The following is a 123781-nucleotide window of genomic DNA, read 5'->3' as shown; positions in this document are numbered from 1 at the left end:
ATTCCGCCACCAAAAATCACTCCTTCCCTTCTGAGTCCTGCCATGCACCCAACTGGTATTTTTTGGTCACACGTGAGGCATTGCCGTACTCGGGAGAAATTGGGGCACAGATTTTGGGGTGCTTTGTCTCCTTCATTCCTTGTGAAAATAAAAAATTTTGAGCCAGAACTGCATTTTTGTGTAAAAAATTACATTTTTTTACACAAAAATGCAGATCTGGCTCAAAATTTTTCATTTTCACAAGGAATGAAGGAGACAAAGCACCCCAAAATCTGTGCCCCAATTTCTCCCGAGTGCGGCAATGCCTCATGTGTGACCAAAAAATACCAGTTGGGTGCATGGCAGGACTCAGAAGGGAAGGAGTGATTTTTGGATTTTGCAGCACAGATTCTGGTTGAATGACCCCCGAAACACCCATACAGTGGAACCCCCCCACAAGTGACCCCATTTTGCAAACTACACCCTTCAGGGAATTCATCAAGGGGTATAGTGTACATTTCAAACCCCCCGGGGTTTCACCAATTTTGATACAACTGAGCTGTGAAAATGAAAAATTAATTTTTTTTATTTTCACTGCCCAGTTGTACCACAATTGGTGAAACCCCTGGGGGTTTGAAATGTACACTATACCCCTAGATGAATTCCCTGAAGGGTGTAGTTTGCAAAATGGGGTCACTTGTGGGGGGGTTCCTAACTTTTAGCATCTTATGGTGCCTAGAAACCTACATGGTGCCTAAAAAATAATCTCATAAAAAGGAGGCTCCAAAATCAAGTAGGTGCTCCTTCTATTATGAAGCCTGTGGTTTGGTCACCGTGCACACTAGGGCCACATATAGGATATTTATGAAAACAAAAGAATTGGGGGAATCAATTTTTAGTCACATTTCTCTAGTAAAATCTACTGTATTCGTTAGAAAAATGTATTAAAATTGAAACTCTGCAAAAAAAAATGAAATTTTGAAATTTCACCTACACTTTGTTTTAATTCCTGTGAAACACCTAAAGGGTTAACAAACTTCCAAAATGCTGTTTTGAATACTGTGAGGGGTGCAGTTTTTGAAATGGCATCATTTATGGGGGTGTCTCACATACAAGTCCCTCAAAGTCACATCAGAACTGAACTGGTCCCTAAAAAAATCAGTGTTTGAAATTTTCTTGAAAATTTGAGAATTTGCTATTCATATTTTACGCCTCCTAGTGTCCAAAAAAATGAAAAGGAAGTTGAAATAATGATGGCAACATAAAGTAGACATATGGTCTATGTTAGTTATTAACTATTTTGAGTGGTATGATTATTTGTCTCACAAGCAGAAAATTTAACATTTTGCAAATCGCTAAATTTTCCATTTTTTCACGACATTTTGGTATTTTTCACAAAAAAACACAGACTGTATCGACCCAAATTTACCACTAATTTGAAGTACAATGTGTCACGAAAAAACAATCTCAAAATCACTGGTATAAGTAAAAGCAAAAAAAAGTTATCCCCACTTAAGTGAGACATGTCAGATTTGAAAAAAATGGCTCTGTCAGGAACGCAAAAACTAGCTCTGTCAGGAAGGGGTTAAAAATGTCTATTTTATTTCTCTCAAATGAATCTATTTCTAGAGGGAAAAAAAATGATTTACTAGTACAAACTGATGATGCTCTTTTCTATGACAAACAATCAGATATAATGTATTAAGGCCCATACACACTGGGCGACTTTCAGCTGAAAGCCGCTCAAAACAGGAAGTGTGTATGGCCCGGCGATGAGTGGTGAGCGCTGCTGTCTTACCAGAAGATGAGCGGCTTTGAGGGCAGTGGGAAAGCGGCTCAGTGTGTATGCACTGAGCGGCTTTTACCCCCAGCGATGATAGAGATCATCGCTGTCCATACACGCTGGGCATAATCGTGCAGTGTGTAAGGACCTTTAGTCTGTCTTTGCAATCTATATTATTCCACAGTGCACCAGACTTAGATATATTTAATTCACTCTTTGTTCGACTTGGGCTCCCCTGTATAAAAATGAATGAAATGCATATTGGGTGGGTTATCTCTCATTAAACAATAGAAGTAACATTTATCAAGTACAGTTGATTGGTTGCCATTGGAAACTTCTCCACTGGCACGCTCCTTCACTTTTTTCACTGCTTCATGAATACACCCCCACGTCTTGGAGGTTTGTGTAATAGGATCCAAGTTTGCAGGAGCCATCGGATTCCAGACGATCCTGGACCATGTTTTAAAGCGATTTTTTAAAGCCATTTTGTTTATGTACCAATTTGCAGCCTATTGATCCAATATTAAGCAGTGACATCATCATACCTCCCAACATGGCCCATTCCAGGAGAGATAAAATGCTGGACTTCCATGCCAGTGGCAGTTGCAGAGGTAAGACTGCGGCACAGTCCAAAATTCAAATATGGGAGCATCCCAACTGCCAGTGAGTCCTGGACTGTAATGTTTGGCAGTGTTTGGGGTGCCTGTTGAGCAGGACTCACTGTGATCCTGCACACAAGCTCCTATGTGGCCTCCCACACATTAGCATTCTGTGGTAGGACCAGCCGGTGGAATGGCTGTATTTTGGGAAGAACACCAGTTTAGCAGGACCCACTGTGCCACAAGGAGCCTGCACACAGTTCCTATACGGCCGCCCAGATATTAGCATGCTGCGGTAGGACCGGACTTTTGCTATGGGGCCTAAAAATATTTAATTCTGCAACTGCAAGTAAAAAACACAATGACGTATACCTCTTATTTGCCTGTGTGAATGTGACATATATAAAACACAGCTCTCCAACAGGACTGTACATGAATGGAGTTTGTGTGCCCACCTGGGGAACCTCCAAGCCACAGCATATGCTCCTAAATGCACAAATCTGTTTTGGCAAACCCCTCTCCCCTCTCTATTGGAGAACACAGAGGGTGAGATTTAATAGGATGAGAGATTCAGAAAGTGAGAGATTTGGTAAGAAATCTCCAGTTTTTTTAAAGCGGTAATCATTTACACTGCAAAACCAGTTTGATTTTGCAGTGTAAATGATTGCCGCTTTAAAAAAACTGGAGATTTCTTACCAAATCTCTCACTTTCTGAATATCTCATCCTATTACATTTCACCCAGAGTGTCATATTTTCTCTCACTACGTGATTGATGTGGGGGGGGTTTCACAAATGATGGGTCGAGGTTAAAGTGCACATTTTGATGTTATGCAAGTTTATTGAAGTGGGCTCCTAGCCAGCTTTAACTGGATGCAGTGGATGCTTATAACATAGGTCTTTTACCTTGTGCTCGTGTTACGAAACTGCGTGTCTGCAGAGCTCTATATAAACCTCCCAGACTCGGCATTCCAGTGTTTCTTACATCTGGAGGCAGCGGAACACTGTGAGACAATCTACCTCTGATCCGGTAACTATATCACTCATCCTCCACACATTCGCAACACATTTCACTTACAATATAGAAATGCACAAACATAATACAAAATGATTACATTCAGGCATTATTGTAAAAAAAGAAAAATCTCTTTTATCCGTAATGATATTTACCAAAATCACAGCTCTCAATATTAATAGCACGCATTTAATATTTTTATCAAACGCTTTTACAGCTATGCCAGAACTGAACAATTCACTCCTTTCATTTTTCTCCTTTTATTATTTCATTTTATAGAACTGGTCAACTGCAATTGTCAGGATGGACATGAAGATATTTGGGCTAGTGATTGCCCTGTGCTATTTTGGGAGGTCCCAGTCATACAGTTTAGAAAGAGACTGCCGGGTGGACAACTTCCGAGTAATGCCGGACTTTGATAAATATCAGGTATGTAACGCATTCCTAAATACATCTTTTGCAAATGATCTTATTTAAAACAAAGGGGGACAGATTTTTGGCTGAAGTGATAAAGTGGTGATAATGCACCAGCCAATCAGCTGCTAACTGCCAAGTTACAGGCGGTGTATGAATAATGACAGTTGGAAGGTGTGTTCCCACCACTTTATCACTTCACCGGGCTTAATAAATCTGACGCTCTGTTCTGATTTTAGATTTAGACTAGTTACCAGCCCGTCAAAATGACAGAACAAAATAAAAGTAATGTCAGCACCAGCGACTGGGCGCGCCTAAACAAAGCAACACTGACATTGCTCCACAGGGAGTCCTTTAGTTGCCACCAGCGCTTAAAGCACTTCAATCCCCCCCTAGAAGGTGAGGAGCAGTGTTAGCCATTTATTATATAGGATCATTATTATGTTAACTTATAAGGGGCAGATGTACTAAGCTTCAAAAGTGATAAAACGGAGAGTGATAAACAGCCAGCCAATCACCTCCTAACTGCCATGTCACAGACTGTGTTTGAAAAATGTCAGGAAGGAGCTGAATGGTTGGTTGTTTATCACTCTCCATTTTATCACTTTTGGAGCTTAGTGCATCTGGCCCAAGGAAAGCTATTTTGCAGGACCCAATTTCTTTATATATAACCAGAGTGATGGCACAGTGACACCCCCCCCCCCCCCAAACACACACACACATGAAAATGGTGGAGTAATTGGCTGATTTTAAAAAGCGCTATCTCTATTGAAAAGTAATAATGGTTTCAGATATTGTCCGTAATAATAATAATAATAATAATAATAATAATAATAATAATGCCATTTATAATAGGAATATTATTGTGCATGCAGTTTTGTATTTTATTAAAGTTGCAATGCAGTTTCTTCTGTTATGCTTAGAAAACTGCTGGTAGGAATAATATACTTTAGACATTATATGATGACCAGTACAACACAGATTTGTTTTTGTTAATAAAATTATTTATTTTTGATTTTCAAAAACCATAGCAATATTTCATTTCACCCTCTTATTCATCTTATGCCTCATTCAACAGCTAAACCAAAAGCATATAACAATGTTATGCCAACTTATATTAACTCTACAATCTCAGCATTTGCATACTGTGGACTACCGTTGTGAAGGCTTTAAAATGTATTGTGTTGTAAATGAACTGTATGCAGATTGGTGTGACAGAGCTACAGATATATGGCAGAGTGTAGTATGAATACATTTCTAAACAACCTTAACTATTCAAAATATCTGACCATGGCAGCCAATGTTTTAAACCTCTGAGCGTCTGATGCTCCTGCCATTCTTTTACCCTTAAGGAGACAAAGAAACCCAACCCCTTAAACGTTCCCCTCCCTTCCCCTTCCACCTGGTCCCCTTTTTCCTGAAATAACCAAACAGAGTCATTTATTTATGGCAAATTAAAGGTCACATTTATTAATCAGATTACTAATATAATCTTACATGCTTAGGTGGCAAAGATAGCATTGCGGTCCACCAGCCCTCCAACGTAACTGAATCAAGACGACTGGAGGGGGGCCCATGGACCCCTTCTTGCAACTGAAAACTGTAACCGACCTGGAGCCCCAAACCCCCCGCCCGACGTCAGGCCTTGGTGATCTGCACCCCCTTTATTGAGGTGCCTCCGCTTCCTGGCGCCACACTTTGGCTGGCCCGCAGTACTTGCGCCCTGTTATTCAATCTCTGCTGTAAATAGGTGCTGCTCCTTCTTCGTCCATCTGGACAATCCTTTCTGTGTGCACCTGTTGCTATTTCGGATCCTCCCCCTATACCTGTCCTGTCCTTAAGTATGGGTATATGCCCCTGGGGATGAGCCTGCTCCCTATTTTCCTCTCTTTCCTTCCCCCTTTTTCCTCCCCCTATCTCTTCCCTACTATCTCATTGGCCCCTTCCTAACACCAGCAAGACAATGGGACACACCTCCTGGCCTTGGGAGCCCAGACTAATAGTTTATGATCTCTCCCGGCTAGTTGCCGCTCGCTCCTGTTTACCACCATGGTGTCTGAAAAAGAGATAACTAATCTGTATTATTTATTGTATCAAATGGATACTGAGGGTCGTAGAGTACATCTTAGTCACTGGACTCCGCCCCCAAAGACAGCATTTTGGGGATCTGTGTGTGCTGCCTCATCTGTAATTATAATTTAGCTTACGGACGATATCAGGGGCCTTACAAGTAAGATGGGGACTCCTGTTCAGTGGCAGGAACCGGTACTGCACTGTAAAATGACATGCAGCACTTGTAGGATTCAGCACTGCACTGGGCTGTTTCAGGAGGCAGCAAGCATAAGCCACACCCCCTCCCATGAAGCCACGCTCCTTTTCCTGCTGCTACTGCTGCACTAGGTGTTGCAAGGCTCAGGGATGATATAAGTGACTGTTGTGTACTAAAATTGTCAGGTAATTCAGATTAAGCAACATTTTGGTAAATAGTTTTTGTAATCAGAGGAATCCTGGATTTGGGGCCTAATTCAGAGATCATTGTGAGTGCTGTTGTGCAAATTCGCAGTCAGTTCAACTGTACTCACATTTGTACATACTATGGAGTGGGTTGCGTATGGATTTGCAGAGAATAGCGATCCATTCGCAATTCCCTTACAGACTTGTACGAGGCGAGTTATGTTTCTGTCTGTACAGCGGCTGTCTACACCCAGTCTCCTGCAACTTTGCAGATAAGCAATCCCGTCTGAATCAGGCCCTTAGTGTCTCTACTACATCCATGGAATTGGTACATCATTTGCGCTTTGTTTTTCAGTATGCTGGAACCTGGTATGCAGTAGCAAAGAAGGACCCAGAAGGACTCTTTCTTATAGATAACATAGTGGCTAATTTCTATGTTGATGAAAATGGAAAAATGACAGCAACAGCTAAAGGCAGAGTCATCATCATGAAGTAAGAAACTCCTACTTCACCACAGCCTCTATATAACATAAAGCACATAGGATATGTTCCTGCCCAATTCCCTCTCACACATATATAGAAAGCCTAATGCTGCCACAGATACAGAATATACCCTCATGGCAGCTCCACTTCACTCACACACATGCATATACGCCAACCAATGGTGGAGTTTACCTATAGGTGGCAGCATTGAAGCGCCCCTAGTAATATCCGCGACCTCAGTCAGTTATTCCAGTGATAGCTTTTAAACTATAAGAAACGTTCCATGAGAAAAGGAAATTTAAAGATATTCAGTAACTGCCCATTTTTTTCTGACACTTGCAAAAACCTCTAGAGAGAGTCATAGTATATGTTCCTTTGTACACATGAGGTTTTGTTAAGTCAATAATTCATACTATGTTATGACAGATATTTATTCAGTGTAGCTCACGATAGAGCCGTCCTTCGCAAATTTGATGCCCTAGGCAAGATTTTGGTTGGTGCCCCCTAGTTCTAGAGTTCCACCGATGGATCCAATGCTCCTTATTCACATTACTACACACCATATGGCTCCTTATTTACATTGTTCCACACAGAAGTGTCCTTTATACACATTATGCAACACAGTAATGTCCCTTATACACATTATGCAACACAGTAATGCACTGTACACATTATGTCAAACATTAATAATGACCTTATACACATAATGCCACACATTATTACAACCCAAACCCCTGCATATATTGAAGCCTGGGCTGGCTGCAGGGAGTCATACAGTGCAAGCTCATTCTGCTGGACTTTGAAAAGGCCCATGGGAAGAGAAGCTGCTACAAGCAGTGCAGCCGTCCTCCAGGGAAGCTGGCTATTTTTGTTACTACCCCCTGCTACCCCCACTGTCTCTGTTCCCTGCACTGGCACTCCCATTGCTACTGACTTAGTAGTAGAAACTCCAAGCCCCTAAGCATTTTAAATGCCCTAGGCTTTTGCCAAGTTTGCCTATGTCTAGGGCCGGCTATGGCTCAAGATATTAGGCCATGTGCATTGTTCACTTGAAGAAGAAAAAAAGGGGTACATTTACTAAGATGGGAGTTCTATTAAAGATGTTGCCCATAGCAACCAATCAGATTCTATTTTTTATATATTTATAAGAAGATAATAGATACAATCTAATTGGTTGTTATGGGAAATATGTACCAAGCCCCACAATGCTATAGATTCTGGGAGTTGGATGACAATCCAGGGGTTGTATGCACCAAGCCACGGAATGGCTATACCAAGTCCCGTAATATCAATGTCGACTTAGTATATGTCGACATTTTGGTGTCAACTTATTGACTGTCATCCCAGACACTGTAGACCTATCATCTTAATTCCAATAACATTATTATAATTTCTTTGTAAATAAAAGTAAATAAAAAAAAATAACTTTGTTAATGAAAAAAATCCGTGGTTATGTAGCTGCAGATTTCACCTGACTGCATGTATTTGCTTTGCTTTAAGGATGGAATTGTGTGCTGACATGGTGGGCACATTCCAGGACACAGAGGACCCTGCTAAAATGAAGATGAAGTATCATGGCCTCATGGCAATGCTTGAGAAAGGACGTAAGTAAACTATTTCATCGTGCAACTTTTCCCCGCAGCAAGGTCTGGTCACAATGAATGCACGGGTACAATATCCTAAGTATCACCATTGGGGAAATACAATTGCAGGAGCGAAATTCAAAAGCCCCTGGCTGTGGGACTGAAAATAGGATGCCGTGATGTCTATAGAAACACTTCCAGAGCAAGGGTTATATAATAGAGACCAACTTTGCCAGCGGTGCGGGGTGCTGGACAATTTCGGCTGGTGTTTAAAGCGGCAATCTTTTACAACTCCTAGTTCTGCCTTATAAATGGTAGCCACCAGAGTTGAACTAGTCCGCAAGGGAAAACTACTGGTGGGCCTCAATTTCTGGGGGGGGGGGGCAGTGAGGCAGACTGTGCACTTGAATTACCCATTGTACATGTGTGTTTTCCACAGTGCATTGGGGTTATTAATCTGGTACATAATTATGCATGCACTACCAGTATTTACTATAAATATTTATCAAGAAGCCCAGCCACAAACCATGCACTTTCTTATGGTTACCTCTGTGCTGGCTGGCAACGCCCCATCTAGATACTGGCCACACCCCTACAAATGACCCTACCGCTGTATTACCCCAGTGGACCCTTCCTGCCCCAGTCTGATACGATCAGCCAGCATCCCTGTATCAGAGAGTGTGTGTGTATGTGTGTGAGTGACCCCCAGCTTGTGTGTACCCCCCCCCCCCCACCCTTCCCATGTGTAGGGTATTCCCCACTGAGAGAACTACATCTTCCAGCAGTCCTTGAAACTCTCCCCATCAAACAATATCCATCTGCTCTAGTTCAGGCTTTCCAGCAGGTCACCTGACATCTACCGTACCTTTCTGCTGGGATATTTATCAACAGGGCTGGTTCTACCATTAGGCAGCTGCCTAAGGGCTCCATAATCTGGGGGCACCTCATCACAAAATGAATGATGATTCTGAGGGCCAGATGCACTAAGCTTCAAAAGCGATAAAATGGAGAGTGATAAACAACCAGCCAATCAGCTCCTACCTGCCATGTCACAGACTGTGTTTGAAAAATGACAGGTAGGAGCTGATTGGCTGGCTGTTTATCACTCTCATTTTTATCACTTTTGAAGCTTAGTGCATCTGGCCCTGAGAGAGGCATTCTTGTTCTAAGAGTTCTAAGATGCCACCTGGACACGGTCTCCTAAGGATCTGGAAAGTATTGGTGTGTGTGTGGTGGCGCCCTGTTTATCAAGTCTACTAAAGAGGACAAGTGAGGGGGCTGCTGTATGACCCCCCCCCCCCCCTCTGACTCTAGCTATTACTGTACAGAATATATTAGATACATAATAGATTTGGGTACTCTTTACCTAGAAGGGCGCCCATCGCGGGCATCGCATGTACATTGCATGCCATTATAATTGCATGCGATGCGACCGATGCGATGCCCGCGATTTTACATAGGGAACAATGTTAAATGGTCCACAGACCCCAAATAGCCACCCTGAAGTGTGAAATGGCCCCCCCAATTGTTAACGCCACCCCACGATCAACGCCAGCCCGAAGCGTGGCGAGCGCAGCGAGCCCGCGAGGGGTGGCTGTACGCGTCCTCCGACCTTTTCATACCCCCACTATCCACGTCGGCGTGCCCCGCGAGGGGACGCGGATACCTGTGAAGCCCGCGAGGGGTGGCGGTACGCGTCCTCCGACCTTTTCATACCCCCACTATCCACGTCGGCGGGCCCCGCGAGGGGACGCGGATACCTGTGAAGCTGCGCTCACCACACTTTCTATTCTCAACTCCACGCCGACTGCGCTCGCCACGCTTCGGGTTCACGTTGATCGTGGGGTGGCGTTAACAATTGGGGGTGCCATTTCACACTTCAGGGTGGCTATTCGGGGTCTGTGGGCCATTTAACATTGTGTCCTATGTAAAATCGCGGTAATCGCGTCGGTCGCATCGCATGCGATTTTTTTGGTCGCATGCGATGCGACCAACGCGATTTTTTACCTTGCGATGCCTAAGATCAAAATCGTGGGCGCCGTTCTAGGTAAAGAGTACCTAGATTTGTTACTACGGGCAACACCTCAACTTGATCTCTTTTAAGAACTAAGCCTGATGATCTACTGTACATAACCCATGCTCCTTTTCAACCATGCACATCCATTGGCGCAGAGGGAGCAAGGAAGGGGGTACTAATTACCGGGGCCCATGTCTGATGGAGTGGCTTAGTGGGGCCCCCATTACCTGGCAGCAGCATATGCAGAAGCTCTTCTTCTCCAAGCTCATGCCACTGTGGGCTGGGCTGCAGGGTGGCCAGAGAGGTGCTTAAAGTGCTATTTTTTCTGAAATTCACTGTGTATGGCCACACCTCCCATGATCAGACCACACCCCCTAAAAAGTACCTGGGCCTGGCCAGGCTCTCTACTGCCCTGTGCACGTCCCGTCACAAAAAAAATAAGCCCTGGCCTACAGAGACTAGGACACTTGTAATCCCCTATGATTCGCTTTCCCCTGCTCCCAGCGCCCTGTTGGCCAATCATTTTTTTACTATAAATCTTTATAGATAAAGTAAATATTTAAATATGAAATAAACCAACGGAGGTATTACAATAAGGAATAACATAGACCAACCAATGACATCACAGAGAATGCGTCCACTTTCTGTAAGTGACAGATACATTCATGTAAAACAAACAAGCAAGCAAATAGTGATACATTGCATTTGCTTTAGGTGCACTATGGGGTCTATGTACTAAAGGGATAAAGGACAGAGATAAAGTGCCAGATGACCAGCCTCAAACTGTCATTTTCTAAACTGTGGGGTAAATTTATGAACGCTTGTTATTGGGGAGAAGCCGTATTGATGTCATTATGGGCCACTTATACTGCTTCACTCCCCTATATGCTCTCCTGTACAAGATAGCACGCTGGTAGGCCGGAGCAATGTATGAGCAGTCAGTGGTACTGTGCTTATTTTTGCCATATCAGTATTGGTAAATGACATGTGAACTCTTGTTTTTTCAGTTGATAATCACTGGGTGGTGGATACCGATTATACCAACTATGCCATCCACTACTCATGCCGGGAGCAGAACGAGGATGGCACATGTAGAGACGATTACTCCTTCATTTTCTCCCGTCACCCTGGAGGACTTACACCAGAGATACAAAGAATCGTGAGGAGAAGACAGGAAGAGTTGTGCTTGGCCAGAAAATACAGACAGGTTGCCCACACTGGTAAGGATTAACTTGACACATCCACCAGTCCTTTAAAGTACCCTAATGGGCATCCCGGTGATAGGTGTGGGTGCGTTGTGCTAAAAATTCCATCTCTGTGGCTCTATTCCTGCTGGTCAATGCCACGATTGTGTCATAGAACAACGGGTCATACCCCAATGTCCACCCTTCACTGGGTAAGTCGGTGAGCTCTAAGAGGCTGGCCTACTGTGGCGGGAGTCCCAAAATGGTCTCCCATAAATGAGTGTGTTTCCTGGGCAGTAGGCAGGTAAGCTTAGTTCCAAATACATATGTTGTACAAAAATCCAAGCCCACACTGTGCAGCGCAGCTTCCCTAATATGCTATACCTGGGCCTACACATAGCAAAGGCGGACATTTTGTGGATCATACTAATGTTCACAAGAATGCAGCCGACCAGTTTACTAGGAACCAGTGACAACAATAAGGCACTTCATAAGTATTATTAAAGAGGGTGCCTCCGCAGTCTACAGGCTGTTTCAATAAATATTGATACATCCAACAAAATAGTTGTCTCTGTGCCTTACTTTCAGTATTGTATACAGTGGAGTAACAATGGCCCATGGTCTCTGCAGATTCCAATGGGTCTGGCCATCCATGTTAAGAAAAATGCTGAAAATGTCCCTCCAAAAGGTCTGCCGCCTTGGAGGAGACAGATGCTAGAGGTCCTACTGGACATCTAGATAGATGCTAGAGGTCCTACTGGGTAGCCCTAACTTCCGGATAGCAATGTAACTAGTTACACCACTGATTATATAATAGTACATGCACCAAATACTTGTGGCTTTGCCCCTGATGCATACCCTCCAACAAATGAAGGGCAGAACCCAGTTCAAATGTGGAAAGAGGGCGTGGTCATAGATAAATCCACGCCCCCTTCCTATACTTTCAACGGACAGTTGGTGACCCTGAAACCCTGGCCGGTACAGGCCATAAAAAACTGTACTGTACCGGCCAAAAAGGTACAGTTGGAGAGTATGCTGATGCCCTATGTGAAGGTTGTGTCATAGAACAGCAGGGACAATATGGAACCATTTTCTGCAAATCACATCATCCATCCCCTTTGACGAGAGAACATTAAAATCAGACTCATGGGGAATGTTTTATGTAATGTACACCACACTTCCTGTGGTCTCCATGACTAACCTGCTCATCTGGTCTTATTACAGGATTCTGCGGCTAAACCCCACACAATATTGTTTATTTCACCAAGAAGATTGATGATTTCGGGTTTACAAGAAGATCAATCACAACCCCCTCAGCATTTTATTTTTTGCTAATTAAATAAATTCAATAAATGGTAATGGAATGAATATAGCACTATTAATGTACATATTTTATACTATGTTTAATTATATATATTTGTAGCACTTCAGAAGTAAGCTGTAAACCTATTTTCCTTACATTTGTGATTAGCTTTTTGAGGGGTAAAGCAATAAACATTCATTTCTAGTGTGAAGATACCAGAATTTGTGGTTTCATTTACTTTGTGTTGATTTAATATGTTTACACAGTACGTACATTAGCAGCATGCTTTTACCTTTACACATTAGCTCAGCAAGCAAGAGAAGTCTGTGGTGTAGTCTGGTGATGTGGAAAATCCCTGCTTTGTGGAATTAACATGACCCATTACAGAAACAGGGAGCAAAGGCCCCTATCCTGATTGACACGCTCCCTTGCGTTTTTTTCATGACAGCGCATGTGTACAGGGCCGGCGCCACCATTAGGCAGCTCTAGGCATTTGCCTGGGGCGCCAGCCACTGGAGGGCGGCACTTTGTAGCCTGAAAGTGTACCATAGTCAGGGGCAAATGCAGGATTTTCAGAAGGGGGTTTCCAGAGAGGGGCGGAGCAAAGCACAGAGATGGGCACTTAGGTGACCCAGTAGATGCCAGGTCAGTTAAAGTATTATAGATAGACAAAATGTATATTATTATTATTATTATTAACAGTTTCTTATATAGCGCACACAGATTACGCAGCGCTGTACAGAGATCATTTTTGAACATTCACATCAGTCCCTGCCCCAGTGGAGCTTACAATCTATATTCCCTACCACATGTACACGCACACGCAGACATTCTAGGGTTAATTTTGTTGGGAGCCAATTAACCTACCTGTATATTTTTGGAATGTGGGAGGAAACCGGAGTACCCGGAGGAAACCCACGCAGGCACGGGGAGAATATACAAACTCTGCACAGTTAGGGCCATGGTGGGGATTGAACCCATGACCTCAGCGCTGTGAGGCAGTAATGCTAACCATTACACCATCCGTGCTGCCCAATATATATATATATATATATACACACATTCATAACAGCAGTGTAGACCCCTGGGCATAGCAATGTATTGGGGCCCCTACCGATCCTCCAGCGGTAGGGGTGGGGGGGTGCTAAGAGCGGAAGCTTTGATGTCCCACGGGTGGTAGGGGGTATTATATCAACCGTTCAGAATGTAGGGCCTGGATCAGTAATTTTCACTAATTACCCTTTTACTGAACAGATGGTGTGAGATGAGGTGGGAGAAGGGGGCATTGGGCTGAATGAAGGGGCCCTGATACATAACTTCCAGGGTGGTAGAGGATGTTTAATACGCAGAGGAGGGGTGTATAGTGGAGTGGGCTTATTATTCATAATTTTCTGGTGGGAGGACAGCTTGCTTGACTGCAGATATCTCCAGTTCCCGGAACTAGATTTCTTAGCTTTTGGAATGGAATTAATAACTAGAGAATCCCACCTACCAAATGCTACTGGGGACTAGGGGATCAGAGTTCAGGAGGTAGAGCAATCTGCCAATGAGAATATAAAACTACATACCAGGTGTGTGGAGCTGGAGCAGTAACCAGCTGCTGGAAGGCTGATATCTCAGGTTATGGGAACAGTAGAGACAAGCTACTAGTGTCCATCAAAGGGGGAGAGTCCCAGATTTTGGAATATACCATCAGAAAAACTCTTAGTCAGACAGAACCTGAAATATCTGACTGGGAAGAGCAATTAAAAGGCTTGGATGGGGACCACTGCTTTGAAGTCAGATATCTCCGGTTCCCCAGGGCGGATTTTTAAAATTCTTGTACCCATGGAAAGAGGGGACCCTCAGCTTTCAGCATGCGCTACTGATAGTTGCCTACCCTACTGCATGCTGCAGGAGACTCCCTGAAATAACAGCAATCTCCCTCTCTCCCTCATTAGTCTACCAATCTCCCTCATGTCACCTAGCCCACATTACACGGTTACATTTTTGAGGAAAAAAGGAATGAGAGATAGATATATTTACAGTGAATCATCAGCACCATTTTCCAGCACTTTAGCAAGTATAGTAGCTCTTACTAACTGCTTTGGGGCTCATTTACATTTGGATATAAGTCATTTTAAAAGAGTCCCCTCAGATGTAGCAGTACACACCCACGCTTCTAGGTGCCACGTTCACAATCTCTTTTCACAATCTCTCTATATATGGATCTAGACACGCCCTTTGGGTGGAGCATGACATGCCCACTCAATGGAGCGCTGTGCAAAATTTTACTACCAACTACAATCTCCCTGAATCTAGTTTTAAAAAGTAGGCAAGTATGAAGTGTACAGCCTGCATCCCTTGACGAGCCAGGTGAGCGTTGCCGCACCCCCATCACCTCCCAACATTACCCTCCCAGGAGGGACACAATGCTCTGCTCCTAGACTTTCCTCTTAATGCATGATTACCTTCATCTGTGTTAAAAAGGTTAATGGATAAGAAAGGTGTTTGACTACAGGAGAGGGCAATCATACATTAAGAGGGAAGTGCAGGAGCAGAGCATTGTGTCCCTCCTGGAGAGGGTCATGTTGGGAGCTATGATTCCCCCCCCCCCCCTCCACACCATGTCAGAGGCGACCACCCCCTAACCACCCCCACCCCCCGTGGATCATAGCAAACGGCGCCCGTGGCCCCCCCCCCGCCCCGTGCCATGGAGCAGGTCAGCGGCGGCCGCACCCCCCCCTCCCCCATGAAAGGGTCAGAGCGGGAGCTGAGCGGAGGGGGCGAGTGGGAGGGTGGTCGTCTGGGGCGGTGCCTGGGCTTGCACCAGCCCTGCATGTGCATAGTTAGTTATTGCGCATGTGCATCCGCTGTGTGCGAGCAGCCATGGCGAATAAATTATTCGCTGGGCGCTCGCACACAACAGTGCAGGCGGAGGGGGGTGTGGGGCGGTGTGCTGGGGCATTCCCATTCAGCTGACACTAGTGGATGTCAGCTGCCCATCCGCTTCCCGCACACCACAGAGGTGTCTCAGATCTGTGAGCGCTGGAGAAATCATTTGATTATCTCCCCCGCTAAACATCCATTTGCAGCTGTGTGGAGGAACGGGACGTGCGAGAGGGGGCATGAGGGCGGCGTGCGGCGCCTGATGGACTTGCAAGGCTGAGAAATTCACAGCCTTGCGGGTCAACCAGAATAATCTCCAAAATGTCCACATAAGACCTTAGACAAACATATTGTATGCATTGGCTTAACATCGCTGTGTGCTGAGCGATCTTGCTGAATGCTCAGCATAACTCCCCATGTGTAGGCCCCTTAACTCTCTCTGCACATGTTGCATCTGCCCCACCTGCATTTGCAGATGGTTTTGTTCATTTGCAAACAAAATGTGCCCTGCGATCCAGTTGGATTTAGGCCCCAAATATCACAGTGAAAAGTGGGGATATTGCCCATGGCAACCAATGAAATTGTATCTGATTCATACTGACCATCCCTACTCATCCCTCACTTTTAGAACCTTTAGTATATTTACCCCTTAGTCTTTCTAAACGACAAGAATTTCTAAAGAAACTAAACGTAAGAGTCAATTTAACTAACATATTTGAAAACCTCTGCACTTGCCCCCCAATTCAGCTACCCCCCCCCCTCCAGAGAAAACGTTGTCCCCACAAGAAAAAACACATTGTGGGTTATACTGGTTGACTCGTTCGGATGCAAATTTGCACCTTTGCGAGTCAACCAGAACCCGCCCAACGAACGATGGTACGCCCGCCACCCCTTCGCACGCTGGGTTAATTCGTCCAATGTGCGAATGGATGTTTTACATAGACATCCATTGGAAGGCCTGGGGGAACCTCCCACATCTTTTGATGGTCGCCGACCATCGAAAGGTGTGGTGCGTGCACGCATATCAAATGTGACACTCAGGTCACTCAGACATGTGTGCAGATTCTGGAGGAAATGGGCCGGCAGCTGACATCCAGCGATGTCAGTTGCCCGTCCCTGGCTCCCACATCACTGGGCGATCCCCATGGGAATGCCCATGAAATGCTTGGCGTTTACATGGACGAGTACCCCGGGCTGGCCAGTGAAGTTTATAAAGTATAATTTATCATAAACAAAGTTCATGTTTCCCTTGGAGCAATGTAGAGGTTGAGAAGTGTGGTCGGTGCTGCCTTATGGGCCCCATACATCAGCAATCACAATTTATGGATTTTCAGATATAGGGATATTTTGGCCAGATAAATGGATTTTACAATCTATCTGACTTTGCCCACACATTACAGATTTATTTCAGTGATCGGCAGATTTTTCCATCTAAAGATTGCATCTTCATATCTGGAAATTGCCCAATCGATTGCTGTTCATAATGTAAATAGATGAAGAAGACGAATTGGGAATGCCCACTCATATAAAAAAGATCTGCAGATAATACCAGATTATTAAGCATGTTTAAAAACCTGATTAAGCAATCGATTGGCGATTTTGATTGGGATTGCCAAAAGGGGGAGCCCACACATCTAAAATTAATTCTGGCAATCATCTCCATATCTGAAAATTGTCACAATTAATTGCTGATGTATGGGGCCCTTTACACAAGCCTTAACAGGCATTCCAGGTGTTCGAAAAAGGAAAGGGGGGCCCTGCCTGTTTTTGTCAGTCAATTTCTGATGGCAGCCCTGAGCATTAGGTATCATTCTCCTTCTAAAATCCCCCCAGACACCCATTGGCTAATTTCACAGGAGTTGAGGGAGGGGCTAAGAAGGAGAGAAGCTTTATACACTGAGGGAGAGAGGGAGAGCACATACAGTATATATTACTAACATAATGACATGTTTGTGTATTTGTGCTAAGCAGCCCCTCTCCCCATGCACTGTGTGGTTGTCGATGCAGCCCATGGGCAGCAGCTGACGCATACATATAAGGAGAGGTTGACTAAAGTTCATAAAAAATAAAATGAAAGTGGTTTCACCTATAGCAACCAACCAGATTCTAGGGGGTAAATTTACTAAAGCTTTTAAAAGTAAAAAGTTCTGTCTTTCATTTTCTAGATGCTATAGAGAAATGAAAGCTGGAATCTGATGCTATGGGCATATAACCTACTTTTCACTTTTATACGTAAATTGCCCCAGCTATCATTTATTTAGTACATTCTATAAAACAGTTGCTAGAATCTTATTAGTTACTAGAATCGTATTCGTTGCTATAGGCACAGTGTCGTAACAATAGCGCTGCAGACCCCGTAACTGTGGGTAGGTGCTAAGTGTGGGCGCCGGGGGCTATTGTTGCACTGCCGCCGCATCTGCTGTGGCCAGGAATCGGGACCCGCAGATTTACTACACTGCGTCCGAGCTCCTTGTGAAAAATGTCCCTCACAAAATGGCCGCCCCCTTACAGCAGACAGTTTTTGAGGATGCTAGAGGAGGAGGTGGCGGCCTCCTCTAGCATCCTTTAAAATGGTCTGCTGTTAGGTGGCGGCCATTTTGTGAGGGACATTTTTCATAAAGGAAAGGAGGAGCACCGGGGGCAGGCTAGTAAATCTGCCGGTCCCAATTCCTGGCCACAGTAGATGTCGGAAGGCCAGTGTCCGGCCGGTCACCGGTCACGTAGGGGTATGGCAGGGTGGGGGGGTTCCGAAACCTTAGTAGATAGAATAAATAATACTTATAAATGAGGGTATGAACAGTGTAGAATGAGCAATTAGCATGCCAATAACTATCAAGCCTCTGTTTATCAGAAGTCACAGCCTACACACAGTGCCAGATTAAGGTCTAAATGGGCCTGGAGCTGAAAATGATCAAGGGCCTAATATGTGCAATAATAGGGGTTGTGGCCAGCATCTAATAATGTGGGGGTCGTGACCAGTGTTCTGGTTGGGTGGTCTACTCATGGGTTTGTCTCTACAGAACACCGATTTCCTAAGATACTTGCGGGGTGAGATGGCACTCCAGTCATAAAAAAATACTGAAAGCTAAAACTTGGTAGGCAACATTTCAGCACCTTTTAGGTCACCTAAGTTTACCACACCATATACCCCTTACACAAATCATGCAACACAATAGTAACCCTTTTATACTGTACTTGCCTCTTACACATTATGCCACATGGATTGTGGCAAAATTCACACTATGGCACACAGATTGAGTCAAAATTCACATTTTGCCACATGGATTGAGCAAAAATACACACTATACCAAACGGATTGAGCAAAAATTCACAATATGATTCATAAAAATTTACACCATAGTGCCCATTACATGTTAAGCCACACACCATAATGTCCATTACGTATTATGCCAAACACCATAATGACTATTAAAAATTATGCTACATAAGTGCTGCTTACCTACATGCTCATTGCCAAGGGGGAATACATGCTCATGGTAACTGGGGGACAGCCGCCACCAGGCAGAAGTGACAGCCGGCAGAGAGCAGGGTGCTTCCCGGCTGTATTCAGAGCACTGCAGATCCCGGCTATTGAAATAATACCCCTTTCACACCAGAAAATGCAGGGATTTACCCGGGAATATGGTCCCAGGGTCATGCAGTGACATTCCCGGGCTGGCCCATTTTACACCAGCCTAATCCCTGCATTTGCTGGTGTGAGGGGGAGAGAACCAAGTGATCCATTTACATGAGACTATTACTTTTACTTTTGAGTGGGCTTCGAGTGATTTTGGTCCTGTGAAACTGGGCCGTTTGGTTCCAGAGAAATCTGCCCTCAAACAACATGAACAGCCAGAAATTACATTTCAGAAATGAAAAAATCGGTTTACCCACAATATCTCTGGAACCAATTAACCCATATGGACCAGCCTGGTATAAGATTGAAGGCCCAGCGATTTGAGTTTGACTGAGATCAACCTTGAGTTTCTGTGATGCTGGAGGGGGAACTGGCAGCCGTTGGAACCGGGAGGGGGTCGTAATTAGCGGGTCCCATGTTATCCTATGGGGAAACGTTCCAGATTTGCCTGGTTGTATCTCCGGTTCCCAGAGGGCTAGCGGCGCGGGGCTAGGCTCATTGGAAAGCCCTGGCCCTTTGCTACAAAGTGGGCCTATTTGTAGAGTGGGCCTGGAGCTACAGCTCCATCAGGCCCATTGCTAATCCGGCCCTGCCTACACAGACCACTTGCACAAAACGTGGGGCACTTCTCTGTTTAGTTACATTTCCCCCAATTTACCTATTAAAGCACTTACTGCTCATAAGGAATGAATATGTATTTACGAGAATAATAAATACTACTTACACTATTGTAATACTTCTATAATATTGCAATACAAATTATCCCTGTTTCTAATTTGTTTATATTCAAGTAAAAACCTTTTCTGTATTAATAGTCTCTAGTGAACAAACCTGGTGGGTACACAGGGTGCGCTTATGTATATATTACTAAATCCTGAATGGGTTGCTATCTGACTGCCACAGTAATAATGATACTGAATTTCTTCTATTCAATTTAAGTTTAATTCCTGTCACTTTTTACTAAAGTTACTGCAGCTGAAACCAGTAAGTCAAAGGGGGGATTTCAATGTTGTTTGTGACTGTCGGAACATCTCCAACAGCTGGAAATACCGACCAATTCGTCCATCGGTATTCATTCTTCAGACTGTCCGAAAGGATCTGACAGTCGTAACGGCCGATTGTCACAAATGGCTGTGGATTCGACAATCTAGCAGCCATTTTTTGACAATGCAGATTCGACTTTCTAAAAAGTCGAATCTGCATGGGCTTCAATGTGGTCAAAATTTGCCACATAGAATAGATGTGTGCCAATATTTCTGACTGTACCCCCCAGTATCTCACTTGAAAATCTCTAACAGCCATTGTTGCAATTTAAATACTGACTACAATGTTCCAAGTTCCAGGTCAAGTAATGTGTTACTAAAATGAATTCCTTATGCAGATGAGTCGGCTGTGTTGTCCTGTGTTGGCCTGACAAGTGCAAAGACATAGGGCGGGATGTACTAACGGGAAAATGCGGTAAAAACCCTGTTTTACCGCATTTTCCGATGTACTATTACCCTGCCGCCACGTCACCGCATTGTAGGGTATCGCCACCTTTGGGTGATGATACCCTATAGAAGCCTATGGGCTTCTTTTCGCCGCCCGCCGCAAAACCCGCTGACCCCCCTCTCCCCCTCCCTCTGGATTACCTGGTCCAGGTCCTCCTGGACCCAGAAGGTAACACATCTCTCCCCCTAGTGGCGCAGCCGACGTCCTTCCGGCTGCAAGGGGAAGAAGGAGGCGCCGGGGACAGCCTGCTTAGCTGTCCCCGGCGTGAGGGATGCAGGAGGGGGAAGGGAGGTGACGAAGACCCCCGGCACACCACATTCCAGGTATCGCGGGGGGACTCCGTCACTGCATCGCGATGCCAGCAGCATATGTTAGTACATATGGGGCAGCATCGCGGCGGACAGGCGGCTAAGGGCAGCGATGTATATTAATACATCCCGTCCATATTCTCTCCTATCCAGAGGCGGATCTACGGGTGGTGCAGCTGGTGCACCGGGGCCCGCAGCAATGAAAGGGCCCATGCCCGAGTCCTATCTAATACATCTCCAGTTAGTGATATGTATATATTGCCCCTGGCAAAGAGCATGTAACCCCCTGGCAATGGGCATGCAACTCCCTGGCAGAGAGCATGTAACCCAATGGTAACATGCAAAAAAACCACTGGCAATGAATAAGGAACCCCTAGGAAAATGAGCATGAAACCTCTGGCTATGAGCATGTAACCCCTGGCAACAAGATTTTTTTTTTTTTGGCAAGGGGGTGCAAAATATCTAGTGTCGCCACTGGCGTAGCCTTTTTATTGGTTATTTCTTCATGCCCTGGTGTTTAGCATTCTGATCCTGGTGCCTTGGTGAAAGCTCGATGCCAGCTCAGTTCTGCTCTCACTTTCCCTATTCTGGCTGGTCTACAGTCTTCTGCCATGTTGCCTGTCCCTTGGCAAAACCAAAAACTTGCTCTGCAAGAGGGGGGGGGGGGGGTACATTTACAATGTGAGATTTAGAATTGGAAACGGAGTAAAACTAAATCTGCCCAGTATTTACCTGCCATATGCATCATACGGTAATATTGTACTTGCACGTAAACACCACAAAATTGCATAGGATAATATATATACCCATTAAGTGATTGTCTGCTGCTGTGCGGAAAGCTCAAAGTGAAAGTAAAAACTGTCACAGCTCAAAGTAAAAGTAGAAGCCATCATTTTGACATGCTTTTCACTAGTGTTATATAAATACCATTAATCTTGCCATCATTATTACAAGGCATTCTTGAATATTAGAGAGTTATTTTAATGGTACACTTAAGCCCAAACATATAGTAAGAAAAACTTGAAAAATCCCATTATTGATTTGTTTGTATTCCAGCGCCTTGAGGTTGGTCGGGTATTGAGTCTCATTACTCTACAGACCACAGTGCACTAAGGACTAAGCGAGTAAACACCTCTGAACTAGGGTGGCGAGTGGCAAGGTCCCAATGGTGTGGCTAGTTTATATTTAGCACTGCCCTAAAATGTCATCTTTGATGGAGTTCTCCCGTTGAAGGTTCAGAAATCCATTAAAGTAAGAGAAAGTTCTACTGTTTATTCTCCATGGAACCATTGTGCTTATTATTCCGGTTCATTGTGGTCTCTGTGTCCAGGCTTTCCTCAGGGTCACAACAGAAAATTACCCGCCAACATTTCTTCTTAAATAGATTAATGTTGAATAGAATTGGGTTGACTATCGAGTTTGAAAATGTAAACAATAGTATCCAGAAGAAGACTTTCGGAGATAGTATGAAGCTATTATCCAAGTTCTGGACCAGGAGCAGAAGGACGATCATGAATACCGGAGTCCACATGACGAAGAAGGAGATCATTAGAATAAAGAGGGTTCTAAAGAGTTTGTAGTCTCGTTGGGAGACCCGGATTTGGTGATTTTCTGAATAAGCTGTACAGCTAAGCATCCGCTGCCTCATGTCTTTTGTGATCTGCAAATTAACAAAATGTTTGTTTAGATAGTGCATCATACAGTAAAGGAAATGTATAATAACAATAAAAATAATAAAAAAGTACATATATTATGGTCAAACAGTTGAGAAATAATTGCAATTGTCACCAGGCAAAGGATCGGGGACTTCCGGGTTGAGCTACAAGATATGACTGACCATCATATATCAGTTTAGGTGACTACTTCTGGGTGGCAGCTGTACATATTTCTAAACATTCATTCCAGGGGCAAGGTGTTCATAACAGGCACTCGGAGGGGCATTAAGAGGTGGCGCCATCGGCACATGTACAGTAATACAGATGAGGGGCAAAAGATGAAGGAATATTACTTCTTAGCGGTTCCCTGGGGACTAAGTAATACTACATCCGGAAGATTAAAGATTTCTTATTGCAGCTAATTGCAGTGATAAGGAATCGTTAATGAATAGAGGTCTAGTAGTTTTATTTTTTTCAACATCTTTTGCTCTCCTTTCATCAAGGAAGACACAAGAGCGAGCAGTAGTTCACTGTATACATACTCTGCCCATTCTGTTGATGCTATCGTACATTTGGGTTGGGATCATTTAGTCGACCATAACTAGGTCGATAAGCATTGTGTCGACAACACTAGGTCGACATGCAGCAAGGTCGACATGGGTTAAGGTCGACATGGGTTAATGTCGAAGTGTATCTAGGTCGACATGGTATTGAGTCGACACTAGTGTTAGGTAAACCACTTTCTGACCACTAGTGTTAGGTCGAGTCAAAATGTCGATATGGGTTTTTTCACAGTTTTTTTTTACCCGAATGTCGACACAGTCGACAAGGACACTGTTTGAAGGGCAACGCATCCCTCAATTGACCCTTGTCGACCTTGACCCATGTTGACCTTAACCCATGTTAACCTTGCTGCATGTCAACCTAGTGGTGTCGACCCAATGCTTGTCGACCTAGTTACTGTAGGCCTTATGACTGTATCCTGTACATTTCAAGGCTCTTCAGCCCAAGGGGGCTACAAAGGGGGCTTGTGAGCAAGGACAGCACCTCCATGATGCACTCCTGACCACCTGGAGCCGAGGCCAGTGCTTACACTGTTATTCCACTGATTTGTTCGGTGATTGAAGTGTGGCCTACTCTTTCCTGCTCTCCCATTGGTTCAGCACTGAATAAATAGACCCCACCTTTATTTCAGTGCCGGTAATATTGTCTGCTGACCATGTGATATCTGCTCTGCATTCAGCCACTTTCGCTTATTGCAATGGCTGCACCAGGTAGTTCTGACCTGCATTTGATTGTCCTTTATCCTGACCTTGGCCTGTTTACCACTTACTCTATCGGCCTGCTGCCTGCCTCATGCTCAGTCTTGTGGCCCATGTATCCCCCTTGCCACTAGCATTGACGTTGTCTGTCACTCCAGCTCTTTCCTGCTGCCATTTATATACCTTCTTCTGTGTCCTACCTGGGGCTGGACTGACCATCGGACCCTTCTGGCAAATGTCAGAAGGGATGATGGCCTGTTGGGCTTCTCGGCTCCCTGTTCACCTGCTTGTCAGACACTAGTATAAAAGTAGATGGGGTCTTGCCTCAAGGCCAGTCCCCACTGACTCATGACATGACCCCTAAGCTGTGGCCTCACCCCCTATTGTTGGCCACATGTGTGTATGCGGTGCACACACACAAGAATGTGCCAGGGCTACTTGCGGCCCCAGTCATCCCTAGACCTACCCATACTGTATCTATCTAATCACATTCAAGTGTCAAAATCCCACATTGCAACATGAACATAATAACAATCCTGACTGCAATTCATTTTCATATGTGCAAAGAAGGTACTGTAAAAAATATAATACATCTTTATATTAAATAGCTTTTGTCATTTAGTGCAATTAAATCATGTCATATGTTGATGAGATGGAAAGCATTTGAAATTGCACAGGCTAGGAATGCACATTAAAATGTGGGCACCACTTCTGGCCGGACATTCCTGCACATGCAGTGGAGCTGTGCTGTGGGCACCACTTCTGGCCGGACATTCCTGCAAATGCAGTGGAGCTGTGCTGTGGGTACCACTTCTGGCCTGACATTCCTGCACATGCAGTGGAGCTGTGCTGTGGGAACCTCTTCTGTACGGATATTCCACATGTGCACTGTAGCTGTGCTCTGGACACCACTAGTTCTAGCTGGACATTCCGCATGTGTAGTGAACCTGTGCTGTGGACACCACTTCTAGCCAGACATTCCGCATGTGTAGTGAACCTGTGCTGTGGACACCACTTCTAGCCGGACATTCCGCATGTGTAGTGAACTTGTGCTGTGGACACCACTTCTAGCCGGACATTACGCATGTGTAGTGAACCTGTGCTGTGGACACCACTTCTAGCCGGACATTCCGCATGTGTAGTGAACCTGTGCTGTGGACACCACTTCTAGCCGGACATTCCGCATGTGTAGTGAACCTGTGCTGTGTACACCACTTCTGCCCGGACATTCCGCATGTGTAGTGAACCTGTGCTGTGGACACCGCTTCTAGCCGGACATTCCGCATGTGTAGTGAACCTGTGCTGTGGACACCACTTCTAGCCGGACATTTCGCATGTGTAATGAACCTGTGCTGTGGACACCACTTCTGGCCAGACATTCCGCATGTGTAGTGAACCTGTGCTGTGGACACCACTTCTAGCCGGACTTTCCGCATGTGTAGTGAACCTGTGCTGTGTACACCACTTCTGCCCGGACACTCCACATGTGTAGTGAACCTGTGCTCTGGACACCACTTCTAGCCGGACATTCCGCATGTGTAGTGAACCTGTGCTGTGGACATCAATTCTGGCCGGACATTCCGCATGTGTAGTGAACCTGTGCTGTGTACACCACTTCTGCCCGGACACTCCGCATGTGTAGTGAACCGATGCTGTGGACACTGCTTCTAGCCGGACATTCCGCATGTGTAGTGAACCTGTGCTGTGTACACCACAGCTGAAAAGGACCAACAACAATTTAACAATGGATGAACTATCGGAAATAAGCATATGATGGTGGCAACTACCGCAATGCCATTTCCATTAAATCAAGGACATTGATAATTGCCAGCCATGGATTTCCAATGGCCATCACTAAAGCAGAGGAGCACTGAGATAAATGGCCATAAAGAGCAGCATCTGAGTCATCTGCTAGTGTAGAGTGAAACGTAGTAAAATAAACATAGTAGGTGTTTGTGCAGCTTTAAATATATAAACATACACATTGGGAGTTTGGATGTTGCAATTACCTTAAATATTTTGGTGTAGCTGACTACAATGCTTAATCCAGGTATCAAGAAATCCAAAATGATAAATGAAATGTCCCAAAAGATTTCTTCTGTAAGATCGGGCCACTGGAGAGTGCAGACCTGGACCTCCTGGTGGGTAGAGATGAGAACATGAAGAAGCAAAAATAAAATAAGCATTTATAACATAGTCTCAGTACACAGAAATAAGGTGGAATCACAACAGAAACTGCATCTAGATCATTTGCTGTGTACACCCTGTTTTGCAAAATGTTTTATTTGATTACAATGGTACAGTACTTTGGTGGCAGACCCTCGGATGCAGCCATATGGCAGTATTCAATGTAATATATCGCCGTGTGCAGCGAATCCTGTTTAGGATTCGCTGCACACTCGCTGTGTTCCGGAGGGCTGGCTGCCACTCGCTCTCCCTGTATTCAATGTCGGAGGGGCGAGTTTCCCCTCGCGGCGAATCTTAACCCCTGCAGCAGACGAGCGTCCGCGGCAGGGAGCCGTGGTACGGTGGAAGGCAGGGAGATTGAAGTCTCCCTGCCTGCCCCAGAACTTTTGTGGAGGGGAGAAGGGCTCCCCGGCATAGGCGAATCTAGGGGGTGGTCTGTGGGTGCATTTTGTAGCTGAGGGATGGGGCTTTCCAACGAGCCCAGCTCTGTGTCTTTAGCCCCCTGGGAACCAGAGATACTGCCAGGCAAAACTGGAACATTTCCCTCTAGGATAACATGGGACCCGCTAATTCCGACCCCCACCCAGTTCAACGGCTGCCAGTTCCCCCTTCAGCATCACTGAAGCTTGAGGTTGATCTCAGTCGAACCCAAATCGCTGGGCCTTCAATCTGATACCAGGCTGAATCCATATGGGTTAATTGGTTCCAGGAATATTGAGGTTAAACCGTTTTTTCATTTCTTAAATGTAATTTCATGACTGTTTATGTTCTTTGAGGGCAGATTTCTCTGGAACCAAACAGCCCAGTTTCACGGGACCAAAATCATTAGAAGCCAACTCAAAAGTTCTTCAATATGATACTGGTCTAATGTAAATGGGTTAGTTGGATCCGAAGATATAGCTGGTTGGTTAAAGGGGGTAGGGAAAGGGGAGTGGTTGTCTCCCCCCCTCACACCAGAAAATGCAGGGACTAGGCTGGTGTATAAGGGGTCAGCCTGGGAATGTCCCGGGTAAATCCCTGCATTTTCTGTTGTGAAAGGGGTATTATTTCAAACAGCCGTGACCTGCAGCCCCCTGCTCTTTGCCCAGCTGTCAATGACTGTCACCCCTGCAGCTTCCACTCCAATTCTTCTCCCCGCTTTCCCCTCAGCCCGCCCCCCCCTTTAATCATGTGGTGCCAGCGCCTGGCCTGCTCCCCCGATGTCACGCACAACAACAGCGCGCACAATTTTTCAAATGTACACTCGGCTAGAGGGGACACCAGGAGGGGAGTGGGAGCGTGCTCTGCGCTGCGCTCTGCTCCTCTCCCCATAGAAGCATCTGCACCGCTCTCCATCTCTCCCTGCAGCAGCAGCAAAGGCTCATATAAAAATTTACAGTAAGTGGCACTTTTGGGGGCATTGCTTAAGGGACGCTACAAGTGGCGGTATGTGGGGGCATTACGCATAATGTGTGGCTTAATATGTAAGGGGCATTACAGTGTGCAGCATCATGTGTAAGGGGCATTATGTGTGCAGCATCATGTGTAAGGGACATTATGTGTGCAGCATCATGTGTAATGGGTACTATGGTGCGCGGCATCATGTGTAATGGGTACTATGGTGTGCGGCATCATGTGTAATGGGTATTATGGTGTGCGGCATCATGTGTAATGGGTACTATGGTGCCATCAAGCAAGAACCCCCTAGCAATGAGCACGTTGGTAAGCAGCACTTATGTGGCAAATATGTAATGGGCATTACAGTTTGTTATATAGTATGTAATGGGCATCATGATGTGTGGCACAATGTGTAATAGGCATTATGGTGTGTGGCCTTATGTGTAATTAGCATTACGGCGTGTGGCTTTATGTGTAATGGGTATTACAGAGCTTGCTAAAATGTGTAATGGGCATTACTGTGTATGGTCTAAAGTGTAATACCACACCCCTTTTTGTGATGCCACGCCTCCTTCCCATGATGTCACGCCCCCTTTTTGACGCGCGGCTACGCCACGCAAAGGTCCCCTGCTGTATGTAATGATCGGGTGCAGTGAATATATGAATATCTAATGAGCGGCTCGGCTCCCGGCCCCCTGCTGGCTGCTCTGTGTAAAAAAAATATATATATATATATATATAAAAAAAGGAGGGGGAAACCCTTACTGCGCTCGAGAGAGTGGCAGCAGCACCTCTGGGGGGTCCTCTGTTAGGCAAGACCCAGAATAGAAATGGAAAAGAAGGGGGTTTTCCAGAGGGCGCTATCCAATTTCTGACAGAGAAATACCGGTTTTAACCGTTTATTATAAAAGATGTACAAAATCCCTTTATAGGGTATCACAAATACATAAAAATCAAATACATAAAATACAGGTAAAATACTGCTTGATACAGAATTTACAGTTTCACATAAAGTAATGTTCAGATCGGTGACAAATAGCTATTTGTCACCGATCTGAACATTACTTTATGTGAAACTGTAAATTCTGTATCAAGCAGTATTTTACCTGTATTTTATGTATTTGATTTTTATGTATTTGTGATACCCTATAAAGGGATTTTGTACATCTTTTATAATAAACGGTTAAAACCGGTATTTCTCTGTCAGAAATTGGATAGCGCCCTCTGGAAAACCCCCTTCTTTTCCATATATATATATATTTTTTTTTTTATTAAAATATATATTCATGTGCTATAAGCACATGAATAAAAGGATTCAGTACTGAATCCCGGCGGTCAGGATCCCGGCGTTCAGAATCCCGACGCCGGAATCCCGACAAGGGGGGGGACGTGGATCGCCCTCCCTTGCGGGCTCGCTGCGCTCGCCACGCAGCGGGCCCGGTGCCTCGCTGCGCTCGGCACACTAATTTATTCTCCCTCCAGGGGTGTCATGGACACCCACGGAGGGAGAATGTGTCGGGATTTCGGCGGTCGGCATTCTGAATTCCGGGATCCCGACCGCCGGGATTTTAACTGCATCCCGAATAAAAATAGCATGCCCCTTCTCAGAACAAAAAAAACTGATTTTTGTACACCAAAATTAAAACAAAAAACCTTTTATTTAAAAAGTTCACATTCCACTTCTCCATGAAAAGATGGAGAATTGCTACACGGAGAGACACGGCGAAAATCACTCAGAAAGACCGCGAGAAGTGCACGTTGAATAGGGTTGTTCGCTTTTTGAGACCAAAATTCTCCATCCAACGCGAGAAAAGCACAAACTCGCTATAAAACACGTTTTTTCTCATTGAATACTGCCCATAATGTCAACAGCTACAATGTTGATATTCATAATATTGACAGTTATGTCAGCATTGTAGCATAATGTCAACATGTTACCAATGTCTTCATGGGGAATGTCTAAATTCTGCTGGAAATAAACAGTAGAAGGAACTAGGGCAAGTCGGATTTTGGTGATCCCCATTGACCCATTAATAAAATGGTAAGCAAATAAGTTGTGTCTTAAGGGGTGTACATACGATGTGATTCATTTTCTATTCAATCCTGATTTGATCGGGATTGAATTGAATGGCGCTGTATACACATTCAATTTAGATTTTATAGTACAGATCTGTATTAAGGTGCGTACAAGGTGCGTACAAACGTACAGATTTATCTGTCCAATCTATCTGGTGGGAACAAAAACCTGGAAATGTATGGGAGCAAATACCATTCAAAAAATTGTTCCCAATCGCTTGAAAACAGACAGGGATCAGTCAGACAAATTGTTTAAATCATTCTGATATAACAAATTTATCAAAGCATATATTTTTTTCTGTTTTCCTGCATTTGAGTGGACATTTTTGATTGTCATTCCAGGTTTTTGTTCCCACCAGATAGATTGGACAGATAAACCTGTACATGTGTAAGCACCTTTAAATAGTCTTGCCTGAACAGGTTATTTTTCTATTCGATTTTGATGCCGAAGGGGCCGCAGATCAGGTTTGAATCGGGATCGCAAGCGGCTGTAAACCATCCTATTTTTTATTTGATTTTGCCTATATATAGGCAAAATTAAATACAAGGCTAGACAAAATCGAACCGTGTGTACGAGGCTTTACAAAGTTATATAGATAGTGCGTTCAGCTGGACTACACAGACCGGATCCCACATCGAATTGGCTACGCTTTGTGACAAAAGTCTGGCGGGTCAGACTCACAAGAGTCAGCCGTCTGCAGCAGAATGGGCTATCACCGGCGGGTCCCATCTTACAATCCGGCAGCAACGGCGGGTGCATCAGCGGATTGCTGCAGAGCAGGTTGTGCGGTGCCAGACAGGAGCCCCCCTTTCCCCTACTGCAGGTGAGCAGGGATTCTGGGACAGAGCCATAGAGCTCCATTGGAACAGCAGCGGTCACTCTTGTATCCTACTTTGAAACATACAAGTGCTGCTGTACATGGCGGTGCTCCTTTGGTGCTTGGAGGCAGGTGTCTTTTTTGCCTCTAAGAGTTACACCCCTGACTAGGGCATTGGTTCCCAAACTGGGTGTCGCGGGGCATTTGCAAGGGTGCCAAGAGTTGGCAATCCAGCACCAAATCAAATTATTTATGTATTATATGATAGGGAAAACCAGTGCTGCCAGCCGCCAACCCCAAACATATTTGGACCAACAGAGCGCAACTCAGTCCACCACTTCATAACTGATCCAAAGAATCAATCGCTTCCATTGATCAAGGTCGTAACTACCATAGGTGCAAGGGGTGCAGCTGCTATGGGGCCCAGAGCTAAAAAGGGCCCATCTTTACTGTGTAAGTTATATATGCTATATACATTTTGCACCATTAGTAGGTACATAGGGGCCCTTACAAACTTTTGCTATGGGGCCTACGAATATCTAGTAACGAGGCGTAACTAGATATTGATGCAAGCCAGAGCCCTTTCTGCAACGGTTATAACATCCAGTATATTTGTTATAATGTGTTCTTACCCTTCTAACCCTTCGTTGCATGATTTATTTTTAAGTTATTTTTTTTAAATATTTTCATGCTTCTTGTGTATTGTACTGACAAGGAAAAATGATGAAAAAAAATCACATCCAATTTGATACACCATTTAATGGTAAACCTATATACCTTCCTCCTAATTGAGAATAGGCTGGGTATATAGCAAATTTGCAACAGTATACAATGAAGGGTTAATAACTTAACAATGGTCCTGTGACAGTTGGATTTATTACAATAATATTTATCTCTTTTTATATCTCCCCAGTACTGCTCATTGCTGGCTGGGAACTAGGGAAGAGTATGTCACAGCTGATAATGACTTTACCTGCAGCCAGCGTGGCTGATCACCTGATGGCCAGGACTATGTGTGTTTATTATTTTAAGGTGATTTAAACCAGGCATTTCCAACATTGGCCCTCCAGATTTTTGAAACTACACATCCCAGCATGCTTTGCAATAGTTTTAGCATTCTCTAATAGCAAAACTGTGGCAAAGCATGCTGGGATGTGTAGTTTCACAACATCTGGAGGGCCAACGTTGGACATGCCTGATTTAAACCATTATGTCCGCAGTTCTCTTATAACGAAACCCATCTGAGGACATATGAAAATGCGTTGCAGCCTCATTAGCATGAGAACATCCAGCGTTCTCATGGGAACGCCCATGAAATGTTGGGCTTTCCCATATGCTAATGGCGCTGCCTGGTGCCCCATGTCCCTCCCTGCCCCCCACCCGCTGTGTTCAGTGCATGCATCCGGTGAACAGAATGTTCGCCATGGGTGTACTCACCCCACGTTTGCACATGCGCAGAACTGCACATCCGTGCTAACAAAACATCGGTCCCCATGTGAATGCATACTAGCTGCGAACGGACCCAAATAAGGTTTATTTTCCTTTCCCCATTTGTATGTTACTATTTTCAAAACAATTTCTGTATAAAAGTGGTAAAGATAAAGATTTTGGGCATGACAACACGCACGCAATGCCGATGTTCCCGGAATTGAGCAGCAGTTTTTTGCTACTGGGTGTGCGTTAAATCATGAAAGTTTAGGGTGCATGGGTGAGATTTAATAGGATGAGAGATTCAGAAAGTGAGAGATTTGGGAAGAAATCTCCAGTTTTTTTAAAGCGGCAATCATTTACACTGCAAAACCAGTTTGATTTTGAAGTGTAAATGATTGCCGCTTTAAAAAACCTGGAGATTTCTTCCCAAATCTCTCACTTTCTGAATCTCTCATCCTATAAAATCTCACCCCATGTGTCCCACAATGTGCACGTACAGAGGGGTATCTGCGGTTGAGATGCACAGTATCAGAAATGTACAGTATTGGAAATGTGCTGGGCCTCAAAGCACTTGGCACAGATAAACAGATGCTTATACAATATAGTAACATATAGTCACAGGCATGACTACAGCAAGAGGCGGTAAAGTGGTCGCAGCAGCATGCCCTCAGAATCAGGCCCTCTGACGGGATTTACCATACCTGACCTATCTATCACTAAACTTCATTCCGCTCATTCTTACCTACTTCAACATTTTACTCCCTGGAGCGGAGAAGTAGCGGGTGGGTTAATTGTGTCATTAAGCCCCATACCTTTGCAGGACAAATGGAGCGATTGGGCCAAATTTGCATAAAGGTGGGGCTACAATGACACCATTAGCATAGAATGGCATCACTAGGCCACACCCCTTCTGTCAGACTGCTGGTAAACTCCCTGGTCTGCCCACTTCACTAGGAAGTGGGCAGAATGCGGGACGGTTGCCTGTTGTTCCGAGGGTGTGGGGGACTTTCCAAAAAAACGTGAGTCCCCCACAGCATCCAGGAGAGTAGGTATGTATTATTCTGCTACAACCTAAGCTCTGTCGGCCTTCAGTGGTCTACCGAATGTATGTAGACCTTCAAATTGTTACGTGTTACCCATACCCAGATCTACTATGTGATTTGCTTTCTGTTCTATTTGCACAATGTAGCGCCATACTTGCCGACTTTTTAAAACTCCTCTCCAGGCTTGGTGAAAGGGGGGCGGGAAGAGGCTACCCCATGACCGGCAGCAGCATCAATTTGCAGGTCCGTGGGTGGTGGGCGGGGCTAAAATGACGTGAAATGACGCAAATTGCGTAATTTTAGCCCCTCCCCGCGGAGCTTTAAACTGTGGGGAAGGGGGGAGCTGGGGCTGTAGGGAAAATGCAGGAGACTTGTCCACCTTACCGGGGGGGGGAGGGGAGGCAGGAGGGGGACCTGATTTTCAGGACCCTCCCGCCCATTCCCGGAGGGTAGGCGAGTCTGTGTAGAGCTTGTAGCTTTGAGCTTGGGCTTGTAGACAATAGGGCAACATTTGTGCAGGGGCAGACTGACTACAGGCAGGGGGATGAGGTATGCGAAGTAAAGGTGTTCTAGAATAGTGGCACAGAAATAATACTCTATTTAAGAGAGTGAGATTAAAAAGGGACCACATCCGACTCTGGCCTTTGCCCTTGATGTTACCTTGCTCTGATTAGTCAGAGGGATTATCTTTAGCTTCCAATGCAACCACATCCTCACTGGTCCAATTATTATGGCTACTGGTACAGCATTGGTGTAACGTGAACAGTCACTACTGCAGATAACCATGATGGGAATAGGACATCTGCTAATGCTGCAGTTAACAATTGAAATCTCTGCAAGGCAACTGAATCTAGCTACTTCCCTGGGGGATGTGCACACCCAGGGCCGCCGACAGGGGGGTGCCGTGGGTACAGCTATCCCGTGCCCCGGCCTCTGGATAGTCCCGGGCAGCTCATTATGCTCACAGCGCCACTCCTGCCTCTCGCCAGCCAGCCAGGCAGGCATGCACTCACAGCACACAGGGCAGCCTGCAGAGCACCGAGCCCAGAACACAGAGGAGGGTGCTGATCAGCATCATCTGGGCGCTCCCTTCTGTGTCCCAGGCTCAGCGCTGCAGGACTATGCACGACTGAGGAGACGCCAAGGGGATGAAGGAGGGTGATGCCGCACCGCTGGCACCGGGTAAGTAATAGAGGAGGGGGAAGGTGGGGGGGGGGGGGGGTGCTTGCGGTGGCCCTGTGCACACCTGCGCTAGAGCTCAAAGCCCACTCCCTAATAAATAAATAGTTAAAAATGAGTTGCGCATTTGCAAAAATGAGTAATATTTACAATTGAAATAATTATATTCTATTATACAGTTATTGAAATTAGAGATGAGCATAGTCTCATGGTTTAGATTTGGTTCCTATTTCATCATCAAATTTTGATTTTGCAAAACCATCCTCAAGTGTTTTGGAACTAAACTCTCTCTGCACATGCCACATCAGCCCCATCTGCAGTGCAGCATGGTTTTGGCTATCTGAGAGTGAATTTGCCTTTGTGAGTGAACCAGAATAACCCCCTAAATCTCCTCAGAGGAACCTAATCGGGACTCTATTCTGTTCAGACCCAGAAAATTTTGGTGGGTCCAGATTTTCTAAAAAAATATAAACTGCACATTTCTATTTCAAGTCGCATTTTTCATTACATTTTTTTCTCATCACCTTAAGATGGTAATAACACGATTGTGACAGGTTTGCAATAAATTACCAAAGCCATTTTTTTTTTCAGGGTGTTTTTTTTTTAATTATATTTCAGGAAATTCTTACCTTGTCAGGGTTTTAACAATGAGAACGTAGTAGACATATACACTGATCAGACATAACATTAAAACCAATGTCAGGTAAAGTGAGTATCAATATTTAGTTACATTGGCACCTGTAAGGGTTAGGATATAGGGGGTTATTTTGGTTCACTCCTTCTGGCAAATTACTTCTTAGATGGACAAAACCATGTGCACTGCAGGTGGGGTGGATGTTACCAGGGCCGTTTCGAGACAATTTAGCTCCCAGGTCAAAGAAATAAAAATGCCCCCCCAATACATAACAAGGTATAGAAGAAATTGCGCCCGCCGAAATAGGACACGAGGGCATGAGTATAGACTAGAAGAAAAAAGATTTCATTCAGCTAGTAGAAAGAATTTCTTTACGGTCAGAACAGTCAAACTCAAGAACTCTCTTCCCAGAGAGGTGGTAACGGCTGGCTCATTAAATGCGTTCAAGGCAAAGTTGGACAAGCATTTACTGGATAAAAACATCCATGGGTACAAATAAGAAATATAATCTGTCTGTAAAATATCAGAACCTACCAAATCAGCAATGGATATCTATACCAGGTTGAACTAGATGGACGCAAGTCTTTTTTCAGCCTTACCTACTATGTAACTATGAAATAGGGGGCGTGGTTTATTTTTAAAAGGGGTGTGGCTTAATATAGGGGGCTTGGTCTAGCAGGAAAACAATTACCTTACATCTCACTTTTGCAACCTGCATGACCAGACATTGATTACCGCAGGAATTGCCATTGTCCTCCCACACTTAAGTTGGCGGACTGAAGGCCACATAGTGACATAAAAATATAAAGGCCCACACAGTGACCTAGTACGCCTCGCAGATCAAGGCCAAACAATAACAGGCTACTTAAATCATTATACACTATTTATCCGTGATGCCAATTACACATTATGTCACAAACCATGATGCCCATTAGACCCCACACTGTGATGGCAATTACACAATACTCCCCACACCATAATGCCTATTACACATTATGCCCCACGCGCCGCTGCCGCACAACTGATGCCGTTTACTAATATGCCCCCACAGTGCTAGATATGCCCCCACAGTGCCATATATATATGCCCCCACAGTGCCACACATATGTCCCCACAGTGCCACACATATATGCCCCCACAGTGCCACACATATGCCCCCACAGTGCCAAATATATGCCCCCACAGTGCCACAGATATGCCCCCACAGTGCCACAGATATGCCCCCACAGTGCCACAGATATGCCCCCACAGTGCCACAGATATGCCCCCACAGTGCCACACATATGCCCCCACAGTGCCACACATATGCCCCCACAGTGCCACACATATGCCCCCACAGTGCCACACATATATGCTCCCTCAGTGCCAAATATGCCCCCACAGTGCCACACATAGTCCCCCACAGTGCCACACATAGGCCCCCACAGTGCCATATATGCCCCCAAAGTACCACACATATGCCCATACAGTGCCAGATATGCCCCCACAGTGCCACACATATGCCCCTACAGTGCCAGATATGCCCCCACAGTGCCACACATATGCCCCCACAGTGCCAGATATGCCCCCACAGTGCCACAAGCAGCACAACTCACTGTCTCTGTTTCTCCCCCTCCAGTCCCCCTTCGCTGCCATCGCTGCTGCTGCTTTCCTGGGGAGGGGAGGGGAGAGGAGCGCATTGCACGTCTCTCCTTCCCCTTCAGTGTGTACCTGAGCCATCAGTAGGGTGACCAACTCATCCCTTTAATCCGGGACACATATTAATTACATAGGTTCTGTGGCTGGCATTCACCTGGTTTTAAACTGCCACACCTCCAGACTCCATTTCACCTGGTTTTAAACTGCCACAGAACCTGTGTAATTAATATGTGTCCCGGATTAAAGGGATGAGTTGGTCACCCTAGCCGTCAGCCATTCATACCTCGCAGCTGGCTCCTGATTGGCTGCTGGCCCACGAGCTCTGGTTGGCTGACAGCCCAGTGACACAGTGAGCGAGGAGAAGGAGAGACACGCGATGCGCTCCCCTCCCCTCGGAAATCACTCAATTGTGCCTGTGGCGGACGGGGAGAGGACAGAGGGGGAGGAAGGGAGGCAGCGGTGTTGGGGGGAGCTGCTGGGCACCCCGGCTGTTTAACAGAGGCGGACAAGCCATGCGGCGCCCCGTTACTTGTGCAGAGAGAATTAGATTTGGGTGGGTTTTACTTCAAAGTGAGATCTATATTGCAGTGTAAAAATAAAGCAGTCAGTATTTTCCCTGCACAGAAACAAAATCACTCACCCAAATCTAATTCTCTCTGCACATTTTACATCTGCCCCCCTGCAGTGCACATGGTTTTGTCCATCTAAGAAGGAATTTGCCAGAAGGAGTGAACCAAAATAACCCCCATAGGCAGCAAGTGAACAGTCAGGGGAAATTTGCTAAGATGGAAGTTCTATTTTACATGGGCTGTTGCTATGGGCAACCAATAAGAATCTACATGATTTAGCATCTTCTTAAAGATAATAGATAGTATCTGATTGGTTTCCCATAGAAACATCCCATCTGAAATAATTGGATCGCTATCCACTCACAACTACATACGCAATTCCTGAAACATTGAACAGTTTTCGATTCTGTGCAATTGTGAGTCACTCTGAGGCTGCCACTAATCTGCGACTGACAGGCTGGAAGTGTTCATCACTGATGTCACAGACCCTCCTCACAAATGTCTGGGCACACTTGCGTTTTTCCAACCACTCCATAAAATGCCAGGTTACGGGCCATGAAACAGCGGCTTCCTGTCAGGCAAACTGTGAGGGGATTGCGTTTTCAAATTCTCTCATTTTAGTCAGGGGCCTTATTCTGAATCAATCGCTTCCCTGCACTTTCACATAGGTAAGCAATTTTTTGCATCGCTGGGTGCGAGCGGGCACCGCAAACTGCTAGTTCACCATCCCATTGCAAATTGATGTTTATGCTAAACATCCATTCTCAGATGTTCGGGGGAACTCTCTGAGTGTGGAGGGGCGGGAGCCTACTTTTGAAAACTAGTTTCAGGGAGATTATAGTTGTTAATATAATTTAGCAAAGTGTCCCATTGAGGGGGCGTGTCATGCTCCTCCCAACGGCGTGTCTAGTTCCATATAAGGAGTTATTGGGAAATGAGATTGTGAACATGGCACCTAGAAGTGTGGGTGTGTACATGCGATGCAATGCGATCAGACCCCATTTTTAATTGTACAGCCACCCTGATGGGTGATTACTATGTTAAATGCACCCCCATTGTTAACGCCACCCCCACTATCAACGCCAACCCAAAGCGTGGTGAGCGCAGTGAGCCCGCGAGGGGTGGCGGTACGTGTCCTCCGACCTTTTCATACCCCCACTATCCACGTCGGCATGGAGTTGATTCTATATAGTGTGAGGAGCGCAGCAAGCCACCGAGCCCGAAGCGGCGAGCGTAGCGAGCCCCGCGAGGGGACGCGGATTACTTCACATGTATTTCGCATTCGCTCTCCACGCTTCAGGCTTGTTGGCTCGCTGCGCTCACCACACTATCTAAAATCATCTCCACGCTGACTTGGATAGAGGGGGTATGAAAAGGTCGGAGGGCACGTACCACCGCCACTCGCGGGCTCGCTGCGCTCTCCACGCTTTGGGTTGGCGTTGATAGTGGGGTTGGCGTTAACAATGGGGGTGCATTTAACATAGTAATCACCCATCAGGGTGGCTGTACAATAAAAAATCGGGTCTGGGGGTGCATTTAACATAGTAATCACCCATCAAGGTGGCTGTACAATTCAAAATCGGGTCTGATCGCATCGCATGCCATTGTAATGGCATGCGATGCGACGCGATTTTAAAATTGTACAGTGCAGCTCTTAAAACCCTAAAATCGGGTCACATCGCATCCCATCGCATACCTTAAGTACTGGTATGCGATGGCATACGAAGGGCACCGTGCTAGGAAACAAGCAGTGGTGTAGCTAGGTGCCACAGTGCCACGGAGCAAGGGTATGTTCTGTCTGTTTCTTCACCCCCCCCCCCCCCCCCCCCCGATTTGAGTCAAAGATGCTGTCAGTGAGAGAGATAGAGGGAAGGTCAGGGGGGAGAAATAGGGTTTTGTGGAAAAATAGGGAATGAGAGGCATATGGAACAGAGAGATACAGGGTGATAGGCATATTAAACAGAGAGATAGAGGGTGACAGAGAGAGAGATTGGGAGGTTGGAGAAGGAGCAGAGCAAGCAGGATTGAGTTAGGGAGAGAGGGGACATCAGGGAGAGAGTATTAGGGGCGCATTTATCATTCTATAGCGATCCCGGCGTGATGACAACGCCGGGCATCGCATTGCGGTATCATCTGATACCACAGGAATTTATCATTCTGGGGGCGCAGGGACAGGGCTCCGATAGGAGCCCTTTCCTGCAAAGCCCTAACCCGGAAGCCGGGAGTCAGCGCATGCGCGGTTATGCGCTGACCCCCGCCGACCTCTCTGACTCCCTGCTCGGGCAGTGCGAAGTGTAGCCATAGGCTACAATGGGCTGTCGCCACATTAGAATGGGCGATGCCCGATGTTGATACATCGGGCAGCTTCGCATCCTCCATAGAAACCTATGGGGGATGCGGGCAGCGGCACTGCAGGGGGGGATCGCAGCAGGGATCGGAGATTCCTGCTGCGGTCCCCTTTAATACATTTCAGGGATACATAATATTTGCGGTTAACCCCCGAAAACGGGTGTTTTCGGGGGTTTAGCCGCAAATCTTACTTGATAAATGGGCCCCTTAGAGAGAAAGAGACAGGGAGATACTACTATGGATGAGGCTGGCACACAGAGGTGGGAGCGGGGATGGCTGACACATACAGGAGATATGTGGAGCTGACACACACAGGCTACATGGCTACGGTGGCAGAGCTCCGGCGCCAGGTGACATATCTGCGCTCGGAGCATGTGCTTCACCGGCTCCGCCCTAGCTACGCCTCTGGAAACAAGTAACGATATATTTATTGGATACATTAGCATATACAGGAGTCCATACAATTAAGGTAGATTAGAATATCAAGTCAATGACATCATGGAACATGAATCCAAAAATAATGGAACACTAAGAAATACTTTTAATTTTACGCACTTCCTGTGGATTTTGCATAATTTCACACCGCCACTGAAGCTGGGTACACATATATACAATCGTCGGGCCGTTCTTCCATTCTGGGACGAACGGCCGTTCGATTGTATAGGTGTGCACGCTGTCCCGACTCCCTCTGTATGATCGATAAACGGCCAAAAACGGTCTTGTCCGTCCACACTCGGTCGGTCGAAGGTTCTTTGCTGTTTAATATTCATCTGACAGGACGGGCCCATATCGGAACAAAAGTGCAGTGTGTACGCACGTTCGATCGATATGCTGGCAGTTCTTGCAATTATACTGCCAAAGCTGGAACGCCCATGTGGGCGTTCCGTAGCTGCATGATCTCTCCTACAACACAAGAAGCGTTCACCTCTCCCCGTATATATGTAAATAAATAATCATAATATACATGCACCCCATCTTTATAGCAGGTCGCCGTATCTGTCGCTAGTCACCCTGCCATCTGCTATAAAGACGGGGTACATGACTACAGTCAACCGGCAGGGTGACTATGGACATATACGGCAAACTGCTATAAAGACGGTGTACGCGACTACAGTCAGTTTGCGGTATCTGTCCATAGTCACCCTGCCGGCTGACTGTAGACGCTTTCCCCCTGCCTTTATAGCAGTTTTCCATATATGTCCATAGTCACCCTGCCGGCTGACTTTAGATGCGAACCCCAACTTTTGTTTAGGTTCTGTACTCACGCCTCTTTGTTTTGGTATGCCCTTTACTCAGCCCATTATGATCATTTTGTTTATATATATATATATATCATGTCAATAGCCCAAATCGAGAGAGTGTGTACGGTGGTACAATATTTTTCTTGCGACTGTTTGGACGGGAGTATATTGGACGTTGCAAGTAAAATTGTACTGGTGTGTACGCACGTATCGGCTGTTGTTTGTGGACGGTCCGTCGCATCTATGGTCGGTCGAACGGTCGCAAGAAAACAGGAATTGTATAGATGTGTACCCAGCTTTAGTCTTTGTATGCACCAGCAACCACATTCTGAATCCAATACTAATTGCACAGCAGAAAATGACTAGCCGACAACATATCCAACACAATCGGCCACAAGTGCATGAATGAAGAAGTGTTTGTGTAGCCCTAATCTTATCTTGGCCTTATCTCCTGTCTTGACAATCTGCTTAAGTTACAACGTCAGGGTTCTACAATGCGCAAACAAAATGTGCGCAAACTCCTATAAACAAGGTCTGTACAAACAGTGAGTTGTGATATCGTCACATCAGAGTTTATTAGGAAAACAGGTGGATACCAGATGGATATCGGATAACCAAGGCCAGTATAAAAAGCATTTGGTCACAGAGGTCTTACATCATGTTCCAATACCCTTATAATGTACAGCAGGAAGGTCATGTGGGTGGTTACTGCGATGCAAGTAAAGGGTAACTATGCCCCTACTTCCTCCATCACCTGACCTGCACCGGTAGGACAGAGCTCTACTGAAGAATGAGGCCAGGCACCAGCAGACTAAAACATGGAACTATCTGTGTCCCCTCTTCAGATAACAATGGAAAACACCCATTTATTACATGGGAACTGGGTTCTAAAAGGAGAAGTTCTTCAAAATATAGTCCATTTAAATGTTTACAAAAACAACATATATAGAGACTGCCCATGTTTTATAAAATGTTGGAAATGTGGATTGATGAACCCAAACTGGTCTCTCAGTATCAGATTAGACTAATAAATGTGCAAAACATTAGGAAATTAATATATAAACTGAGTGGACAAGTCATGATGACACCAGGCAATTCTGCAGATAATGGAGGTACGCGGAGTGTAACTTCTCCAATTTGCTCAGGAACACAAAAAATTGCCTAAAAATGACTTAAAATGGGTCATGCGGTCTGACCAATCAGGTTTTCAATTTACCTATAAAGATGATCCTTCTGGATCCATTACCATCAAAGCTTCAGGAACTGGAAGAAGCAGAACATTGCATTTGGGATAATATTCCCCAGGAAGCATACAGCCAGTTGCAGAATCCATGACTAAAAGAATTCTAGCCGTGTTAACAGTGGCCCAACAGAGCACTAACCCAAACTAATTTGGCCACTCAGATAATGAGTTCAGTTAGAAGCCTTTTTTCAAAGATCGATGAGTTCTTTAGGTCTACTATGAAACTTATGGAAGGGGTCCATGTGCCCTTCCTTTCATATAGACCTAAAGAACCACACAGAACCCAGGTAGGATTGTCTCTCAGATGCTCCGTGTTTACAGTCAATAGGTCGACATGGGTTTTTTCACTTTTTTTTGAGCCAACATGTGTCGACAGGTGGTATTTCATGCCCCACCATCCACTAGTGAGGCAAGGCACCGTGTGCAAAGCCATGTGAGGGGATGCAGTGCTACGTTTCAGTGTCCATGTCGACTGTGTCGAAATTCGGGACAAAAAAAAAGTGAAAAACCCCATGTCAACCTTTTGACTGTCAACCTTCCCAATGTAAACCTAATGACCTGTCGACCTTAACCCATGTCGACCTAGTTACTGTCTATCCAATGATCCCATTCCCTTATGAGAGAATCCATTCTTATGTCCATTTCAGTGGGAATTAATGATTCTTGAATATGTAGAGATAACGGTTAATTTCCCACTTCCCATGCCAAGTGACCTTTCAGGTGATTTATGCCAAAGATGTTATCACCCCATGGGGAAGAGAACTAGTTACATCCCCCTTGGACACGGGACATATACGAATATGGAGTATTTACCGGCCATTGTGACAAACGTGTAAGGAATTCCAGAATAACCACTTTCCTCATGAGTCACCAAGATCTTGCGGCTCAGTAAATTAATTTATATGTAGAGTGTTCTCGGGAGTTCATCTCGTTAGAAAGCAAACAGGCATTCTGAAAAGGAGAGCGTCAACGACATGTGTGACTTGGCACAGTCCCCTATCATTTACTGCTTGTCCCTATCAGTGAGTGAGTCTTATTTCCTGATAGCTGACATTATCAACCTCACATCAAGCGCTCGTACATTTAACTCTTTCAGGAAGGACATTGTGGATAATGCATCAATACCACTGGGTCTATTTATTTCATGGAGAAAATCCCAATTCCTTGGTGAAAACAATTGTTCTGCGAATTGGCATCCCGTGCGATTATCGAGCGACCATGCAGGTGCGGGGTCCCCCTAAGAACAAAGCCAGCAATGGCTAGCCATCACTGGACGTTCGCAAGTTGATGGACAGGTGCTGGGTGTTTGGGGGCAGAACGCTGGCGTTTTCTGGGAGTGCCCCAGAAAACACAGCCTATGCCTGGCCGTTGGGAGGGAGGGCCACTGATATCAGCGGGCAGAGGCAGGATTTTGTGTGTGTGGGATGGCGTTTGCCTGATCGCTGGGCTCAGAACACTCGCAGCCCACCGTGCAGGCCTGAATCGGTCCCATAGCAAGAAGCCCCATCATACCTTCCCTGGTCTCCCTGATGAAATATTTCCCATTCTCACGTGAAAGTGTGTTGTCTGCTATAACATAAGGACATAGGGCTCAATTCAGACCTGATCGCTGCTCTGCAAATTTGCATTCAGATGATTATCGAGCGACTGCTCATGTATACGGATCATAGCCTGCAAGAGCGAGCCCAAACAGCGACAATATCCAGTGTCTATTCTGATTGGCAGCTGTTCTCAAGTTGATTGACAGGACACGCCATTGTTAGACTTGCACAGGGCGGTTTGTCATTCTTACTGGGTGGTGACTATCTGATTGCAGTGATCTGCTAATTCGCACAGTAGCGAACAGGTCTGAATAACCCCCATCCACAGAAACATTTTATCTGATCAAATAAAGGCTTTATCTTTAGAACTGGGAACCCAATAACCGGCACATCCAGGCTACGTACAGGATGTACAGTACAGATGGATCAACGACAGCTGGTAGGCTGCAATTACCACTAGTAGCTGGCACTATGGCGGGTAGCCGATTATCACTCCGCTGCTCCAGCAAATGTTTTCTTGATAAATGGGGGTAATAATGGATGTTCTATTGTGGATGTTATGGATGCACAATGATAGACGTAGCTATCACATCGTACAAACAAAAGGAAGAAAATAATTCCTACAAGGGGCACTCTAGGCTGACTAACTGTGGCTCATTCAGCATTCATATTTATTTTGATACAGTGTCCCAAGAAAATGAATTAAAACTTAACTTTTATTTATTATATTATTATTCAACTATATCACATCACCATCATCATCATACAGACCCCATTTAAAAATGGCAACTCCACCATTGCTGTTTCTTACCTCTGTATGTACAGTATGTGGTGGGGCAGCATTCCCAGGCTGGCAGCTTGGCACATGGCTTTAGCGCCATAACCAATTAATACAGTTCTGGGTAAAATTGGCATTAAATAGCAGCAACTGGCTGTTTCCCATCCATGTCAGCAGCTGACTCTGTGCAAATCATGTGATGATTGACCCATTTAGGGATTTAAGGGCGAGATGTACTAAGCCTTGAAAAGTGATAAAATGGAGAGTGATAAACCACCAGCCAATCAGCTCTTACCTGTCATTTTTCAAACACAGCCTGTGATATGGGAGGTAGGAGCTGATTGGCTGGTGGTTTATCACTCTCTATTTTATCACCTTTCAAGCTTAGTAGATTTTGCCCTAAGTGTCTTCTAACCACTGGTGCCCCAGGCAATGGCCTAGGGTTAGACTAATGGTAGCACCGGCTGACTGCCAAGGAGTCGCACAGTATTTAAAGACAAAGTAATAAATTGAAAGTCAGATATGAAGGAACAAAAGTTAAAATGCTAATTAAAATGCTCACCTTTAATCTGTAAACATTTAACACCATATGCAAACATCGATCCAAATCTCTTGAGTAATACCGTTTTCACACCGCACCTAGAACCGGGGGTTATTGCTGGGTTGTTGTCGAGGTGTGGAAGCACCAAACTGAATAACTGGAGTCGCCCAACTTGGCAATATTGGTTATAATAAGAAGGTTAAACTCATGTCCCTCTGGGGGTGATTCTGATCACCACGCTCCCCTGCGTGCTCACACAGGGGAGCAACTGCATATGCGCATGTGCAGCCACTTGGTGTGAGCAGGTGCGGTGAACTGCTTGTTCGCCATCCCGTTCGCACTTAGCAGTGTGAACGGGTGGCTGCACCAGGCTTGCCTATCCTCCCGGAATCGGGTCCCCCTCCTGGCCCCCCGGGAAGGTCGGCAATCCTCCCACTTTTGCCTGGAAGCCCCCGCACCCCTCTTCCTTGCCACACTAATTACCGTTTTTCACGGGTCCGCGGCAAGGGGCGGGACTAAAATGACGCAAATTGCATAATTTTGCATCATTTTAGCCCGCCCCCTACTCGCGGACCCGCGAATCGTGGCGTTTGCCTTGATTGGGGGCGCGGCTTTCAGTCATCAGCCCCGTCCCCGCCCCCTGATCTGAAGATCCGGCTGTCCTCTCCGGGCTTCTCCCAGAGAGGCTATCCGAAAACTATGGGCACCCATGTAAATTTGCTCATGACGTGGGTGCGGGCAGCTGATGTCAGCAGTTTTGAGTGTCAACCAGAAAGGCAACCCAGGTTCAGTGTAAATGGGTCAGACCCAGGATCGAAATCCAGAGTCTGACCTGGCTTAACAACGTGAAAGCGATATAAGGCAGGAATAACCCCAAATGTTTAAGGACCCAACGTCCTTCTTCACCTGATAGGTACTTCCTCATAAATAACTAAAGGCTGCAAACACAGAGACAATAACATCAGGGCTGATTCAGCGGTGGACGCAACCATTTCTTTGCCCTTGCTTAGAGATCTGCGTATGCTCAGTTCTGGGGATGTGAGGTTGTTTGCTGTGCCCCAAATGCGGCATCATGATTGACATGCTGCTGGCATGTGGGGGTGGCGTCACGAAGCACCCCAGAAATGGTGGGGCGTCAAACTCATTTTCTGTGCAAGCCGAAGCCAGTGGCAGCATTCTTGGATGCGGTTTCCTTTCCCGGCAGTGTGGTTGCAGCGCACAGCCTGAGTAACCCATTTTAATCATTTTCGGCTATCACACATTTATACCATGACAGATTTGGGTTAAACTGACAGGAAACATGAGGTTCTGTATATAACTGGCCTGTCCCATGCTATCAAGCTGCTGCTATCATACATGTGTTATATAATATACATGTGATATAGCGTTTACGTTAGATATGGGCGACACCCATAATCAACAAGAAACAGTAATAAATGAAAACAACGCACGCAAGAAGATGTAATGCGGTCCTGGGGCACACAAGCATCTGCAGTGCAAGTGACATAAGACATCAGCCCCCACCTGCCAACTGTACAGCCAACTTCATATCAGGGCCGAAACTAGGTGTTTCGGCACCCGGGGCGGCAGTCACTTGGTCGCCCCCCCCCAAAAAACACCAAATGACTGCATTGGGGACAGGCGTAGGTTAACTCCGGCTCCTAGCGCTGCCGGGCGGTGGGCGGGAAGCAGATTTTCAGCCAATCAGCGTCCGGCAAGTCTTTTCAAAATCATCAGCGCTTCCCGCCGCCAGGCAAATAGCGCTAGGAGACGGAGTGAGTGAAAGCTGCCGCTACACCAGTCCATGGACCCCCGCTGCCAACATACCTGTGTGCAGCCAGCGGGGGTAGGCAGCGTCCAGGGACTGGTGTAGCGGTAGCCTTCACTCACTCCGTCTCCTAGCGCTATCTGCCTAGGGATGGCCATCGACTATCGATGTTCCTAAAACATCGATGGTTGGTACCTAGTGCTCGATGTTTTGGGCATCGATAGTGGATGGTCGAATAGTTATATGCCATCGATGGATGGCTTCCGATGGTAAAAGTTGTGGGCACGTGCGTAGCGTCATTGCGTCCAGCGGCATCGCTGCGGGCGGCCCGCCCCGCCGGAAGGTGCGCGCATGCGCAAAAGAAACTTAAACTGGATTGATGGCTAAAGTTTCTTCTGTGCATGCGCGCGGATCCCGGCCGAGCAGGCTGCCCGCAGCGACCCTTCCCGTTGCTCTGCGCATGCGCGGCTAAGCGATGGCAGGAACCATCGATGGTGTGAGATAGAATGGTTTATAGCCATCGATGGTTCCTGCTCTAGAAGCCATCGATGGCAGCCATCGATGGGGGATGTGCCGATGGCCATCCCTATATCTGCCTGGCGGCGGGAAGCGCTGATGACTTTGAAAAGACTTGCCGGACGCTGATTGGCTGAATTCAGCCAATCAGCGTCCAGCAAGTCTTTTCAAAACCTGCTTCCCGCCCACTGCCCGGCAGCGCTAGGAGCCGGAGTTAACTCACCAGTCCCCGGACAGCCGCTGCCCGTCCCCGGGACCCCGCTGCCCGTCCCCGGGATCCCGCTGCTAGGACCTCACACTAGCGCCCCTCCTCCAGCGCCCGGTGCACGTGACCCCCCAGCCCCCCCCCCCCCCCCTAGTTACGGCCCTGTTCATATACCAGCAAGGTCACAACCATCAGCGCCAGATGCACTAAGTTTCAAATACTTGTTAAAGTCGAGTTGCATACACGCCATTTTAGGATAGTATGGCCGCCATTTTGGTTCGCAGAGTTGCGCAAATAAAGTTTCCATACCCGAGTCTGTGTGACAAAAGTGGACCAGAAGCGCAGCCATACTATTACACATAAATTCATAAGAACATACTGACACTAAATAAAATATAGTTAAAGGTTTAGAACGCCACACATAGCTTAGTTAGCATTGCATACATCCGTCTGTATCATGTTTAGTACCGTTACGTTCCGTTTCTTATGCGCAGTATTCCGGTCATTGCGAATATTTCGCAAGACATACGGTCCGATAGTTATGGACAAAATCCACATTTCCAAGACAGTTTCTGTTAAAAAGTATATAACAAAGGAATCTATTAAAACTGGTTCTCACTGCTATTTACAACCCCTGACGACGATACCAACAGAACAAAGGACTCCAAAGTTCACCTTCCCCCTGCACCTTTGCAAACCAGTTGTATTACTTTGCCCCAATCACAGAGGACTTGACATACGAACCCTGACCAATAGGAATGGCCTTTGACCTCCCCCTTCTGACCCTATAAGATAGGTGACCCAGGGCGGCCTCGGCCACTTCGGCACATCTTCCTTTCCCTGACCATTGACCGGACTATGTTCAAACCTGAACATAGTGAGCTCCGACCGGACTGCGCTTCGCTATTTTCCCTGAAGGTAAACATTCGTATTCCCCTTTTATGTAATGTGGCTGATTATGATTGTATCCTGTATCTGTTTTTCTTCCCCTAGCAGAGCCTGATTATTATACTCATTGTTAGACTATTGTATTACTTGTTATACCTGTATTTTCTATTCCTGTAACCCCCTTTTGTCCATTAGGGCAGTGGTTCCCAAACTGTGCGCCTAGGCTCCCTGGGGTGCCTCGGGACACTTGCAGGGGTGCCTCAGGTTGGTCGTTCAGGACCAATTCATATTATTTATAATCAATTCTTTCTGGACAAAACCACTGCTGGTGGCTGCCAATCATAAAATGTGTACAATCAGAAGCAAATCCTGCCCTTTACCACATAACCGAACCTAAGAAGCACATATAAACACAATCTACTTAATTTGATATATATTTTTGGGGGTCTAGGGGTGCCTTGGAAAAAATCTGATACTCTAGGGTGCCGTGAATAGAAAAAGATTGGGAACCCCTGCATTAGGGACTTAAATACATCCTTTTACGGAGTTTCTATCTCCTTACTTCTATACTGTGGTTGTGTCTGTTATTCGCATTTAGCGATAAGGTATATTATGGACACTGTCCTAAAAGGTATATTCGCAGATTAGAGTCAAAGTACTGCGAAAGGATCTCTTATTAAGGTATTGGTTCTTTTGTGTATAATACACAATAAAGGTACGCTACGCTGCGCTACGTTTTGTTCGCACGTAGCTAGGTATAAAGGGTACGCAGGTTACGGACATAATACGTAACCTACGCTTTTCACTTATTGTTTCTTTGGTCATATTTAATAGACATTAACAATTGAGGGCTCATCTGGCCGTTTCACATTCTAGAGCTCAGTACCAGGCGCGCGACTTGACCTATACCAGCAAAAGGGTGGAAGTATTTATTATCCATTGCTGGATAGGCCAGGTCCGCGGCGGTGCGGGGTTCGAGAAGTGCTAGCGTTGAACTCGAAGTACAATAAGTGAAATCCAGGGAAACATTAAACCACGTGTTTTAAAGCATATTTAAGTGTTTAGTAAACTGTACTTCTGCCTGCCACAAGTAGTTTAACGGGGTATAGTGTCTTGAGTTGCTTGTTCATTACAGTATATGTGCCACATGCGATAAAGTTCGCACACGTGGAGACAAAGGCCTGTGTTTTATTATAGTACATAGAGGATCCCCTCTGTGCAAAACTATAACTTTTAGTGTTAGTTACTGCAGGGCCAGGGACTCCGCCACGTGGCGATAAGTTCTGGGCCTTTTACAGTAACGTAAAGTGTCTATTGTGTATTACGCAAGGTGCGCGCGCACGTGCCCACATCGGGAAATTTTCGCATCTTTGTACGAGATTTACGGATTAAGTGCGGGATTTATTTCGCATCTTGATACGTAACTCTCGGACGAAGTTAAGGGATTTATTCCACATTTAGGCGCAATTACTGCGTATAGCGAAACCCGAGCGCAACCTTGCAAATACACTATAGAACACGTGGGTGGCCGATTCATCGGCGGCCTGTGAACAACGCACGTACACACGTGGCTGTTCATTGGCACTGCACATGCAGCACACATAGGAACTCAAAAGGTGAACAGTATTAAACCACTAGCTTTATTTAAAACAGTATAGTAATATACTGTGGATAAGGCGGTGATTAATAAGAGAAAATAAGTTTTTTTTCTTTTTGTTCATTTTCCAAAAACAAGCAACTCAAGCATTATTTTAATAGATTCCTATAGCCATTTAAAAGGGATTTATACCTGCATAAGTATCTAGTGAGAAACTACCAACCTGGGAAGACTTTTCTGTACAGAAATATTTCAAAGTTAAGCATAAGACCAAGGTGTAACTAGCGCCCAGTGTGAAACAAAACTGAGGCGAACGGGTGTGTGACAGCACGACTCAAGCGCAGTGTAGTCCAGTGTAGGACAGTTTAGTGTAAGATAAGGTGCACGTGGCGACGTGCCCATAGGAACTGCCCCTTCCGTGGAACTACCTATTTTGATCCACTGGGAGGGTACAAGAGGCAAAATCGGAACCCAGTGATCCGATCAGCTACTTTAGAAATACCGATTTTGAGAATACAGGAAAAACAAGTTTTCTTGTATTCTGCAAAAATCCAGCCGCACCCCGCAAGACGTGTAGTTATGCGTTTCTGACCATAGTGGTGATTGAGTACATTACCTCGCATAGTGGGCTTCACGCTTGATTGCGGCATAGTGCCATTTTGTGGAGAAGGAGTGATTGGGAGTGACTCACTGATAAAGGGCCCTCCGGTTTCTGCTAGCTGTGAACTTTTATTCCTGTAATTATGGGTAATAACGGGTCACACAGGGATACCGAGTTAGTTAGGGAGGAATCTAGTCGACCCAAAGGGTCGACAGCTTCCATAATGTGTTGGAGCACAGTGAACGAGCAGTTGTTTACAAAAAGAAATGGAAAAGGATTGACACAAGGCAGCAAGTTAGAATTTCCCAGTGTTGGTGGTTTCGATCCAGAAGTCTTATCAGCAGTTAGAGATCAGAAATGTTTGTTCTTGCCACTCAAGGAAAGAGTTGAACAGAATGAATGTCTAAAATTGTGGCAGAAGGAAAGTATAATCAAAAAGGAACATAGTTATCTGTCAGATGCAAGTATAATCAGCCACAGGAATACGAATGTTTCCACTCACCAATATGTAAAAAAGGGAACAATTCAAGTCCGAAGTGAAACCAAAAATAACCTGAAAATGAATAACTTGTGTACTGTTTTTACCCCCTATAACAGTGATTTTCAACCTTTTTACCTTGCGGCACACTAAATAAGATTTTTAAATTGCCAAGGCACACCATGAGATCCCCACAGGGCAAAACACATTGGCCCCCACAGGAAAAAAAACAAACCTATTGGCTCCCATACAACAAACAATCACGCTGGTCCCCACAGGTAACACAAATAAAATACACTGGCCCTTTACATGAAAAGAAGAGACCAGTAAATAACAGTTGAACTGGTAGTGGCTGTAAACTGGTGTGGGCATCTCTAGATCTGGGGGCACACTTGAGAACAGCTCGAGGCACACTAGTGTGCCACGGCACAGTGGTTGAAAAACACTGCCCTATAAGCAAGATACAGATCCACAGGGGGGATTCCTGACATCAGCCATCCCTTGCGAAGCTAGCGGAAAGGAGAGAGAGGTTGAGACAGCCCAAGCTGCTGCTGCCATTCTGGTCGAGGAGATGGCTGATGCCAGGAACACGATTGGAGACACAGGTAAGTACACACAACACAGCACAGAGATAGTTGTTCCTGGGATGTTGCCCAATGGTGCAGGGGGGATACAGATTCACCCTCTGCACACAGTGGAACCTCCTTGTGGACGGGGAGACAGGGATGAGGTAATGCCTGTAAAGGATAGTGACATGCACAATACGTGGACACGATTGGAACGTCATTCAATCATCAAAAATTTCCCTGATCCCAGCAAAGATCTGGCAAAGTGTCAGAAATTTGTAAGGGAGCGAGGAAATTCAGATGAGCCCACCAATAAGGATTGGCGATACATGTTGAGAGCTTGCCTCCCTTCACACATAGATGTCCAGAAATTCATTCGAGACAGTGGTGTGGAGGGCGATAAGATTTTAACTGAACAGGGCAACCAGGAAAATATACGCCTATTAAACATACAATTGGGTGTATGTTTCCCCGCGACGGTTGAAAATACTCTGATGTTCACCATCAAACAAAAAGATGGTGAGTCTGCCAGCGATTATTTCAACCGTGCTTTACAGGCGTTGCCAAAACACTCTGGTATCCCCGACCCCAGGGACAACATACATCTTAAGGGAGGGATTGTCTCTGTGCTGATACAAGGTCTTAGGGAAAATTTGAGAACCAACATAGAAGCTATTCACCCCAACTGCAGACAGATGACAATACATACTTTAAGGAAATCTGCTATTGATCTGGACAAACGATTTAAAACAGAAAGACAGACAAACGGCATGATAACAGCCGATAGTCACACTTTTAGTAAGGATCCAACCTATAACATACCACACCCAAGGCAAGACACGGTAAGACAAAACCAAACGGTATGTTTCAAATGTGGAAACAAACGACACATAGCCAGACATTGCAGGGTAAGTAACCATAGGAAATATAACACATATGTAAGTAACTGGGAGACACAATGGGAGAAGACAGGTAGGTCTCAACACATAGCCATAGCCCCACCTAGTAGCCAACGCCGCCCTAAGCATGACACATATATGCAAACAGGGAGTAGGACACACATACACCCCACAACCAGGTAACATAAGACAATATCTGAGGGAGGAGCCTCAGATATGGGTAAGTGGAATGGTTTAAAGGTAAAAGTTTTTTTGTATCAAACCCGTTAACAACATTCCCTCCTGGTCTAGGTTGTGCCACGCAATTAGCAGTTACAATTGGGGTAACAGGAAAGGTGCAGCATTACCCATTGGTGAATCAAATAGAGATCATAATCGGGCCCTTGCATATCAAATGCTCTGTCTTATTGACTGCAGCGGCTACGATTGACCTTCAAATTACAGAACTACCTTGAAATATAAGTTATGTCTGCTGCTGGACTCCAGAGAATTCATAACTTAGAAACAACAGGACCAGTATGCACGAACTAGATGCAAAATTGTTAGATATATCCCCATGACTAATGCTGCACTGTACTGTTATAGATTTTTTTTTTAACCCATCTAAGGTAGCTAAAAACTACAGCACAAATACCGGGTTCCCTTTGAACTAAAGATGGGAAGGACACAGGATTAATGGCAACAATAGCTTCAATAGAAACCCTGTTAAAAACAGAAAGCATAGCGCCCCAAAGTACAGCTTCACCATTTGAAACCTGAGGTTGAGCTGGAAAAATACCCAGTGAAATAACAAGGTTCCCAAAAGAGAACTTTTAGCTAAATACCCCTAGACACAGCCCATAGTTACATTCACACTGGGAAAGAGAAAGAAAGGGAGGGCTTACAAATCAGAACAGGAGTTGAAAAGGGTAAGAACCAAATAGTTGAGAGCCAATTCCCCCATAGTGCTAAATCCTGGTGTCATCCAAATAAAAGAAAAATTTCCTGTTGAAAATAAATGTACACATTACTGTCATTAATATTTTCTACCCTTTTTGAGTTTTTCTCTCTCTCTTTTTCCAATTTTTTCCTCCTTCCCCTACTCTTCTGTTCCAGAAACCTCAGAGAGCCACCAAGCCCCTCCCCCGGGTCTTGCAAGATCGCACACTGTCCTTACGGCCCACCAATGGGTAAATACCAATACAATGGGTTAATGATCTATTGTTATGTCCTTTCCTCATCCACAACACCAGCAGATGGCGATAGACAACTTCTGGTGTATCCTCCTGAGGCAGGACATAAGGTATCTCAGGACGGATTGCGGTTGCGCCTGAACAAGGGGGGGGGGGGGGAATCTGGGACACATTAGTAACCATAAACCCACAAATCATAGAAAAATAGTTCGAAAAAACTGTCGCACTCCCAGCAGAGAAATACCTATTGTGAATATGCGGTACCCCATAAAGCGAGTAGTCAATATATATATTTTTCAGTAAATCTTGAACAAAGTCCCAGTAACTTTAAGCATTGCTCTTTATGTTACCCAGGGCAACCACAGCCACCATCTTGTGAAAAGCAGTCCAAGTAGTGCACAAAGCATTCCCCTTCAACAGAATGAAAAGGGTTGTAAAATGCATTTACATATAAATAGGTGCAATCACAAAACCCATGTCTTCACAGAAAAATGTGGATAAGAAAAGAAGAAGAAACAGGCCTGATTACAGCCTTTTTCCATGGGTATGACTGACACAAGAGACCATGTGATTTAGAATATTAGACCTGCTGAGGGGGCGACAGATATAGTGACGTAAGAAACCTGGTGATGCCAGCCTGACCAATGTCGTACTGCAGTGTACAATTAAACCCTATTACTCGGGCACTTCCTACTTGTCTACACAGTGTAGGTGCCATAGCACTACTGGTAAACAAAACTGAGAATGTGGGGTTGGGGTGTGGTTAACTGTTTATGCTCCTCATATAGTCTGGACACTTTTAAAGTTCTGCCTAAACATGTGAAAAATATTCATCAGCCAAGGTCACTAAATGGGAACTTGCATTGATGAATTCTATGAATGTTACCAGTAAAATGGGTAATATTGTAAACCCAGCAACACTCTTACCAGGTGTGCCCTCCAAGGCACAAAGGGTGGATTGGTGCTGAGGTTGCTGGAATGGTGGAATTTAGTGGGAGCCAAGACGAATATGATTGCATGACATGTTTGAATCAGACCTTTGCAGCATGCCCCCAAAGGGTGGTAACAACCCATTGGAAGAGGTAATTCATTTTTTTTTCTCTCCCTCGTTCTTTCCACAACACCGAGAGGGGAAAATTGTACACTGGCTATACCGTAATAGATGGAAAAGGCATAGTAGAGGCTGAACCCATTGGACGTCTCACTCAGCAACAGCAGTCTCATTAGTAGTACTGCGGGCTGAGAGAAAAACAGCCAATATTCATGCCGACTCCAAGTACGTTTGATGGGGTAATGCAGAAGATCTTAGGCCCTATGGCGCCTCAGAGATGTTTTGTTTCAGTAGCTGGCACTCCAGTGGCGCAAGCGTTGTAAGTTTAAAAGATTCCTGACAGTCACACAGCTGCCGGACAGAGTGGCTGTTATCAAGTGTAAAGCCCACACCTTCGATAAGGATTCAGTGTCACTTGATAATGAACATGCTGGCAAGGCAGCTGGGTGAGCCATGCGCTCTGCGGATAATGTTTGTGTTCCCCCTGTAAATGTCAGTGTATTCACATAGAAATACAAGATTTGTGTCCCCTGCAGGAGAAGCAGTCTGGAAGCCGAAGGGATGTGGACAGGAATAGAAAGATGGACAAGGAAAACCAGTGACTCTGAGAACATGCCAAACTGTCAGGGCAGAGATAGTCCATGGCCTGACTTGTCTTGACAGGGAAGGTATGTGGAAAATTAGTCCGAAATTACTGGTGTGCCCACAGACAGGTAAGACGACAGGATCATGCCTTACTTGTCTGGGGGAAAGAAACTGCAACGGCTGTTCCCACAGAGCCATCTCCACATCCCTCCTCCAGCAGGATCCTCTGCAGTTAATACAAAATTGGCTTTGTACAGTCCACTCTAGAAGCATTCTAGTTATTTATTTACTTATTTTTTTTTATATATATATGTGTTGATGTTTGTGCGTATAGATATGGCAGCCCAGAAACACCCCTGAGTATGCAAGTTTATATGAAAGATTTTAAGTCATGTGTGAACCTTTTAGGGACTGATGGTACACCCCACAATCTCTTTTTGTAGTAGTAGAATCACTCTCAGAACTCCACCTCATTTGTCCCCATCGAAACATTGCTTGGCGGGCAGCCACACGTTATGGTAATCCCACAAGGTGATCCCAGACCACACCACGGAAAAAAGTAATGCAAGTGATGTATCCACACCTGGAAAACTGCAGCAAAAGGACTTTGTTGACACATGTTGTGAACTGTCATAACCATGAACCAGGAGATGTTGTTGTTTCCCCTGCTTTGCCATATACAGGTTGCTTGATAGACCTTTGGAAAGAACCACCCCAAGTCTTGTTGACCAGCACTACCCAATAACAAAGTCGCAGAGAGAGAGATTCGGGTACGTTCGTCCTACTGCCAAAAGACCAGAAACCCAGAAGGTCCTTACACTTGAGGGCGAAAGAAAGAAATCGCTAGAGGCACCATTTCGGGAGAACTGGAGAGCAGCTAAGGTCAAGCAACCTGTACAAGCTACAAAAGGGACTGTGACACACCCCACTGGTAACAGGTTGGAAGGATCACTAACAAATTTTTCCTTTCTCAGTTTTCTCTATTGTTGTGGGTCCTATTCTTGTCCTCCCCCCCCCACTATCCGTTCTTATCTTCAAAGTCAAGGATACCGCCGCCGCACTGCTGCCAGGCATTGGACAAGACGATACAGAGTTCTGAGAGTGTGTTACCCGTCCCAGTTTAGGTCAAGGTAGAATCTATAAGCTTGACACATTACCCAAGACCGGATGTTTTATAGTGATAATACCATCATACTTAAAAGCATACCAAAAAGAGAGACAACAAAGAGTTCAAGGGTCCGTTGTCACAAACAATACCTACCAAAGAAAGCCATATCTGAAAAACAACTGTATATAGTGTAACCTCCCCCACACATAGCTTAGTTAGCATTGCATACATCCGTCTGTATCATGTTTAGTACCGTTACGTTCCGTTTCTTATGCGCAGTATTCCGGTCATTGCGAATATTTCGCAAGACATACGGTCCGATAGTTATGGACAAAATCCACATTTCCAAGACAGTTTCTGTTAAAAAGTATATAACAAAGGAATCTATTAAAACTGGTTCTGCTATTTACAACCCCTGACGACGATACCAACAGAACAAAGGACTCCAAAGTTCACCTTCCCCCTGCACCTTTGCAAACCAGTTGTATTACTTTGCCCCAATCACAGAGGACTTGACATACGAACCCTGACCAATAGGAATGGCCTTTGACCTCCCCCTTCTGACCCTATAAGATAGGTGACCCAGGGCGGCCTCGGTCACTTCGGCACATCTTCCTTTCCCTGACCATTGACCGGACTATGTTCAAACCTGAACATAGTGAGCTCCGACCGGACTGCGCTTCGCTATTTCCCCTGAAGGTAAACATTCGTATTCCCCTTTTATGTAATGTGGCTGATTATGATTGTATCCTGTATCTGTTTTTCTTCCCCTAGCAGAGCCTGATTATTATACTCATTGTTAGACTATTGTATTACTTGTTATACCTGTATTTTCTATTCCTGTAACCCCCTTTTGTCCATTAGGGACTTAAATACATCCTTTTACGGAGTTTCTATCTCCTTACTTCTATACTGTGGTTGTGTCTGTTATTCGCATTTAGCGATAAGGTATATTATGGACACTGTCCTAAAAGGTATATTCGCAGATTAGAGTAAAGTACTGCGAAAGGATCTCTTATTAAGGTATTGGTTCTTTTGTGTATAATACACAATAAAGGTACGCTACGCTGCGCTACGTTTTGTTCGCACGTAGCTAGGTATAAAGGGTACGCAGGTTACGGACATAATACGTAACCTACGCTTTTCACTTATTGTTTCTTTGGTCATATTTAATAGACATTAACATACTGATAGAGTGGAGAGTGATTAGCAATCAGCCAATCAGCTCCTATCTGCCATGTTACAGACTGGGTTTGAGGAATGACAGCAAGGAGCTGATTGGATGGTAGTTTATCACTCTCCACTTTATCACTTTTTGAAGCTTAGTACATCTGGCCCAGGGTGAGGATAGGAGGACAGGATATTTTCTCAAAAAATATATAATTTTCCTGGGTTAAGTTAAAGAAAAGATTAGATAGAAAACACTGATTTTTTTTTAACTTTAGCAGTTTTGCTACTATTATAGACACCATGGGGTGGAATTGAATAGGGTGATAGAACCAGAAAGTGAGAGATTTGGTAAGAAATCTCCAGTTTTTTTAAAGCGGCAATCATTCACCCTGCAAAATCAAACTGGTTTTGCAGTGTAAATGATTGCCGCTTTAAAAAAACAGGAGATTTCTTACCAAATCTCTCACTTTCTGAATCTCTCATCCTATTACATTTAACCTCATCTCTTTATTGGCGTTTACCTCACTTGCACCTACAGTATACTACTCCCATTAATGCCCTCACACAACGGTCCCTTTATCCCCTGAGCCACACTCGCTCAGCACCTGTACTTAGCTTTCAGCTTTGTGGTATTTCAATTTGAATATAAACCCTCTCATGAACAACCCCCTTTTCATACTTACCTGAACCTCCCAGAATGGGGGAGGGCTTAATGGGGGCGGGGCTTAACGATGACCAGCCCTGCCCCCCAGAAACAGCTGCAGAGAGTCTCCTCTCTGGGCTTCTAACACAGAAGCAACCATCAATTTAGGCAAGCATGCCCCTTCCCCTCCCTTTATGGTCATGCACTGTATACTGTTATTTGTTTACCTTCTATGTCTTTCAGCAGGTTGTGTCAAAGGGTATTCTGTGGTATGGTTTTATTCTGAAATGTATCCAATAGTAGTCTTTGATCTTCTATTCATGTTGTGCAATGGGAGGGATTTAGTTGAATCCCTCCCCACATCCATTGCAGTACATGCATCAAACTTTGGGCATGATTCAGACCTGATGGCTAGTCAGCGTACACTCTCAGGATAGTGAGCAGGTAAATGCCACCTGGCCTTGCGAATCCTTGCACAAGCATGCGAGGTGATGCGCTCGCACACACATCCATTTGTATGAGGCCGCACAGGAGAAAAAAAGGATTCGATGGTCGCTCACCATCGAAATGATTTTTTTCCCCTTTGCAGATAACAGTCAGTCTAAACTGACTTCTATCCTGGCCGGATAGGCGCCGACGTCATGTGACGTCAGCCTCCCGCCCCAAGCAAGCATCTGCAGTGTACGCCCAGTGTGCATGCCCATAAAATAAGATTGCACATGCGCATATTTACACATTACACATACTATGTCGTAATACATCTATTAATAAATTATATATAAAATATTTAAGAGTGCCCCAAAAAGAGAGTCATCTTTTCCCTTTGTTTTATTTGTAACATACACAAACCCGCAGTATCGGCCGCAGTGGCGTAGCTATAGCACCGCAGCCCCCGCGGTCGCGGGGGGGGGCGCTGTGCATATGGGGGCGCCGGGGGGGCTGCAGTGCTATAGTAATCCCCCCCGCCCCCCATAGGCTGCCGCTTACCTTTCCGCGCGTCCCGGCTCCCCTCCTGGCTTCAATCAATGCTATGGAGACGGACCACGATAAAATGGCCGCTCCATAAAGCAGACTGTTCTCTGATACTGTCTGCGGTATGGGGGCGGCCATTTTATCGTGGTCCGTCTGCATAGAATCAATTAAAGCCAGGAGGGGAGCCGGGATGCGCGGACAGGTAAGCATGCGGCAATGGGGGGAGGGGGCACGGGGGGCACGGGCAGCCGGGAGAGGGGGGGCACCCCCCCATTGACGGCGGGGGGGCGCCCCAAACAAAGCTACGCCACTGATCGGCCGGGGGACCGAATTCGGCCTGCAACAAGCGGGTCTGAATCACCCTCTTTGTGTAGAAGGACTCCCAGGTCATGATCCGGGAACATTTACAAATCAATGTCCTGGTGCTTTATTATTGTATAAATACTTTATTTACCTGAAATGCTTCATTAACTTTGGTTCATTCATTTTAATGAACCCTGAAACTGTCAGCAAGGAGCACAATCCAACAGATCTGCTGCCCCCTAAGGCCCACATACACTGTTATTCTGATTTCGGCATGCAGGTCCGACCTCTGACTCGGACCCCCTTCCGATGGCGGGTGACTGACTAATAGAGACCACTCTATGGACCAAATTACTTATTTGTGGGCAAAAAGATAACAGAAAATGAAAGCAATTTTTGCAGGGACACTGGTCTGTTTCAAACTTGCTGCATATGGAGAGAGGGAGCTGAGAAGACAGAGATTGGAGGTAGGAGCAGATAGTGACTGGGGTGGGCTAAAAACAGTCACAGCTCAAAGTGAAAGTACATTGCATTAGCATTCGATTTTAACTAGTAAGTATATAATGGTGAAATAAATTGATATATTAATATTTCTCCATAACTTTACCCTAAAGACATTATTTTGGTCCAATTGTGAAGTGGTAATGTTGTCTATATAGTTTAGTTAAAATTATATTTTAGAGATGTTGGAGAGTGTGGCAAGGACAGATCTGTAAGTCACTAAATCTAGGAAATGATGAAGGATGTATTAGGGAACAAGACAATGGGAGGAACAATTTGGGTTCTGCTTCATGAGTGTTCCGGATGCACGATCGGTCATCAAGGGGCAGTGGGCGGAACTATATAAAGATGTATTATTACATAAATCCCACTGATAATATTGGACACACCAGATTGCATGATTTTTCTTCCCTGTGATCGCACACCCAAACGACTTCTAACTGTCATAAAAGCCCAGGGGCGGAATGGAAATAAAAGTGGCCATTGAAAAATTTCTAGAAGTGGCCTCACGTGAGCAGCATCAAATCACATGTAGATGAAACCAACACCAAAATATTCCGGATTAATACATCACTGCACCTGTGTGGAAGCCATTGGTTACAATATGCTGGGCAGTCTAGTGGTCCCCAGACCTTTAAACTGCTGTTATACATCACAAACCCATACCTCCAACTGTACCGATCTAGCCGGTACAGTACCGTTTGTTAACGGTCTGTACCGGCTAAATCAGAGTGTACCGATCGTACCATTTTTTAAAGGTTTAGGCGGCTACTCCTTCTCTAAAAGATCGGCACGGCGTGAAAGGAAAGAATAATTAATTCTATTGACTGTGGCCCCTCTCCAGCAGGTTAGGTCTCTCTCCGGCGCCCACTCCGTTCCCAGTGGTGCATTGCGGCGGGTCCCGGCAGTGTGTGTCGCATCATGACGTCACGCAGCCCGCGGACCCTCCCGCACTGGAGAGAGATGCCGAAGGCAGATGCACTTTGCGGTACCCTGAGAACGAAGCACACATGTTGGGAGGTGAGGGAGCGCGTTAATTTATATATGTAAGGGGAGTGTTTATATATATATATATATATATATATATATATAATGCCCAGTACGCCCCCTTTGCCATTGGCCACACACCCTTTCTGAATGTGTACCGATTTCCAACCTTCATATGTTGGAGGGTATGCAAACCTCCATATAATACAAATCCCTTCCACTGAGACTGAACGCAGACCCCAAAACTCATTACCATAATCCCAGAAACATCCCCATCCCTCCCCTAGATGAGCCCAGAAATACCCCAAAAATTGTTACACACCCAGATAGCACCCACTCATATCCCTTTAACAGATGTCACAATGGATATAGATGAGTGCCCGTCTTAAATAAGTATTTGCAGCATTGGATACTGTACTCTGTGATCCGGCAAATGTTGTTTATGTGGGAGACAGGAGAGGGATGGGGCCACTACTCAGAGCAGGGCCATATCTTAAGAAAAAAAAAGTCAGTGCATGACAGGCGGCCTTGCAGGAATGCCGGCCTACCGGATATCTTCTCTGTTGGAAATCCATCCACCAAAATCCCATCACAGAGCTACACCTGTATCACTCCACAACTGTACACACTAGCATCATTCACTAGTCTCAGAAAGACACACATCCTCACCTCACTGACAGCAGCACATCCCCATCTCACTGACAGCAGCACATCCCCGCCTCATTGACAGCAGCACATCCCTGCCTCACTGACAGACATGCACCTCCCCGCCTCACTGACAGACATGCACATCCCGTCTCACTGATATACATGCACATCCCTGCCTCACTGACAGACATGCACATCCCTGCCTCGCTGACAGCAGCACATCCCCACCTCGCTGACAGCAGCACATCCCCACCTCGCTGATAGACATGCACATCCCCGCCTCACTGACAGACATGCACATCCCTGCCTCGCTGACAGCAGCACATCCCTGCCTCACTGACAGCAGCACATCCCCGCCTCACTGACAGCAGCACATCCCCACCTCACTGACAGACATGCACCTCCCCACCTCACTGACAGACATGCACCTCCCCGCCTCACTGACAGACATGCACCTCCCCACCTCACTGACAGACATGCACCTCCCCGCCTCACTGACAGACATGCACATCCCGCCTCACTGACAGCAGCACATCCCTGCCTCACTGACAGACATGCACATCCCGCCTCACTGACAGCAGCACATCCCTGCCTCACTGACAGACATGCACCTCCCCGCCTCACTGACAGACATGCACATCCCGCCTCACTGATAGACATGCACATCCCTGCCTCACTGACAGACATGCACATCCCTGCCTCGCTGACAGCAGCACATCCCCACCTCGCTGACAGCAGCACATCCCGCCTCACTGATAGACATGCACATCCCTGCCTCGCTGACAGACATGCACATCCCCGCCTCGCTGACAGCAGCACATCCCCGCCTTGCTGACAGCAGCACATCCCTGCCTCGCTGACAGCAGCACATCCCCGCCTCGCTGACAGACATGCACATCCCGCCTCACTGACAACATCACATCACTGCCTCACTGACAGAAGCACGTCCCTGCCTCACTGACAGCAGGACATCCCCTCCTCACTGACAGCAGTGCATTCCCGCCTCACTGACAGCAGCACATCCCCGTCTCACTGACAGCAGCGCATCCCCACCTCACTGACAGCAGCGCATCCCAACCTCACTGACAGCAGCGCATCCCCGCCTCCCTGATAGAAGCGCATCCCCGCCTCACTGACAGCAGCGCACCCCCACCTCACTGACAGCAGCGCACCCCCGCCTCACTGACAGCAGCGCACCCCCGCCTCACTGACAGCAGCGCACCCCCGCCTCACTGACAGAAGCGCATCCCCGCCTCACTGACAGCAGCGCATCCCCGCCTCACTGACAGCAGTACATCCCCGCCTCATTGACAGCAGCTAATCCCCACCTCACTGACAGCAGAACATACCCGCCTCACTGACAGCAGAACATCCCCGCTTTACTGACAGCAGCGCATTCCCGCCTCACTGACAGAAGCGCATCCCCGCCTCACTGACAGAAGCGCATCCCCGCCTCACTGACAGAAGCGCATCCCCGCCTCACTGACAGGAGCGCATCCCCGCCTCACTGACAGCAGCACATCCCCGCCTCACTGACAGCAGCACACCCCCGCCTCACTGACTACAGCACACCCCCGCATCACTGACAGCAGCGCATCCCCGCCTCACTGACAGCACGACATCCCCGCCTCACTGACAGCAGTGCATACCTGCCTCACTGAAAGAAGCACATCCCCGCCTCACTGACAGAAGCACACCCCCCCTTACTGACAGAAGCACATCCCCGCCTCACTGACAGCAGAGCAGCACATCCCCGCCTTACTGACAGCAGCACATCCCCGCCTCACTGACAGCAGCACATCCCCACCTCACTGACAGCAGCACATCCCCGCCTCACTGACAGCAGCACATTCTCGCCTCACTGACAGCAGGACATCCCCGCCTCACTGACAACAGCTTATCCCCGCCTCATTGACAGCAGCTCATCCCAGCCTCACTGACAGCAGTACATCCCAGCCTCACTGACAGCAGAACATCCCAGCCTCACTGACAGCAGCACACCCCCGTATCACTGACAGCAGCACATTCCCGCCTCACTGACAGTAGCACATTCCCGCCTCACTGACAGCAGCGCACCCCCGCCTCACTGACAGCAGCGCACCCCCGCCTCACTGACAGCAGTGCATCCCCGCCTCATTGACAGCAGCTAATCCCCACCTCACTGACAGCAGAACATACCCGCCTCACTGACAGCAGAACATCCCCGCCTCACTGACAGCAGGCATTCCCGCCTCACTGACAGAAGCGCATCCCCGCCTCACTGACAGAAGCGCATCCCCGCCTCACTGACAGAAGCGCATCCCCGCCTCACTGACAGCAGCACATCCCCGCCTCACTGACAGCAGCACACCCCCGCCTCACTGACCACAGCACACCCCTGCATCACTGACAGCAGCGCATCCCCGCCTCACTGACAGCACGACATCCCCGCCTCACTGACAGCAGTGCATACCTGCCTCACTGAAAGAAGCACATCCCCGCCTCACTGACAGAAGCACACCCCCCTTACTGACAGAAGCACATCCCCGCCTCACTGACAGCAGCACATCCCCGCCTCACTGACAGCAGAGCAGCACATCCCCGCCTCACTGACAGCAGCACATCCCCACCTCACTGACAGCAGCACATCACCGCCTCACTGACAGCAGCACATCCCCGCCTCACTGACAGCAGCACATTCTCGCCTCACTGACAGCAGGACATCCCCGCCTCACTGACAACAGCTTATCCCCGCCTCATTGACAGCAGCTCATCCCAGCCTCACTGACAGCAGTACATCCCAGCCTCACTGACAGCAGAACATCCCAGCCTCACTGACAGCAGCACACCCCCGTATCACTGACAGCAGCACATTCCCGCCTCACTGACAGTAGCACATTCCCGCCTCACTGACAGAAGCACATTCCCGCCTCACTGACAGAAGCACATTCCCGCCTCACTGACAGCAGCACATCCACATCTCACTGACAGACATGCACATCCCCACCTCACTGACAGAAGCACATCCCCGCCTCACTGACAGAAGCTCATCCCCACCTCACTGACAGCAGTGCATCTCTGCCTCACTGACAGCAGTGCATCACTGCCTCACTGACAGCAGCACATCCCTGCCTCACTGACAGCAGCGCATCCCGCCTCAATGACAGCAGCACATCCCTGCCTCACTGACAGCAGCACATCCCCACCTCACTGACAGCAGCACATCCCCACCTCACTGATAGCAGCAATCCGCCTCTGATCCAGGCCCCCCTTCTCGACTTCAACCCAATTTCACAATATGCCACACAGCGGTGCACCTGCTGCACCAATGGTTGTTCCGCCTCTGACTCTAGCACCTGGACTTTACATCTTTTGGAACTTTTACAAAGATAACTCATCACTAAACTGCATTTTTATATACAGTTGGGAGAATCATCCACCCATCTAAGGGAATTGTTATATTTAAGGGGATAGTATATGTATAAGATACAACATAAACACCAACGCTGAGACATGCACCATCACTATTACTATGTATACTTTTAAGACACATTAAAATTTTTAATTACAGATTTAAGTAATAGTTACGCTGCATACACACTATTCGATAAAGGCAGCTCACAATATCGTTAGCGACTTATCTCAAGCTCCCCGGAGTTACAGAATGTACGATATAGCACATAAACAACATAGGCAAAATTTGACTGCAGGTACAGACGAGAAAGGAGGTACAGTAGTTAATGACCCATGGCAGTGCACATCGTTATCGTCCATACACTGTGCATATCGTCTGCTTTTATTGCATAGTGTGTACGGGGGCTTTAGAATTTTACAACCAAAAACAGAAGAGGTAAAGAAATTACCAGTGAATGACCGCACAAAGCCAGCACAGAATCAGTGAGTGAATAGTATGGGTTACATCAGGGGTAGCCAACTCCAGTCCTCGAGAGCTACCAACTTTTAATGTTTTCCAGGTCTCCTCACAGAATCACAAGTGAAGTAATTAGCTCCACCTGTGGATCTTTTATAATGTGTCAGTCAGTAATGAGTGCACCTGTGTACCTGCGAGATGAACTGGAAAACGTGAACTGTTGGTAGCTCTTGAGGACTGGCGTTGGCTACACCTGGGTTACATGAATAAAACAAAATCAATCTATGTGCTCTAATACACTATGTACCCCCATACACTATGCAATTTTGTCCCGATTTCACACGATTCCAACGGATTGGGCCGAGAAATCAGGTGAAATCAGGACAAATCACATGTGTAGTACGTTCCCTCAGGTAAGATGCACAGTCCCGTGTACATCGGACCAGAGTCAGAGGTGCTGCCTATCAACCTCCCACTCAAACCCCCTCCTGGCGGCAGGGAACGGGATCACATGTGAAAGGACCGCATACGATCATGCCGCTTGGGAAGGTCCCAAGAGGCTCAAGGGGGATCAGATGTCCATACACTGCTGCGATACATCGCTGTAGTATATGGACACCCTAAGATTTTATGCATTAAACCTGAAAATGTTCATTCACCGGCTGATATTGATACATAAAGTGTAGATCATGTAACCTAGATGGGACTTACCTCTCCATTCACCCTCTCTGTTACCACTGTGAAGAACAGACATAAAGGTAAGGAGGTCATGGCTGAGAAGCCCCAGATAATTAGTAGCCCCACCACAACCACCTTCACATCACAGGTGGTGGTCTGCGTCACCTTCATGATACAGAACATCCTCTCCAGGCTGACTGCAGACAGGGAGATCAGTATGACACAACCACTCAGGCACATAACATAGAAGAGCAAGTGGCAGAAAACGTCACCCAGGACCCAGACTTCTGACCAGCGGATGACCATGATGAAAGGGATCATGCTAACGAAGAGTAGATCCGAACAGAACAGGTTCAATACGAAGCAGTTGGAGGTCACCATCCTCTTCTTTCTGACTAACAAGAGTATGGCACAAATGTTAGCAAGCCACGAAAACGCAAACACCAGCGACAGGCACACCGTCTCCACCACGGTCACAGCGACGGTCTTGTTAAATTCAGAGTAAAATCCAAAATGCGTTTCGTTATCAGACTGGTCAGACCGATACACGAGAGACACGTGCCCCATTATTTTATGGCAAGCACCGTCAGCATTCCAAAATCAAAAACACATCATGGTGCGGTCAACCCTGTCCTGCCACAGTCAAAAGATGGGACATTTACAAAGTTGACTCTCATGTTAAGCAGGTGCTGAAGGGGGGGCGGTCTGGCGGCAGGAGATCTGTGACAGCTGCCCAGGTCAGATGAAGTGAGGCTCTGCATGCTGCAGTGTGACAAGATGATTGCTCTGTGATTTCCAACAAGGAAGTTGCTCAGCATTCTTGTAAATATCCACCCATCTAAAGCAAAGATGAAGGTGTTGTGTTTTTACGATACACTCTCTTATTATACTACCAAATAATAGGGACGTTCCATTGTCTTAGGCAATATTTGCAGAGTGTAAAATTGCCATTAATCTGCTTGTTCGCTACCCACAATTTAAGATTAAAGTGTCATTGTATTTCCCCTACGGATGTTCAGCTTGCACCTGGCTACTGCAGGAACTAGGCTTTTATTAAAAAGCCAATGCTCTACTGTTATTGGTCAATCCTAAAGCTCCGTACACACGGATTGATTTGGTCACTGAGCGATTTTTACTTAACCCCTTCAGTGGTGTTTTTTTTTTTAGAAAAAACCACCACCGTCTCTCCTGGAGCCGGGCAGCGCTGCTAAGCACAAGGTAACGTCACACACAGCCGGGGGGGGGGGGGGGGGGGGTGGAGAAGAGGGGACGACCAGCTGGAGCCAGGCAGCAGCTGAAGCTGAGCTCAGCCCTCATCTCAGCGGCGCTGCCCGGCACTAGGTAGTGTAGACCCTGGTATTCCTGAGAATTTTTTTCTGAACCAACTGAGTTCCTGAGGATTTTTGTCTGAACCCACTGGTCTTTAAAAAAAAAAAAACCCCAGTAAAGCCCTATACACACTAGAGGATATTGTGAAAGATATCGTTCAGAAAAGGGCTTGTAATTGATATTTTGCGCAGTATGAATATCGATGCGCGCTCCTGCAAATTGTTAAGGATGATTGATGTCTGTTGAACATGCAGGTCAACTTAGCTATATAGCCAAACGACCCGCATGTTCAGCGGTCCCCGTGACGTCACTGAACAATATCGTTTACCGATATCATTCAGTGTGTACGCACAATATCGGGACCCGCGTCCGATATTGTTGATTATATATGCTGCCTACAGTGTAATTTTCTTTATCTAAAGGGGCATACACCCGCAGAGATCTGTGCTAAGCAATTTTGCTTAAGCAAAAAAAGACTGAGTAGTGGTTCAGAATGAGAGATTGCGATCAGTATCTCTCATTCTGTACACACAGAGAGATTTGCAGTCATTTTCTAAGCAATCTGACTAGATTTTGACTGCATTGTGTCCTTATTTTCGGTTGTTTTCGGGGATTTAGCCGCAAATATTACTTGATAAAGGCTAGTGAAGAAAATAAGATGAAGCACTTGGGATCAGGAAGTTACTGTGAAGCTTGGTACACATTGTACACGTACTGTATTGGGACAGTGGGCCTAATTCAGAACTCATAGCAGAACAAATTTGTTCTCAAAATGGGAAAAACCATGCTGCACTCCGGGGTAGATGTAACATGTGCAGAGTTAGATTTGGGTGGGGTGTGCTCAAACTGATATCTAAATTGCAGTGTAAATATAATGCAGCCAATAGTTGCCCTGCACAGAAACAAAATAACTCCCCCAAATCTACACGTTACATCTGCCACACCTGCAGCGCCGTATCTTTTTGCCCATTTTGAGAACAGATTTGTCCTGCGAACAGGTCTGAATTAGGCCCATTGGGCCAGATTCAGACCCAATCCCGTTTACGATTGTGCGGGTCTGCGCATGCGCAAATCCGTTACGGCGGGTATCACACTTGCTGAGGTGTTTGCACAGGCAGGGGGGCGAAGAGAGTGGGAAGGGTTCTGGTGCAGTGGAACGCCCTGCATTTTATGGAAATGCAGGCAGGTCAAGGCCTTCTCCAGGCGGGAGGCAGATGGTGCCGCCCCCCCCCCCCCCCCCCCCCCCCCTCTTCTCAGCAATCTCCGTTGAAAATCAGACTTATTTGCACATTTTTCGCTAGTACGGCCGCATGCAAGGGGGTGAGTAAGCGTACTCATGCCCTCGTATGCAATTGCAAGGATTTGCGCCGCAGGGCCCGGTGTTTGGGCAGCGTTTACCTGTTCACTAGGCTGCGAGCATAAGCAGCCTAGCAAACAGGTCTGAATCATTATCCATAGTGTGTAGGCATGAGTGTTTTAGCCAAATGTGTATAAAGTGGTCCAGAAACAGCCAGAAGCGATTACTTCCAATCCTTCTCTAGAAGACATCAGTCTAAAGGTGCCCCATAAACGTACCGATTATACGGTACGTTTTGTGCTAAAATAGCATCGCATTGAATGCATTGTGCATGCGAGCGATGCGATCAAAACACAGCACATACTTTTTGTACTGTGCGCTGGGATGCCCGCGGGAGTGCGCATCCCATCGCATCGCACGGCTGCATTTATCGCTGCGTGTATGGGCACCTTAAGGGTCCAATATCGCATAGTGGGCCAGATGTTCTGAGCTTGAAAAGTGATCAAAAAGAGTGTGATACAGATGGAGCCCCTGCCATCCTTGGCCGGGGCTCGCCAGACCCTCCCCGCTGGCGAGCGTCGGTGGCAGGGGCTACACTGAACTGGGACGTGCGTGCAACTCACACACACCCAGGAACCTCAGGCATAGAGTGTGTGTGTGTCCTGAAGAATTGCTGAACAATACCCAGCAGGTCCTCTGCATCCTTTATCAGAAGATTTATGCATCATGAGATGACTGTGGCAACGTAGAAGTCTTGTCTGTACTAGAAGCAAGGCGGCGGGCCAGTAGTTAGGGCAGTTGGACTGCATTATACAGGTAGTCATAGCTCAGAGCAGCGCAAAATATGCAGCTTTTGGGGGGAAGTTAGCAATGAATGGATGGCAGTTGTGCCACAAGGGGATACGGTCCCCAAGTCGACCACTGAAGGTTGACAGGGTCATTAGGTCGACAGTCAAAAAGGTCGACATGGGGTTTTTCGCTTTGATTTTCTTTTGAGTCAACAGGCAGTATTTCATGCCCTACCATCCACAAGGCGTGGTGGTGCCAGAAGCATGGTGAGCACAGCAAGCGAGGGGAGACGGTGCACTGTTTTAGTGTCCATGTCGACATTTGGGGGAAAAAAAAAAAAAAAACCCATCTTGACCTTTTCACTGTCGACCTTCCGGATGTCAACCTAGTACTGTGTCAACCTTCAAGCACGCTCACCTAATTTCTGTCTATCCAATGCTCCATATGGTTATGATGGTGTTAATAAAGTTACAGACTATAGGTAGTTTGCCTGGGTGACACTGGGGCAGATGTATTAAACCTTAACAAGAGATAAATGCAAAGGTGATAAACGTCCAGCCAATCAGCTCCTTACTGCCATGTTACAGGCTGTGTTTGAAAAAAGTCAGCTAGGATGTGATTGGCTGGACGTTTATCTCTCTTTATCACCCTTGCATTTATCTCTTGTTAAGGCTTAATACATCTGCCCCAATATTGCTAGAAGAGATCTGGTAAATGTAAATATAAGCAGAAGAGCCGGGTTATTATTTAGCAGAGCACAAATAATGCGGCTCCCAGCACCCAGGCCTGGCGTTGCGGCAGGGAAGCCGAGAGCCCAGTTAGGTAAGCACCAATATGCCATTAACAGTCCTGATAATGTGGAAACGCCAGTGGAGCTAATGGTGAAGAGTGCGGCCCACTATAGGAGGACTGGTCAGGCCACTAATAAAACAGTAGTATGCTATGAGGTCAGTTTAGGAGGCCCAACATCTGCAGTTCGGGAAGCATGGGACTCCTCGACGTGATCAAAGGGTAGCTTAGAAGGCAGTTAGGACAAGGGAAGTCCCAATGGTTTTATAGAGTTAAAAAACAAAACCCCATTAACAGCTGCGGACGAGGATTATGCTACCGCCCTAAAAAACATCCAAACTACATCATGGTCTCGCTTAACTTTGATACAATGGCAATCCGCGCCAAAGTAAAATGTATGTGATCTGCTTTATGTCCTGCACTACTTTCACCTTTGAGTGGCGCCATCCTCTTCCCTTTTACACTGTTAATGCCTAGTACACACGGGGCAACTTCAGTCCCACGCTGAGCAGTGTAGGTTAGCACAGATCGCTCACCACACATCGCTGACACACACACACGCTATGCACCAGGGATGTGTGCGGTGCAATCTGTGCTCTAGTGAGAACACTGGCGATCTGATTAGATCTGGAGTAGTCATGGTCAACATCTAGTCAGGCTATGGTGGCATGCGGGACTAGACACACAGAGCAATCAGTGCTTAGTTTCTAAGCAAACTAGTCAGATCGATTAGAAATGGGGCTAAAAACGGTTTTCACCATATTTAACATATCCACGATGCAAGCTTTGTTCTTCTAAATAAAAAAAAAACTTTATTAAATTCCCTTTTTTACATACCAACAATACACAAATTCTAAATATATTACTGGCTCCAAGTCAAAAAATTTGCATAAGAACATAAAAAATATTATAATAAATCATAGAAGCCATAAGCAGAGTAGTCTAAACATATGCTGAAAATAAAAGTGCAATGTTATCATTTGAGCAGACCGTTCGTTCATTGTTCTATCAGATAAAAGCTTTCACGTAAAAGCAGGAGTCATAATGTTCTGGAAGGGCTGTAAGACTGAAATCAGTGCATGGCAGAGGACATCAGTTCTTAGAACCGGAGCGGGATATGGGCTGTAATCAGTGCATGGCAGATTATATTAGTTCTTAGAACCGGAGGTGGATATGGGCTGTAAGACTGAAATCAGTGCATGGCAGACGCCATTAGTTCTTAGAACCGGAGGTGGATATGGGCTGTAAGACTGAAATCAGTGCATGGCAGACGCCATTAGTTCTTAGAACCGGAGCGGGATATGGGCTGTAAGACTAAAATCAGTGCATGGCAGAGGACATCAGTTCTTAGAACCGGAGGTGGATATGGGCTGTAAGACTGAAATCAGTACATGGCAGACGCCATTAGTTCTTAGAACCGGAGCGGGATATGGGCTGTAAGACTGAAATCAGTGCATGGCAGACTACTGTATATTAGTTCTTAGAACCTGAGGTGGATATGGGCTGTAAGACTGAAATCAGTGCATGGCAGACGACATCAGTTCTTAGAACCGGAGCTGGATATGCTTCAGGCAAGTGAGAAAGTGCATAATGTGAGTGAGAACCGGATCAGGTCAAGGACTGTCAGTTTGATTAACCCCAGCAACAAAGATCACTGTGACTGGTCAGTAGTTTCCTCCATACATGTTATATCAACCCGTCCGTGAATCCTAATGCATAGGAATATCAGTGCCCGCAGCATACAGTAAGTCAGCGACACAAGGCTGAAAACGGACGTCTTAAACTGCATGCGCCAATTACATTGTTGTAAGACCTCTGTTCATACCGGCATAATGCATCATAATATTAGACTTTTGTACAGGTAATTAATATAAAATAAAAAGTATGGAGTGTAACAGAGTAAGCCTCTCCCCGGTCTTCCGCACAGCGATTCTGTTTGGGCAGCAGCAGTTCTCCTTCAGCTGGTGCAGAAGTCTATGTGTGCGAGGAGCTCCCGGTGCTGGCTGGTGGGGTACACCTCTCTGCATCGGGGACACTCCAGGAAACTTTCATCCAAGAGACTGTTGGGCCTCGGAGACTGACGCTCTTCCCGCACCTTCAGCTTGTCACTGAAGTCAGACACAAAGTTGCTGGATGTCTCCACGTAGTAAATGTCACGTTTCTGGTGAACAAAGAAAATAAAGTTATAAAAAAAAAAAAAAGTAAGTGTTCAAGTTGCTCATTGCCAGGCACAGTGGAACTCCTAGGCTGGGCGCTGATTATGTGTGGGTGGTTTTACACTGTAGGTTATACATACTGAGGGCCATGTGCAGTGTGTATGGGAAGCTGCTGTTATGAGGTTACTGGACTCTTGTTCTTCCTAACAAAACACATTTGTCACTGTAGTGTAAAGTCCTTTGTAATTGATCTTTTTCTTTGCTTTGTTCCCAATACTGTGCATAGAACTACTAAGAATCCTATCACACTAATAGATTTAGCTTAATCTGCAGCTTATTATTATGCACAAAGAATGTGTGAGAGTTTAGGACATTGGTCAGGGAACTCGGTCCTCATTACCACACGCAGTGCATGTTTTGCAGGTCTCCTCACAGAATCACAAGTGAAATAATTAACTCCACCTGCGGACCTTATAAAATGTGTCTGAGTAATTAGTACACATGTGCACCTGCTGGGTTACCAGCAAAACATGCACTGTGTGGGGTAATGAGGACCGAGTTCCCTGACCACTGGTTTAGGGGGACTGTCAGCTTGGACCTATTCACCCTGTATTCCATTATGCTGTGAGGGTGGACTCCAAAGCCAAATGACATTTTACCTTAGATTAGAGATTTTCCCAAACTTTACACCTGCTTAGAATAGGTGAAGTGAAATTCACTGTAAAATGAATTCTGAATTGATCATTTGGTAAAAAAAAAAAAAAAATGGATATTTTTCTGGATAAAGAGTCAAATATGCAAAGTGATATGTGGATGAGTCACTGAGAAAGGACATATATTTCCATATACACCTCACATAAAACCAGCATCAGGAGCAGCGTTTCCTAGCAAGTGTACAGTTTCAGGTCCCTTACTGATCCCTTAAGCTACGAGCCATACGCAGCAGAAGTACTCTGAGCTGAAATCTGCTATGAACAATACAATTTATTTTTCTCCATGATAGACCTAGAAAACAAGTGTGACCAACCAGTATATCACTGTTACAGGACTTTCATCGGGCTGCTCCCACCCTATGGAATGCCCTTCCACGCACAATAAGACTCACCGCTAGCCTCCAAACTTCCAATCGTTCCCTGAAAACTCACCTCTTCAGGCAAGCCTATCATATATAAGTACCACACGCATAACCCTCTGAGGCACTTATGTATTATATAGCTTCCCTTCTGGACTTGTAACTTGGTTGGACTGCTATGCTATTACTGGTGCCTGTCCTTGTGTTTCCCTCCTATGTCCCTATAGAATGTAAGCTTGCAGCAGGGCCCTCTAACCTCCAAGACTGTCTGTTTAACCCAGTTTGTTCTTTCAGTGTTGTCAACATTTGTAAAGTGCAACGGAATCTGCTGCACTACATAAGAAACTGTAAATAAATACATTTTACTTATGTACCAAACTATGCTATTAAAAAGCAAATCAGATCTAGCATCTCTGTATAAAGCACGTGTATATACTATGAAACCATCTATATTGCAGTTCAATGATTTGAAGTGTTAATTCTATGTACGGATCTGTCCCACACCCACCAACAAAGTGCCAGCAGACCACCACCGTTCCTCCCAGAATCCCAGCTGAGGGCACCATTTAAAGTGCCGAATAGCCTGTATTGTTAGATTCTGTGAAGCAGTCTGCAAAATATGGAGGAGGCAATGAGGTTGTAGGTTCGGGTAAGGGGTGATAGGGCAGGGGCAGAGTGATATTTTTACAGTACTTGGTAATGGATCTTTTAAAAAAAATAGCAGGACCAGTTTATTCACCCATATAGTACAGTATCCAATGCTAACCCATAGGATATAGAGCATAACCTCTAGCGCCTCTGCCAAATCTTGATGTAACCGACCCAGACACCCGCACCTCCGTGGTGCCGCCTATGGATATGGATAGTAGCAGTTACTTCTACTACAACTACCATAAAGACTACGGGTACATTTACTAAGCAGGAAATTTAAAAATACATTATCCTCCAAGTAAAACAAAGGGAATATATATATATATATATATATATATATATATATATATATATATATATATTTTTTTTAGGATTAATATGGCATAAAAAAGGGGATGTATGCCAATTTTGTGGTGTAAAATACATCCTCCAACTTAGATCACTCTGAGGGGCAGATTTATTAAGCTCGGTGAAGTGATAAACTGTCTGTTTTTTTATCACCGGCCAATCAGCTCCTACCTGTCATTTTTCAAACCAAGCCTGTAGCTTCACAGGTAGGAGCTGATTGGCCAGTGATAAAAAAACAGACAGTTTATCACGTCACAGAGCTTAATAAATCTGCTACTGAGTTCTCCGGGTGTAACGGTCTCTGGTAAGAACTCTGTGCTCACCACTGGCTCCAGCTTTGTGATCTGTTCTCGGGTCTTGCGCAGCTCTTTCAGCACTTTATACAGCTGATGTTGCACGCTATGCCGGTCAATCTTCTCATTTTCCAAGTCGGATGTGCACCTTTGGATCTGATAAAAGGAAGATGAAACTACTAAAAAACAGTATTTGAAAACTAAAGATCTTTAAATATGATACGCTCCCTTACGAGAAATGCCAAATCACAGAGGTGGAGTCACATGGGAACAAGTTGATGTACTGATACAATACATCAGGCAGGAAGGTAATGCAGCATTTTCAAAGCTAAACTGTTGCTCTGTGAAGGGGTAAAAACAAAATAACAAAAATGGCTCCAATGTTCTAGAACGTTCCCAAAAAATATTGTGCACCCAGTGCTACCGGGAAGCGGTCATCTATTAGCATGAACTTAGGTCTACAGTCATTAGGTCGACTTCACTAGGTCGACTGGCAGGAAGGTCGACCTGACTTAAGGTCGACATGGGCCAAGGTCGACATGACTTAAGGTCGAATTTGCATAAAGGTCGACATGAGGAAGGTCGACTGGTCATAAGGTCGACATGGGTTTTTCACTGTTTTTTGAGCCGACATGTGCCGACAGGCGGTATTTCATGCCCTACCATCCACTAGGGCGTGGTGGGAGAATAAAATAGTGTGCCGAACGCAGCGAGGCACCGTGCCCGAAGCATTGCGAGCGAAGCGAGCGATGCGAGGGTCCGATTCTCATTGCCAACTGTGTCCATGTCGACTGTGTCGACATTCGGATAAAAAAACAGTGAAAAACCCATGTCGACCTTATGACCAGTCGACCTTCCTCATGTCGACCTTTATGCAAATTCGACCTTAAGTCATGTCGACCTTGGCCCATGTCGACCTTAAGTCAGGTCGACCTTCCTGCCAGTCGACCTAGTGGGGTCGACCTAATGACTGTAGACCTAAGTTCATTCTGACAGATGTCCCGATTCCGTGCTACCACATGCTTGAGTTCCAGCCACCAAATATTGTCTCCTGGCATCTAAAATGGAAAAGTGTGTGCGATCTAAAATAAAAAGAGTGTGGCCTCCACTTTTGAAGCCCCCCCCCCCCCCCCCCCCCACTCTTTTCTCCCTTAGCTCTTTGTCATCTGCATCAACGATAAAATTTACACCTATTTGACACAAAGGGATTGATCATTGCGCATTGAATTTAATAGCTCGTTCCTGGCACTATTCATAGTGCTACTATGTTGGTGACTACCGGTAATCATGACCTAAACAGTGAGTCGAGCCATGAGAATGTGCATTGTCCGACATAAGTGCCCCGCCACAATGCTTTACTGAATTCAATTGACCCAAAATTCCAGCCACACCCTGCACCAATGTTCCTACTAATTTTACGAAGGCTGTGTGCGGCAAAAGATTTTGGCTGTGCAACTTTGGAAGGAAATTTAAATTTTTGTGCATCACTTATATATAACTGGAAAATGACGTTCAGCATCTGTGTTAACTTTACTTCAAAATTATATTAAACATTCAAAACACAGCACACAATGTAGTTAATGGGTGAAACACACATTAATTGAGTCCACAACTACAAAAAGGGGCCACTGCTGCTTTGTGCGCATGCCAGTCGAGTTGTGTGCACGCGAGCACAACTTAGCGGGAACACTGCCCTGCACCCAACACCCAACTTTTGCTACACTCCAAAGATCCATGTCTGAGGGTGATGCCTCTGTACTCTATAACATGCTCTATTAAGTCAATTCCTGCCCTTCCTCTTACCCACAGCATACCTACTTCTAACCTAGAACTTCAGCTTCACGCCCGCAGCACATTCCTTGCCACTCATACCGCCAATTAAAAAATAATAAAAGAGAAATAAATGTATAAAATGTAAATAAAAAAATTTAAAAAAAATGTTGCATTTATAATACCAATATATTTAAGTCCCTTGGCCTCCAAAATACTTTAAAAAGGCCAAAAGACAATACTGGGATCCAATTCTGTAGAATATTTTTAAATTAAACTTGGCAACAAAATGAAAGAAATGAAGGAGGTAGATTGATCAAATTAGTCAGAGATAAAGTAGAGAAGTTGATCATTACAACCAATCAGCTTGTGTCCTTTTGCAAGCTGATTGGTTGGCACTTTATCTCTCTGTAGAATTTGATAAACCTTCCTCATGTCTACAGGGGATGTGAAACCATTTTAACACTGTACCTGCTCTTCCAATGCAGCCACCCTATTTTGATCCTCATTCTGCCTCAAGATGGATTTCTGAATCAACTCCACCTAGAATAAAAGAAAAAGCTGTCAGTCTAGTCAGATAAGCTGAACCTACACAGGCTTCAAATCCCCAAATGATGAGGTGTTATGGTGTATACACACGGTTGATTAGGCTTGCTATTCGATCCTGATAGCATCTGGAACGAATCGCACGGCAAGCCACCCGACATGCATGCGATTTGGACGAAATAGTGCGGATCTGACCTATATAGTCATTGCAGCCCTGTCTATCTGGGTTTCGATTAGTGCTGCCACGGGATTAGTGCTGCACCCTGATCGCAAGGTTAAAAACCTGTGCAATCTGCATGCGATCCTGATGCGGTTTTGGGTATACAGTAAAAAGCTCATGCTGATTGTACCGGTGTGTACACAGCATTAGTTTGTGTGTTGTAATATTTGGAAGACATTGTTTGGTTTTAAATGTTGCTCTAAAAATATAAACATTTGTGACTGCTGACCAATAATATCTCAGGAGAGCACAAACTTCTATGCTTTCAAACTAAACTGACACATGAGCTTAAACATTATGGTGTGTCCACACGGGTACAATCAGCATGAGATCTTGACTATATAGTCAAAATCACATGCAGATTGCACAGGTTTTAACCTTGCAATTCAGATGCGCTCTCCCGTAGCAGCACAAATCGAAACCCAGATACACAGTGCAGCATTGACTATATAGTGCAAATCTGCACTACCGTATATGCCGGCGTATAAGACGACTCGGCGTATAAGACGACCCCCCCAACATTTCCACTCAAAATACAGAGTTTGTTATATACTCGCTGTAAAAGACTACCCCCTCTTCCGCACACCTTCCACAGACTGCTGCTATTGACATGGAGTCAGGGAGGGCAGACAGGGAGCAGGGACCAGTATTATAGTACCGTACCATATATTAACCCCTTGAGTGGTGGGTTTTGCTGGGGCAGGACAAACCTATCAGGGCAGGTTTGTCCTGCCCCAGCAAAACCCACCACATAAAGTTTTAAGACCCCCTCATGCCGCTGTCCTCCCCCCCCCCAGGCATAAAATATATTGTAGGGTAGCTCTCCTCAGCCCCCCACCCCCCTTCTTATGCACACGGTACCTTGAAATAAGAGTATCCAGGTATGCCAGCGCTGCTCCTTCAGTTCTGCCTAACCGCCGATCACGTTGAGCATTGAAGTCGGCGGCAGGCTCGGGTATTTTCGGCGCGGCTCGGGGGGACTCGGGAGCGCTCAGGCACACAAGTCCTCCCGAGCCGCGCCGAAAACACCCGAGCCTGCCGCCGACTTCAATGCTCAACGTGACCGGCGGTTAGGCAGAACGGAAGGAGCAGCGCTGGCATACCTGGATACTATTTTTCAAGGTACCGTATGCATAAGAGGGGGGTGGGAGAGCTACCCTGTAATAATTGTATGACGCACCCGGAAAATAATAATACCAGTATGTCACGCCGTGCACCCGGCGTATAAGACGACCCCCCACTTGGAGGCATTTTTTTCTGGGGTAAAAAGTCGTCTTATACGCCGGAAAATACGGTATATCACATGCATGTCAGGTGGCTTGCCATGCGATCAGATCGCATCTGGATCGAATAGCAAGCCAAATTGACCGTGTGTACACACCATGATTAGACTCATACGTACTTAGGTGTGAAACACTGTAGCCCATGGTCATTTTTCTACCACAATGTATCAGTAAAATGGTAAATTATACTGGTGGCTACAGAAGCGTTAACACAGGAGACAATGGCAGGAAGCTGCTTCTGGGCACCAGCCCTGTAAGAGGCACACTGCCCTCCTCCAACTTCCCTTCCTCTTTGGGGCTGTGCAGGGGGCACAAGCAACCACAGTGGTACGTCTACCTTAGCAGATGATCCAGTCGGCCACCTCTTACAAGCTTAGACCCAAATATTTAGTGTTCGGCCTCCACCCCCATCTGGGCGCCCCTGGAGAGAGCGAATGGGGTGCTGGTAGAGAATGTGAGCAGAGGGGCATCAACAACTGTCTTGCCTACGGGCTACTAGGAATTTTTCAAAAAAAGCAGCCATGGCACTCTTGCATGTTTGGGATTTTCACTCAAATCTTTAGAAACATTGGCTGAATACAGTATTTTAGAAAACAGTCTTTCCTCTGTGGATGCTACTATGGATAGTGTTCATTCTAGCACCCGCTATCTTTGAAAACCCATACATTTCCTCTTCCCTACCTGGGGTGTCGCTGTCTGCTGTAGTGCTTCTAGCACAGTGTAGTCTGTATATTAGCACTGATATGTAAGCCAGACCTGTGCTAGAAACACCACAGCAGACAGCGACACCCCAGGCAGGGAACAGGAACTGCATGGGTTCTCAAAGATAGCGGGTGGTAGAATGACCACTACTATGAATACAGACAATAGTATTTGTGTGGGAACTTAGTTAGCAATCATTTGAGATAGCGGTTTTGTCCTGTCATATAGAACTGAGGGGTTTGTACCTGATTGAAAAGTTCTGCGTTTTTCTTCTTTTCCTCTTCCAACTTCTCTCGATAAATATCGAGTTCAGTCTTTACTTTTTGCAGTTTTTCCTTATAAAGCTTCCGATCATCCTCTCGCCTCTGCCGCTCTGATTCCCGCAGGGATTTCAGGGCTGTGGACAAATCTACAACCTCCATTTTCTTATCCTCGTATTTCGATCTGATGGCCGAAAGCTCAGAATTTAGCTGGCCTGTCATCTGCCGTTCTCCTTCAAGATCTTTCTTGGCTGCGAGTAGAAGCCGATCGTAATATTTTTGTCTCTCTTCTTCTTTAGCTGAAATGAACGATTGTGCAATAGGAATAAATTGGGTGTTAAAATGGCAAATAGATTTTCTTAATCTTACCATGAAAAAGATTCTCTCTTCCTATGTGCAGATGAATAAACAATTGGTGGCGATCACATATACTGAGACGCACCGAAAAGATTCTTCATAGAGCGGATTGCACACCTAAGATACGGTTTCTAACAGGATGTTCCACGGATGCAAAATTGTCTTAAGTGTTGTTCTCCGAATGCTGAGATGATGCATTGTGATTGGCCAATAGTCACACAGTTGTGTGATGTACAGATTTATATTGATACTGCACTCCAGGGGTCCTCAAACTATTTTGCTCTGGGACCCCATCAGACAATAAAAATAATTATGGGACCCCAGCAAGTTACTGCAGAAGGTCGTCAGATTCACATCACGTGCGGTCAGCAGACAGCACATGCATGGCTGCATTGTAGAGGCACAAAAATATGTAAAGTAACAGGCAATTCAAAAGATTTCTCAGACTCCTTGAATCACTGAGTAAACTTAGAAAAGTCATCAGCCTGATGGTCAGCAACATGGAGTCACGTCCCCATACTGAGAAGGTCAGGACCCACAGTTTGAGAACCGCTGCTGTACTCCAACTTAAATTTCAGATAACAAAATATTGGTCTTTTGGAATATTTATAACAGGGACAGTGGTAAGTCTATACCTAAAGGAGCAAGATTTTTGTTTAATAAGTTGGCCGCAGGCTCTAAAAAGACCATTCTCTCTAAATGGGTTGCTAAGACACTGATTACGATCATATTACTACCTAGAGTTCGATATCTGTTTCAAACGGACTGGACAGAAGCGGTAACGAGCAAAGAAAATGTAATTGCAACTGTTGCAGACACTTGGTTACCTTACATACTCGGAATCATCCTATAAAGAGACGCACGAGAACCGGCTTTCGTACATCATCATGGTAAGATTTAGAAATTGTAGCCAACGGACGCCCTCCTTTCTAGCTATAGACAGACATCATATCAGTGTTCGGAGACTACACCCCAGAGACCTTCTTTTAACTAATTCATGTTTTGAGCCGATCTTCTTGCCTTTTAAATGTCAACTTTTATGCCTATTGTCTGCAATTCTTACGATCTGTGTTTTCTCATTTTTTATTTATTATGTACGGCTTTACATGCATTTATGCATTAGATTTAATAAACGATTATTAAAAATATATATATTTGTGGTTTGTATGGCAGGGTTAATAGTGTGAGTTCATCTTTCATTGGCAAGTCTAAAATAAACGACAGAGGTATTTGATATGCAGTATTCCTGTTAAATACATTTATCTATGGCTTTAGACCACGTACACAGTGTGAAAAACACCTGGTATTTGTATGGGCATTAAACCTTCTAAGCAATGGAAACATTGAACGCGTTTCATGCAGTCCACAAAGACTCCAGTTATGTTTTGTGATTTTATCTAGAACAGTGGTTCCCAACCTGGGGTACTCTGCAGACCAGTTGGGGGTACTTGAAAATAATATTGGTAATGGCGGACGATGAAAAGGTCTTTTGATGGCTGAAGAAGACCCATTGCCATGGAGACAAACCATGTTGTGTCATATGTCTGACCAGCAATCCACTGGGAGCTTCCCATGCTGCCCTCAGACATCAGCAGTCATCTGCCCAGCACTGACAAAGACGGAGGAAGCAGCGGCATTAATCCTACCGGTGTTAGCGGGAATCCTGGAGATAATACACAACCAGTGTCTAGACACAGAAGGGCATGATTCCTTTCTGTATACTACTCCTCCGCTCCTCCTTATAAGGACATGCATAAGGATACCACTAAGTACTGTCCATATTTAAAAATGAAAGGAGGGGGTACTTATCAATGAAAAGCCTAATCAAGGGGTACGGGAGAGAAAAAAGGTTGGGAACCACTGATCTAGAAGGACCAGCAATTGACCATATTGCGGTCTGATCGTGGCTGGACATAGACGGAACCTGTGCTCACATGACCCCTTGTATCAGGCTTTCGGTCCAATCCACACTGAACGCACAGAGACAATGTAACATTCTGCCACAATAGGAATGATGGACTTCAATGCTGTTAATAAACATCTATGTGGAAGATGCATGCAACAGTACAAATTAACGCAGCCTCTGATTTACTTGATGGGCCACGGACTAGGTGGCCCCCAGAGCCATTTATTGATTTGCGGTTCTCCACAGTGCCTCCTCCCCCACAGTTCGAGCTCTGGAACAGGCAATACCTGCAGACAGGAAATGGGGAGGGTGGTTCTATAGAGTGTTGCGGTTCCTCACCAATCTCTACATGTAAGTGGGTGACTGCACTCCACAGCACCAATGATAGCCCCGCCCCTATGGTTGTCAATGTCTCTTTTCTTGTTGCCATGGCAACCAGACTTTGCTTCCATTAAAATCTGTGTGAGCACCTTTAATTAAATTCAGTACATATGAATTCTATTGTACAGAAGACTATAGAGCATACCATCAGAGTTACTGTCTTTTGCTTTTTCCTCGGCTTGTTTTGCATTTGTAACTTGCTTCTCCAGCTCAAAGATGCGAGCCATTAATCCCTGCACATAAGCCTCACGTTGCTGATCATACACCAACCATTGCTGGTTCTTCTCCAGAGCCTGCACATCAGGAGGGGACAGGAGATAAACAGGATTAGTGATGGAGATTTACACCAAGGGTGCACTGCATACATTATAGCCCTTATTCTGGTTGGCTGACAAGGCTGCAAATTTCCCTCCCACCCCACGAACGCCCGCAGGCATGCGAATGATTTGCATAATCATCCATTCGCAGCCCTGGATAGCGGGGAGAATCATTCGATGGTCGGTAACATCGAATGATTTCTTCAGCGCTCGCAGATCTGAGACACCTCTATGGTGTCTCAGACCTGCGGGGGCCCTCTGCGAGGACAGGGCGGTCAGCTGACATCAGCTGCCCACCCCTTGCACCACCGTTGCTCCATGCCCGGACTTCTGTGTGCGGGCGCTGTGGGCAGTCGCACACACGCATAAAAACCTATGCTCATGCGCAGTCGCAAACCATCAGTCCCCGGTGCGAATCCGCTTGGGACCGGTTGAATCTGAATAACCCCCTATATGTGAGAGTTTTGTAAGGGGATGTAGTAGCTTATTTAATAAAGATCAGCAAATGCCAAACACACAATGATGCCGGTGGGTAATGGCAGTGCTCGGTTGTTATGGACAACCGCTCGTCACCAAAGGGAAAACGGAGCAGGCAGCGTAGTAGGGTTATAGGTTGTATGTTGGGTTGTGTATAAAAAAACAAACCAATGGCAGCCCCTGCAGCTCAGGTCACATGCTCACCAATAACAATGTATTACTGACATTTACGCTTGGGCTTTGTTTACCCAGAATTCCCAGCAGAGGATGGACATACGTAGGCCGCTGACTAATGGTAACTGGGAGAATAGGCCATAATAGGGCAATAAAAGCAAACAGTGCTGATAAAATCTGTACACATCATTAAACTAGGGCACAAATGATACCAGCCAGATGGCTCTTGTAAATGACCAAGTACAGTAGTACAGGTGCCTAAAGTCATAATGAAAACATAGCTCACACAACGATAAGGAAAACAGGGCATTACACAAAGACAGGGCACAAGGTCATTGTGTGTGTTGTCTCGTGTCAGGTACAATCACATTTTGGTAGTAATGTATTTCTCCCCCAGCTTCCCCGGTCATTCATTCCTCGTCCCCTGGAACTGCTCCCTTCACATCCACCCTCCTCCATCTATTCGTACATCCAATACCAGTAGCGGCCAGAGGAGGGGGATGTCCCCTGGACCACACACCAACCTGCTAACTAACCACACATGCAATGAGATTCCAGACAGCAGATAAAGAGCTACAGTACAAGTGTTTGCAAACCACTGTTCTAATAGGTTTAACAATTCAACCTATAATAAATAGTGGTATGCTATATATGGCCTTGTAACATGTAGACCTAGGCGGTATTCTTCTATCCCGGCGGCCAAATTTTTTTGCCAGGCGAAAAATCTGCACTTTTCAGCCGTTTTTAGGGCGAGTTCGACTCGCCCTATTTAATCCCTGTGCCGAATTTTCACCTGATTTTTTTATCCAGCATCGTCAAAAACAATTAGGCTGGGATTCAATACCCTCCCCCCATAATGGGACTTGTAATTCATTCACTGAAATACTCACATCTTTCAACTGAGCCTCCAGGATATAGGCGTTACTGGCAGCTTGTTTCGGAGGATTCTTTAAAAATAAAATAAACACAAATTAATCAGGACTCACAACTCAATATTATATATATAGATTTTGTTTCATGACTTCACCAATTTGCATTTGACTAAGTTCCATTGTTTGTATTTAAAGATGGAGTATTTTCTCACAAAAACTTCAGACAAAAAAACAGACATTCTACCATCGTTCATTATATGTGCCCGGATATGGATCTTATTCCACTAAAATGTCCATTTAGATAAGACTATATAAACTCTACTATCAATAAAAATCTAATCCGATAGAAAAGATCACATGTGCTTGATTTGTTACTGTTGCATGAGTGGACACCAGAGGTACGGTTACCTGTAAGTTAGAAATCGCCTCACGCAGTTTGCTCTTGAATCTCACATAGGGAAATACTGCCATCTAGTGGAATAAGCCATTTCCTACCAATGGGACAGTATAAAACAGGACATTTGCCCAATTGCCAGATTCATCAACATGTATGTTCCTGGTCAACACCTCAAACAGATTTCTGAAAGCTTTTATTTTTCTATGTAAGAATTACTTGGACAAAGCAGAATATCTTAAAAACCTTTTGTCTGGAGTAAATCTATAATTATTGGTTTGTGGTGTAAACAGATGTCCTCTATTTTACTCTGGGACCCCAACAGACAAAAAAAATGACAGGACCCCAGCAAGTTACTGCAGAAGGTCATCACATCACATCACATGTGTACTCAGCAGACAGCACATACATGGCAGCATTGTGGAGGCACAGAGTGATGGGAGGAGTCTAATATACCACCACCAATCACATCACATGTGTAGTCAGCAGACAGCACATACATGGCAGAATTGTGGAGGCACACAATGATGGGAGGAGTCTAAAATAACAGACAATCCAATAGATATTTCAGATTCTTTGAATCACTGACTGAGATTATGAAAGTCATCAGCCTGATGGTCAGCAACATGGAGTCGTTACCCCATGCTGAGAAGGTCGGGACCCACAGTTTGAGAACCGCTGGTGTAGACTAACCCTCTTGAAAACAGAAAGGACATGCACAATGGACAGCATTCTTGTTAGCATTATTAAAATGTTTTTTTTTTTAAAGTACATTTTTAGCACAGAGATTCTACAAGCCCCATGAGAATGTCAGCTCAATACATGGGGCGAATGGTGTCGGCTCTAATTTTGTCCCCATATGACCACAATACACAAAGGAACTTATTCTGGTCCGTTTGCAGGCCTGCGTATGTCCGCACGGGCCCGATTTTGCATTGCGCATTTCTGCGCATGTGCTTGGTGTGTGTGTGTCCATGGCGACCAAACACCCATGCTTGCAAACGGAGGGCGCAGGGGGTGGGCTAGCCCATCAGCATATCTGAAGACCCAGCATTTCTTGGGCGTTCCCATGAGGAAGCTGGGCGTTGCCGATGGAGCAGTGACAAACATGCGAGGGGGCGGGCAGCTGACATCACCGGATCCGCTCAGAGCAACCTTACATATGCGCGTACCAGTGGCTCCAAGTGGTATGCGAATGGATGTTTATGTAAAACATCCATTCGCATCCAGCGTGAGCGTATGCACCGTGCGAATAGTGGGCCGGGGTACCATCAATCGCAAGCCGGGATCCTGGTCACTTGCAAGGCTGCGAATTTGCATCCAAGAGAATGAACCGGAATACCCCCAAAGTCCTCGCGTTCTACCGCATGAGATCATGTGATTAAAATACAGTCTGTAATGACCACTTTGCTCTACACACTGTGGAACCTAAAGGTGGGAACAAACTATCGGATATGTCCCGGGGCCGTCAGTGATGTCAGCAGTGGTTTCCCTTGAAATACCGGGCAAACGATATAGTGGATACACACTGAACATTATCGCTCAGTGATGTCATCCTGTCCCCGCTCCGTACCTACAGTAGATATAGTAAAAGATGGGCTGCATGTACAGACCATGGTTGATGGTCCGATATTGAGCGTATACACTGGATGATATCACAAACCATATCTCAAAAGGCAAAAGTGAGTGATATTGTTTGTTACATCCCTGAGTGTACAAAACCTTAAGATTTTACCCTTTGGAGTGCCACTTACTACCACTATCTGAGCTAGAACACCCCAATACAGTGGGCAGGACATAGCAGGTTACCGCACCATCTTTCAGCCCCTTGTGACCAACCGCATGTTTTAGCTGCATTCTTTTTAGGTTAATAAGACATCTTTAGTGTCCATACGTTCAGCTACTAATTACTCTGAACACTGCTATGTCCATTTATAGTTTATTTTTATACACATGGAGACAAAGATATATTCCTGGGCTCAGCAACCTGTAACACTCCACCTGCTGAATAAATAAGTAATTACCAAGGACCAATTGAATGATACAAGAGTGCTAATTAATAGTCTATCATTAATATTACTAGGGCAAGCCAAATATACAAAATTTTACATAAAATATACATAATTATTCACTTATGATGCATTTATTATGCATACATAAGATGGACACGAGTCCCAGAATATTAAAATGACGTCTTCGATAAATATCACTCAGGTAATTAGAGACCTTATATTATTTCAAATTAGTGGGAGTCCTCCAATAGAAGTTAGTTCATAGTTCCCATAAGTGTATAATGTTTTTGTTTAGATTTTTTTCATAATAAACTGCTTTGTTTATATATTTGGCTTGCTTGAATAAATATTACTATGTATTTAACGCGATTTGTATCATATAATTGGTAGAATTGGACCGGTACAATGCAATTACTTGCCTTTCTTTACTATAAAGCATAAATGAGCATTGTATGGAATGGATACTGAGCTGGGGAGAAGGTGCTGAAGATCTCCTTCCGCGTGGAGGGGAGAATTCACATAAGATCTTCCTTGAACTGCCGGGTAGCTTCCCAGGAGGCAGGACTGCATACGATACACCATATAATGCACTGTAATCCACGAAAAATTCCTAGTGTGCGCAAGCATACATGGCCAATAAAGTTGATTCTATTCTACTGCACAGCTCGGTAAATATGTTCCCCATGTCCGTGTCCCTTATTAGAATGCGTCTTGTGCATTTCTGTACCTGTGATGTATATCCGTACTGCCATTGTTATTTGTTCCTTGTACTGATAACCCTTTGTATTATAGTATGTGCATTGTTATTTTTAATGTCTGCAAAGCGCCTTGAGTCCTGTTGGAGAAAGTGCGCTATATAAATAAAACTTACTATATACGATCATTTTGCATACAATGTATCATATGCAATCCCAGCCAAGCATGCCTTAGGCCACCCAATCTGACAACTCCATAGTGCAGCCCATCCAATCTCCGGCTCCACTGCGCACATCGGATTGGATGTCAAACACACGACCAACACTTTTCGGATGATTTATCGGCCCAATACGCCGAAATCAAATGAAAAGGGCCAATACAACTTAGTTTGAGGTTTACACAGATCAAGAATGACACAGAGATTAACATCTTCAAATAATCTCTATTTCTGCATTTTGCCAGACACTGGCTGGGTACAAGGATCACGAGTGCTGCTTATTCAGCACAGGATGACTACCTGCACCCATCAATGTACTGAAAGTAATGACAGAAGAGTAGTGGTCCCAGGGGCAGCAGCTGGCACTACCTGGACATTGGGTTGTATTCTGGTCGTAGAGTCAACTTTGTGACCTAGAACATCTGGCAGCTGTTCCCGAATATCTTTGGACATTTCCTCCAGTTTTCTGGCTGACTTGTCTACGGCTAGAGCCTGGGAATTATTTTTAGCATTTAGCGCATCTGTACAATTCTGTATAACTTCGCCTTGTCTGGTCAGATCCTGGCTATTTCTCACCTTCTGTGTCTCCAAGTCAAGAATGGTCTGCATAAAAGAAACAATCCATTAGGATCATTACAGGAGAAACAATTTGTATTTGCCTATTCGGGGACACTGGGTACACATTAGGTTATGGCCGTGCTGGCAGTTTAAATGTAAACAGTCATCCAAAGCTCCTCCTTTCTAGAATCCCTGCCTGTTGGCAGCACTTTATTTCATTTGAAGCTCACCAGACTTTGGAGACTCTCCTTCGGTTCTCCACATTGAGCTTTAGTTTGGTTATCTTCTTTGTGACAAAGGGCGGTATTCAATGAGGCTGATTCGCCAGGTTTTTATGGCGATTTTGTGCTGTAAGGCGAATTTCTGACTAAAACGGTGAATCACCCTATTCAATGACCAGATGGCGAATACATTTCAAGTTTTTTTTCGCCATGATTCACCGAGTAGCAATCGCTATCTTTTTATGGTGAAGTGGAAGGAGAACTTTTAAAATAAAGTGTTTTGTTTTTTTACAATTGGTGTCCAAAAATCTGGAATTTTATTCTGAGAAGGGGCATGCTATTTTTATTCATGTGCTGTAAGCACATGAATATATATTTAATTTAAAAAAAATATATATATATTTTTTTTGTTTTACACAGACCAGCCAGCAGGGGGCCGGAGCCGAGCCGCTCATTAGATATTCATATATTCACTTCACCCGATCATTACATAAGCATGATCGGGTGTAGTAAATATACCCGGTCCCCTGCTGGCACCCCCGGGGGGCAGCCTTTGCTGCCTGGCACCCGGGGAGCCCACCTCCCCCCCACATACGCTCTAGGGCAGGCAGAGAGGCTTCCATCTCCCTGCCTGCCACCGTCCTTAGGCTCCCTGCGGCGTCCGCCGCAGGAGCTCAAATTCGCCAGTCAGGGGCAGCGAGCCCCTGACTCGTTGAACCCCTGGCTCCGGAACGCAGCGAGCAGTGGCGAATGTGCAGCGAATCCTAAGCAGGATTCGCTGCACGTCGCCGGTATTCACATTGAATACCGCCCATTGTTATGCGCGGTCAGCTTTTGCTCCCATTAGGTGAATAAACGCACCTCCATACATCCTCCATTGTGCAGCAGGCACTCTTATATAAGGGGAAGAGTCAGTATTACAATACTCTGAATATCCCACTACAACTTCTATAGGGCGTTTGGCGCAGTCTGCTTCTATGTGCAGTCACACGATAGGCGTCATTCCTTGACTCTGAACTGTTCTTCGTTCCCTACATTCAATCTGTCTCAAAATCATGTTAAGTAAGCATCTTAAAAAAAAAAAAAATATTATTTTAATACCTACCGGTAAATCCTTTTCTCAAAGTTGTTATGGGATACAGGGAAGTCGTTCTTAACGATGGGGAAAAGAGCATATCCGAAGGAGACAGGCACATTTAAAACTTTATACTGGGTGTACTGGCTCCTCCCCTCTGCTCCCCTCCATTTAGCCAGTTAAGGGAACTGTGCCGAAGGAGAAGAACAATATGAGAGGAATATGTGTAATATTTACCGTGGTGAGATTCATCCAGCACACCCAACATACATTCAACGTACATAGACCACATTAGCGACCACAGAACCTGGGAAGTCTAAGGGCCTAAAAACATGTCAAACATGACAACTTTTTTGAACTGTGTTCCAACTGGAACAATTTATAAGAATTATCACCTCAGTGACAATCTACACTTGTGAACCGCTAAGGTACACTATGTAACAGTAAGTCACCTTGGTAACCTACACCATTATGTCCGCAAGGAACAAAAAGGGCAACAGAAGGACCCAGTATTGGTCCACATCTCACAAAGTAAGTAAGGCAAACCTCCGCACAGAGGCGGGCGTCCTGTATCCCATAAGAACTTCGAGAAAAGGATTTACCGGTAGGTATTAAAATCCTATTTTCTCTATCAATCTTATGGGATACAGGGAAGTCGTTCTTAACGATGGGGATATACCAAAGACATCAGAACGGGCGGGATTGTGCGGAACTTATTGCCGCAGCACCGCTTGCCCAAACTGAGTATCTTCAGTGGCCAGAGCGTCAAATTTGTAAAACTTGACAAAGGTGTGTTGGCCTGACCATGTGGCAGCTCTACACAATTGTAAGGCCGATACTCCTCGGGCTGCCGCCCAGGAAGTCCCCACTGAACGAGTTGAGTGGGCTTTCACCCCAGCAGGCATAGGAAGCTTTGCTACCACATAAGCCTGTTTAATGGTTGCACAGATCCATCGTGCAATAGACTGCTTAGAAGCAGGACGCCCGATCTTATGGGCATCGTAAAGGACAAAAAGTCCATTAGTCTTGCGAATTCTCGCTGTTCTCCTGATGTAGACACGGAGAATCCTTACCACATCCAAAGATGTTGGCACCTCAGAATGAGGCCCACTAGCAGGAACCACAATTGGCTGGTTCACATGGAACGCAGACTCCACTTTAGGCAGAAACCGCGGATTAGTGCGCAATTCTGCCCTGTCTTCATAGAAGATCAAATATGGGCTCTTGCAAGTTAATGCCCCTAGCTCAAAGAGCCTCCTAGCCGAAGCTAGAGCTAGTAAGACCACCGTCTTCCATGTTAGATATTTCGAATCAATTTCCTCCAATGGCTCAAACCAGGAGGATTTTAGGAACGTCAGAACGACATCCAAGTCCCAGGGTGGAGTAGGGGCCACAAAAGGAGGCTGTATATGCAATACTCCTTGCAGAAATGTCTGCTCCTCAGGTATATTAGCCAGCTTCTTTTGAAAAAAGACAGATAGTGCAGATACCTGCACCTTTAAGGAGCCTAAACGTAGGCCCAGGTCCAGACCTGATTGAAGAAATCTAAGAAACCTTTCAAGTTTAAACTCCGAAGGAGTAAACTTTTCCTGCTCACACCAACCCACATATCTTTTCCAGATATGGTGGTAATGTGCAGCCGTTACCGGTTTTCTTGCACTTGTCATAGTTCTGATGACTGAAGTGTGAAATCCTTTCTGTGTCAGGATCTGCCGCTCAACTTCCAGGCCGTCAAACGCAGCTGTTCCAAGGCCTTGCATGAGCAGGTCTCTTTGCAGAGGTAGGCGCCACGAGTCCCTTTGCAGACTTAGAAGCTCTGGGTACCACGCTCTTCGTGGCCAGTCCGGAGCCACAAGAATCACCTCGGCTCCATCTCTTCTTATCTTCCTTAGCACCCGAGCCACTAGGGGAATCGGTGGGAAGACATACACCAGGCTGTTGAACGTCCACGGTATGGAGAGGGCGTCCACTCCTTCTGCCTGAGGGTCTCTTGCCCTGGAGAAGTACCTGGATACTTTCCAATTGTGTCTTGATGCCATCAAGTCTATTAGTGGGGTGCCCCACCGAGCCACCAGAGAACTGAATACCTGGTGGTGTAGACTCCATTCCCCGGGATGGAGCTCGTGGCGACTGAGGAAGTCTTCTTCCCAGTTGTCCACCCCGGGTATGAATATGGCAGAAAGAGCCTGACAGTGACTCTCTGCCCAGGACAGGATCTTTGTTGCTTCCCGCATGCAGGGTCTGCTTTTGGTCCCGCCCTGCCTGTTAAGAAACGCCACAGTAGTGGCATTGTCTGATTGGTTGCGGACCGCCTGTCCGCTGAGGAGAGGGGCCGCCTTCAGAAGTGCATAATACACAGCACGTAACTCCAAGTTGTTGATGTGGAGGCGTGTTTCCCATAGGGTCCATTTGCCCTGAAAGGACTGACCCATGGTCACTGCACCCCAACCCAGGAGGCTCGCATCCGTGGTGACTAAGACCCAATCCTGGATGCCAATCCGCCGCCCTGCTTGTAGGTTGGGCGTGTGGAGCCACCACTGTAGTGACAGTCTGGTCCGAGATGACAACACAATCCGCCAATGCATCTGGCGGTGTGAACCGGACCACTTGCTCAGGATGTCGAGCTGGAAAGTCCTGCTGTGAAACCTCCCAAATTGGAGAGCCTCGAAGGAGGCTACCATCTTTCCTAACAGGATAATGCACTGGTGCACCGTCACCTGGGGGGGTTTCAACAAGTCTGTGACCAGCTGTTGAATGTCTACAATTTTGTCCTGTGGCAGGGACACTCTCATGAGAGCCATGTCCAGCACCATCCCCAGGAACTGTAGTCTCTGTGAAGGGATCAGAGATGACTTTGCTAAGTTCAGGAGCCAACCATGACCCGACAGGGTCTGTATGGTAACTTGTAAGGCTGCCTGCAATTCCTCTGGCGACCGCGCCTTTACCAGCAGGTCGTCCAAGTATGGTATCACACAAATACCTTGTTTCCTTAAAACCACCATCATCTCCGCCATCCCCTTGGTGAATATGCGCGGGGCTGAGGACAGGCCGAACGGCAGTGCGCAGAACTGATAGTGATCGTTCAGTAGCGCAAACCTCAGGTATTTCTGATGAGGGGCCCATATTGGAATGTGAAGGTAGGGGTCCTTCACGTCCAAGGACGCCAAGAACTCCCCCTCCTCCAGTGCCGCTATCACGGCCCACAAGGACTCCATCTTGAACTTGGTTACCGTCAAGAAGGGATTCAGGGATTTTAAATTCAGAATCGGGCGCACTGACCCGTCCGGTTTTGGGACTACAAATAAATTTGAGTAATAACCCTGCCCCCTCTCTCTAGGGGAGGGACCGGGGTTATCACCCTGGCCTGTACCAGCTTTTGGATTGCTTGCTGCTTACACCACTTTGTCCTCTGGGGAACCTCTGAGGTGGCTGTACTGCAAACTCCAGCTTGTAGCCGTGCGTAATAAGAGCCTGTACCCAAGCATTGAGGCACGAGGCTTCCCAAACATGGCCGAAGAACGCCAGTCTGGCTCCCACCTCTGCTGGAGCTATTGGTGGAGCCCCACCGTCATGCTGCGGGTTTACCTGCAGCTGCCCCGGATGGCCGCTCTGAGGTGGCCGAAGCAGAAGGCTTCCTGAATTTACCCCGGGAGCCTCTGGCAGCATTTGAACCACCCCTGGCTTTAGGGCGGAATTTACTTGTCCGAAAGGACTGCTGGGAGTGAGACTGAAAAGGACGCTTGGGCGCCTGTGGGGGTTGATGGCAGGAATGTGGACTTCCCTGCCGTGGCTTTAGAGATTAACTCATCTAAATCACTCCCAAACAACCTGCCGCCTGTGAAGGGGAGGTTTTCTACACTCCGTTTGGAGTCAGCGTCAGCTACCCACTGCCGCAGCCAGAGGGATCTGCGCCCTGACACCGCCATAGCTGAGTTACGGTCGTTAATCGCTCCTAACTCCTTCTGCGCTTCACACAGAACTTTAGCTGTGTCCTGAATATGGTGCAATTTTTCAGACACCTGCACTACAGTCATGTCACCCAGAAGACCTTCCTGGATCTGGGAGGCCCACGTGTATATAGACTTAGCCATATAACAACTTGCTAAGACAGGACGCTGCAACGCGCCACTAGCAGTAAAAATGGACTTAAGGGTGTTTTCAACCTTTCTGTCCGTGGCGTCTTTCAGTAAAGACGACCCTGGTACTGGAAGCACCATCTTTTTTTGCTAAGCGAGACACAGAAGAATCAAAAGGGAACGTGGCTCTAAATTTCTTAGCCACTTTAAACCTCATTTCTGGGTTTTTCCATGCTGACTTGAAAGTACTTTCCAGGTCAGACTGCTCAGGGAAAACCACCTGTTGCTTTTTCTGAGTAGCAAAGAAAGCATCCCCTTCAGAGGATTCAGCTAAGGGAAGGTCCAACACCTCCCTGATTGCCATAATTAATGGCTCTGTGCCCCGCAGCAGTGACTGTGAAGCATCAGGCTCCTCATCACCTGCGTCTGCATCTCCCACATCATCATCATCAGCCCCATCATCAGGGGTTTGAGAGGGGGCACTTCTCTTACGAGTATCCCCAGGGGTAGGAGTGATTATATCAACTCTGGCAGAAAGGATAGCAAGCTCCCTCTGCACCCTCTGGGTCTGTGCTGCTGTAGCAGTTAACTGTGTAGTTACAGTTTTAAGCATGGCTTTCATCCCTGCTGCCCAGGCAGGCTCTTGTGAGCTGTCCTGTGTGCTACTCTGCTGCCCAGTAAGTTGTGGGGGGACCCCACTGCTTTGTGGGGACATACATGGCCCACAAGTAACCTGTGATGAAGATGCTGGCACAAACTTATCACTGCACACCAAACATGTAAGTTTCCTCACCATTGTGACAAACAAACAGTCTCCCCTCACACACAGCGCACACACAGTGGATATGCAGTGTGATTTATCCAGATAATTACTATGTGTAGTTACTATATGATTTTGTGTAGCTTAACAAGCTAGTGGGGTGGTGTACAGAGGATAATGGAGGGGACCAATACACCAAACAACCTTAGCTCTCCGATTTTAAGAGCTGGTAAACAGTACAGTAATGTTAACAGTACTTTACAGTGTATGCAGGCAAGTGTACAAGTACACAAGCGCTGAAAACCTGAAGCTGTCTCTGCAAGCAGATTCCCTCTGTTCCACACCGCTGAGGAGTGTCTGGAGCAGTATAATGGCGTTTCCAGCAGCCAGGGAAGAAGCAGGAAGCAGGTTTTGGCGCCCTCACAGAGCTTGGTCCCACTCTGGGTAAGCTCCGCCCAGCGTAATGGCGCCGGAGCTTAGCTGCGTTTTATACTGAGACTGACATTGGGGAATGTCCAAACCTCTTTGGTAACTGCCCTGGACAATACAGGAGGCAGTACCCTGTCCCAGTGTAGGCAGGGGGTTGCGCGGTCCCTGTGCAGGGCACCGCCGATACCGCCGCCGCCATCTTGCCGCACAGTAACCCGGGGACCCCACGGCGGGGGACCCCGGGGTAATACTCACCACTGACGTCTTCACAGACTGGACTAGGGGTGTGCGGCATGCCAGGGGTGTGCGCGCTGCAGCACAATGCCCGTGGTAACAACACCCACTCAGGACGGTGGTCCTGTGGCAGGGACAGCTCGGTACCTTGAAGTGGCCAGCAGCTGAACCCTTCCCCTAGTCTCCCACGATGCAGGACTGCTGTTAAGTCCAAAACAGCAGCCCCAAAATAATAAAGAAATTAAACAGATAAAACTCTCTGGAGCTCTTCCTGATGCGTGCTTCTCCTGTGGCACAGTTCTCAAACTGGCTAGAGGGAGGGGAGGAGCCAGTACACCCAGTATAAAGTTTTAAATGTGCCTGTCTCCTTCGGATATGCTCTATTCCCCATTGTTAAGAACGACTTCCCTGTATCCCATAAGAATGATAGAGAAAACTACTTTTAAATCACACGTACAACCATTAAAATACACCAACATACATCTCTACACCTGCCTCTCAAACAGACGTTTGATTCCCAAGATCTACATCTCTCATCCACACTTATTCGCTTCATAACACGACTGCAGGCTTTCCTTCTGGCTGCACCCATTCTGTGGAATGCCTCCCACACGCAATAAGTCTCTGCTCTAGTCTCACCTGAAAACTCCCCTCTTCAGGACGCTGATCGAATTCTGGAACCGCCCACATAACCTTGATAGACCATCTGATCCAATAACTTCCCCACTGTACAGCCCAAACACATCCTCACATATTTTCACTTCATTTACGTCCCGAGGCCAACATTGCTGTGTGACTATCATACATCCCACCAAGTACCTTTGCAATCTGGTGGGCCATTATGCAATAGAAAGCACATATCCTTGTGTAGCAATGCCTATTTCCTAGAACGTGCAAGCTTGCAGGCAGGGCCCTCTTACCTCTATGACTGTTATTACCTAGTTGTTTATTACTGCTTCCAATTGTAAAGTGCAACAGAATTTGCTGCACTATATCAGTAACGCATAACAAATAAATCCTTATAGCAATATGATCTTTTGATATGGAAGGTTGATCAGACTTTACAAAAAAAAAAAAAAAGGGTAATTGTAATGAAGTTAGATATTTAATAATCATTCTTTGCACCAAATGGCCATGGTTTAGAATGGTTCTGTAGGCTCCACTCTTCATTCCAAAAGCTGATGATCAGTGGTCCTGGCTGAAGCAACACCCAAATTTCACAATTTAGATTGTTGATACAGTATATAGTGTTCCTGTTAGGATGCGGGGTGGGCAGGGGTTACACGTGAAATCTATTCCACTAAAGAGGGCAGGGCACATTTTACCCTGAAAAAGCATATCGTGAACACTAGTAAATACCCCTCCTTCCTATACCATAATACTGTGTCTCCTACTCACTTTATGTTGAGCTCGTTTCTTAGTTTCCTATAAGAAGATTTTTCCCTACTCAGGACTGTACCCTGTGCCAGATGTAGATGTGGTTGGAGGTGTAATCACTGCTGCTTACATGGAAGCAGCGGTGATGCAGTTATGTTAATGCAGCAGGAGGTGTCTGATATAGATGACTACCACTTGCATTAGTGATTCATGCCGCATTCCAGGACTTTGCACCGGAACCCCCTGCAACACCACTGGCCGCTCTGTCACCCAATGGCAAGCCAGCCAATGCATTTCCTACAAAGAGTCCGGGAAATTTTAAAATTGCAATGGAGATCCTGGCACCAGAACTTCGCCAAACCAGATGATACGCTCAATCAGTGACAGTCTGCAGTCATAGCGCGTCCATCCACACAGCAGGGTCCAGTGTATGAGCAAAGTACAGAACAGAGGTACTTTCTCCAACCACATCCAAATCAGACCACAAGCAGCTCCAGACCATATGGGTTACAGACGTGTCATTGATATTCATCATGTCGACAAGAAATATGTGCCAACACTATGAGGTCAATATGTGTGCTACAAAGCTTAAGTGCTGGAAGAAATAATTAGGTTGACAATTGTACCGATAACGTTCCCGAAACTGAAAAAAAAACATTTCTGGCATTTACTATGACTAACAGGGAGCGCCGTCGCATATCACAGCTTATATTACCGCCAGCAATCTGTTCCTTTCCGCCTCGGGCATTTTTGATTTGGATGATTCCTCCATTTTCTTTTTCAAGACTGCATTTTCTTTCTTGAGTTTTTCCAATTCATTGTCTGATTTCGGGATGACAGATCGTACACCGAGCTTGTTCTTGGAGTTCATGTTTTCTTTCTAAAAGAAAGAGTACAGACACTAGGAAGAGAGCAACTTAATACACATTTCTCAGCAGGAAACATGTAACAATACGAAAACCAGTGCATTTGGTTCCAGCTATATATAACAGCCATAAACACAGAAAACTCCTCAAAACGACAGATGTACGTAGTAAACATGATTACGCTTAAAAGCTGAGAACGGCGCTTCTACTAGGGAACCATCACATTATTTAAGAAGAATAAAGAAAAAATTGCCCAAAGGGCAAATCGGGCGCAAAAATTAATTAATAATATATGTTCAAATAATAATTGATGCACAGCTTAAAATAAATGCTGCTCCCAGTAAAAGGACAAAGTCCTTCTTAGCGAGAACAAAAATTATAACAAAGAAAGAGAGCGCACTGTGTTGATCAATTGTAAATTTTTACTGAACAATTAGAAATACATTTAATATAATATAAAAAAATTTATATGTAAAATTAAAATATAAATGAATAAACAGACAATATATTTAAAATATATGCATGAAGCACTATGAATTCATTAAAAAACCTTCCGACTGTGATCTGCCAGATTTGTTACTTTATGCCTTGAGTTGAAACAGTTCTCATGGAATCAATAAAGTTCCTTTTAATGAATTGAACTGGAATAGTGTCGATAGCTATCGGTGGGGGAATGCTCCTTATTTGTAGTGAAAAAAAATGCAAGAAAAAGAGATGTATGACATGCGAACATATAAAAGAACCCAATACCTCCTTTCAATCAACAAATTCAGGCTCCTCTTTTATCATTAAAAGTCACATTGATTGCCAAACGAACTATGTGATCTATTTAATAACATGTATCTGTGGATCACAATATGTGGGACGCACTATTCGCACAATGAACACTAGATTCCTCGAACATAGAAGAAATGTGTTGAAAGGTTTTTTAAAACATTCCTTATCAAAACATGTAAGAAATAAACATAATGGTGACCATCGAGTACTGAAAATACAGGGCATTGAACATATAGAAGAAACATCCAGGGGAGGCGACCGTTATGAACGTCTCTGTGCCCGCGAGGCATATTGGATATTCTCATTGGGGACCCTATTTCCAATGGGTCTCAATGACAATATAGAACTAAATAATATTTAAATAAAAAGTTCTGTTCTTTTCCACCCTCTTCTTTGAATAGTATCTTAAATCGATACACTACTAAATTTTTGTCCCTGCTCTTCCTCTTCTCTCTCTCCCCCCCCCCTTTTTGTGTTAATTTTCCGTTAATAAATCAAAAACTCAGGAACTAAAAAATTGTTTTATCACTAAACAATAATCACTAAAAACATGTATATAAATATGTGAAAACAAGAATAGGAATTAATGTTATATGATAGATAATGTATGTTTTCCATAAGATTGCTATATTGGTGACCTCAGGTCGATGATATGGGTTTCGCCTCTCTCTCTCTTTTTTCTTTCTTTTTTGCTGTATTTCTCTCTGGTTGTATTTTCTTCTATAATTAAATACCAATCGTGTTATTATGAAGAAAAGAGATAAAGATATATAAAAATGCAAAAATATAAAGGTACAAAGGTATATATAAAAATGATGAGATATATATTTATATGCTAGCAGGCATCGACAATTTTTCTTCTCAAATTTATTTATTACTATTATTTTTTGTTATTGGTTATTATATATATATATATATATATATATATATTTTTTTTTATTTATCATTTTTTTATTTATCATTTTTTTATTATTGTGACCGCTATTATTTATTTATTTATTTATTTATTTCTGATGTCCACAATTGTATTGCATATGCTAATTTAGATATGATATAGAGCTACTTGATAATGACTTATCTCCATAATTTCCACTATAATGTATAAACAAGCCATCTAATAAAACATTTTGAGGTGGCCCGCTCATCTTATACAAGGTCCTTTTTCTTTTAAAAGTAAGAAAATAAATTGAATTAAAATTATTGTTTGACTCTGGTCCCAAAGCGGGATTAGAACCCTCCTCGATTGAGCTATGCCGCTCATAGTCGAGTGTGCACCCTGCAGTGCTATGACAGCTGCAGACTCCAACCATGCATATTTAAATAAATCCATACCCTCTCTCTCTCCTTTAGAATAAATGTAGAAACGAAAAACGTTTGATGATGCCATTTGAAAGATAGTTTTTTATCTGATTATTTATGTTTATTATATATGTTTCTCACATGCATAAAGAACTTTTTTAGTTTAAGTATTTATTGTGTATAAATTACAAACTCACAGCTTGCTATGAAGCAATAAGGTTTCCGACTTGTGATTCGTCAAAACAACTTACAGGTGCATGAGATTGCTGCCCTCCAATGATTGGATGGGCCACCTTTTTATACCTGGGTTGATCACCTACAGACCATCTTCTGATGAAACCGTCAGCAATAGAAGGACGGAGAAACGCGTCAAGACTCTGCTTAAATTCCGATCGTGATCCTTTTCCAGATTGCCTGAATTGACCTCCTTTTGTGCTACATATTGCTGGACTGCTCCCACCAACAAGCTTAAGGCTCTCCTCTCCGGTGTCCCCTGCACAGGTGTATCAAGACGCTCATTACATCTGACCGTCCGGACGTATCCTCCTCTCCAACCGTGTCAGCTCCCGGCGCTGGCTCCCTGCACATCGGGGCCGCGTCGGCTTATTCCCTGCACAGGTGCGCAGAGACGTTTTCTACATCTGACCGTCCGGACGCTGACTCAGTCTTCAGCCTGTCAGCTCCCGTCGCTGGCTCCCTTTCCATCGGGGCCGTGTCGGTTGTTAGCAGACCCGCTGAGTTCCACCTTAGGCACCTGCTCCCGGTACCGGCTCCCTCACCATCGGAGCAACACCGGTAGTAGCGGGAGTCCATCGGGATCTCATTCTACCATCTCACCTACCTGCAGGAGATACCTGGTAATATAACTTTTACCCTTTTTCACTACAAATAAGGAGCATTCCCCCACCGATAGCTATCGACACTATTCCAGTTCAATTCATTAAAAGGAACTTTATTGATTCCATGAGAACTGTTTCAACTCAAGGCATAAAGTAACAAATCTGGCAGATCACAGTCGGAAGGTTTTTTAATGAATTCATAGTGCTTCATGCATATATTTTAAATATATTGTCTGTTTAATTATATTTTAATTTTACATATAAATTTTTTTATATTATATTAAATGTATTTCTAATTGTTCAGTAAAAATTTACAATTGATCAACACAGTGCGCTCTCTTTCTTTGTTATAACATTATTTAAGAAGAAGGGTCTGAAATCACAGTAATAAATACATCCTTAGATTGTAATATAATAAAGTAGCAATCGCTAAGCGAGATGTGGCCAGCATCACGGCGGGCAGAAGACAGGAAATGGAGCCTAGAAAGGATCAGTATGCTGACAGCGGAATACCGACAGCTGGAATCCCGGTTGGTGAGTATTCGCACAGGCTAGCGTACAGCCACGGATTGGGGAGGGGGTGTAGAGATCAGTTCAGAATTAGGAGGCCGGGTACGCCGGTTAGGCACTAGCAAGGAAAGTTAAGGTCAGGCTGCTGGGCAGAGGTCTGGAGCGTTATGGTTAGGCTGTTGCAAGGGAGGGGTAGGGTTCAATCCCTCATGGAGCCCAACTAATGTGACTAAAGTGGAGCATCCATCAGACCAACTTTCCTCCGACCATCCAACTGAACGATATTGTTATTGTTCCAATAAGCCGTTTACTCCCAAGCAGCTGCTCTAACTAGTTGGGAAGATAGAACAGGTTTTATTTTCTCCAAATAGCAGTTCAGGTGTAGATTAAAGTTCCCCCCAACTGACCGATATGTAGGCGGACACTGATCTGCAGGGTCCACCTACTTCCTTCCTGTCAGAGGCTGCGGACAGCAGGAGAGGATCAGTGCTGCTGAATAGCACCTACAGCAGCACCGTCTTCAATATATCCTGCACAGTAACCCCCACTTGGGATGTGCAGTCACCTGAGCTACCATAATTAACAACTAATGTATGGTTATTCAGTTGATAGTTAGCAGCATGAGTGATCTTGGGGTCCGCGACTATACCCATCTTTAGACTAACTCACTTTGTTCGTGGCACCCATAATTAGTGTATGTGAGCAATAACCCCACTAAAACTGTGTATGAAACATAAGTGACACCACTGGTTGTTAGTGATACCCGCCCTGTACCCATATCTGCACCCTGTTCAAATCTACTTACTATTCGCTGCATCTCGATTACGGGTCCGCGGGCAATACTTACATCTGAAATTCTGTGTCTAATGGGGCCTAAACATGTAGCGATTTTGGGTAATTTCCTAAGCAATCCGTGTGTAGGGGCGATAGCGATATGTGTCCCAGAGCGGAGCTTTTACCCATCTAGATTTATACAGCATGCAGCATAAACCTAGTCAGATCGATCATGTTCTCAACGGAGAACACTGGCCCTGACAGATCACGCAGCACTGTGTCCGGAGTGATCTGCATTTCTAATATCGCTGGCACACATTGCTCAGTGTGTAGGCCCCATAACACAAGCGATATTACTGATCATTAGCAGCACCCGCAATTACAGGGACCCAGATTAGTATCCACATCTAGACTGTGCATAGTATACTCCCTGCCGTTCATTAACGGCACCTGCTACTAGTGTGCCAGCGACCGCCTGACACATGCAGAAGTTGTTTTATTTTAAATATTGGAACCATGCCGGAGTAAGCAGGACCTGTCCCCCTACTTCTGTCACATGACAAGTTGGAGAGAAGTTGGTTGTTTTGAGGAAAAGGTTTGCAGATTGGCTGGTCTTATGAAAAAGTTGGTTAGGTGTGTGGGCTTTGGTTGGACAGAGAAGTTATGCTGGCCATACAACAGAAGTAGGTGGACAGGTTCTCCTACTCCGGCATGTCTTGAATATTTAAAAAACTAAGACATTGACACACACATACAAAAGACACATGATGGACAGACAGAAGCTGACAGATTGACAATAACATGCTGACACACGGGTGCTGACAGACTTTGACACACTGGGGGGAGTGCTGCTAGCGCTGATGATGAGTGGGGGCTGATTCCATTGATGATGGGGCACTAATAACGGTTAGATTGTGAAGGGGTGAAAGTGCATGGGGTGCTGCAAATTGGATTGAGGAAGAAGTTTACGGGTGCTTGAAGGGTTAATCAGCCATCTTGTTTTCATTGAAGGGTTAATCAGCCATCTTGTTTCTCTATGTCTGTCCCTGCTGATTTCAAGGTGGTTATATCCTGGCTCTTTTCCAGTACTCGCTGCTATCATACTTTGTTACTTTCCTTAGACACTGTACATTCTGTGCTTTCTCATAACCAACGAATACTACACAAGGCGATGTATAAGCCACCCCACAAAGACACTGCTATTTCCCTACCTCTGCACCAAATATTAACCAATCATGTAATTGAACCAGCGTCGTTTGTTGTGTATAAATATGTTGTTTTCGTCATCATTAAATCAGAGTTCAACCTTGTATCTGTGGTCATCGTTACTGGTCATATCATATGAGGTTACACTCTCACGGAGCTCTAAGGGGTCTTCACACTGAGGTCAAATAAGGTAATTAATAGATTAGACAATCGATACATCGGCGTATGATCGATTCTCTTCAAGTGGGGGCTCGTCCGGGATGCGAGGTCCATTCCTACACAGATGTCATAAAGATTTTACAGTCTGCCTGAATCTGTTGTGAGGTTACGGACATACTCGATCCTGAACCTGTGACACCATGCCTGGGGTATGTTGAATGTCTTATATAGAAGTTAGAGTCTTCTATTGTGAGGTTACGGACATACTCGATCCTGAACCTGTGACACCATGCCTGGGGTATGTTGAATGTCTTATATAGAAGTTAGAGTCTTCTATCATAGAAGTTAAAGTCTTCTATTTTTGTGCACATAACCTGATCTAGGATCAGATGCCGTACTTGGAGTACGAAGGAGACCTGGGGTCTTTAGTCTAAATAGTACCTCACTTTGAACGCCCATTCTTTATTGGCCAATTGTCTTTATTGTATTGTCTTAAAGTATAAGTTTTTCTTTCATTCAATATCCCTGTGTGATTAGTGAGTATACACACTCGTGATATCTGTATTTCCTTGTAAACCGTGCGGCTGGTAAGTTCACGCACAATAACTTCACCATTTGTCTAATCTGACTACTGTATGCCAACAGACTTGCGGACTTTATGCTCTCCTTCTCGGAGTAACGCAACGTGAGGCTTCACATACAGTTCTCAGCAACAAAACCACTGGACTCTATCCACTGTCACGTAGACAGTCTGTGGTTTCCACTAACAAAATCATTATACATTTAAAAATTTTATGAGATGTCTAAAGTGAATACATAATTCTAAAAGTGAACAGACAAAGACTAACTCTCGCAGATTGCTGCTATAGGTTATACCTGCCTTTCTGTGACAGTGCCCCTAGTCTGTAAACTTTGAATTTTTCACGCTCTCATATTATAGTCATATATGTCACATCCTAGAACACCACAAATAGGAACTTGTTTAGATTGCCAGTGTAGTATAGTACTCTGGTACCATAACCCTGAAAGAGACGATTATTGGCCAAAGTTAATATCTGCCAATAGTGAACTCATAAGATTCAAATCTACACTTACATCTCTGCCTAGCGGCACTGTTGCGGAAGCAGTCCTTGTTTTAGGCTGTCATCTGCGCACTGACGTTAGTCAGAAATATTGATACACAATCATACCCCGACATGGGTGGAAATAATAGTAAGAATAAAACAGTCTATCCACCCCCATTACCTAGTGAAATATGTAAGGAGTATGTTGCCCACAAATTATTACCTTGTTAATCCATGAGGTGGACAATATAATAGATGGGACTGGAATCAAGTCCCCAGTATTAATACCCCGATCCCTGCAATATAGTAAACAGCTGCAGATTATCCCCTTAACAAAGCACAGGAGATAACTGACATGTGGAATGAAATCACCGTACACCAGTTCAGCTTTGAAAGATCTATTTTCTATTGAGCTCTCAGGGTGTACGGCGGATTCCTGCTAGGCTTCTGTGTCTTTGCTGGAAGAGGGGGGTTTGAGGGGGAAGCTGCAGTATTGGTCTCTCTCTCCCTAACACTGAACATCGCTGCCTATTGCAGTTTCATGTAAATAGAAACCTACAGTCACTGAATTTTGGAAGAAATTTAAAAGATGCTGGACTGAGGAAACGGGACTATTTCTTGAAATATTCCCTTTACTCATTTCCACCTTTACCAATAACCTACACCCCTCCATTTCCACGCCAGTCAAACAGAATGTCTCTACCTGGACATCTGACAAACTCACTGAATTTAGTGAGCACTTATATGAAAAAGAATCTGCTGGATGTTTTGATATGAAGAAGACTGTCGTCACTTCTACTCACAACTTCCAAAATAATAACAGAGGCCCACCAAATAGACCAAATAGGGGGATCCCACAAAATAACCAGAAAAGACCATATAGACCCCCTCAGGGTCCAACACCCCGTGCGCCTCCATACAACAGAGATTACAACAATACTGGTGCAGTACCAAGACAAACAACTTGTTTCAACTGTGGCCGGAATACACACTGGGCTAGGGACTGTCCACTCCCTCCCCAGAAACCACAACAACCTTACACTCCCAGACCCCAACAGGGACCATACAGACCACACTCAACATCAGTTCAAGACCATGTACGTTTCAGAGTGGACTGGTCTGACCCTGCACATTGACGGGGCCCGGAGGAGGGTATCCCATCTTTTGCACAGTTCACTACTCATTGGGAAGATTCACCCCTCATCACATTATATGTTGATGATAAAAAAAACTGTCCTTTCTAGTAGACAGTGGGGCAACAACCAGTGTTTTGTGTTCTCTTAACTATGATGGTGAACTGCAAAAGACTACTCCTTCAATGGGAATCAACGGGATACCCACTGACACATACCTGACTGACCCAGTTATCATACGCTCTGACAAGGGAAAACACTTAGGGATACACCAATTCAGGATCATCCCAGAATGTCCTGTTAACTTACTGGGCCGTGACTTGTTTAGTAAATTCCACATCTCCATCTCACCCTCTCCACAAGGGAGTGGGCTCCAAGTCACCTCCCCACACTTTGTGTCACTACAAAATACTCTGGACAACTCACTTGATCAAATTGATGATAGAATTTGGGCCATTGGCCCTTATGACACTGGCTTCATACCCTGTACACCATACAAAGCCAAGCTCAAACCAGATACACAACCCGTGTTTTGCAGACAATATTCACTCTCACCAGAAAAGATTGAAGGTCTTAGACCTATGATACATGACTTCCTCGAACAAGGCATACTCAGGTACATTGTCTCACCTTACTCGACACCTATCAACCCTGTTGCTAAGGCCGTTGGCTCTGTTAGATTCGTACAAGACTTGAGAAAAGTAAATGATCTCATTGTTCCTATTGCACCCATAGTACCTGACATCAATTCACTCATCTCAGCAATCCCTGCAAACGCAACCCACTTTAATGTCATAGATTTAAAAAACGCGTTTTTCAAGTATTCCTATTGACACAGAGACCCAATTACTCTTTGCTTTTTCATTTAAAGGTAAACAATTAATGTGGTGTCGTTTACCCCAAGGCTATATTGACTCTCCCGTGGTCTATAGCATAGTCCTCCAAGCCACATTGGCTCCATGGCACCCCCCCCATAGTTCTGTCCTGCTACAGTATGCAGATGATCTGCTTCTCTGTAGTGTCACCGAGGAGACCAGCCGGTTAGATGGAATCTCATTGTTAAACTGGTTAGCAGAATGTGGACACAAAGTGTCAAGAGCAAAATTGCAATGGTGTAAAATGCATGTCAATTACCTGGGTTTTGTACTCTCTGAGGGGGAAAGGAAAATCAGTCCACAACGCATACAGTCTGTATTGGGCCTGGTCACCCCAACTACCCAGAAGGATATGTTGTCTTTCTTGGGTATGGTAAGTTACTGCAGACAGTGGATCTCTGATTGTTCCTACTATGATAATATCTTGAGACAATGCACACTCAAAGACAAACCCAAGGTTATACAATGGTCAGATGAAATGTATTCTGCATTTAAAAAATTGAAAGAAATGTTAGTACAGAGTCCCGCGCTTGGTCTCCCGGACTATATGTTATCATTTCACTTGTTTGCAAGGGACACATGTACAACTATGGCGGGTGTACTGACCCAACTTCATGGAGGCAAAATGCGCCCAGTCGCATTCTTCTCAAAGGTAATGCCTGTCACTGTGCAAGGAATGCCAGCTTGTCTTCGAGCACTGGCTGCCTGTGCAATGGTTGTTGAGATGTCCACATCACTTACATTAGGACATCCTACTGTGTTACATACCACACATAATGTCCTCTCCATCCTCAAAGGTCTACACACACAACACATGTCTGCCCAAAGACTCAGTGGCTATGAAGTACTCCTACTAGGGAACCCTTCTCTCACTGTAAAATACGCAACAAACACAGAAGGACCTGTCCCTGTACTAAACGCACTTTTAGGTCGTAAAGGACCTGACGACGAGGCGCCGCCTCAACATGACTGTACTCTGACAATTGACTCAGAAACTTCACCCAGACAAGACATGTCGACTGTGCCTATCCCCGATGCCGACATAATATTTGTTGACGGCTCCTGCAGCCGTCCCAATGACAACACGTACCAGGCAGGATATGCAGTGGTTAAACTTCCAAACACCACCCTTGAAGCAAAGACAGTCCCCTTACAGTCAGCATAAGCTGCAGAACTCATTGCACTCACTCGAGCTTGTCACATTTACAAAGACAAACCTGTCACAATTTACACAGACTCCAAATACGCTTACGGAGTTGTTCATGATCATGGTATGATCTGGCAACGCCGAGGCTTCACTGGCGCTGATGGGAAAGGCATATCACATGCGCAACTCATCACAGATCTCTTACACGCAATTACGTTACCATCTCAAATTGCCATCCTTCATTGTAAAGCACACACTGGAGGAAAGGATGATATCAGCAAAGGCAACGCTCTTGCTGATACCGCTGCTAAACGTGCTGCCACTATAGCAACATATAACCTCACTCTTGCTGTCATCTCGCCTCCTTCGTTAGATGATACATACCTACTGACAGAATTACAGGCTGCTGCCTCTAATTCAGATCTATCAGATTGGACATATCCAATACTGCAGAAGAATCCACGGACTGGATTAATCTGCAAAGAGGGGAAACCATGTATACCCCAAACCAGTGCATCATTGTTCATAGCACACTACCACGGAGTAGGACACCATAATATAGTAACAACTACTTTACTCCTCTCCAATGATTTCTACATTACTAATGCAAAAGATCTCATTAAACAATACATCAGTAGATGTATAATATGTCTCAGAAACAACCCAAATAACCCAGACAAAGCAAGACACCAGCACCTAGAATACCCAACCACCCCATTCACTCACCTGCAAATAGACTTTACACACATTAACAATGCAGGCAAACAGGAATACGCCCTCGTCATTGTCGACATGTTCTCACGATGGCCTGAGGCTTATCCCACTAAATCAGAAGATGCAAAAACAGTAGCCCGCATACTCACGCGAGAGATCATTCCGCGCTGAGGATGCCCGTTTCAAATTAATAGTGATAAAGGTTCAGCCTTCACAGCCAAAGTCACAGCAGAACTAGTCAAAGCACTGCAAATAGAATGGAAGTTTCACATTCCATATCACCCACAGAGAATGACTCCACAAAAGACTCTAGGTTACTCCCCCTTTGAAGTACTGATGGGCAGACCTTTTCCCACGCCCTGGGCAAAGAAACCACTAGTTACAACTGAGGGAGATCTAGACGTAATAAGAGAAGAGTACATTAGATCCCTAATAGAGAAACTTAATGAGTTAGAACAAAATGTTATCTTTAAGAATCCTTCTCATCCACAGATACCCACTCACCCATTCAGGGTTGGAGACAAGGTCGTAGTGAAAGTGTTGCCGAGAAACAAGCACCCCGGAGATTTCACCTACGGTCCAGAAACAGAAGTGGTCGCGGTTACCAGGACGGCTGTCCTCACCGACGAAGGACCAACGTGGATCCATGCATCCAGAGTAAAGAAAATTCCACCTCCACCACACGTCAACACAGAGGTCGACACCGATCCCGAGACTGACACAGACGGGACGAGAGAGGTAATAACGGGAGCCAGTGGCTCTGACCTCCAACTTGGAGAAGACCTGCCGGCTGGAGGTGATGAGGAATCAGGGGTACAACATTCTGAAGCCGAGGACGACGCTACAGGATATGACTCCCCCCACCTTAGCCCTAGTGATTTTATTCGGGCTTGTTCTTTATAACTGTTTTGCTGAAGTTGATATTACTCGGAATGATGGACGTTTTACCTTCTGGTATAATTCTTCTAGTACAACTGTTGCTACTTTCATATTTTCTTATTGTGATATTGTATCTTGTTCAAACAATCAAGGCGGGAATCGAGAAGAACCACCGCTGCCCTGGCTGTGTAACATCCAACACACACCACACGCTGTAAGTCACGTATATATCTGTGTCACTAGTACTTACTGGGGAGATTCTTGCAACTCATGGGGGGCTGTTGGGTGGAACACTAGAGCAGATACCACTGCCTTTGATATCAGCCAAGACTGGGGATATTACCCCGATGTTGGCATCCATAAATGGTCCAATGGTCGATCCTTACTAGCCCGTATGTCCCTACGAAAAAAGGGCACCTGCAATGGCCAATTTATCATTAACTTAGAAAACCCGGCCCCCGGTGATGCCGGACTATATGTCTTGGGTAAATATCAATCAGGGGAAAACGGGGGCCCAAGAGGAAAATTCCATTTAAAGGACATGTACGATAACCCAGAATACACCGCCCTCAAAGCCACTGTAAAACCTAAAACACCATCATCATTCCTTAAACCACATGTCACTACTTTTAATGATATGTTAGCCATTGATAATCCCACGTATGAAGATACCATGTCTATGGAAACAGGTTTCTCTGATGTAAACTATTGGTTAGAATGGATGAAATATAATGCACGTAAAGTTAATCAAACTGATTGTTATGTGTGTGGAAAATCCAGACCCCACTTGGGTACGGTGCCCATACACATACCTTCAGACCAAGATAAATGTTTCTTTAGCCTGTATACTGATATTATTGTAGAAGAAACCAAATGTGAACAATGGAAGAAAGAATATCCCATAATGGTAAAGAATACCAATCCTGGTAGTACCATAACCATTTATCCTGGTAATTATACATGTTATTACTCAAACAGCACTGCACAAAACACTGTAGATCTGAAATTGTTTCCTGATGGGTATTGTGCTGAACGAAGACATATCAGTATACCCACCATGAAAAAATCATTAGGAGACATTTATTTTATTTGTGGAGACATGAGACTCAGGACAAAGCTGGATAATCCTTGGAAAGGAGAGTGTGCCCTGGCAAAGATCATTATGCCCATACACATTCTCCCAGCCGATTTGCCTGAGCCTCCTCCCACAGATAAACCTAACACAAACTCCAGAAACAAAAGAGAAGCTCCAAAGGAAAGCTTCGATCCACACATATACATAGACACTATTGGTGTTCCCCGGGGAGTTCCTAAAGAATTTAAGGCTCGTGATGAGGTCGCTGCCGGCTTCGAGTCCCTGTTTCCCCAGGTAACCATCAATAAAAATGTGAACTGGATAAATTACATATATTATAATCAACAGCGCTTCGTTAATGATACTAGGGACGCTTTGAAAGGTATTGCTGAACAGTTGGAAGCTACATCACAAATGACATTTCAGAATCGTATGGCTTTAGATATGATGCTTGCCGAGAAAGGAGGAACCTGTGTGTACATAGGTAAGATTGATGGATGCTGTACTTATATCCCAGACAACACAGGTCCTAATGGAAAAACTACCCTAGCTATTAAACATCTAGAAAATTTATCCATCGAACTCAAGAAGAACTCAGGTATCACGGACCCCTGGAGTAGCTGATTTGGATGGTTAAATGATTGGAAACACGCACTAACACAAATAGGCATGTTTATTCTCATTATAATTATTGTACTTATGATAGTAGGATATTGTGTCTTTCCCATATGTAAGAAGATTGGTTCCAAGTACCTGGATAATGTAACACCTGCTATGTACACTGATCTCGCCAAAAGCCTTCCCTCACCAGAAGATTATAGTGAATATGTTAAAATCCATCGTACCAAACAAGATGCCATCTACAAGAATCAAATTGTCTAAAAAGGACATTGATTCTAAGAGGGGATTGAAGGGTTAATCAGCCATCTTGTTTTCATTGAAGGGTTAATCAGCCATCTTGTTTCTCTATGTCTGTCCCTGCTGATTTCAAGGTGGTTATATCCTGGCTCTTTTCCAGTACTCGCTGCTATCATACTTTGTTACTTTCCTTAGACACTGTACATTCTGTGCTTTCTCATAACCAACGAATACTACACAAGGCGATGTATAAGCCACCCCACAAAGACACTGCTATTTCCCTACCTCTGCACCAAATATTAACCAATCATGTAATTGAACCAGCGTCGTTTGTTGTGTATAAATATGTTGTTTTCGTCATCATTAAATCAGAGTTCAACCTTGTATCTGTGGTCATCGTTACTGGTCATATCATATGAGGTTACACTCTCACGGAGCTCTAAGGGGTCTTCACACTGAGGTCAAATAAGGTAATTAATAGATTAGACAATCGATACATCGGCGTATGATCGATTCTCTTCAGTGCTACAATTGCTGGGGGTGGGGTCCAGCAATTTTGATTACAGGGTTGGAGGGGTGCGGTGACCCAGGCTGCCCCTTCTGTTGACAAGCAGCTCCCTGGAGGCTGTGACAGTGAAGTAGGCCGACACTGTTGGCTAGTGTTCACCAACTAACAGTTCAGTTGGGCAGTTTTTCAGCACCTGGGAGAAAATGGCTGGTAATGGTTTGCTCTGACACACTGGACCGATTATTTTTCAACTAGTTGGCAATGGACTTGTATATATCTAAGATGAAGGTAGGTTATATGACATTAGCAGGGTATATGTGAAATGATATTGTATAAAGTGAGATGGTAGAGTGTGAATATACTTTATATACAGTTTATCACCTCCCTTATATGTGTATACATACGCTCACACTGCTATCATTTCACTTATACCTGTATAAATCGACACTAGTCGGCTATTAACCCTTTGTGCGCCAACATCTGAGAGAGGCTAAAAATAGCAGTATCGCTCACATTTGTTATATAAATGTAAAAAAAAAAAAAAAGGGATTATATTTACTAAATATAAGGTAAACACTGTAGTAGGGTCTCATGTGCAGATGATGTCATAATCAGTATGACATCACACACACTAACCACAGGATGTTTTGAGCTGTTGCCATGGAATCCTTACTTCTCAGTACGAGTTGTTGGAAAGTGGATGCATTCCCTTTTTCAGAAAGATTAAAGATATAAAGAATATATTACAATGTCTGGTTGGGACGAGGAGCTTCCTCCTAATGTGATTCGCGTGAAAGAGGCCTGCGCTAAGAATCAGTTGATCAGCTGGACACGTGATCCTGTGAGACCAGCGAGGGTAACAACAGATGTGGGAGAGGAGCTTCCTCCCAATGTGATTCTAGTGAAAGAGGCCAGTGCTAAGAATCAGTTTATCAGCTGGACACGTGATCCTGTGAGACCAGCGAGGGTAACACCAGATTTAGGAGAGGAGCTTCCTCCCAATGTCATCTCATTGAAAGAGGCCGTGGATAAAGTACCATTTGCCAAGTGGATACATTACCACTCATGGATCCCACCAATAGAAACACCTGATGTGGAGACCATTCCTGGGCAAGTGATACTTGTGAAAGAGGCCAGTGCTGAAAAGCGGTTCATCAACTGGACCCATGATCCTGTGATCCCATCAAAGAAAACACCTGATGTGGATGAGACAAGTCCTGACCAAGTGATACTTGTGGAAAAGACCTGTGCTGAAAAGCGGTTCATTAACTGCACATGTGATCTTGCAATCCCACAGATGGTACCATCATCAGTTGAGACGGCCTTAACCCCTAATATAATACCTGAGCCAGTAACAGCCAGCAGTGTAACATCTGATAAAGCTGCCAGGCCAGGGAAAGGAAAGCGCAAAAAGCGGATACTCAGGTGGCTGTGGTACACCTTCTTCTGCTGTCCAAATATACCTGAGGACTAATGAACTCTGCTCGCCGCTCCTGACCGGCCCTTCTGTGACCCTCTGTGTACCGACCCGGCTTGTTGTAATTGGATTCTGCTTCTGTCTCACCCTTGTCTGCCTGTTACAGTGATACCTGCGTACCAGATCCCCCTGACTATACTTTTCCGATTGAAACGGACATTGGGCTGGTACCTATGCTGTACATTGTACAATAAATGTTACCCCTTTTTATGCCTTTATCTGCTTATCCATCCTATCAGTAAGCTAGGCGAGTGTGTGTGTGTGTCTGCAAACAGAGCAGGTTTAGCTGAAGAGGTAAAGTGACCCCTGCGTACCAGATGCCCGTGCTGGTAATATTCCCGATTGTATTGGACAGTGGGCTGTGATCTATGCTGTACGATATAACACTACAACACACAGCACTAATTCAGCATTTCTGTTTAAAAAAAAGTGGTACTTGTTTCCTAGCACGGCCACAAATCTTATGGATCGTGTACCTTTAGTTAAGGTACACGATCCATAAGATGGACCCGATTTCATTTGAAATCAGGTCCATTTGGCCGGCTAGGATAAAATATCGGGGGCATCGCGTCGGTCGGGACCGTTAACAATGGTCCCGACGCGACCGACGCGATGCCCGCGATTTCCCCATAGGCTTCAATGTTAAAAAATATTTTAACATTGAAACCGTGTCGGGAAAGGTAAAATATCGGGGGCATTGCGTCGGTCGGGACCATTAACATAGGTCCCGACGCGATGCCCCCGATTTTTACATAGGCTTCAATGTTAAAAGATTTTTTAACATTGAAATCCTGAAAAAATGTGAAAAATGTGAAATGGGCCAATATGACCCATTTCACATTTTAGATGTCCCCGTCGTCACCCCACGATAGACGCCAACCCGAAGCGTGGCGAGCGCAGCGAGCCCGCGAGGGGCGGCGGTGCGCGTCCTCCGACCTTTTCATTCCCCTACTATCCACGTCGGCGTGGAGTTGAGAATAGAATAGTGTGGCGAGCGCAGCGAGCCACCGAGCCCGAAGCGTGGCGAGCGCAGCGTGCCCCGTGAGGGGACGCGGATACCTTCACAGTTATACGCGTCCCCTCGCGGGCTTCACAGGTGTCCGTGGCGACGCGGACACCTGTGAAGTCCGCGAAGGGACGCGTTTACCTGTGAAGGTATCCGCGTGCGCTCGCCACGCTTCGGGCTCGGTGGCTCGCTGCGCTCGCCACACTATTCTATTCTCAACTCCACGCCGACGTGGATAGTAGGGGAATGAAAAGGTCGGAGGACGCGCACCGCCGCCGCTCGCCACGCTTCGGGTTGGCGTCTATCGTGGGGTGGGGTGTACGCCGTGACATTTGGGGGGGGGTTGGGAATATTTTACATTGAATCCAATGTAAAATCGGGTCCCAGGGACCCGATGTACATTTAATTAAAAAAAAAAAATCGGGTCCAAAATCGGTCGGTCGAGACGATCGCATCGCATGCGACCAAATCGCATGCGATGCGATCGACCCGATTTTTCCGACACGACCACCCCGATGTAAATCGGTGTGGCCGTGCTAGGAAACAAGTACCAAAAAAGTTTTGTAAAAAGGAAAACTTTGTTACGTGTCAACCGACACTGCTGTAGTGGACACTGTAGGGTGAGAGGTAATTATTAAGGCCCATACACACTTGAAGATTTTCATTTCAAAAGACTTTGCCAAAATCTTTGATAGCTATATCTTTCACCAAAGTAGTGCGTACACACTGAGCTATTTTCCCCAAAGAGCAAGAGATTTTCAGGAGGCGAAAGACTTTGCTGAAAATCTTTCATTATTAATGGGCTGGGTTTGAATTCCAAGGGTTCCATATACACAGTACATTGGTGGCAGTGGGCATATAAATATATAAACATTGGTGGGCAGTGTTGATGCTAATTTATGATTTATGCATTGCTGGCACAGACCAGCAATGTATACGTTACTGCCAACACTGCCCACCAATGTTTATATATTTATATGCCCACTGCCACAAATGTATATTTATTTAAATGCAAACCCCCCCCCCCCCCATGTGCCCCTGGAGTGACTCGGCGGCCGTCATCACATCCCCCTCCAGCCCCTTCCCTCCCTCGGTGAGATGTGGCCGCATAGTTCCCCTGTGGAGCAAAGCGGGTAAGCGCCCTCCCTCCCCGCCTGGGGCGCCCCGTGCCCTACACTATCTCCATAGCCGTCCCCAGCAGATAGTGACGCCCACAGCTGCCCACCAATGTTTATATTTTATATGCCCACTGCCACCAATGTATTCATTTAAATGCACCAACAATAAATATATATATATATATATATATATATATGTGTGAAGAAACCGGCACTCCAGCAATAAAATGAGATATCTGACCGGGGTGCTGCAGGTAGAGGAAATGCAAGGGGGATGGCGTAGCAGCACTCCACGGATTTGAATAAGAAGACTCCAGACACTGGTAACAGTCAACGTTTCGGAATTTACTTCGGTTTGTCTTGAGAACGGAAGTAAATTCCGAAACGTTGACTGTTACCAGTGTCTGGAGTCTTCTTATTCAAATCCGTGGAGTGCTGCTACGCCATCCCATATATATATATATATATATATATATATATATATATATATATATATATATATATATATATATATATATATATATATATATATATATATATATATATATATATATATATATATATATATATATATATATATATATATATATATATATATATATATATATATATATATATAGTGTGTGTGTGTGCATTTAATGAATACATTGGTGGCAGTGGGCAGAATAATATAACCATTGGTGCCCAGCAGGTTGTTAGCAGGGAGCAGTGCTGTCTGCTCCGTGTGTTTAGGCTGGGGGCGGGGCTAGCCTGGCCGGGGAGCAGGTCTCTGCAGCAGCAGCATCCAGCCGGCCAGCCAGACGGAGCACAGGGGTGAGTATTATGACGGGCGAGGGGGCGGTCCGCCGGGCTGAAAGTGGTTAATCTTTCAGCCCGGCAGGCGTACACACATGGCGATGATGGATGAAAAACCATCCATCATCGCCACATCTGCTGGTAAAACCAGCAGATGAACCACTTTCCTAGCGATGATGCGGGAGCGCGCATCATCGCTAGTCGGCAATATCCGGGGCATACACACTGGGCGATTTTCGGACGAAAATCGCTCAAAACGGCTGTTTTGACCGATTTTCAGCTGAAAATCGTCAAGTGTGTATGGGCCTTTACAGTGCCAAAAACTGTTACATTGTTAACAACAAAAATAAATAAATAAAATTACTGTTGGTGCTAAAACGTTCACACTAAAACGTTCACACTCGTGGCCCCAGTAACCCAAACTCATCCATAAATCTGACAAATTGATTTATTCAGAACTTCCCATTCATCCTGCCTATACCAATATGCAGTCTGTAATTGTAATAGTCACAAAGGAATCCTGCTCTCTTATTGGCTGAAACACTCACTACCCTGAAACCAAATGTATTATATATTAACAATTATGCACAACAGAGGACTTGTGTGTATGGGGGAAATTAAAGCCCTGTACACACACATCGATTTGCTTTTGATTCGATGTTAGTTTCGATTTTCTATTAGATCTGGCATTAGATCTGTACTTTTGCATTAGATATCGAATTCGATATCCATTCATGGCACATTGTACACATTTAATTTACTAGATCGGATTCGATATTTCCTTGGCTGCACAGTAGATTTTTCTGTTTGATTTTGTGAAAACGGGAGAGTGCATCGAATCGAATGTAGATCGGAAGTGACACGAAAAACATTCGATTTCGTTTAGGATTCAATTAGATTTTGCTTCTATAAGCAAAATCGAATAAAAAAAAAAAAAAAAAAAAAAAATCGATGCAAGTGTACAGGGCTTTACTAAGATGGGAGATCAATTTCACATGGGATGTCGCTATGGGTAACAGTCAGAATCTACTTATTTAGCATCTTCTAGAAGATAATAGATAGTATCCGATTGGTTGCCCATAGCAACTCCCACCTTAGTAAATTCCCGCAATGACTTATTTTGTGTGTTCATAAATGACCTTACATAGGCCCTTATTCTGGTCGGTGCGGATATATCCGCGTGCGTTCGGCCCGCCGATGTTTTGTGTCTGCGCATGTGCGAGCGGGGCGTACGGCCAAATTCCGCATGATATGTGAACACTCCGAACAGGGGGTGGAGAGGGGCGTGAAGGGCTATTTGGGCTCATTACCATATGCATACGCCCCGCGTTTCATGGGCGTTCCCATGCAAACGCTGGGCGTACGTATGGTAATGCGGCCGTGACGCACGTGTAGGGGGCGGACATATGACATCGCCGGATGTCAGCTGCCCGCCCAGATCCCTGCTTTTGCACGGAAAAAAAGTGTGGTCTGAGGTTGCGGGAGCTGGTGGAGCACTCTGTCCTGCATTCGATGGTCTGCGACCATCGAATGATGGGGGAGGTTCCCTTAGATGGAGGCGTATTCCGTGAAAAATACACGTGCGGTCCATTCGGCCAGCTTCTTACCGCATACGGACGGAGTTGGCGATCGTATGGAAGGCGGGGTTTCGCACGCACGGTCCTGGCCGCATAATCGGATCCGGCCGCACCGATCAGAATAAGGGCCATAGTTATATATAGGGGGATATTCTGATTCACTCGGAAAGCCACAATCACTCTCAGATGGACAAAACCATGTGCACTGCAGGTGGGGCTGATTTAACACGTGCAGAGAGAGTTAGATTTGGGGGGGGGGGGGGGGGGGGTGTACATCAAACTGATATCTATATTGCAGTGTAAAAATAAAAGCAGCCAGTATTTACCCTGCACAGAAACAATAAAACACCCAAATCTAACTCTCTCTGCATGTTACATCTGCCCCACCTGCGGTGAATATGGTTTTGTCCATTAGAGAATGATTGTGCCTTTTTGAGTGAATCAGAATAACCCCCATAGGGGCAGATTTATTAAGCTCGGTGAAGTGATAAAGTGTCTTGTTTTTATCACCGGCCAATCAGCTCCTAACTGTGAAGTTACAGGCTTGGTTTGTGAAAAAAAAAAAAAAAAAAATAAGACAGGTAGGAGCTGATTGGCCGGTGATAAAAACCAGACACTTTGGGCCTAATTTTGGTTCATTCTTTCTGACAAAATCCTTCTTAGATGGACAAAACCATGTGCACTGCAGGGGGGGCAGATGTAACATGTGCAGAGAGAATTAGATTTGGGTGAGTAATTTTGTTTCTGTGCAGGGAAAATACTGACTGCTTTATTTTTACACTGCAATATAGATCTCACTTTGAAGTAAAACCCCACCCAAATCTAATTCTCTCTGCACATGTTACATCTGCCCCACCTGTAGTGCACTTGGTTTTGCCCATCTAAGAAGGATTTTGTCAGAAAGAATGAACCAAAATAAGGCCCTTTGGGGCAGATGTATTAAGCCTTAACAAGAGATAAATCCAAGGGTGATAAGGAGAGATAAACGTCCAGCCAATCAGCTCCTTACTGACTTTTTTCAAACACAGCCTGTACTATGGCAGTAAGAAGCTGATTGGCTGGACGTTTATCTCTCCTTATCACCCTTGCATTTATCTCTTGTTAAGGCTTAATACATCTGCCCCAGTATCACTTCACCGACCTTAATAAATATACCCCGTAGTTACATAGTTGATGAGGTTGAAAGTAAGCAGTCAATTAAGTTCAACCTATATTGGATCTTGTTGCCCTTCTTCTCTGAACCCTTTCTAGTTCCAAGATTTGTTTTTCTTATGGAGTGGTGCCCAGAACTGTACACTAGATGAGGCCCTACCAACAATTTATGTAGTGGCAAAATGACACTGTCTTCCCTAGCCTCTGTGCCCCATTTTATGCATGCTAATACTGTATTAGCCGTTGCAGCAGCTGCTGGACATTGAGCAGTAAGACTACTGACATTGACCACACCCAAATCCTTCACCATTAAAGATTTACTCCATTTAATTTGGAGATTGCATGCTTGTTTTTGGTACATAGCACCTATGTACCAGGCGTACTCTCTGAGCACACACCCCCAGAGAGGGAGGAGGAGAAAACGGCAGAGTAGCAGCCACATGAAGAGAGCTGGGGCTCACTATATCTAATCACAAATTAGGCATTAAAACAAGCAATATCTTCTCTTCCCTATAAGTGCACAGGAAGGTAGAACATACTGTTGCAATTATTGGAAGCACATATTTTATTTGTACTACCAACTTTTCTATATAGTTTGATCAATATTTTGCTTTACAGAAGGTCCTGGTAACACATTTTCATTAGGAAGGAAAAAAAGAACGTTGCAAAGTCAGGTGTCCGGTCAAACAGGGAAAAGAAGAAATAAAAAACTAACTAAACCCACCCATAAAGCCCAAAACAAACCACCCCTATAACCCCCCACCCTGTACAACCCACCCCCAACTAAGGCGTACTTGGATCCCTTAACCATAACCTCTTTATTCTAAATTCTACTAGTCTATGCAAACTGCCCCCTCCCCCTTTATTTACAGGATATTATAACAAAGATATATCAGGGGTAGTGGACTTGACCTTTATGTGTAGACTGATCAAAATAAAAAAACTCCCCCACCATCATATTCATTGACAGTGCGTTCACCATAATGCAGGAACACATAGTATACATTATAAGTACCTATAACAGTAGTAAAATCAGGATGTATATATACGCATGATACGGTATTACTGAGGAAAAATAATAATGCTGCTAAAGGAAAATGGGTAGAAGCGGTGGAAGAGATATCACAAAAAGCAATGCAGCGTAAATGATCAATCCGGCCAGTCCTTAAGTCCATATAGTGTAGGAAAAACAGCAATAAGGTGTTTGTCCCCAGCGTCTCAGGGATAATCCAGGCAGCATTCTGGACATGCGAACATAGCTTCCCAGAGACTTGAAGCAACCAAGGCAAATATTACAGCAGACAGGGCCATAAAGGTACAGTATGTGTATCTGGGGCTGGTACAGGAGCAGTAGCGTTCACACATGTAGTGTGTATAGGCAGGCTGCCCTCCACGACCTCTGCAGTCTCCACCACACCATCAGGAGACGGGTCACCATAGCAAACATCATCAAACTTGCTTAAAAGCCTGGTAGTAGAGACTAGAATCGCCAAAATATTTTTTTGAGTGGAGAGTTCCATGATCCTATATATAGAAATATTATTCAATAAATCCTCAGCTGTAAAATAGCTCCACACAAAAGGAAGGGCGATGGCTAGCACCTTCCCAGGTATATATAGAATGTCAACGGCGTGAAGAGGGTCCAATAGGATAATATTCAGAGGACTCAAGGAAAATAGCTAAATATCTGTGCAGAGGATATGGTGACAGTGCTCCCCACTCATTCACTCCAAGTTGCGTCACAAGTATAGTCCAGCGTGTGGCAAGGGTCACCACTGCCCCGGAGTTTCAACCCACCTTGCAGGTTCCAGAAAATGTTTATCAGAAGTACCTGCTAAGCCCAGTGCAGGATCAGTTCTGTACAGGTACCGCAGCCCAGGAGTCAGGCCAGCAAGATGGCGCCAGCTTCTTCGTGCAGCCCGAGCGGCGTGCCTCAGAGGAGACAGCTCCCACTCTCTTCCGCCAATCCTCCGGAGAGTCACCAAACGCCCCCACCCGCCGATTCGCCCGGTAAGAGGCACCAGCACAGTCGGACACCGTAGCCGCACACCAGGGACTATCATGTTCAGCCAGAGCCGCCGCAGGATCCAAAATGCCACCCGCATCTGGAGAGGATGCACAGGGCACAGCAGGCCCAGCCGATCATCCAGGACTCCATAAGCCGTCCAGGATAGCCACGGGCAGCACAGGAGCGTCTCTGGAGACACCGGAGGTATGTACAGTATATGTCGTCCACAGGTCCCGGTGCAGGATAATTATACAGGACATTTATGGAGCTCACACTCCCCGCACTCGCTCTCAGTGCTGGCCAAGCCACACCCCACCACATTTTAATAGGTAAAACAACCAAGATACAAGTCCCATGTGCACCATAGTACAGGTTGAGTATTCCTTATCCGAAATGCTCGGGACCACGAGCATTTCAGATAAGGGATTTTTTTCCAGTTTTTGGATTATTTATTTTAACATACTTACCTGGTCCCCTGGTGGTGCTCCGATGGTCCCCCCGGCATCCACAGTGGCCTTCAGGATCCTCTTCAGCGGTCCAAGGGGATCCTGAAGCCCGCCAAGGACACTGGTGGAAGTGGTAAGTATAAAAAAAAAGGGGGGGGATGACACGGTTTTTGTATATTCAGATACAGGATACTCAACCTGAATTAACTTTTTCTTTTAGAAAACTGTGTAGCTGTCAGGGGTGTAGTATGACCTTAAGATAGTCGGGATTCCGACAGTCATTAGACCGACTCAGTATTCCATCCGACGGGATTCCGACACGGGGTGAGTACCGTGAAGCCCCTTACGGGCTCGCTGCACTCGCCATCAGCAACCCCTTTGTTACAGGCAAATGCACAGTTTTGCAATAATTTCTTCATTGCTTTATGATAGAGGCTACCACTGGTAGCCTCTATCATACACACCACATTTACACCACCGTAGTAGCGGTCAGGGCTGCCATCAGCAGTGGCATCGAGGGGGGCAGGTGCTTTTTACCCGCGCCCCACTACTCCCTCCTCCGTTGCAGGGAGCCGGGCATGGCGGAGAGAGGACAGGCTGCCGCCACAGCACAGCCTCTCTCCCCAGCTCTGCCCTGTGCTGAGCTAGGGAGAGAGGCAAGGGCAGCGGCAGCCTGTCCTCTCTCTCCCTCTCCTTTGTTTGCACGGGGGTGTGGCAATGTCCCTTCCGGTGGCCTGCCCGGTGTCCACACCTCTCCAGTTTAACAGGGTGCGGCTGACCTGTCTGTGGATTGGTTGCAAACATTAAAAATTTGCTCATTAATGCAAATGAGCCAAGTAAAATTGTGGATACACTGTTTTATACTGCACTAAAACACTTGTTTTACGCGACTAAAGAAAGCTTTATACACGGACAAGGGGAATATGAGGGAACATAGGTTTATAAGTTTCATCCTGCTTCATTTAGCATTTCTGAGTGACATTGGTACTTATTTTCTATAGTGTCTCGATGTGTGTGTGATTATATATATATATATATACACATACATACATACACGCCGTGACTATACAGGTATAAGGGAGGTGATAGCAAAGTGTCATTGTATGTATACAGTATAAGGGATGTGACAGCAGAGTGTCAGTGTATGTATATAGTACGTATAAGGGAGGTGATAGCAAAATGTCAGTGTATGTATACAGGTATAAGGGAGGTGATAGCAGAGTGTCAGTATGTACACAGGTATAAGGGAGGTGAGAGCAGAGTGTCAGTGTATGTATACAGTATAAGGGATGTGACAGCAGAGTGTCAGTGTATGTATACAGGTATAAGGGAGGTGATAGAGTGTCAGTGTATGTATACAGTATAAGGGAGGTGATAGCGTGTCAGTGTATGTATACAGTATAAGGGAGGTGATAGAGTGTCAGTGTATGTATACGGGACTATGTAAAAACCGGACCCGGACAAGACTCCGGACCACCGGACACGACATCAAAATCTACAGTCCGGAGCTTGTAGGGTCCGGTCCGTGGGTGTCCTGTTCGGGGGGGTGTCTTGTCCGGGGGGTCCCTGTGATAGCTATCATCAGGGACATGGGGAAGGGGTGATTACAGCCTCCCCGTGTGGTCCGGACCGTCCGGTTTTTGCTACATGCCCGGACCATACAGGGAGACTTTATTCTACCCGTCCTCCTCTACCTGGTGACAGGTGTGACAGGCAGCCCCCCCGGACAGGACACCCCCGGACCGGACGCTACAAGCTCCAAACTGCAGAGTTTGATGTCTGGTCCGGCAGTCCGGGGGTTTTGTCCTGGTCTGGGTTTTACCCATACCCTATGTATACAGTATAAGGGAGGTGATAGCAGAGTGTCAGTGTATGTATACAGTATAAGGGAGGTGATAGCAGAGTGTCAGTGTATGTAAACAGTATAAGGGAGGTGATAGCAGAGTGTCAGTGTATGTATACAGTATAAGGGAGGTGATAGCAGAGCGTCAGTGTATGTATACAGTATAAGGGAGGTGATAGCAGAGTGTCAGTGTATGTAAACAGTATAAGGGAGGTGATAGCAGAGTGTCAGTGTATGTAAACAGTATAAGGGAGGTGATAGCAGTGTGTCAGTGTATGTATACAGGTATAAGGGAGGTGATAGCAGAGTGTCAGTGTATGTATACAGTATAAGGGAGGTGATAGAGTGTCAATGTATGTATGTATGTATGTATGTATGTATACACCACGTATAAGGGAGGTAATAGCAGTACATATTTAAATGGCTGCTGCAGCCTGTATAATGTACATATGACAGGGGAAGGAAAACGGGAGTAATAACGCACCTATGTCCGTACAGCCAGCAGCGCTCACGTCCCCGTCTCAGCCTCTGAAAGGCAGCTGCTCTAATAACAATGACAGCTGCCGGGAAGCCCCATCGCGGCGACAACCTACTTCCGGGCCGTTTGAAACCCGCGCCGTGCCCAGACACGTACAATCTAATGACGTCACACGTAGAGAGCGGGCACGCCCGCCCGCCACCCAATCAAAGACCATAATATGCAGAAATTCATGTCTCCGTAACAGGCGCCATTTTTCAGGAGACCAGGACGAGGACAATCCATTCCTAAACGTTGTCAACTACCTATGGCTGCCTGGACTGTTTGGAGTCTAGCCAATGGTATCATCAGTGCCAGTTCCCAGTATTAATTATAAGGCACACTGATCTCTAGGGTGAGATGCATTTAAAAAAAAGTTTTCTCATGGCCAATAGATCATGAGTCAACTATGTAAGACTGGATTATGGACCTTATTCTGGGCCATTTGCTCCCCTGGACATTCACAAAGGGAATCAATGGTGTACGACTGTTCACCCGCATACACAATTGCTTGGTGTATGCGCATTTGCAGCCGCTTGGTGCAAGCGGGCATGACAAATTGCTTTTCGCCACCCCATTCGCACCTAACAGTAAGGGCATGGGGCAGCGGCATTCCCATGCTAATGCGCTGGTGTTGAGGGGGCAGGCAGCTGATGTCAGCTTCCTGTCCGTTTCACGTGCAGGGAGCCCGCAGAGCTACACACCAGAACGATCATGATCAGGAGCAGATAGTTGGTCAGCGACCATTGAATGGTTTTGTCCCCGCACGCAAGGCTGCGATTGGATGTTTTTGCTATACATCCATTTGCATGCATGCGAAGATATTCGGCAGGCGGTCATGTGGGCGAAGTATAAAGGACACGCATGTCAACCAGAATAAGGTCCTATATATTGATTACAGTAAGTAAATTCTACAGGGTTGACGACTTTGAAATGCTCCTCTCCGGGAGAAGCCCGGAGAGGAGACTTTCATTACCCGTTCGGCTTGACTGTGATGTCATTAAGCCCCGCCCCCATTACGGAAATAGCCGAACTCGCTGATCTCCATGGAGGGGGCGGGGCTAAAATGACACGAGTGTGACGTTTTAGCTCCGCCCACCTCCTCTGAGACCCGCGGATTGCGGCATTTAAATGCCGCGATCGGGGGGGCTGGAGGGGGACCCGATTTTCGGGAGACTCCCGGTAATTCCGGGAGGGTCGGCAACCTTGAAATTCTATGACATGCCTTTTAGTGCGGCAGTACACAACCACATTAAC

At 45.5% G+C, this 123781-nt stretch overlaps 4 protein-coding genes across 9 annotated transcripts; 2 read left to right on the top strand and 2 right to left on the bottom strand.

The window, feature by feature from the left end:
- The first annotated feature begins 3232 nt into the window (after nucleotides 1-3232).
- Nucleotides 3233-13027, top strand: RBP4 (retinol binding protein 4). Its single transcript, XM_083149365.1, has 6 exons — nucleotides 3233-3389; nucleotides 3654-3803; nucleotides 6598-6734; nucleotides 8226-8329; nucleotides 11333-11545; nucleotides 12734-13027. Exons 2-6 carry the CDS (start codon nucleotides 3678-3680, stop codon nucleotides 12745-12747), a joined length of 594 nt encoding a protein of 197 aa, XP_083005491.1. The 5' UTR covers nucleotides 3233-3389; nucleotides 3654-3677; the 3' UTR covers nucleotides 12748-13027.
- A 9353-nt stretch (nucleotides 13028-22380) lies between these two features.
- FFAR4 (free fatty acid receptor 4) lies at nucleotides 22381-66431 on the bottom strand. The gene is made up of 3 exons (XM_083150221.1): nucleotides 65898-66431; nucleotides 26043-26171; nucleotides 22381-22776 (listed from the first exon to the last, which is right to left on the bottom strand). The coding sequence occupies exons 1-3, from the start codon at nucleotides 66429-66431 to the stop codon at nucleotides 22381-22383; spliced, it is 1059 nt and encodes a 352-aa protein (XP_083006347.1).
- A 4440-nt stretch (nucleotides 66432-70871) lies between these two features.
- Nucleotides 70872-122647, bottom strand: CEP55 (centrosomal protein 55). Of its 6 annotated transcripts, XM_083149361.1 has the most exons (10): nucleotides 107415-107569; nucleotides 96618-96782; nucleotides 87749-87775; nucleotides 87542-87664; nucleotides 83872-83928; nucleotides 82159-82306; nucleotides 79355-79668; nucleotides 76830-76901; nucleotides 74619-74744; nucleotides 70872-72229 (listed from the first exon to the last, which is right to left on the bottom strand). In XM_083149361.1, the coding sequence occupies exons 1-10, from the start codon at nucleotides 107424-107426 to the stop codon at nucleotides 72026-72028; spliced, it is 1248 nt and encodes a 415-aa protein (XP_083005487.1). In that variant the 5' UTR covers nucleotides 107427-107569; the 3' UTR covers nucleotides 70872-72025. The 6 variants fall into 6 exon arrangements, with proteins under 6 accessions (XP_083005487.1, XP_083005488.1, XP_083005490.1 ...); XM_083149362.1 differs by lacking the exon at nucleotides 87542-87664; XM_083149359.1 differs by lacking the exon at nucleotides 107415-107569 and adding an exon at nucleotides 122492-122647 and having other exon boundaries at nucleotides 70873-72229; nucleotides 87542-87775.
- LOC146009215 (uncharacterized) lies at nucleotides 102253-110461 on the top strand. Its single transcript, XM_083149356.1, has 2 exons — nucleotides 102253-102363; nucleotides 107758-110461. Exon 2 carries the CDS (start codon nucleotides 108065-108067, stop codon nucleotides 109841-109843), a length of 1779 nt encoding a protein of 592 aa, XP_083005482.1. The 5' UTR covers nucleotides 102253-102363; nucleotides 107758-108064; the 3' UTR covers nucleotides 109844-110461.
- Nucleotides 122648-123781: the final 1134 nt, after the last annotated feature.

Source organism: Crinia signifera, chromosome 6 (genome assembly GCF_055691185.1).
Source record: "Crinia signifera chromosome 6, ASM5569118v1, whole genome shotgun sequence".
In the NCBI taxonomy this organism is placed as follows: domain Eukaryota; kingdom Metazoa; phylum Chordata; class Amphibia; order Anura; family Myobatrachidae; genus Crinia; species Crinia signifera.
The sequence above is the reverse complement of the archived record's forward strand: the minus strand, read 5'-3'. Positions and strand labels throughout refer to the sequence as shown.

What these genes read in the sequence shown, in the direction of transcription:
- CEP55 (XM_083149358.1), bottom strand. An exon ending in GAATACAACCCAATGTCCAG is followed by an intron (nt 83,929 to 87,541) that starts GTAGTGCCAGCT and finishes TTATTTTTAAAG; the next exon opens with AATCCTCCGAAACAAGCTGC. An exon ending in TGGAGGCTCAGTTGAAAGAT is followed by an intron (nt 82,307 to 83,871) that starts GTGAGTATTTCA and finishes CCTGATGTGCAG; the next exon opens with GCTCTGGAGAAGAACCAGCA.
- RBP4 (XM_083149365.1), top strand. Translation starts at nt 3,678, where the DNA reads ATGGACATGAAGATATTTGGGCTAGTGATTGCCCTGTGCTATTTTGGG. An exon ending in GGCAGAGTCATCATCATGAA is followed by an intron (nt 6,735 to 8,225) that starts GTAAGAAACTCC and finishes CTTTGCTTTAAG; the next exon opens with GATGGAATTGTGTGCTGACA. An exon ending in GGCAATGCTTGAGAAAGGAC is followed by an intron (nt 8,330 to 11,332) that starts GTAAGTAAACTA and finishes TTGTTTTTTCAG; the next exon opens with TTGATAATCACTGGGTGGTG.
- FFAR4 (XM_083150221.1), bottom strand. Translation starts at nt 66,431, where the DNA reads ATGGGGCACGTGTCTCTCGTGTATCGGTCTGACCAGTCTGATAACGAA. An exon ending in CAGAGAGGGTGAATGGAGAG is followed by an intron (nt 26,172 to 65,897) that starts GTAAGTCCCATC and finishes TCTACCCACCAG; the next exon opens with GAGGTCCAGGTCTGCACTCT. An exon ending in GCTACACCAAAATATTTAAG is followed by an intron (nt 22,777 to 26,042) that starts GTAATTGCAACA and finishes GTTAATTTGCAG; the next exon opens with ATCACAAAAGACATGAGGCA.
- LOC146009215 (XM_083149356.1), top strand. Translation starts at nt 108,065, where the DNA reads ATGAGGAATCAGGGGTACAACATTCTGAAGCCGAGGACGACGCTACAG.